Source organism: Babylonia areolata, chromosome 2 (assembly GCF_041734735.1).
Source record: "Babylonia areolata isolate BAREFJ2019XMU chromosome 2, ASM4173473v1, whole genome shotgun sequence".
NCBI classification, from domain to species: Eukaryota; Metazoa; Mollusca; class Gastropoda; order Neogastropoda; family Buccinidae; genus Babylonia; species Babylonia areolata.
In genome coordinates, this window is record NC_134877.1 from 8,667,760 (window position 1) to 8,781,176 (window position 113,417).

General features: G+C 45.0%; 2 protein-coding genes across 4 annotated transcripts; one reads left to right on the forward strand and one right to left on the reverse strand.

The window, feature by feature from the left end:
• Nucleotides 1–5,172: 5,172 nt before the first annotated feature.
• On the reverse strand, nt 5,173–22,260 carry LOC143297260 (sperm-associated antigen 6). The gene is made up of 9 exons (XM_076609506.1): nt 22,153–22,260; nt 21,086–21,348; nt 18,124–18,307; nt 9,607–9,812; nt 8,976–9,149; nt 8,416–8,568; nt 7,640–7,831; nt 6,478–6,740; nt 5,173–5,655 (listed from the first exon to the last, which is right to left on the reverse strand). The coding sequence occupies exons 1-9, from the start codon at nt 22,172–22,174 to the stop codon at nt 5,589–5,591; spliced, it is 1,524 nt and encodes a 507-aa protein (XP_076465621.1). The 5' UTR covers nt 22,175–22,260; the 3' UTR covers nt 5,173–5,588.
• A 229-nt stretch (nt 22,261–22,489) lies between these two features.
• LOC143297268 (transmembrane emp24 domain-containing protein 4-like) lies at nt 22,490–88,169 on the forward strand. 3 transcript variants are annotated; one of them, XM_076609520.1, is made up of 6 exons: nt 22,504–22,619; nt 24,427–24,498; nt 34,185–34,300; nt 47,228–47,332; nt 76,421–76,567; nt 88,015–88,169. In XM_076609520.1, the coding sequence occupies exons 1-6, from the start codon at nt 22,610–22,612 to the stop codon at nt 88,162–88,164; spliced, it is 600 nt and encodes a 199-aa protein (XP_076465635.1). In that variant the 5' UTR covers nt 22,504–22,609; the 3' UTR covers nt 88,165–88,169. The 3 variants fall into 3 exon arrangements, with proteins under 3 accessions (XP_076465644.1, XP_076465635.1, XP_076465654.1); XM_076609539.1 differs by lacking the exon at nt 22,504–22,619 and adding an exon at nt 22,638–23,791; XM_076609529.1 differs by lacking the exon at nt 24,427–24,498 and having other exon boundaries at nt 22,490–22,619.
• Nucleotides 88,170–113,417: the final 25,248 nt, after the last annotated feature.

Here is a 113,417-nt window from a genome sequence, read left to right on the forward strand (position 1 = left end):
AAGATACACCAGAATAATATGATTTAAACAGCGTTCTCACTGCGAACACCACAATCGATTTATCGCCCTTTAAAAAAGCATGTTTAAGTATTATATTTTTGAACATCAGTTAAGGAGCCACGAAAATGGTAAGACAGTTTCTTCTCACCCGAACACACGGAGTTCGAATCTGCCGTTAAGACTTTTTTTTTGTTTTTCTTTTAACCCGAAGCTTTATAATAACAAATACAGAACACATTTTAACGATTAGATTTTTTTTTAAAGTGTATTACAAGTGAGTCTTGAAGGCCTTGCCTCTCGTTTTTTATCTTTTCATTTAATTGTGAACTGAGAAAAAACAAGATCTGGACAGACCAGCCTAGACAAGGCTGACCGAAACTCAGCGAAACGGTCTATTCAATTTTTCTTTGATGTTCATTCTAGTTAATTCAGTGTCCACATTAGAATATTCATATGTAGAAAACACGTCAATAATGTCACTGTATGTGTTCTGTCCAGAGTGAACAAGAAAAACGAGGTCATGCCATCTTCTTACCAAGCATAGCAAAAGTTCCAGAAAATGGGAAGTGGTAATATGGTGTTTTCAGAATCCGGAATGAGCCTCGATCAACGAAACAACCCTTAGTGGTCCTAAAATACGGCTTAATTCAGGAGACTTAAACCTATTACTGGTATGACTGTGAAGATTTTCTTTTTCTGCTGTGTTTAAGCCACATTTGGTATTGGTGGACAAAGTATTTCCAGAGAAAATGGCAATGTTAAAGTTTACCACAGACACACACACACACACACACACACACACACAACTGGATACCAGGTTATAACAGACTCACTTTGTTTACACAAGTGAGTCAAAAATTAACTATATGTACATATTCAACCCAATGAACTAAATCATATGAAAGCGTGATGAATGGGAGATACATCCATACCGGGATTCCGTTTTCTTCAATCAACAGTTCAGTGTTTTGCTATCAGCCTACACTGCCTGTAACATTCCCTACTCGGGAATGTTTTAACACTGCCATACTGTTCTTTGCTTTTGTAGTATTTCAAGAAATAGCAAAAATAATAAACCATATCCAAAATTCTGAAAATTTTCTTTGTTTTTATTCATTAATGAAAGTAATGGTTAATTGTTCTCACTTTGACAAGACGCCTTTTAAAAATGAGCATTTGAAAGAGAAGGGTTACAAAAAACGAAAACAAAAAACAACAACAAAAAAAAGCTTCCCACCTTATTAATAATGCTTCAGCATTGCTTTTTTATGTTACTTTCAAACATATGATATATCTTTGTTTACAATTTGTAAACATTGTTGTTCCTTTAATGCTTCAATGCTGCTTATTGTTCTTGTAAATCAAAATATTTGCTGTTTAAAATTACTGTTCTTTTTACTTATTTGGATGTATTATCCTCTGGTATTCGGAGAATGTAAACTTATATTTTCCATTACTTTTAACTGATGGTAGTTCATGCTAGTACTTTCCTATACTTTCTGTCATTTCTGTCTTTGTTGGTGACTGGCATTATATCTAGTGCAATGGTGTTATCATTATACTTACGGAAATCATCATTAACATTTTTTTTTTCTACTTCTGTATGTTTAACTGATCTGATCAGTACAATCATTATTGTCCATAGGCATGGCAGAATTCATGACCGGCATGACAAAGAGCCATATTGCAACCATGATAAAGAATTTCCTAATTTCTACTGTATCTGTGTTTGTGTATGATTTTTTATTTATGTTCGTACCTTGTTATGTACTATCCCCATCAATATTCCTTGTGACCCCAGTACACTTCGTAATAAAGACATATTCTTTCTATTCTATTCTGTTCTAAAGGTGCACAAAACTTTGCAGAATCTCCCTGGTCACCCAATAGTGTCAGGGGCAAACGGACCAACCAAACACCTATCAAAATTAGTTTACCATTGGCTTCAGCCATACAGCTGCCAACTCCCAAGCTACCTCAAGGACACCACGGACATGCTCTGCCAGATTCAATGGTGGAATCATGAGTACGGACCATTTCCAGAAAGCACACATCTTGTAACCATTGATGTGGTAGGTATGTGCAGCAACATCCCACATACTGAAATGCAGGAAGCAGTGGGATTCTACTTACGGAACCAGTCAAAGGAGATATACCAACGGAACTGCTTCTGAAGATAATGTCACATGTCTTAGAAAACAATGCCTTCCACTTTGACAGCCAGTACTTTCTTCAAACATTTGGAACAGCCATAGGCAACCCCATGGCCCCGGCCACTGTGGCCTGTCTGTTTATTGGATGGCTGGAGCAACGTCTGCTTGCAGACAGCCCTGTGCCTGTTTCGGAGATGTGGAGATGGTTCACTGACGATATATTTTTGTTGTGGTCGGGCACTGAAGAAGATCTGCAGAAGTTCACAGATCACTTGAACAGCTACCACAACACCATCAAATTCACTGTCAACAGCTCCTTGGACAGCATCTCCTTTCTGGATATTCTGATCTGTCTTGAGAATGGCTACCTGCAAACAGACCTCTTCACCAAACCAACAGATGCTCGTGCGTATCTTCATAAGTCATTCTGCCACCCACACCACATCACCAAAAACATTCCATATGCACAGTTCCTTCGTCTCCACCGCCTATGCTCCGACAACTCTACCTTCCAAACCAGGTGTGATGAGATGGAGGGTCAGTTCTTACAGAGAGGTTACAAGCCAGACAACATCAAAGAAGCAAGACCTAGGGCCAGCAAGACATAAGGCAACAGACACTGACCCACCACAACAGACCAAAGCACAACATGGTCATAACATACAGTCCAGTGAACCTACCACTGCAGGCATGGTTTCATGAGCTACATCCAAAGCTCCACACCAGTGAGCGCATGCAGAAAGCAATGCCTGCTGGTCGATAAGAACGCTGTTGATGCCTTCAACACTGCCTGCCACTGGACTTGAGGCTGACCATGGCTGCTTCAAGTGCAACAGAGGCACAGCGCGATGTGCTGCTTGTGGACACCACCTGGTGGAATCCCGCACCTTCAAAAGCTCACAAACAGAAGAGTCACGTAACATCAGGCAAAGACTCACCTGTGACAGCAGGAACATATGTTCTGTTCTGTGATATCTGTGCACACAAGCAGTACGTGGGTCAGACCCAGAATTCTCTCTGGGAAAGAATATACCAGCAGAGGTCTGACATAGGTTTGAACAATTCAGCAAAGCAAACCTGGGTCACCATGCACTTCCACAAGCCTGGCCACACGAAGGACAACATAAAGGTCATGGCCACTGAAGAAGTACATCTGAAGAATAAGCAAGGCTCAAGAGGGAACAGTTCTAGATGGCCAAACTGAGGACAGTCCACCCTTTTGGCCTCAACACGCCGCAGCTGAATATCTGAATTCATTTCAACACATCACGTGTGAACGTTTTATTAACTATGTTATACAGAGTGGAGCCATGCCGACGTCAGACTGCACAAGACCATTATTTGAAAATATTATTTTCCATGACATAAAAACCTATTTTTAAACCCGTGACTATAGTCCCGAACTGAAACATTTTTTTTACCGATTTCTGTAGAAACTATGCAAAAGTTATACTTGTAATGGTAGGCAGGTCTGGAGTACTCTTAATGGACAAACAAATCAAGGGGAATACCCAAAGCATTTTAGAGATGGTATACTGTATAAAAACACCTTCACTACGGCAGAATATCCACAAAGTAGCTTGAAACACGAAACAGCAATTGGACCATGAAGAGTGTAACAAAAATGAATCAAGTCAACAAATTTGAAACAAGAGTGTCAACCCAGATATTGAAACATCAGTGCTGGAGAGAGGAGGAGTGCAGCTTGTAGCTCTCCCACATCAGTTTTAAAATGTTCTTTTATGAAAAAAAATTTTTTTAAAAAGAACTTGTGAGTCACAGACAGATCCACTAGAACTCAGAATGCACAGACTCACCTTTATATCATGGGCTATCACCAGAAACTATGTCACAAGTCTCTCACACTGAATGTATATCTTCAACTGAACAATTGTACATACTTTATTATTAAAAATAGTTGCATTAAAAATCACAAGCTTCCATCCTCCGAAAGGCAAATTGTGAAATTAACTATGAACCTTTTCTTTCTTTTTTCAGTTTTTTTTCTTCCACATAATTCACAGTTTGCCTCACATTTCCAGATAAAACCAGTTTGCTATGTTGACACAGCCATTTGCAATGTGTGGGTTGTTTTTTTTTTTTAACAAAATAGCTATGCTTAACTTCTGGGTGAATAAAGATGCATTATTTCATTGCACACCATCATCATAAATATTAATAGCCATTACTAGTAAATAACAGATTTTCTCTTTGTTCCTTAAATTACATTTCCCTGGTTTTACAAAGAAGCTTGGGGTGAGTCACTGCTCTAAAAATACATGGATAGCGCATGCCTTCTTTGAGCCCCTTTGCTAACTGAAGCCAGTGGAAGTGTTCAATCAGCCATTTTGCTTCTTGTGTCACTATAGCGCGAAGCGGTGACTTCATATGTGTAGCCGAATGCTCAGCTGGTTTCACGGCAAGTTTTCACTTGCTCACAGCGTTATTTAAGCTGACATTCCTGTGTGTGTCTCCACTGCAAGTTTGCACCACGTTTCACTGCACTGTTTTCCTGCAGTAACTTGGTAGATAAACCATTGGCAGATTTCAATCAAGACACAACATTTAGCATGTCATGGGGGCAAGCATAACATGATTTCATCGAAGATACATGGTTACAGTTCAGAAACTACCACCAGTTAGCAGACAACATGTCAATGGACTGACGGCCGGATACTAGAAATAATATGGCGTCCAGTTGGCTTCAGCTTTCCTGGCCAATGAGCTATCCATGTATTTTTAGAACAGTGGGGGTGAGTACATAAGACAAGGGTTTTGTATTATTGTGCTGACCATTGCATGCTGGTAGCTGTAGTTCACAAGCATTCACCTACATAATTATGCACACACACACAGACACACATAGATAATCAAGTAAAGGAGGAACTGAGGCACTTCAAAACATATGTGTGCATATAGAATGGTTTTTTTAAATCAAATAAATGGAAACAACACAAAATGCATAAAGATGGGGAAATTGGGGGGAAAGGAGGAACTCAGGGAAGACAAACAAGCAATATATGTCCAAAGTGTCAAAATTTAATGCATACAATTTCAGTAAACAGATACACTCTCATGTGTTGTTGTGTGCACTCTTTCTTTTTTGGTGACATATCTTCATCATCATACTCTTCTTTTGTTAATGACAATAATATTGATTGTTGCTGCTACTCAGTAATCCTGATCCAGCATATCTGTATAAGAATTTCAAAATCTTTCTTTTAGTGCTGTTCCAAAGAATGATTTAAAGAAAATCTAGAGAAGAATCTACAAAGCTGAATCATTACTCCAAAAAGATAGATGGGGAATTAATCAAAGGCTGATAATAATGTCACACCAACACATCTGAAAGTCTGTGTCAACAGCAATATGCATTGTTGTTTCTCAGTGTTTTTAGTCTTGTGAAGACATCATGGTCAAGATAGGAAAACAGATTCAGGCTTTGGGTTGGAACTGCTCCACTCTCTCCAGCAAAGCATCGGAATAACCAGGTGAATAATATCTGCACAAAAAGAATATACAATTTTGTACATATCAATTCAAACAAACAGTTTTAAAAACACAGATAACAGCTGAACATATTTATATTTAACCAAGAAGAAAACATCAGTCAATTAAAAAGACACACACACACACACACACACACACACACACACACACACACATATATATATATATATATACCTTCAGACTTCAAACAAAATTCTAAAATTGATTTTAAGTTGTCCATTCTTGATGGTATCCTTATGTAAAAAAATACTCAGCCTTAAACATTAGCATTGGCACAATATAAAATATCCATTCTAAATCCACATGGTGCTTGTGAATTTTTAGATTATGCAGATTTTTTGTGTCTTTTTTTCTGCCCCATCATCTGTACTGTTTCAGTGGCATTATTCCTACAACACTTATTCCAAGTCCCCCATATAAAACAATACCAGGGTTCATCTGTTACAGTCCATACGGAACTATTGATGTTACGTTACCAAGAGGCCACACACGAGGAGAATATGCCATTTTCCAAACAAGAACTGGTGCCTGTGGCTTTGAAAACAGCTCCAGTGAAAAGATTTCCTCCCATTGTTCAGCAAAGATGTGGTGCACCTCAATCCTGGTGTTTGTGGTGTTGAAAAAATACAATGTTCAAAACTACCTTAGCCACAGAGACATACAGAATTTGAAAGGCTGTCACTCAAACATGATTTTGTTTTAAATATCCCGTACACTTCTCCCCTCTCTCACTCCTCCAAATTACCCCTACCTAACACAAAATTGCCAGAGCACTTATCCCTTTACTTGAAACCTTCAAATAAATCATGCTTACTTGACAATTTCCTCTGGGTAGCAATTGTTGATGGTGTTGATATACTCGGCCAGTGCAGAACCTGGGTCTGCTTTGATTTCCTGGATTTTCTTGAGGCCACTGCTGGTTACAAACAGACGTCGTGCTTTGGAGTCATGAGGCAGCACCTTGCTGAACTGTCCCACCACGTGTTTGAGGATGTTGGGAGGAGCGTCATGCAGGAGAGGCTCCAGTGCAGGCAGATACACACATTTTTGTAGGATGTTCTTCAGTGCCTTTTTGCTCTGGTTGGGACAACACATAAGTAACCTCTATAAGCAACTGCAATTAATTACACTTCCCACAGCTGCATCATGGACATTTCTGCATTGCAGGAATCGTTCCCATACAAATGATTCAAACTCTGTTGCTTATGATGATTAATGCTTCCCAATGTATGCAACAATCAAATGGCTATGTGTATTTTTCTGGTCTTATTTTGCTTATAACAGATTTAATAACCAAAACAAAATTAAATACATAGTAATTTTGTATTTTGTATTTGTATTTTGTATTTCATTTTATCACAACAGATTTCTCTGTGTGAAATTCCGGCTGCTCTCCCCAGGGAGAGCGCGTCGCTACACTTCAGCGCCACCCTTTTTTTTGTATTTTTTCCTGCGTGCAGTTTTATTTGTTTTTTCCTATCGAAGTGGATTTTTCTGCACAATTTCGCCAGGAACAACCCTTTTGTTGCCGTGGGTTCTTTTACGTGCGCTAAGTGCATGCTGCACACGGGTCCTCCGTTTATCGTCTCATCCGAATGACTGCTAATTAGTATATTGCCTCACATGATTTCTGCCAGTATAATTTTTATGTTTGAAAATTCTGATCATTTGCATCAAATATTTATTGCAATTCTGAATCAGGCACATCAGGCTGACAAAAACAAGACATGTATTTTAAAAACTTAATTGAACTTTTCTCTAACCTCACCCTTAAATCACCTTTCCACAAATCCAGCTATTTTTTGTTGTTGAAATCAACACCACTCTTTGTCACACACACACACACACACACAAATCCAGCTATTTTTTGTTGTTGAAATCAACACCACTCTTTGTCACACACACACACACACACACACACACACACACACACACACACTCAGTACATGGCACAAAAGCAACACATGATGCCATACCTTTGTTTGCAGATCTTCTGAAGCATCAGCCCTCAGGTAGCAATGTAGGAGTTTGGGCAGAACATTTGCCACAGCCACTGCCTTGGCATGCTCAGGTGTGTGTCGTCCAACCTGACCCAAGGCCCAGGCTGCTGCTGCCTGGATGTGATCCTCCCCTTCTTCTGACAGAGCGATGGCCAGCTGAACTACACCCTGTGTCCATAAACAGATAAACTAGTCGCTATTCTAATTTCACTAGTTTCATTTTACACATTTGCTGTTTATGTCTTTCCTTGTCATTTCATATTTCCACACCTGAAGAAGATATGATATTCTGACAATAACAACAAAAACACTGCAACAGTGTCAGGAGAATGTAAGGCCCATTCAAAGTTGCACACGATGCAGGTTTCAAAATGTCTTTAAACTCTGCACCAAGAAATTAAAACAGATTCATTAACAAGAAATTGTAGGGTATTTTTGTTCCATGATTTACCAGGTTCAGTCTGCTTTTGTTGAAATAAACAGAGAAATGTCAATCCTAATCCTGAATTTTGACTGTCAGCCAAAACGGTCAACATTATTTCTTGATTTTATTCCTAGTGTCAAGTTTTCTGTTGTAATGTGATTCAGTATTACTAATCACATAAAATGTAACAGTTTAAACCACACATATCACAGAGTTTAAATTCTCAAAGAAAAACAAAATAAGAAAGCCAATGCAAATTTAATTATGCAAAAAAATATGAATGCATATATTTAGACATTAACAAGACATCTGCCAACAGTCATTTCACCTTGGAGACAATGACAGCCATGGCAAGGTTCTCAGAGTGTGCTGCTACATAGCCCAACATCATGATTCCTGGCAGCCGTACATTTCCTTTACATTCTCCAACATAGTCCACCACAGCAGCTACTCCACCAGCATTCACAATCAGCTGAGCCAACTGGAACAACACAACTTTTAATCATTAATATCCATTAAACTGAACACAATCTTCACATTCTTGCCCTTCACTTCCAGACTAAAGGAAAACAATAACTGAGTCCAAAACAGATTCTATCCCCACTTCTTTCAATGCCATTAGGAAAAAACAAAACCCACAAAAACAAACAATTAATCATCCAAGTGTCATTCTAAATGCATAAAAAACACTGATAAAGGTACTGGTAGTCAAAAAAGCATCTCTTAAAGTCTGAAAAAAGTCTGTACATATAGATTAATATATGTTTATGTCTCAAAACATAGCATGGATGGAGCTAGAAATTGTGTCAATGGGAGGAGGACTGACTGGTAAAGGAAAGAAACAAAATATAGAATCTTAAACATATACAACCAGGTGAATAGACATACCTCTGGTGTGTGTTTGGCAATCTCCCTTATGAGTGTGGCAACATTCTTCTTGACATATTCATCAGGATCCTTCAGACAGGTGAGAATGGCTGGGAATATCTCTGCCTCTACCACCATTTCTGCCAGGTCCACAGAGTGTTTTGCAATCTGACTTAAAGCTGAGAATACCTGACGCTGCAAACAGATAAAGGAATGTCAATGTACATCCTGACAACAGTTCTTGTCATGTTTATATTGTTTTAAGGAGATATCGTTTATTTTCAAACATAATAATATGCTATGTATTTTTTTCTTTTTTATCTTTGGTGTGCCTCAGCTAAGATTTTATAATCAAATACACATATACATATCTGTACCTGCATGTACACACTGAAATGGTAACACTGATTTTATATTTTTAGCAATGCCATACATTTGTGTAACAAATCTATGTTGAAAATAATGAGTAAAGCTGAGAAATTTTGAAAGAGGAAGATGATATCGCATTTATTCATTCAATATCTAATATCTTCTTTACCTATCAAAATATTTAGCCAGCAAGAAAGTTAACGTTTTTCTTAGCAGTGACTCTAGGGTGCAGATATAACCTCTATCTCTTGACAATTGTTTACAAGTGTTAGCCTTTGTCCACCTTCAGTTTGGCATCAGGATTGAGGATCATCTGGGCCAAATGGGCGATGGCACCAGCATCCACCACTGTCTGAGCAAGCTCTGGGGAATGCTTGCAGATGTCACTGAGAGCAGAGGCAGCAATTCTCTTCAGAGACAGCTCTGGTTCCTGAATACACAGCACCAGCAAAGGCACTGCTCCTGCGTCCACCACTGCCTGTGCCAGTTCTGTTGTACAAAACATATGTTTTTATCATATGAACCATCTTCCTTTCTTTTAAATTACAGATGTGTATGTGGTCCCCCCCCCACCCCACCCCCCGCCCACCCCCCATCACCCCACTCCCCTAACCCCCCCCCCCACCCCCACCCCCTTTTGACTACACACAGAAGCTCATGTGGGTCGTCCATGACCCATACCTTTTGGAGACAAAAACCTGTATATTCCTCCAAAGCTTGTGTGGGTTGTGCACAACCCATACTTTGTAAAGAGACAAAAACCTGTATATTCCTCCAAAGCTTATAACAAAATATAGAAAAGGAAAACATATCGTAACAACTTATTTCACACACATGCGCTCACACACGCACACACAGACTCACACAAACACATACACTCAGAAGAAACACATGCTCACGCATTCACACACACCCACATACACACACACACATGCTCACACACACGCACAAACAACTGATCACACACACAAACGTATAACACCACATGCACATACATACAAACCCTACTTATGCACACAGAGATAGATAGATAGAGATAGAGAGAGACTGAGACAGAGAGAGACAGACAGACAGACAGACAGCGAGACAGAGGGAGAGAGAGAGAGATGACTCATAGCATCCTATACACGCACAATCAAAGATATTCAGTCACACAGGTACATGCTGTTAGAGAAAGGGATGGAAGGGGGTTATAGCTGAAGACAGGCGATAGGGACGGGGTTTGGGGGGAGGGGGGGGGGGTAGTGGGAGAGTAGTGGGGTAGTGAGGCTATTTAAAGTAAAACTTCTTTATTTTCCTTCACTAATTGCAAATTAAACCTTCTGAAATCACTATTCAAATGGTATGGTTCGTGCATGACCCACACAAGCTTTCGAGGGATGACCATGTTTTTTCCTCTTTAAGGCCAGACATGGTAGTGAAATTTTGACCAAAATCATGATTTTTTGTGATTTTCGTTTTTTCGCATAATGTGCTTCTTCAACATCTAATCTTTAGAGTACGTTTCACCTGGGTACTATATTCACTTAAATAAAGCTTCAAACAGCATCAACATGTGTGATTTCTTGTGAGTACAAGCACATCTCTTTCTTTTCCTGTTTTCTCAGTTTTGTGTTTTGTCCTCATAATACCATTTTTCAAAATGCTAATGCTCAAAAACTTTAAAAGATCGCATGTTCAAACTTGGTACTTTCTTTATGTATTCATCTTTACTATAGTGCAGTGGTTTGTATAGTACAAGTAAAAAAATGAATATACACTCATTTGAAAAAAATTATGTCAAGGAATTTATACACATTTCAACAAAAAAATAATAATAAATGTATTTATTCAAATTCCAAAATACCACTGCACTATAATAAAGAACAAATACAAATAAATCAAATAAAACAAACAGAAATAACGTATCTATAAAGGTACCAAAGTTCTAAGCTTTTAATTTTTTTGTTTTGTCGGCCATTTTGGATTCGTTTCCATGGAAACTGTCACGACAAATTGCACAAAATGACCTTTTTAGACATGTTTAGTCCAATATCTTTGCATACCATGTCACAGAAAGCCATAAACTTCAAGTTTATTTCATACGTTTTTGTACAACCGTGTCTGGCTTTAAAAAGCATATGGGTCATACACGACCCAAGTGTCCGTGTGTAGTTAAAACACCACCTTTAATTACTCATTAACTAATTAATGAATTTTTTTCATATTTTTGGCAAAAGTTGGCCTTTTAGTTGTTGGAAGCATTTCTGAAATTTCATAGAAAAATATTAAGAATTGGCTGGGATATTTGCATTTTTGTACCCTTCTAGGTTGTGTATGACCCACGATAGCCAGCGAAAGTTAATCTAATCTTCCGTCAGCTAAAATGATATTCTGATGCTGATCAAAGTTACAACACTTAACACTTTAGTTCTTTGTCACATATTCCTAAACTCTAATTGTTGATATGTGATTGTCTGCTGGAACACTGAAAACCACACTTATAATTTTCAGATGAAAATGGATCAGGCATTTAAATGATACAAAGCAGATCTTAATTGTCAACACTTAACATCAATCACTTCACGCAACAAGTATCACTTTTCTGTTTGGCTGATTGAAATGTGTGTTTGTGGTGCTTCATAATTTGGTAATTAACTCTTTCATCAGATCTGAAAGAACTGAATCTTTTATACTGCTAGAGCAGCGTTTGCCTATGCTAAGCTGATTCAACACAATCACCAATTTTCAGCTGTGAGCTCAATTGTGAGCCTTGGTTAGGAGTGACTTTTCTTAATTTTTGTAACTGATCCTTACTAATCAACATTTTATTTTATATTCATTGAAAAGGTTTTGCTGACGTGAACTGGTTCAGAGATACTTTAAAAATGTGTCCCTCAACAACTAGCAGCAAACACAATTTTGGTGAATGATGACTCGGTTAGTACTGATTCAATGTATAACCACCCAGGTGCTCTCTTTGTAGCATGCATGGTCAGCATAAATAGCATGACAAGTATTGAGCACTGGTCAGTTTCACAGGTGATGATCTCACACACACCTGCAGTTCATGGCACACATCTCAGCTGCTTAAAGTTTGCTGTGAGTAAACATTGTGTTATGTGCTGATTGCTTTGTTTAGATTTTGACACATTGCTATGTGCATTTAAGGTTGTTAACTTGGGTTATGTTGATCTAACTTTCCCTCATGTTGACATGATGTGCTCATGGGCTTTTAAAACTATAGGTCAGTCAGTGACGTAAAGTCTGACCCAGTAATCTCAGTTTGTCATCTCCACTCACTGATCTGTTGTTCGAATGTATTTGAAGTGTCTTAGTATGTTCCATGGATGATGTTCAAATCCTCATTCATTACAATGAGCTGCTAGATCAATACAAGATATGATCAGTTTAAGTGTCAGGCGTTGTTTTGGCTTGTGCTTCTTATTTGTCAGGCGGTTTTGGGTTGTGGAGGGTAATGATTAACAAAAAGTTCTAGCTCACAAACTACTGTAAGAAGGTCTACATAACCCATATTTTTCTGAAAGGAAAATCAACAGACTGAATTTCTGTTAGTTGGTAGCTTACTTTACACGCTAGTTAGTAATGAGTGAACCACAAATGTAAGAAAAACAAATTCTGCCTTATTTCTGAACATACAGAACACTGTTAATCATGACATTGTACTTGTGACACGGATTTGTTTGCCTTTTCTGGGCACTGTCTTCTTCTCTTCTTTTTCATGTGTGATGGGGTGGTAAGGTGGTGTTAGAGAAGGTGAAGGCAGGTAGAAGGTGTTTGCAGAAGAGAGCTGCAGCCAGGCAAGGTAGACTCGGGAAGGCAGTGCACTGGTTTTCTTCTTTTATTTTCTCATTCTTCCAGGCCAGGAGAGTTCTCTATTTGTCTGGCACTTGCTCACTCCTTATATTCAGTTCCGCCGAACCGCAAAGCCAGCGCCGTGAAGCGACTCACGAAACCGGCCCTCCGCGAGCCTTGAGGAGCCAAGCTTGTGTTTGTTTGACCAAATTTAGCGGCTTCTGACTTTCGGCTCGGGGAACTAACATAGACATATTATATATCACACAAAACTACAAGAGATGAGCATTTTCTTAAGCTAAACCATTTTCTACAAAAATAATGTAGTTAAAAACTGTAAACAAAAAGAGGCACTGAATGAACGAGCTTTTAACGAGTTCAAGTATCATTTCTGTACATTACAACAATTAATACGTCGCGATATGTAATATAATTGTAACAGTTAAGTAACTGAAAATCCTAAATTTCCAACTATATAAAAATCATCTATAGAATCTACTTCTATAGTAAAGATTTTTTATGTCAAAATTCAAGTGAAAACTGAACAGACAGCTCCCGTGTCGGCACCGCTTGGTGGTGCTTTTGGCACTTGTGATCGACAATGAAATACTTCATTTAAACCAACTACAACACAACTACACATGTATGATACGAATTAGATTGATGACAGAAATGCAAACATCTGCAAGACACGCTATAAAAATGTCTAGGTATTGTAAAAACATGTTTTGCTCAAATCGGCACTGACGAATTCCAATGGCTTGAGGAAGAGATAGTTTTGTGGGGCTGAAATGCTGTCAGGCATTTCGTATCATCGCATGCCTATAACTTAGGTGTACACGGAAAGCGGTAAATGAGAAAAAAGCTTAATCATTTACATTTTAATGCACAATCTAAATTCCATGGCAGCTATATCGATTTATAGAAAACGAAGGTATTTTGTATGTTTCAACTGAGTGGATTCCGAAAACTGCGCCAAAATTCATTCACATAAATACTAATTAAAAAGAGTTATAGGCTTTCTGGCCAAATGATATCATTACAGTTGAGAAGTATGATCTTTCTGAAGTCCAATAACATAAACACTATAATCTCATCTATAAGGAAGTGTTTATAATTTAACAAATTGATGAAAAATCATACAGTTCCCTGTAAAGGGAGATAACTTGTGACCGATTTACAAACTTCCTTGGTAACCTTCGGCGAGTCACAAAAGTTAATAATAATAATAATAATGGATACTTATATAGCACACTATCCAGAAATCTGCTCTAGGTGCTTTACAAAAACGCTTTTGTTAACATAAAACATTATATCTATGTTACATACACACACCAAAATGTGACTACACACACACACACACACACACACACACACACACGCACACACACACACATACACACACATACATACACACACACACTGCATACATACATTTTAACATACATGTGTATCTAACAGCTACCCTAACACATACACACACACAGGCAGGCACAAACTTACATAAACACACGCACACACAATACACATTCATATACATGCATGTAGTTATGTACACATACATATGTCTACATACATAGTCAAGCACAGCTAACGCAAAGGAAGTGGACCTGCCACAATTGAACTTATTGCAGATAAAAGTTGTCCGCTAAGCTAGCCCAACGAAGATTGTAGCCAACCCGGCTACACATGTTTTCCAGTACCTATTGTACATAAACGATTGAAAACTCTGTGTGACTAACCTCTATGTGCCCATAGCCTCTCTCTCTCTCACACACACACACACACACACACACACACATGCACACACACACACACACACACACAAACATACACACATGCACACACACATACACGCACGCACACACGCGCGCACACACACACACACACACACACACACACACACACACACAAACTTTGATACAAAAGTAAAACCAGTTCTGCTATATGAAATATGCTATCAGAAATATGATGCTATTGGAAGAGTACATATCAAAATTTGCAACTTTTGGGAGTTGGGAGAGATGTTAAAAACAATATTGCTCCAGGAGGTGTGGCAGATTTCAAATCTACTCTGAAATGCATGTTCATGTTGTGAAATACTGATGCAGACTTCTTTCTATACCCAATAGCAGATATCCTAAACAATGCTACAAAATGTTGCGAATACCTGATCAGTCTCGCAGACGTGAGTAATAACACTGCTGTGCGCCTATGGCTTTGGGTATGTTTGGGAAATGCAAGACCCTGGGAATGTTTCCTGTTTTCTATCTCTGGTAAAACAGCGATTGATGGACTCATTTGATCAAGAATTGCATGACTCACTCTCATCTTACCCTGATTATTGTGTGTTATCATCCATCCCCTTCAAGTGTGCTGAGAGGATTATCCTACATAGGTTGAGGTCCAAGACAGCAAAGTACCAGGATCCACTTCAGTTTGCATACACCCACAATACACTGATGATGTGGTCCTGACCATCCTTTATAAGGTCTACAAGAACCTAGACAAGCCTTCCTCTTATGTCAGGATCATCTTAATTGATTTTAGCAGCACTTTTAACACCATCCAACCCAACCTCTTTGTCAACATGTTGTCGAGCATGAACGTCAACCCTGTCCTAATCATCGGGTTTTTCAGCTTCTTCACCCAGTGAATGCAGAGAATTTGGACAAGCCATGTCGAAAGCTCTAATTACCAAAACTGGAGCTCCACAAGGCTGCATGCTCTCACCAGCTCTCTTCACACTCTACACTGCCAACTGCCACAACAAAAACGACTCCACTCTGCTGGTCAGTTTTGCAGACAACACCGCTGTCTGGGCTGGTCTTGAGGAATGATGAGGCAGCTTACAGGCACACAGTGGAGCAGCTGGTTGATTGGTGAGACTGCAATTACCTGGAACTGAATGCGCAGAAAAAAAAGGACTGGTTGCTGACTTCAGGAGGTCCAAGCCCAACTCAACCCCATTTTTATCAGGGCCAAGCCTGAGGAGATGGTCAACCATGACAAGTACCTGGGCACCTTGATCAATGACCGGCTTGACTGGGCCCCCAACGTCGATGCTGTCTGCAAGAAAACTAATCAGACACTCTTCTTCCTGAAGAAGATGAGACAGTTTAAGGTCAGCCCCTAGACCCTTCACCTCGTCTACCTGTCCACTATCCAGAACGTGCTGACTTTCAATCACCTGTGCTACCAAAATCACCTGTGCTACCAAAGCAGGAGCAAGAAGGCCAACACAGGCTGGAGAAGGTCATCGGCAGGGCGGCCTCTATCGACAGTGATGCTCTGACACCCCTGGACATGCTGTTCCAGGGTGCTGCTCTCAGCAAACTGCAGAGGATCTGTGTGGATGCCAGCCACCAACTCCACCAGGTGCTGACTGCTTTTGAGTTCAAGAGGGATTCATCTGAGCAACTGCTGTTTATCACGGCCAAGGCCAATGGCATGAGGAACTCCTTCCTCTCAACAGCCACATGACTTCACAATGAGTCTCTTCAGTGACACCACCAGATTCATCTGGCTGCTTTCTGTTCATCATTGACACAGTGTGTGTGTATGTGTGTGTGTGTGTGTGTGTGTGTGTGTGTGTGTGTGTGTGTGTGCTCCACATCGAGTCCCTACAGTGACAATTCTGGACTCAACTGCCTACTCTCTGTTTATCACTGACGCAAGTGTGTGTGTATGTGTATGCATATGCATGTATGTTTCACAATGAGTCCTTTCAGTGCCATTTCCAGACTTATCTGGCTGCTGTCTGTTCATCACTGACAGAGTGTATGTGTGTGCGTGTGTGTGTGTATGCATGTGCACACACATATACATGTGTGCATGTGTGAGCATGTGTATCTGTGTGGGTGGGTGGGCACGCATGCGTTACAATTATGGTTAATAATTTTTAATATATGTATCTCAATGTGTTAACAGTTTTACTTATTTAGATGAAACTCCTTTTTTGGGAGAAATATACTTTCATTATTTTTTAAGGAGGTAGCTAGAAGTGGCATTACTGGTGTATTTGGACTTTCAAAATGATATGAGGAGTACAGGTATGAGTTGTGAGAGATGGTAAGGAATGGGACCTGTGCATGGGGTGCTTAAAGTGGAGGGGTATTGGGGGGTGGAGTGGGAAGATGGCAAATGGGGCTGAAGGAGGAGAAGTTGGAGAGTTTGTGAAAGAGAAGTAACTAATATGTGGTTTTAAGTATTATATTTCTTTCTTTTTGAGTGTGCTATAACTTTTACAATTTTATGAATGCAAAACATTATTTTAATGACCAACTGTCTTACATCACCCTATTGCCCACAAGCCAAGTTTCCTTTAAGTTTTAAGAGGACATAAAACTGATTTGACTGACTGACTGATTGATTGACTGACTGAAATAGATTTGACTATGTTGGTCAGGCGGATGCATGTGAACATTGTCATGCTTTGTGTTTACTTAAGTGCAATCGGTTATCCTTGAATAGTAATCATACACCACACAACAAATCTATGATCCTTTTTGTAAACAATGTGATGGACAATGTATTGAAGATTTGTGTCATCTCATGTTTACTACTATTGATTTCCATCAGATATTAAAGTACAGTTACTGTGTACCAACATGTTAGCTAAACTGACAATCAAAGAAGCAGTATATATAAATGCATACTTGAAACTTTGAAAGTGAAACTAATTACAACTACTGTTTAAAACAAACCTTAAGTGTTGTCACACAAGTTTTGAAGTATACATGATTTTTTTTTTTTTTTTTTTTTTGCAGCAAAAACTGTTTTCACTCACCTACATTTTGCTAACTTCAAGAATTTCTCCTGTTCATATGGGCCAGATGGCTTGCAAAACTGAATAAACCATCACTGTTATTGTTTCACACAAACTCACATAACAGTATGTTTACACACACACATATTTTAGTATGCACAAAAATCAGCCACTTACTGTGAGTACTCTCTTTCTTTTATCTTTTGTAATTTTGTATCCAATATTTGCCCAGCTCACCTGCATTATGGCGTGCAATGTACCCGAGAGCCCAGGCAGCTGACTCTTTGACCCCAGGATCAAACTCTTCCAGACAAATGACAAGAGCATCCAGGGCACCGCAGTCCACCACTGACTGGGCCAGCTGAGGGGAATGTTTGGCCACAGCCCTCAGGACAAATGCGGCTGCTTTCTTATAGAATCGCTGCACACATGCCCATGTTAAGTCTTATACTTATTGCTTTTTACCCAGTGACAGATAAGTTATGAAAAAATATGAAACTGACTATTTGATTATTGGACAATTTTAACGTATCATGTGCTGATCCATCTGTGCTTTTCTGAAAATGCAATACATGTGTCTGTTTAGGTCTGAGCGCATTTGTTTATTTGTGTATGCATGTGGCATCCATATGAAATTCAGGAAGACTAATCAGATATCATGCAATCCCTGACAGCATCTTTGAATGTCAAAGGAATGAGCACAGATAGTTTGCGTATGTGCTGACAAAACAGAATGTATTACAATAAGGCATAAAACCCCAAACATGTCAACTCTTCAAAGCACCCTGCCCCACCACTACCCACACCGCCATCCACACACACACATTCTCATCCATATAAAAATAACCTGGTCCTCCCTAAAATGGATAAAAAGACAGGCAATAAATCATTGAAAAGAATGTAAATGACAAAAACAAATGCAAATGTAAAACAAAATAGTAAAAGAAAAATTCCAACTAGAAAGGACCAACAGGAAGCAAAACAACAATGACCACATATTTTCTCATGATGTGCACATGGTGGTGTGTGTCCATCGAGATCGATGATGACCATCGTTGTCATCCAGCTGGGGGATGGGGGGAGGGTGGTGGTGGGGGGGGGGGTATGCTCATGAATCTATCTGCGCACAAAATGTGCACTGACAGTTGGGGCAGACAAAGACAGGCATATCACTGTCAGGGAGCTTGTTTGCCCGTGACTTTCTGGCCTGCCTCTTCTGAACAGCTGCAGCAGTCCTGTTGGCCTCGCACAACTTGGCACCTTTGTGCACAGCAGTGTGCCATTTGTCACGGTCCACTGCAGATTCCTCCCAGGAGTCAGGGTTGACATCAAACGCTTTCAGAGAGACTTTCAGAGTATCTCTGAAGCGCTTCTTCTGACCTCTGTGTGATCTCTTCCCTTGTTGCAGCTCGCCATAGAAGAGCCTTTTGGGCAGCCGATGGTCTGGCATGCGCGCCACGTGTCCAGCCCAGCAAAGCTGGGACTGCATCAGGATGGTGAGGATGCTGGGGAGGGTGGCTTTTGCAAGCACCTCTGTGTCTGGGGTCCTGTCTTGCCACTTGATGTTCAGTAGCTTCCTGAGGCATGTTGTGTGGAAGTGGTTCAGCTTCTTGGCGTGTCGTTGGTACACTGTCCAAGTTTCGCAGGCATACAGTAGTGTGGGGAGAACTACTGCTCTGTAGACCTTTAGCTTGGTCTCAAGACTACTGTCTCTTCTGTTCCAGACATTTGCATAGCCTACCAAAGGTTGCGCTTGCTCTTGCAATCCTGACGTTCACTTCATCGTCGATGGTCGCATTTCGTGACAGTGTGCTGCCAAGGTATGTGAACCGCTCCACCGCACTGAGTCTCTGACCGTTGACTGTGATGTTGGGCTCAACGTGAGGTTTCCCTGGGGCTGGCTGATAGAGAACTTCAGTTTTCCTCGTGCTGATGGTAAGGCCAAAGTTCCTGCTGGCAGTGGCAAACTTGTCGACGCTGAGTTGCATGTCAGCTTCAGATCCAGCATTGAGGGCACAATCATCAGCATACAAGAAGTCTCTGATGATGTCTGTCATGACCTTCGTTTTTTGCTTGAAGCCTTCTGAGGTTAAACAGCTTGCCATCTGTTCGGTACTTTAGGCCGATTCCAACATCGCCATCTCTGAAGGCATCAGTAAGCATTGCAGAGAACATGAGGCTGAACAGCCTTGCTTGACACCATTTGTGACAGGAAAAGGAGCAGATGTTTCGCCACTGTCCTGGACTCGAGCCTGCATGCCTTCATGGAATTGGCTGACCAAGGAAATAAATTTCCGAGGGCATCCGTACTTGGCCATGATTTTCCACAGTCCCTCTCTACTCATGGTGTTGAAGGCCTTAGTGAGGTCGACACAGGTGGAGAACAGATCAGCATTTTGCTCCTGACATTTCTCTTGCATCTGCTTTGCAGCAAACACCATGTCGGTGGTTCCGCGCTCTTTCCGGAATCCATGTTGGCTCTCAGGCAAATGACCTTGGTCAAGGTGTGCTGTGAGGCGGTTTAGTAGGATCCTGGCAAGTATCTTGCCTGCGATGGAGAGCAAGGAAATGCCCCGATGGTTATCACAGGCTTGCCGGTTCCCCTTTCGCTTGTACAAGTGAATGATAGATGCATCTTTGAAATCCTGGGGGATCGTCTCTTCTTTCCACATAAGTGAGTACAGCTGATGGAGCTTCTCAGTCAGCACAGTGTCTCCATCCTTGTAGACCTCTGCTGGTATGGAGTCTGAGCCAGGTGCTTTGCCACTGGATAGCAGATGGATTGCTTTCTGGGTCTCAAGAAGTGTTGGCGGATCGTCCAGTGCTTCATTGATGGGGACTTGTGGGAGACGTTCTATGGCTTCATCATTTATGGAGGAAGGGCGATTTAAGACACTGCTGAAGTGCTCAGCCCAGCGTTCGAGAATTTTCTCCTTCTCAGTGATCAAGGTATTCCCATCTGCACTGAGGAAGGGGGATGATCCTGAGGATGTGGGGCCATAGACTTCTTTTAAGGCATCATAGAACCTCTTCATATTGTGTCATATCAGGTCAGGTCAGGTCATTTGATCTGCTACTGGTAACCTGTAATCGAGTACAACCTGTTCAGGATGTGCACATAGTAAGTAGGGGAAGACAAATATGATTCAGGAAGACAAAATCAGCAGTAAAAACACCATGTCCAGTCTTATACACTCACATTTTGTTCAGCCAGTGAATAGACAAGCTGTGGGAGAATATCTCCTCGCACAACTGCCTCTGCAAGATCATCATTATAGTTGGCCAGTCGTCCTAGTGCCAAAGCTGCTGTCTGCTGGATGGTGGGCACAATGTCCAGAAGAAGAGGACGAAGCAGAGACATGACCCCAGCATTTTGCAGGGTCTCAATGTTTTGTGGCCGTGAAGCTAACTCTGCAACAGTCTGCACAAACTGTGTGCGAGACTTCTGGTACTGCTCAAACACTGAAACACCAACAGTAGCACAAACATTTTATCATTGTACTATTATTTATTTTATTTATTTATTTTTTTTGGTGTTATTATCATTTTTGTATTATTATTTTATATTATTTTATTATTATTACTTTTTTTTCTCAAGGCCTGACTAAGCATGTTGGGTTACGCTGCTGGTCAGGCATCTGCTTGGCAGATGTGGTGTGGTGTATATGGATTTGACCGAACGCAGTGACACCTCCTTGAGCTACTGATACTGATACTGGTATGGGTTTGGCCTTTGTACAGATTCTTTGTCAAATTCATTTATATTCATTTTCTTGTCAAACAAATGGAGTGCGTGTGTGTGTGTGCATGCATGTGTGCATGTGTGTGTGTGTGTGTGTGTGTGTTATAATAATGATAGAGTAATTATGATTTTGTATTCATTTTCAGTTGGAATGTAGCATATTTGTTGTTGTTGTTGGGGTTTTTTGTTGTTGTTTTTTTTAATGTTTTATTCTATTCATATTTTCTTTTTTTCTTTTTTCTTTTTTTCTTTCTTTCTTTTTTTTTTTCACAGTAATGCAGCTCAAAAGTTTCAGCAAGAAGACGCGACTATTGTGCCTCTTTCCTAGCAACACAAATGAATCGCCTGATGGCCAAACTTCCATTCCTGGGCCACATCAACTGGATCTGTAGCATGACTATGTCAAGACATAAAGATAAATTTTCGTGGTCGACATTTTGAGAAATAAAAACAATAACAAAATAGAACCAAATCACTGTTCATGACTATTATAAAAAAATTCAGCTTTAAAGTTAAATGATTACCTTGAAGGACTTGTCGGCTCATTTTGCTGTGAACATTTACCGCACACGCAGCGTCTTGAAAACAAACTTGTCAATTGTTGCCAAGGCCAACCGACTCCAGGTAACTAGTTCGGGGAATATGCCAAGTCCAAAATAATTGGTACAAATAGGAATGTCGTCTGTAATATTATATTGCATTTTGAATAATTATTGTGTTTATTTAATTCGTATGCATATATGATAAGTTGTCAATTATTAGAAAGTATTTTTTTCATACACAGAATATACGGAAAGAACATGTTTTGGTCAATCAGTGAATTAGCAACCAAATGCTGCCACGTACTTCCGGTGCGCGAGAAATATGGCCAGCGTCTCATTGCTTGTTTTCTTTTCTACCTGTTTGAAAGCGTCTGCTTTATATTTTCACATTGGAGAAACAGAAAAGAAATGTTTCATCGAGGAGATACCAGATGAAACAATGGTAGTCGGTAAGGGTATGAGTGAAAGATAAAATAGATAATGTTCGACAGTGACCAAACAGTGCAGTGACTTAAAGGTGGAATTCCATTGCTGCTGACAAAACAGAATGTATTATACAATAAGGCATAAAACCCCAAACGTGTCACCTCAGTAAAGCACCCTGCCCCCCACTACCCACGTTGCTAACAGCGTGTAATTGCGAACGGTTCGTGTACCGCTCCACTTCGAAGCATTCTCACCATACACATTTCGCAGTTTAACGTCTGCTTCGACCCCCAGATACCTTTAATAAATATTCATATCCAAGAACTCGTCAAACATCAGCAGTTCCCGGTTATTTGTGCGCTCTTTCTTCTTTTTGCGCACCACTGCCATGTTTCCAAACGTGCTCACACAATCTTAAAATCAACTTTATCAAGGGAACCCTGTAGTAGGACTTAAGCTTTGGCGCAGTTTAAAGTAGTTGATTGGATATGTTGAATGTATATTGCACTACCAGTGCTTGGAAAAATTTAAGAGAGCATGTTGGTGACAGATCAGAAGGTCAGTTTTGACAAGAATCTCCAAAATAGTTCTTTGCAATTGGACCATAGGGTATTTTGATATGAGTCTTTTTGTGAACAATGTTGCACAATTACTGAGTTTTCTCAAGATACCTTGTTTGTATGGGCTGTATATGTTTAAATGTGTTTTTAATTACACATACTTAACCGTGACCCATTAGTGCAGACTCCGACAGGGGTCTGACATTCCTGTCCTGTGCAAACTACTATCCGCCTATGCAGAGAAAACGAAAGTAACTACGGCCGATAACCTCCCAGAAGTAGGTAACCTCCCCTTTGTCCCGCTGGCTAGCGCCCTCTTTTTCCGGCAGCCATCTCTACTCCTGTTCCTGTGCACTTCATACGGCTAAGTTTTTTTTCGTATTTTCTATCTATCGATTCTTTGGCGTTTCTGCTTTTTGTCCAATTATGTCTTCAGCTAGGTCGCAAAATTATGTGGCTCGATTGGGAGATCGGGCTAAAATTAAGGCACGATCGCAATCGATTCGCGATCACTCTGGGCCCTCTACCTCTGCCTCTCTCAACAACGCCAACCCCACGCTTCCTCCACTTCCTCCTCTACCTCCGGTCGACTCCAGACCCCCACTACCTCCTACGCCTCCTCCGGTGACACACAGGTCAGTAGTGATTAATTGCCAGTCGGCAGTGCCCAAGTCGACCTCCTCTGTCCCTTTCCCTAGGTACCGGCACCCGCTAACAAAGGCTGCGGGAAAGCCGGCAGCAGGCCGAAATTTGTCACTTTTCACTTGATGATTTTTGTGTGAAATTGTGTATAAATCTTGCTTAAAACATAATGGAAATAATGCGAGTGTGTATTCGTTCCGAGAACTGCCTACCGTAATCAGCGAAATTGATCCCATGTCGTGCTTCCACCATGGCGGACATTCGTGTTGTCCGAGGGTCGGTTGTTTTGATTTGTTTGTAGGTTGTGGAATTTTCCATCCCCAATATTCAAATAAGGTCAAACCGCAAGGTCGAAGCCTAAACAAGTTCCACCATCAGTTATTTTATTAATTTACTTCATAACAAAGAGCCAGCACACCGATCCGGTTAAAAGGACACATTTGAAGGATTTTTCGCAATGTAAATCTATAAACACCATTGGCGATACATAAGCGATAGAAAGCTTATTTTTCGCTGATTCGATTGGTACCAAAGGTCAAGGTATTCATACGCACTCAAATATAGCGCAGCCAATGAAAAGCACGCTTGCAACCTTGACACACATTCACACATTGACTTGACTGGGCAGCGGCGGCTACTATGAAATCAACAAGCGATGACATTTCAAGCGTTTTCGTCATCCAGATAAAAAATCACCAAGGTAAGTATTACAAATTTTACAAATCGATTCATGTTAAATTGATCCACGTAGTTTTTAGGGCTTATTAATCCATAGGATCGTTCCGATTTCATGATAAATGGAGTAAGCTCTGACCGCTTGACGAAGTGATTGACACGCGCAAGTGTCGATACTTTTCCACCAGTTGGGTTTCGCGTCAGTGCTATTTTATTCTAGACTGAAATATTGTATGAAAACTCGTGTAATGAAAAGTAAATGCATTATTTTGCATTTTATTACATTTTTATGATCCTTTTAGGATTCTAAAAGAAAGGATCGCCGATTTAAATCAAGACAATTGTTCATGACATAAACCGGAAACAACCACCTCATAGGCCTCTCATGACCTAGAAATTAACTAGGTTAACATAATTATTGAGATTGGTTTATTATTACTTATTGTTAACTTAGTTCAGAAATAAATACCAACGTTAATGGAATATACTGATTTATCTCACAATTTGAGCAGGGAGAGGTAGGATCAGAGGCCATTGTACATAATTGTTTCACATCATCAAGCTTTTTGTTTACATTTGTCAGTACACACTTTCTCCTTCCTCTCTCATAGTTTTAGCGCGCGCGCGCACACACACACACACGCACGCACGTGCACACACACACACACACACACAGACACACACACACAGACACACACACACACACACATACACACACACACACACACACACACACACACACACACATGAAGTGTGCATGCACTCATGCAGCAACACATCCGCTCTGTGTGTGTGTGTGTGTGTGTGTGTTTGTGCTAACACTAGGGACAGAATGATGAATATTGTGCAAAGCATTTCATACCCAGTGTCTTTGCTGTACATGCAGGTTTCACACCATTGATGATTTAATGCAGTACCTTTTGATAACAAACAATAACACATGTAACAAATGTTACATAAGAAATAAGTAATAGAAACTAGCTTTCATTAATAGGAGGGAAAAAATCCCAGTTTTAGTGACAATTGCAAATATTAATGTGACTGCCCATAGAGAAGAGCCTTGACAGGTTTTACTCCTCTTTTTTTTTCTTATATGGTCTGCAGCAATATTATATAAACCTGTTCTTATATGCAAATACCAAAGCTACATTAGGAAAAAAACACAAAAAGTACAAACAATGCAAAGCTTATAATTATGCACACACACACACACACACACACACACACATATGCACAGCATGAATCAATGAATTGATGCACTTGCAGATGCATTCAGTATAGTTTGTTTTTTTTATAAAATGTATCATAAATCTTTTTTTCTATTTTAAAATTTTGACTGCCGGTACCTACTTTCCCCATGCCCACAGTCTCAACAATGGATTATAACACAAGTCCTTTGCGGAAACAACACCATACGTTTGCTCTGAATCTGCACACTAGACTGGGACCTATGTGCAGTGCGTCCGTGGTGGCAGCCGTGACATCGGATCATGAGCCCGCCACGCGGCATGCCTTGACCGTCTCAGATCCATTGGCGACCGAGGTGCGTAGGGATGCCCTCCCCATGTGTAGGGAGGAAGGTGGACCACTAGGGGACACGCTCGCCCATACACGTGCACCCCTCCCTTTGTCATGAATTCCCGTTCCAAGGGAGGTAACTCCTGCTTCGGCACCCTTACCGGTGACCGCCGCAGTTACTTTCCTTGCACCGGCACTGCCCCTTGCCTACAGTGCAGGTGCGTGCACAGTTCCTACAAGCAATGCAGTGATGACCCCATCTGCCATACCGCCGGTTGCTGCTGTTTCCCAGCCACTAATGGTTTCTCAGCAAGCAAACAACCAGCAACTCATTGTTAACTTGCTGCAGCAATTATGCACCACTCTGCTTCCTGGTGCCACACCTTCTGCTACTACTGCTCCTTTTTCTACTGCAGCAAATCTGCTTCCACCCACCTCTACCACCTCCCAGCAGCTCCTCTCCCCTACAACAGGACACACTCATAGCACCCAGTGCAACCACACCTATCATCCTATGCCATAGAAGAGACATTTTCTGATGGGGACACAGATACAGAGGAACCACCTTCAGAAGATAATCAGCTGGTTTCCTTGCAAGAAGCACAAGCCCTCCTAGCTTCCTACACTCCAGATAGGGTGGAGACAATTCACGTACCGGGCACGCCTCAAACCCACGGTGCTATGGAGATTATAGGCATCCACAGATCCTCCCATGGCCCTCACTATGCCCTTACACAGTCGCCCATGGTACTTGACGCCCTGCAAAACACACTGGCACGCATCAGGGGCCAAACCATCAGCGATGTCCCCTCTGACTGTCCCAAATTTTCCAGCCGCTATGGGTCGAGGGAAATTCTTGAAAACCCTGCCCAGACCCACTGCAGAGCCCCCACTTTTGGCTCCGGGTCCTATGCCTCAAGGACCCCTGCCTCTTTCTCAGGAAGACCTACTACTCCTCCCGCACAACTCGCATGGCAATCACATAGTAGCATTGCCTGACAGATTCCTTATGGATCTGGAGGAAGCTGTCAGAATATCTCTAGAATCGACTGCCGCCATAGACAACTTCCTTGCGGGCCTTGCCACAGCCCTGATGGATACCCCCACTGATCAACCAGCCAGCCTTGACATCACCATCTTCTCCCCTTTTGTCCAGCAGATCAGCCAGCTTCTCATGCGGTCTGCGAATATACAGTCACAGGCCTATATGAATGTTATTTTGACCAGGAGGGATGTTGTGCTCAACCGCTCCCCATACGTGCGCTCTCCGCCAGAGCACGCTTCCCTCAGAGCTCTTCCCCCCACCGACGGTTCCCTATTTGGTCAGGGCTTCCCCACTGTGGCCATAAAACGCCGCACAGAGTTGGGTAGGGACCTTGCCCTTGGCGTAGGCCCTCTCCACGCTTCGGCACACTTGGCACACTCCACGGCAACAACCCTACACCTTCAGGTGCAACAATGTAACCACCTTCAGACCGCGCCTGCGTCAGTCTTCCCTCACAAACACCAGAGTGCAACCCAGGGGCCAACCCAGGGTGTACAGGCGCCAGCCGTACACATTTTGCCCTCCACACAGGCCAGCAGCCACCTCCAGACCGGCCCACCCCCAATGACTCACCCCCACCCTTCACCCGCCACTCGTGCAACAGCAGCCAGCAGGCAGCCTATCCAGGCACATGCCAGCGTGGCTGTCTGTCCCAGCATGCGAGTGGGTCCTCTGGGTGATAGGGTTGGGGTTCCGCCTGCCTTGGCTGTCCTCCAAGGCACCTCTCACTCACTCTCCTGCTCCCTCCCACCCACCACCCCCACAGGGCAACACAGCCCGCTCAGCCCTGCGGGATGAAATCCTCGCTCTTCTCCAAAAAGAGGCCATAGAGGAAGCTCCTCCTCTGCCACCAGGCTTCTTCGGCCACATCTTTGTCGTCCCCAAAGCCTCCGGCGGCTGGCGGCTGGTCCTAGACCTTTCTCCTGTAAACAAGTACCTCCAGTACAAACCATTCCGCATGGAATCACCTGCGTCAATCAGGGAATCCATCAAGCAAGGCGACTGGGCAGTCTCCATAGACCTCACGGATGCATACTTTCTTTCCGTATCCTCATTCACCCCAGGGACCGCAAGTGGCTCCGCTTCTCATGGGACAGCAAGTCCTTCCAGTTCAGAACCCTTCCGTTTGGCCTTGCGCCAGCCCTGTGGGTCTTCACCAGGGTGGTCAGGGAACTATGCCTAGCCCTCAGGAGCAAGGGCATACGCCTGAGGGTCTACCTAGACGACTGGTTGATCCTTGCAGAGAGCAGGGCCCTCTGCCAGCATCACCTGAACCTTGTTAGGAACCAGTGCCAATCGCTGGGCTTTCTAATGAACACAGAAAAATGAGAACTGGAACCCTCTCGACAGTTCGAATTCCTGGGTATGGCGATCAATTCTGTATCAATGACCATATGTCCAGCCATGTCTCGCCTCCACAGGCTACACAGCCTCCTCTCTCAACTATCACCGGCAACCTCGGCGTCTGCCAGGGAAATTGCCTCTCTGCTAGGCTTCATGGAGTCCCTCGTTGCACGAGTTCCGCTAGGGAGACTACACAAACGTCCATTTCAGTGACACTTCCAGGACAGGTGGTCCCAGACTTCACAGACATGGGACACCCATATACCTCTGGGCACATGGTTCTCACAGTCGACCCAGCGCTGGATGGACATGCAGTGGTTCAAGGCCAGGGTTCCGATCTCGAACCCAACACCGGATGCAGAACTGTACACGGATGCCTCCAACATGGGCTGGGGTGCCCACATGGAAAACCACACAGCCTCGGGGACTTGGACCCCGCAACAGCAGTCATGGCACATCAACAGACTGGAGCTGGAGGTGGTCTTCCTCGCCCTCCAGCACTTCCTCCCCCACGTTTTGCACAGGTCGATCATGCTATGCACGGGCAACACAGCGGTAGCATGTTATCTGAACAAACAGGGGGGAGCTCACTCACACCAGCTGTCCCCGTGTGCGGAGACAGTCCTCCTCTGGTGTCAAGAGCACAGCATCCACCTGACAGCACAACATGTCCCAGGCAAGCTGAACATTCTCGCAGATTACCTCAGCAGACCCCACATCGTGCTCCAAACAGAGTGGACCCTGTCACACTCAACACTTCAATTATCTGGGACCATTGGCACAAACCACATGTGGATCTCTTCTCCACAAGATTCAACTTCCGCGTTCCAACATACGTCTCCCCAGTCCCAGACCTGGGCCTGGGCCATAGACGCCCTATCGATCAGCTGGTCCAACCTTTTGGGGTACGCCTTTCCCCCACTTCCCATCATGGGAAATGTCCTCAGAAAGGCAAGGCTGAAGAGTGCCACCTTAATTCTCATCGCACCACACTGGCCAGCACAGCCGTGGTTCCCCGACCTTCTCCACCTCACTCACGTTCCCCCACTCCACCTTCACATCGGCAGACACTCCCTAGTCCAGCCCCATTCGGGCATTCCCCACGGAAACCCAGAGGTTCTCAACCTACACGCCTGGCTACTGTACGGGAATCTCTGTCAGCACTAGGCGCCCCCGATGACACAGCTGACCTTGTGTGCAGGTCACATCGCAAAGGCACTCAAGGTGTTTACTTTTCACACTGGAACCGCTGGCTCTCCTGGTGCTCAGCCCACTCAGCCAGTCCCACACACCCATCCAATATGGATCTCGCCAACTTTCTTGCCTTCCTCTCCTCCTCCAAAGGCCTCTCTGCCTCCGCAGTACGCGTCCATCGCGCTGCAATCAGCTTCACTCTTCGGCAACTGGGCGGGCCCTCTTTCTCAGATGACCCCCTGCTCAGGGCACTGGTCCGAGGGGCTTCCCTCTGTCACGCACGTAAATCCCTCCGGACCCCTTCTTGGGACCTTTTTCTGGTCCTACAATACCTCCGCAAGGCCCCCTTCGAACCCCTTGCTATAGCTCCTTTCAAGCTACTCTCCATGAAGACACTCTTTCTCATCTCACTCGCCTCAGGCAGGCGGTGTAGTGAGGTTCATGCCCTCAGTGGCATCACACAAGATACAGCCTTTGAGCCAGACGGATCTATCTCACTTAGATTCCTCCCTGAATTTCTTGCCAAAAATCAAACTCCCAGTACACCCTTTCCCATTCTTTTCATCAAACCGCTCTCTTCTATACTGGCCCATGACGATGAGGACAGATTCCTCTGCCCGGTCAGGGCCCTGCGCATATACCTTAAAAGGTCATGTCCCTTCCGATCGTCCAGACGACGCCTCTTCATCAGCTGGAATCTGGACCATCCGCGTGACATTAGCAAAACTTCTCTGTCTCAATGGATAGTCAATGCGATTAAAGGCGCATAAGCAGGTGCAGGGTTGAGACTTGATGCCTCCTCAGCCAGAGCACATGAAGTTAGAGCATGGTCCTCTTCTCTTGCCTTAGCGCACTCAACACGGCTGCAAGACATCATGGACGCTGCCTACTGGAAAAACCCTGCCACCTTCATCGACTTCTACCTGAGAGACGTCACATGCCTGCGGGATGATGGCTCAAGAGGCATCGCTTCTGTGGTAGTTGCACAATAGGCCATCGCAGCAGACAGACAGTAGAACAGGTGAGCCCTCCACCTTGTCGCGCTATTCTGCACTAGTGGGTCACAGTTAAGTATGTGTAATTAAAAGGAAATTTTCTATCTAAAATTACGTTTAAATAACATACTTACTGTGACCCAAATTTAAGACCCTCCCATCCTCCCCGCTTCCTGTTCTCCCTGCTCGCTGTGCTGGTGATGATATATTGCCGTCAAAAGAGGGTGCTAGCCAGCGGGACAAAGGGGAGGTTACCTACTTTCAGGAGGTTATTGGCCGTAGTTACATTAGTTTTCTCTGCATAGGTGGATAGTAGTTTGCACAGGACAGGAATGTCAGACCCCTGCCGGAGTCTGCACTAGTGGGTCACGGTAAGTATGTTATTTAAACGTAATTTTAGATAGAAAGTTTCCTTTTGTGTGTGTGCTTGTGTGATCAAAATCAACACTACAACAGTCTGGTGCAATATTCCAATAGCATGTTATATTTAATGAGTTCAAGACCGGCTTCCTTTTGGATTGTCCACATGTGCCCAAACACATCATTTGCAATTCCTCAGGGACCCCTGCTATTTCAACCATTGAAGAAACATTGAAAAGAAGGAGCAGACAAACTTTTCCTGGTGCAGCTAATAGGAGAAAGCCTTCAAAAGCAGAAAAGCTACATTTGATGATCATGATATGATCTAACATCTATACAATGCACATGTTGAGCTGGTTGCTTCGACTGGATCATTGACAGTTAGGTCCATCTACCCTATACACAGCACTGAAACAATACAGGCATGATGTAGGCTGTTTTGGACAAGTATGAATTGGGACCAAAAAACTGATTCCATTTAAACAAAACAGCACTGAAACAGCACAGTGGTATCCACCTTTCTCTGCTGTGTTTTAATATGATGCTGAGCCACTCAAAGCTTATTGCAAATCAACAACAGTCGTTGCTGATTCTTTTGTTGATGAAACATTGGAAACACACACACATACACTTGCAGAAAAATAATTCACCTAATTTGTTAAAGAGCGATATGTCTGTTCATGTATAAACTCAGAAATTATCTAAAACATTTTACAGATGATTCTGTTCTTGGTGATGGAGAAGCAGGAGCAGCTTTTGTAATTCTGGAATTAAAACAAAAAACAAAAAAGCATCACTTGGATAAAAACATTCTTCCATCTTTATTGCTGAACTTGCTGCCATAATGTTAATATATAAGTAAGTAAATAGATACAAAAAGAAATACATGAAGTGAAAGAATGAAGTAACAAATATGTAAACAAACGAATAAATAGAGTATCAAATAAATACTACTAATAATAATGATAATGTACATTTGTTAGCACCCGTTCTCACTAAGAGCTATGGGCACTTTTCATGAAAGAAAATATTACAAATTACATAAATCATTCATGACCACTCTGTCTCAAAACCCCTCCCTCCCCCACTCTCTATCCCACTCTTCATGCATTCAAAGTGAGCTGACATGGATGGTGTTGGAGAAAAAGGAAGCTGAGAGTGAGAGTGCTTTTAGATACGTCTTAAGAAGATGAGGTTTTTTTAGTGATGAACAAAAAGCAGAGATAGAATCGGATGCACGGATATGATGAGGAAGGTTGTTCCGGATATGAGGAGCAGCAAAGAAGAAAGAACGTTCACCATAGGTTCTTGTTTTGACATGAGGAAGTTAATCCATAAATGCATAAATAGATAAGTAAAATAGATAAGTTTTTTTGTTTTTTTTTCTTTTTTTTTTTTTTTTTGCTGCCCCATCATTTGCATCACTTCAGTGGCATTACTCCCACGCCGCTCAATCTGAGTCCCCCATACGTGGTCACACCCGGATTCATCTGTCTCATTACCAGCACCGGCAGTCCACAAGGTACCATCAATGTTAGGTCTGTCATCAGGAGGCCACACACCAGAGGAGACCCAGCACTGCTGCTGAGTGACGTGAGTCACTTTGGTGGTGTTCGGTAGTGCCTGTTCTGATTTTAAGGTACCTAGGACACCACCTAGTAAGCCCCCTACTGACAACAGTAATGGCTTATTCACAGATTCAGACTTAGCATCTCCCCCCAGAGTGGAGACCACTACCACTTCCCTCCAGCGACAGTCCCCCATGAATCTGCCAACACTGAAGACCATGACAAGACTCACCCAAGCGCTGAGGTGGAGGGGTATCGAAACTGAGGTCACCTTGAGAGCACAGAATGAAAGGCCATATAATTTGGGACTTTTCTTTATATTGATGATGATGGAAGAGTAGGAAGACGATGGTGATTTTGAAGATGCTGCTATGGAGGTCAATTTAGGTTGAGGACTATGCGACAAAGGCTGTACTCTATACTTCCTGTCATAATGATATCCCGGCATCAACCAGGCTGAAGAAATACAGACACTTGCAGTGTTGGTCAGGAAATTGGGGCAACACACCCAAAGACGCATCTGTGAAGTGGATGATATTCAACTGTGTGGTCTCCCCCTGTCTTCCCATTTCAGCCTATAGCACACTTAACTCTGAGTAGGAGCCAGCAGCAGGCCGAAAAACCCACCTTCACTGGGATTTGAAGCCACGTCCTCCTAGCCATCAGTCTGCGACACTAATCACTTCACCACAGTGGTTTGTACAGTCATAATTTGTATTCATAAAGGGCAACACGGAAAAGGTCAGGTGGGTCTATTACTGGCTGGGAATAAATGCCTATTTGTAAAACAACCAAAATAATATATAAATGATAAAAGAAATGATTAAAAATTAAATGAAAGAATAAATAATAAATAAATAATGAAGGAATAAACAAGAAAGGAAAATATAAGATCTTCCAAATAATGATAATATAATTCTGCTCATTGTAGATTCAAGGTCAGTGCTACATGCTCATAGATCTCGAAATAAAAAAATCTTGGGACAAGGCCTCTCCATTTCATTGACAAAATCCAGACGAAACAGCTCCATGGAACAAAATGTTTAGTTTCGATGCCAGAGCTAGAATCGGTGCTATGCCGGTGCTGTTTCATGTTCATGGATTCAGTAAGTCAGTTCACTGTTTGCACAATTTGTGTTGTGTCAGTGCTGTTTACGTGTGATATATATTGAATTCCAGCTTTAGGTTCGGTGAAAGTTGGAGAATTGCCCGCAGAATACCATTTGATTTATAAGTTTTGAGAAACATGATTCCAGGATATTGTCTTTGCAAGCATTACTCTTTTCTGCAAAGCAACCTTACCAGGTCATTGCGCACACTCACACACACACACACACACACACACATACACACACAATGATATAATTTACAGTTCAGTTTAGAATGGCAACAGCAATATTACATCCAGGTCTACACATACAAAAAATTCATAGTACTACTATCAAGAAGAAGTCACAGTGCTACAAAATACTATTAAGAGAGCAGATCCCTTGTGGGGATGCCAGAAGTTTGCCTTGCAGTGATTTGCAGTCAGAATCCAAGAGTGAGCGCTATGGGTTTTTGTATACAGTATACACAACATGTTTTGGGCTTCTTCTTTTTTTTTTTTGTCATTTAACCTTCTTGACTTTGCAGTTTCATCAACTTTCTTCTTTTTTTTTCTTTTTTCTTTTGTTTTTGTTTTTAGGAAACTACAAAGTGCAGGCTTATGATCATAATGTCAAAGATTACATGCCAGTGTCCCCTGGTATCGGAATGCATGTGGAAGTCAAAGACCCTTCTGAAAGAATAATTTTGTCAAGGGTAAGTTCATTTGTTACACTTGTAACTTTTGTTTGAATCTCACTCTCAGTCATACATATTGTTGTGTTGAGTGGTTGACTGTTGGCTTGTTATGGTCACTTTGTAAACTTTCTGTTTGGTGTCATATACTGTATCATGTCAAACTTACACAAACTAGGCCTGTTGGTTTGCTCAGTTTGGCCAAATTCCACAGCAACACAGTGAAAAGATGCCTGTCCTGGTCCACCCTGCTCTAGCAATCAAACGCCATTAATGGCTGCAAGTGATGACTCATTCCTTTTGGCCAAGTTTTCTGATTAGTTTCATATACTTCTTTTTTTATTAAAAAAAGGTTTTTTTTAAGCATGTTCATTTGGCTTGTTTTGTTGCTTGCAGCTTTTCTTTATAACCTTTGTATTATCTCTGCTGTCAATATGATTCTGCCCCTCTTAAATCTCTGCTTTCTTTATTTCTTATTCTTGACCCTCAAATTTGGTTTTGAACTAGTGAAGGGGACCATTGGAAAATGGTTTTGGGCACCACCTTTCAAGTTGGCCCTACTGGAGGGAGGAAATCCTGGGGAGTTGCAACTCAGTTGTGAATAGTAAAACTAGTATAGACATAGGGCTGGACAATTCATTACAAGGGGATTTCGTGTCCATCCTCTGTCTCAAACAGCGCACTGAGAAGGTTCTCAGTGAAGGTGCTGCAACCTCCCTTCCTCCCTCCCATGACGAGCCCCCTCCCCCACCTCTCTTAATGTAGGGAGGGGGAGTCGTAACCTTCGGGGAGCTGCTCTCCTTCGCCCACCCTGGGCCAAGTCACCCCAGTATCCCCAGGGTGACACATGCTGCCTCAATGGGTGAGATCGACCATTGATTGGTCAGGTTGACCTCAGTTACTAGCGCCTCTGTGGGGACCTGCTTCTGGGACCCCCTATGCAACCTCCGCGGTCACAAGTACTTCCCTTTTGGGACAGACCACCTTTGAGTCCACTCACCCAGTCAGGGAAGCATCTAGTCTCCTGCCCACACTCCCTGCCATCGGTCCTGCCTGGAGCTGAATGGGGATCTGTGCCCTCTCAGCATGCATGGTCCCTATTTCCTTCCATGAAGTGCTCAGTGACCAGGTTTGGCAACCGCCCATTCAAGCATGGCTGGACCTGCGGTCCAAGCACTCCATGCCCATATCTATTGGATCATCCCAGCTCTTCCTCCTGCTAGGTAGACTCCAAATTCAGGAGGCCTCCCCTGGGTTGCCCATGTGGGAAGGGATGGACTTGGACCATTGGAAAAAACGCAAAAAACCCATCCCGTTTCATTACAATATTTTCCTTGCAGTCGGCTGGGCCATAAACCATGTTAATTAGACTGATTCATTGCACTACTACATATATAACACAATTATGTATTATAATACAATGCCTAATTATGTCACACTTGTACAGAAATCCATCCAGTTACCAAGTTGCTGGTATTTGAGCATTCAGCAGGTTGTGCTGAGGCTGAATTTCCGTTGCTAGATTTGGCAGGAACCGGGCATGGTACTGGACCATTTCCAGATACGACCTGAGTTCGCTGACTGTGGTGGGAGCTAGATCTTCAGTGATGGCATTCACTTTGGTAGTGGATGGAAGCCGTCTTTGTTATAAGATGCCCTAAGTATTCTCCTTTGTCTTTTTGGAACTCTGCATTTTTCTTTCTGCAGCCACAGACCATGGTCATCCAGTCACTGCAACACTTGGTCAAGGGAGTCAAAAGCTTCTCTTCTGTTGTTCCAGTCACCTTCACATCATTCTTGAACACCACTATGCCAGGAATACCTTGTAGAATCTGTTCCATAATGCTTTGAAACAGGGCAAGAGCGAAGAGTCTGTGTTATCTGTATAGACCCATGTGAGGAGTACTTCTTCTTCTTCTTCCTCGTTCGCCTCCCATTAGATAAGCAGCCCGGTGTCCTTGATGAAGGCTGCCATCTGTTGCAGCTCCTCCAGGGTGCCGTACAGTTTGGCTCCCACTGCTGTCGGTGCTGGCCAGTACTTCCTCCTGGATACTGCATGCGTCCTACAGTCTTGAAGGATGTGGTCGGTTGTCATTGGTCCCTCACCACAAGGGCACTCTCCACTCTGTCCAATGCTAAATTTTGTGTGCATGTGGTGGAGCAGGCGGTTGTATCCTGTCCTCAGGCGGAAGATCTTGACCTGTTCCCGTCGTTCCAGCAAATGGTATCTGTCTTCTGGGTTATATTTGGGGTGCTGGAGGCGCCACTTTATTCCTTGCTGTGCCTTGATGATTGTCGTATTGTTGTATTTCATCGTATGACACCAGTTTGTTGGCCTGCTCCTTCTGTGCACCGTCTTTTGCCAGAATGTCTGCTTTTTCGTTGCCTCTGATGCCACAGTGTGCTGGTACCCATTGTATCACCACTTTCTCTACTCTGGCACTCAGGGCAACAAGGGCTGAAGTGAGATCCTGCCCTGTTGTTCTTGTGGAGTTCTGTGAGACTATTGTGGCTGCCTCACAGAGGGCTTCTCGCTCAGCTTGGACGTTGGTGGAGTATTTTCCTGTTGGGATTGCAATTTCTTCATCTCCGTCTTTGTATCGGAGGAAGATTCCAGCCCCACCATCCCTCGTTGCTTCTGTGGCAGAGCCATCTGTAAAGACATGGGTCCAGTCTTCCTGGGGGTACTGGTTGCAGATGTACTCCATGGCCAGGGCCTTCCTTTGGGTGTCTGACTGTGTTCCTCTCTTCTCCACTCTGGGAATGCTGGTGACGACTGTTGGGAACACCTGCCTCTTCCAAGATGGGTGGGTGACATTTGCCGGGATAGGCTTTGCTTCGTGTTCTATCAAGACTGGGGTTTGTCTTTCAAGGCGTCTTGACTGGTGGATGAAGCTGCCTCATTTCAGCCGGCTCTTGGTGGGTCTGGTCATTCTGTTGTTCATGGGATGGTTTTCAAGGCATTTGAATTTTGCTGCCTGGATGAGGATCTTTGTGTCCCTTCTGTCCTCCAGTGACTGTAGCCCTCCTCCATCTTCAGGATTGGAGTGGATCCCATGGCACCAGTTATGACATGCTGAGCTTGGTTCTGTATCTTGTTGAGATGGTCGAGGTTAGACTTTGCAGCTGATGCCCATGCTGATGTCCCGTACTCATCTACAGGTCGGACTCTCCCCGTATAGAGTCTCTTTAGGATACGTTCATCAGCCCCCCCCCCAGTCCGTCCCTGCAAATTTCTTCATGATCGCTAGTCTCAGCTTGGCTCTGCTACAGCATTTGGTGATCTGCTGTTTCCAAGTGAGCCTGCGGTCAAAGGTCACTCCCGGGGAGGTAGGTTTGGTTTCCACTGCAAGCCTTTGGTTGTTCAGTGTCAGTTTCGCCTCTTGCTTCTTGCTGGATAGGCTGAAGACTGTGTAGGTTGTTTTGCTTGAGCTGACAGAAACAAGCCATTCCTTGGTCCAGTTGCTGATCTTGTTGAGCGCAGTCTGGAGGCGTACCTGTGCTGCAGTGGTGTACTCTTCAGAGCACCAGAGTACCAGGTCATCTGCGTAGATCGCTCCTCTGACCCCTCTTGGCAGTTCTCTGATGTCATCTATGAAGATGAGGAACAGTGTTGGTGAAAGGACTCCTTGTGGTACTCCCTGTCTCAGCACCTTCTTCTTGCTCTTCTGGCCCTGAATCTTGACTTGGGCTTGGCAGTTGTGTAGGTACTGGTTGATCAGGTGTACATCCTCCCAGACACACCACATCGCCGTAGTTTGAGCCCAAGTCCGTCCTTCCATACTGTCAAACGCCTTCTCCATGTCAATCCAGACAGCAAGCGTGTTCTTCTTTTCTTGGAATGCGTCCTCAATGCTTTGGGCGATGAATGTGATCTGGTCTTCTGTTGATCTGTGTTGGTGAAAGCCTGCCTGTTCAGGGCTCAGCAGCTGATACTCCTCAAGGTGCCAGACAAGCCTAGTGTTGACAAGTCTCTCCATCAACTTTCCTAAGCAGCTTGTAAGCCTGATGGGTCTGTAGCTGTCAGCCTTCGACTTGTCCTTTCCCTTTTTGTGAATGGGGATCATGTCTGCTTCCCTCCAACACTGTGGGACTGATCCTATCTTCCAGGTGGAGTTGAAGATTGTTAAAAGGACTGCCTTGCTCTTCATCCCAAGATGCAGAATCATTTCATGTGTGATTCCGTCTGGTCCAGGTGACTTCTTCAGGTTGAGGCTCTGCAACGCTTCCTCCAGCTCTTTCTCTGTGAAAGCTGAGGTCATGACTTCCTCTTGGGGCTCTTTCTCATGAAGTTTTCCTTAGGCCCTGTGCACTGCAGCTCTGTGTTCAGGGGGGACTTCCAGATTGCTGATGTTTTCATAGATGTCTATGAAGTGGTCTGCTGCTTTCTTTCCAGAGAGGTAATTTCCATTCTCTTGTACTGTTATTGTGGTGTGACTTGTTTCGTTGCTGAGGGTTCTAGCCAGTTTCCACAGCTTGCTGCCATCCTTGTTGAGATTTAGTCTTTCAGTTTTCTCTTGCCAGCTTTTTCTTGCAGCTTGTGCGCAGGACAGCTTGTATCTGGCAGTTACTTCCTTCAGCACTATGTTGTTCTCCAGTGATGGCTGCTTTTCTACTCGGTCCCTGGCTTCCAAAACAGTATCTTCCAGATTCTGGAGTTCCTCCAGTAGGGCTTGTAGTATTTGCGTGCTCCTCTTGGGATGGATTCTATAGCAGCTTTCAAGACAGCCTTTGTGAAGTCTTGAACCATCTTGTTTGAGTCCTTCTGCCTGATGTTGATTGGCTTTGTGTATGTATCTGTGAGGGTCTCAGAGAGAGTCCGGTCCGCCTTTCTGTAATTCCAGCGGGGAAAACACTTTGCTTGAGGAGTCTGCAAGTTGAGGTTGATGGAGAGTTTTACAGGCTTGTGGTCGTCACTTCCTCCAAGTTGGTTGAGGACTGTTCTTGTGGTCCTGACGAACAGGTTGTTGGTGACGAACGCTAGACCTGGTGTTGATGTGGTCATCCAGCGTCTTGAGTAGGTGGGTTCATCATCTTCTTGGTTGATGAGATGAAGATGTGTGTCAATCTCCCAGTCCTCAACTTCTTCGCCTCTCCTGTCCGTCTCCTCATAGCCCCATCTCTGACTGTTGAAATCTCCCACCACCACGCAGTTGTTGTCTGGGATGTTCATGTATGTGAGGGAAAGATCACGATCTTGAGGGCACTAGACATTGTAGATCCTGATGTTGTGTTCTTTAAAGACTATATCAACCCCCTGCCTGTTGATTGGTGTTGATCTTGAGTTCTTGTGCGGCGATGGAATTCCGCACCAAGACAAGCACCCCTCCTTTGTTTCTTTCCTCACAGTCCAACCTGATGGTCTCGTAACCCCTCACTTGAAAGCGATGGTTTATGGTCAGATGTGTCTCTTGGACACATGCAATGTCAATATTTTCTTAGTGCATCCTTTCTGCCAGGCCAAGTTTCTTCTTATGCACCCCTTCTGCATTCCACTGGAGAATGTTGAGTGTTCTGGGTGGTACTGTTTGCTTGGCCCCAGCAGGAGGATGAGGTCTCCTTCTTCATCACATGGGCATGCGGAATTTCCTTGTCCGACCACCGGTTGCTTGGGGTGGGCCCCTTTGAGGCATAGGGCCCAGCTCCCGGCCTCCCCGGCCGGTCTCTGAAGATCGAGCGCCACATCGAGATTCTGTGGACTGCATCATCATGGAAACGTGGATGCGTGGTATCGTGGTTTTAATTGCGCCAGTGGCCCAATACCGCCGTCTTCAGCTGGAGTTTTCTTTGGGGGTGCCTCACCCTTAGCTCATGGCCTGTACGTCCTGCCCTTTGAGCACAGAGGGTATTGTTTCTCCGAGGGTCCCACCCCGGGGCTAGAGGTTATAACGCGCCTCTTGACAGCATGATGAACCCGTCATAGGACACGTGGTATTTCAGTAAGGACAACAGTGCCACCTGTTGACCCACCCCGTCCTGGTAGGAACATCGCCAGTTGGTCCGGGACTGCTAACCCCCATATCTGAGGACCGTTCCCCTATCCACCACCCGGGGACCTGCCGGGTTGGGGATGATTGCCCCACTACTGAATTGGAAGCAGCCTGGTCCCGGGTGTGAGTAGTGATTGTCAACAGTTCTTGTGAATCCTGATCCATCTGGTGATATGCATGTGTGAGCTTTTGCTTCGAAAAGACTTTGCCACCAGCCAGTGTAGCAAACAGATCAGATGGCTTAGAACATCCAGAACTGGGTTCACCGTTCATGTTGTTTTATAATCGCTGCAGACACACATTCTCCCCCATTTCTTTGGAATAAGATGATTTGTTAACCCCACTAACTGTGAGTCACCCTCTCTGGACTCCACAGCCTTTTCAAGTCTTTGCAGTTTTTCTTCTACTTTGGGTGAACAGCAAATGGTACTGGTCAGGCTTTCAAAAACCCTCGGCACTGTATTTCAGGTGCAGTTTTGCCCTAAAATTCCCATGAAAAACTCCTGAAAGAACTGCTGTGTGGCTTGCAAGAATATGTTTGATGTTTTTGGTTTTACAAGAAATACACTATATATACAGATTTGAGTCAAGCCCAGTTTCACCCAGCCAGTCTAGCCTGTGAAATCCTCTGCCACCAGCAGCTCCAATTCTTTGACCAGACCCCTTTACAGGTGACTGACACTGTGGATTTCCCAAGTAAAGGAAGAGTTTCACCTGAATAGGTGGAGAGCTGCAATTTGAAGGTGTCAGCTCATTTCTCAAACTGCTGGTGAAAGTATCATTACTCATGATAGTTCTAGCTGACCTGTATCAATCTGCATCTCCATGGGTTGCTTCTCTGCTTGAGTCATTATTAGCTCCTGGTAATAAAAAGGGGGACTAGCTGCTCAAATTTCAAAATGATGGTATACATAGATGTTTAGATATACAATTAGAGTATTTTTGATGAAAGCAAAATCAGTTGTAAGAGAAAAATTGTCTGCTTCATTTGTTTTACTGATACATGTGTAAGATCGCATGTGCTTGCAATGTAACCAGTGTTACAGTGTGACATCAAAGAATCAAGAATGACCTAAATTTTGATGAAATGGAAATAATTATTGAATTGACTATTGAGAAAGACAATGACAAGTATACATTAGCATATTTGACCCACTCATTGCTGTATTTGTGTGCTTAGGAACCCACTGATTCTTGTGACTCTGAAATACAGTTACTCTTCTTTCAGAACAATTTTTGCTAGTAGTTGTGGGATGAAGTTTGCATTCAGTGATTCACTAAGGACAAAAAAGCAGTGTGCTTTGTTGAATTGAGACCAGGAGTCTTTGGGAATCATCTCACACACACACACACACACACACACACACACACACACACACACACACCTTCCCCCTTCCCCGCTCACCCCCCCCCCCCTTCCCCCCACACACAGAGGAAAATAAAAGTAGATAAAGGATTGTAAGAGAAGAAATGATAGCAGTTACAAAAAGGCCCCAAAATTCTATGCAATTTTTTAAATATTTTTTTAAAATGTAATGTCCACTGTAGTTCATGTCAGGAGCATCAGGGTAGGACCGCTAATTTTTAAAAAGTAATCGAACAGGAACAAGTCTTTTCAGGCACACAGATATTGATGAGATGTATTTATAACCATGCAAGATTTCAAGGCTGTATCTTTGATAGTTTTTGAGATATAGCTTCTTGAATTTTTCTGAAATAGGGATAGGCTTCCAAGTCACAAGATTTGCCATGTTTCAAAGAGCAGAAAGTTGAAACTGCTTGCACTGCAGAGATAAGATTTGATAAATACTTTATTGATAATACTTGATTTCTGTTTGATTTTTTTTTTTTTTTTTTTTTTTTTCCTTTTTAGCTCCCTCGGTATTATTCATAATCTTGAGATATATACATTAAAAAATGGCCCATTTTATAGTTTTCACAACAAAAAAAAGGGTAAAAAATTTAAATTGGTAATATGATATTTCATATGTAAAGGGTTCAAAAAGAGGCATTTCCTGATGGAAAGTAAAAAAAAATAAAATAAAATAAAAATTGGTATCAGATGATTAAATATATATGTTATTGTAATTTAGCTGTTTTCATGTTTTTGTTTTTGGGAGAGGCAGGCCTTGAGGTGGGGGCAAGGAGTTAAACACACATACACAAACTTTGACAAAGCCATTCATGCATAATTCTCAGTCTGTTTTCATAATGATGGACAAATCTTTTGCAGTGATTTATATTGCATAATTGGTTGCATTTGTCTGAGGTTTTATTTTTATTTTTTATAGTGGTGCGGTGCATTCTGTTGCATGTATATCATCTGTCTTTACTACACAGTACACTGTATTCCTTGACACAAAATAGTACATGACTGAAGTTGAAATGAACCATATCTATTGCTCAAGCCAGGAATCTTGTAAAGTCCATCAGTGGCTGAGTTAATAACTTATCAACAATAATAATAAAAATAAATAAATTATTATTAAAAAATTTTTAAAAAGAGAGAGAGAAGAAGAAAACAGCAACAACTTAAAACAAAACAAACAAGAGGGGCAAGGCCTTCAAGACTCACTTGTGATACACTTAAAAAAAAAAAAAAAAATTTTAATCTAATCGTTGAAATGTGTTCTGTATTTGTTATTATAAAGCTTCACGTTTAAAAAAAAAAAGAAAAAAAGTCCTAACCAGATTCGAACCCCGCATGTTTGGGTGAGAAGAAACTGCCTTATCCATTACACTATCATGGCTCCTTAACTGACGTTCTAAAATTTAACATTTGAACATACTTTTTTAAAGGGCGATAAATCAGTTGCGGTATTCGCAGTGAGAACGCTGTTTAAATCATATTATTCTGGTGTATCTTGGGCATTGAAAAAATCTTTAAGGGCTATTAAAAATTCTATTTAATGGCTATCACCGCAATCACACTGCAACATTTAGCCGTTTTCACTAGATATAGATAGATGTACAAATTTAGTTACACCCGCCGGGAATGTAGTACGACTCGGTCGATTCAATTTCTCTTTTATGTTCATTCTAGTTTTATAGTTTTAAAGTTGATATGAAAATTGAGTATTTTGTTAAACTAATAACATGTAGAGCCAAGTACAAGTACTTCTAAACGTCGTATGAAGTGAAAAGGACTTCATTTTGAGAAAAGTCAAGACTGGAAATTTTTTCGTTTCATCGTGATCAATTCAAGGGTATTAACTCGCATGGTTTACAATTTTTAACTGTGAATTCCGACTGATTCTGTGGATATTTTTATTGCAGTTTGGGGCATAATCCAGTAAGTGATGAGGCATTCACAAATCTTTCTCTGAATAAATATTTAACGGTCTCCTTCTCCAACTTTCCATCACATGTTATCGTGTATTGTCCATTGAATATAGGATTGAACGGGCAGGTCAGCAACATGAAACAAAATGGCGTCGTTCACGTTCGCGAAGAATATGAGCACGCGCTTTGAATGTGTATAAATATGTGTACGCAATTGATTTTTGCCCATGACCTTCAGGGCTCAGCCAACAGATCTGTAAAGTCCACTCGTCGTATTGATTTTAGTATTTTCTGAAAAAGACCACTTGGGCGAATGAAGATAGTGAAAGTAAGAGTTACTGAGAGTAAAACACACAAGCTTTTTATGTATTGAGTATAATTTCAAAATGTAATGTTTAAGATGAGAAAGATCAGTTTAAAGCAAATTAAGTCCCCTAGCATTAATTACAGAGTAATTTCCCTTTTTTACTATCTGCATCAAAACGTTTGCAAAATAAATAAAACTTCCATGCTTAGCAAAAGAAGTTCCTGTTTGAACTAAAAATGATAATAATGACTGCTCTTGTTGTTGTGTCAGAATATCAGATCAAAGTGCCAAGTTTAGAGAATACAAAAAATATAAATATAACAGTAAATGCAGTTTGCATATAATTAGGCTTCATTTTTTTTTTTTTTTTTTTTTTTTTTTTGGTGCCCATCTCAGAGGTGCAATATTGTTTTAAACAAGCTGACTGGAAAGAACTGAATTTTTCCTATTTTTATGCCAAATTTGGTGTCAACTGACAAAGTATTTGCAGAGAAAATGTCAATGTTAAAGTTTACCACAGACACACAGACACACACACATATACACACACAGAAAACTGAACACCGGGTTAAAACATAGACTCACTTTGTTTACACAAGTGAGTCAAAAACAACAACAACAACAAAAACAGCACTGGGACCAGCCCAAATTTGCAGGTGTAGCCAACATTTGATTCAATGCAGGTGACATCTTGCAGATGGATCATGAAGGTCTGGCTTCCATCAGGGAAGACAAAGTGTTTCCTTACTTGCTGCAGGAACTGTACCCGCAATTCGCCATTCTGCGTTCCATGAATCAGAAAAATATAAATCAAGGCATACCATACAATTACACATGTATCATTTTTATATAAATTTCATTTTTCACAACTTGGTGTTAATTTTTCTAGAATACGGACATGTTTTATGACCAGTACAGCAAAAAGTTAGTTTTAAAGTTTAAAGCTAAAGGAAGAAAAAAGTTTTTTTTTTTATTGATATGTATGACACAGAGTTTGGTGTCATATGTAGTTCATGTGATGGTGAATTGTTTATTTTGCATACCAAATACAATTTGCACATTGAAATTGAAATACTTTCTTCTTCTTTTAAAGACTCACTTAAGTAATAAGTGTTTACTTGTAAATTGATGAAGCAAGGCAGAAATAACATTTAATTATTGTGTGCATATTTCCTTTTTTTTTTTATTTAGCACGAACTTGGAAGCACACAATGGTGTTGTTGGATTTGGTGTTGCGCAGTAACCTATAGTTTGTTTTTGTAATGAACAAAATGATTATCTTTTATTTATGGAAAAGGCACTTTGAAAAAGCAGCAAATAATAAGAAATAATGCATAAAATCAAATAATAAAGCTTCTAAATTTCCGAAAACAATAAATCATTTACCTCTGCTACACGTAATGCAAAGTGGTATTGGTCATAGCTGACCTGATCTGATTCACTTTCATTTACTTTTCTTAAAATATGGACAAGTCTACCAATATTTCAAATTTAGGAAATAAAGAATGATGATCAAGAAACATGTTTTTTACTAAGCTATAGTGCAGATGTTCGCCGTGAACAGATGAAACATGTGGATTTTATGAGAGAGTTGGTGTCGGAAATATAGTAGGTATTCCCTGAAGTAGACTTCCATTGAATGTTGTTGATTTCTGGCTTTTCAAAGTTGAAGCATCACCTGCGTTGCACTTGCAACGCAAAAACTGAAACACCATTATGAAATATTTTAGCTGTTTTTGACAAATTCATGCTCTAATGTCCATTATTCTGATGACTACATACATTAATCATGCATTCTTCAGGTGATAGAATATTTAAGCAGTGCAGATGATCGGAGTTGTTGATCAGATTTTTTTGAATGACACGTTGCGCAGGAAATGGCTTCAGTTTTGCGTCCAACAATCAAAATTAAAAAGCTAAATATGATGCTTAAAATCTAGATGCCCATGCATGTTTTTCTTTATACTGGCGTTTCTTTAATGTCATTGGAAACTTTTTAAATTTTAGTTTTCAAAAGCCTTGATTTTAAAGCACATATGAAGTGGGGGTACCCCCATCAGCAAAGAATGACTCACTTGCACTACAATAATTTACAGAGTGCTCTTTGCCTTTGTGGGATGGTGAAACATTTCCATGAAATTATTCCTTTCATCTTCTGTCTCACTCTTATCTTCCTCCTCTCTGGTGATGGAATGGTTTCTAGCAGTGAACTTGCTCTTGCACATTGTTTGCTTGCATGTGACCTTTCTTCCTGCTGTTACTTTTAGTAAACTTATATCTACAGGCCTTAGACCAACAGGTTTGTGGATAATGGTCCTTGTCACAGTCGTGACAGTGGTAACAGTGGCCAATCAGGTGCCTGTGGTGCTGCTCATTGCTGCTACGTCACCCCTGTCCTACTGCTCTATAAATGCTACTTGATTTACACTGGCACTAGGCTCACTATCTCTGCTGGGGAGATTTCTAGATAAAGCTTCCCTGCTGAAAGCTAATTTGACTGCTTTCTTGAAAGTCAGTGTTTTCTCACCCCAAAGTTTTCTCTAGTGTAGGTTTGTGTCTCAAACTGATAACAAACATGTCTCTGAGTACTCCATTAAAAAAAAAAAAAAAAGTCAAGCTTACACTTAACTGCCAGTTCTTGCAGTGCAGCCATAGAATTACCAACGTGTTCTCTGGATTTCTGTTTTCTTGAATAAGATTTCACTTGTCTGCTTATGATGGACTGATGTGTCTGAATATGGTCTTTTAGCAGTTTTATCTAGACTTTCCTGTCCTTGTCACTACTTGTCTTGTTTTCATGCCACCATTCACACAAAACATACACTGGCACTGTTCTGTACCTTTTAGTTGTTTTCCTGTTGTAGTTCATTTCTGGATTATGAATTTGGGATTGGAGTGTTCTAGGAGGAAAAAAGCTATCTGTTATAAAGTTCGGCATTAACTATTAGAAGTAGGGTTTTATCCTTAAAGGTTAGAATGCATCGGGTAGCTTTGGCGTGCAGTTGGTTGTGGAAAGTCTACAAAAACGCACAAAAAGGTTATTCTTACAATAGCATAATAGCTATGTTTATACTTGTCATTTCAAAAAAGTATGTACATTTTGAAGTGGGGTCAAATATGTCTGTATGTATGCTACTTTCATCATGCTAATCTTGCTTTTTGCTTTTGCAGTATAACTTAATGTTAACAAACACAATTGAGTGTGACATGTCTGTTCAATTTAATAGTGTGGAACCTATCTCAGATCTTATAAAGTTTCAAGTTATTAATGAAGTAAATAGCCATTCACAAATGTTATTTTACTTGCTGTGATGACAATATCAACTGAAACAACTCCTTGTCTTTATTGTCTGTTGTGCTGTGTGACAGACCTATGCTGCAGAGGGTCGATTTACATTCACTTCTCACACAGCGGGTGAACATTTCATCTGTCTCAATTCCAACTCCACAGCCTGGTTATATGCTGGACAACTGGTGAGATTTGTCATGTAATTATGTATTGTCTGTTTGTATGTGTCGCACATTGTGTGTCTATTTCATGTATGAATGTGTGTGTGTGTGAAAAATAGCTTACAACTTGATTGATAAAAACAACAACAACAAAAAGCCACATCAGCTACATACATCTAATATAGTTAGACACAAACAAGAACAGAGTGGTGTTGTCAGTTCAAACTTTGTTTTCTTATTTTAAGTGAGATATCAGAAGCAACACACATTATTCAGTCTGAAGTTTAAACTGTATGAACTGGTATGTTTTTGAATTTGACACAAGATTGATGGTGTTATGTTCCTTCAGTGAAACGAGGGGAGACTTGAAAACATTTGAGTTTGTGATGGAATCTTTATTCTGGTGCCAAGTGGGACAGGAGGGAAGAGTTATTTTCCTTGACTATTGTGTCACTTGGTATATGTCTTAGAACAGAAACATACCAGCATTAACCCTTCCCTGCCAGGGAAATAAGATTTAACAATTTTAAGTGAAACATATTTGTTAGAAATTATTCACAAAAAACAGTTACATATTTTCAAAACATTCTGTTCGCTTTGTAATTGGAGAGAAACCCATAAAAGTATGTTTTCTGAAAGGTAAATGAATAAAGAATACAAAACTCATGATGTTTTCCAATTTTGTAATATTTTCAATGATGTGCAGTTGTTTTGAAATCAGTCGTATGTTTTTTGTCACATTTTCAACCTGTTCATTACAAACATATGTATGTGTGTGTGTGATAAATGAAGTAATTATTACATATCTCACTTAAAATAAGAAAACAAAATTTTATTTTATTGATGATAAATAAATCTTATTTTCCTGGCAGCGAAAGGGTTAATGCTGGTATGTTTCAATTCAAACACATATACCTAATGACGACACAGGTGTGCATATATATGTATGTGTGTGTGTTTGGGGCGGGGGGGGGGGGGGGGTACGGGCATATGTGGTTGTGTGAGTGTGTTTGTGTGTGTGCTGTGGAAGCTGCGATACGTAGCCTAGGAATGCGTGTGTGGGGAAGAGGGGTGGTGTCACGTGACTGGTCGAGGTTGAGGACCCACCTACAACCCGACAGGCCCCGCGCAATCTAATAAAAGAAAATTTAAGAAAAATGGGTCTCCGGATCCTCGCACGCTCAATTAAATGCAGCCAACACCAAGAATTTATACACAATACCAAACTTTATTTACTTACTCACACAGATATACTGACAACCAAAACAGCAGTGAGGCCTAACTATTTCCCTTAATCCCCCCTCCACTCCCCAAACTTACTAACCCGCTAATACAAATCGCCACATCATAAGTGGGAATGAGAGAAAAATAAATGAGTAAATCACATTCGCTCGAACACGTACACTCACCCCTCTTGTGCACTGCTCTCACACATACACACGCATCCTCTACCATCCATGTACGGCTCGCATTAGTTCTGAACACAAAGGTCCTTGCCACAGACAACCCACGATGCCGGCGACCACTGAGAGTTCTAGTCCTTCTGTAGACAGGGGGTGTAAAGCGGCGATCGTCATGTACGTCGAGGACACCCCTGTGACAGACTCAGGGAATTCACAGGTGCAGGGAAGGCTGTGGGCGCCCAGGACAACGGCAGACCACTCTTCGGAGCTGTAAAGAGACTCGAGTCAAGAGTCAAGCACAAGAAAAACAACGCATGTGCTAAAGCAGACACATAGAGGGATTTCGCACACACTCACACGTACAGCTGAATGCCTTAATACAACTGTAAAAAAAAACAACAAACAATAACAGAATATGTGTGCACACAGATATACATAAGTCTGAATCCACAAGGATTGGCAGGGCCATAATGCACTGAAATTAAAGTATGTATTTTAAATGCAGCAATAACAACACCACCAAAAACCTGAAATATATATCAATGGCCGCTCACTGTCTATAGAAAAACAACAACAAAACTAGCATTCTTCACCCTTCCAACCTGACACACCTCAAGAGCTCGTGAAAAAAAATAATAATAGGGAGATTAAATCCCTGGAACTAGAACGTAGTTCCAGACCTCCTGGTCGGACACGGACCCAGGAAATGTAGTGGCACTGGAGGCCCCAAACCCGAACCGAATCGGTAAAAACCTCCTCACTCCAAAATGAATGGAGCAGGAACAGCCCCACACAGTTGCTAGTGCGGCGTTGGTGACCGTTGGCCCCTTGCTTCTTCCGGAATAATCCCAGTCCCACAATTCCTTGCTGCGATGCACGTTTCCATTTCCGCCACAGTACTCCACCACAAAGTCGTCGGACAACAGGTCCGTGTTTAGAGTCAAGTTGAAGTGAAACTCTTGGCCGTCGGCGCGAAGCCTGCAAAACACACTGTTCTTCCCCAGTTGATCTGACCCATCGAGGTAGATTCCGTATGAGTTGTCCTTATCAAACTTATAGTTGAGCTAAACAACCGGCAGATATGCATGCACGAGAAAAAGAAAACATCAACCTGAGCTGACTAGAGGGAGGGAAGGAGCACACACTAATGCGCACGTACACACGCACATGTGCACGCACGCATAAAAATAAAGAAAGAAAGAAAGGGAACAAGAAAAAACAAAACAAAAACAAACAGCGAAAATCATGACGTATTCGAGGGGTCAAGTTGACCAAAATTTCCTTCTTTTTTTTCAACACTACACTGTTGCACGCGACAGTTTCCCCCCTCCTTAAAAGTGTCGATCTCAAATCTGAGATTCACACTTCCAGCCATGCACGATTGACATGCTTCGTGAATTACTTGAATTGTAAAATAATTACGTGAAACAAAACACAAGAAATGGTAAACGCTGTGCACCGTCCCCGCTCAACAGACCAACGGATCAAGCGTTCCAACCATCCGCTAGGGCTAAATCTGCATCGCATGGGGAAACTGTGGGACAGGGCCAACACACCGGTCAACCCCGGTGCAGCGACTCGGCATGAGTCAAACCTCCAGTTACTGCCCAGTCCTACTCAGGTAGTCTGCCCCCAAGTTGTCGACACCCTTGATGTGTCTGAAGGTGAAGCTGTGAGACTGGAGCTCCACAGCCCATCCCATGAGACGTCGACTGACGGGACGGATACAGTGCAGATACTTGAGAGGATGATGGTCGCTCTCAAGCACAAAATGCCTTCCGTACAGGTAGGGATAGAACTTCCGTATACCCCAAACCACTGCCAGTGCCTCCTGCTCTATGGTGTGGTACCGCTGTTCAACTCCACTGAGCTTCTTGCTGGCGAAAGCTATGGGTTGTAGTCCTTCACCGTGATCCTGAAGAAGCACGGCCCCAAGGCCCAACCCTGAGGCGTCTGTCCGTAGCACAAATGTTTTGCTAGGGTCGGGAAGGACCAGCACTGGGGGGTTGGTGAGTGCTTCTTTTAACTTGTCAAAGGCTTTCTGGCACTCATCCAACCACAGAACTTTGTTGGGCTCACTGCCCTTGGTCTTGTTGGTCAGAGGTAGGGCTGTTTCTGAAAACTTAGGCACGAAACGCCTGTAATAGCCAGCCAGTCCAAGGAAGGCATGCAGCTCCTTCTTTGTGGTAGGAGGGTGTGCTTCCCGGATTTTTGCTACCTTGTCCTGTTCTGGGTGCAGCTGACCACCCTGGAGGTGGTGTCCAAGAAAGCTGATTTCCGGACAGCCAAGCTGGCACTTAGTAGGTCTCGCCGACAGCTGTACCTCCTGTAGGCGGCAGAGTATCTGCTGCAGAACTTCAGTGTGACGATTCCAGGTACTGGTGGCCAGCAGCAGATCATCCATAAAGTTATGGGCATCATCTAACTGCAGTGGTCCCAGAACTCTTCGCATGATGCGACTAAAAATCGCACCGGCCGTTTTCAGCCCGAACGGCATCACCAGCCACTGAAACTGACCCTGTGGCGTCGTGAATGCGGTCTTGGGTCGGTCACTCTCTTTCATTGGTATCTGCCAATACCCTTTAGCTAAGTCGAGTTTAGAAAAGTACTTGGCATGGCTCAGCTTTGCAAAAATCTGGTCGACATCAGGCAACGGTTCTGCATCAAAGCGTAGTACCCGGTTGAGACGGCGAAAGTCCACACAGAAGCGAACCTTCCCGTCTTTCTTTTTGACCAATACAATGGGTGCAGAGTAAGGTGAGGTGGCAGGCTCGATCACTCCCATCTTCAGCATGGATTGGACCTCCTCTCTGATCACGTCATACTGTGAGTGGGGCAGTGGGTACTGGCGGACTCGTACTGGTGTAATGTCCTCCAGAACCAGCTCACACTCCCCCACGGTGCACTTGAGGGGAAGGTCGGTGAGAACGCCACTAGCACTCTGACAGATATCCATGATTTCCTGCTGCTGTGAAGAAGTGAGGTTTGTGTGGACAGAGACATCTTTCCATGTCTCTTCTGCTTGCAGGGGTAGAAGTGGAATCCCCTGTGAGCTGAAAGAGCCTGTGTGGTCATCTTCTGTTTCTTCTATGACCACTGGGGCTGCAGCTGCGGAACACTCCTCTCTCCGGGTGTACCGCTTCAGTAGATTGGCATGATAGAGTCGTGGGGTTCCTTTGACCGCAGTACGGTAATCCCAGTCGCCAACCCGCTCTATCACCCTGTAGGGGCCCTGCCAAGCAATTTGGAGCTTGTTCTTTTTCTCTGGTAAGAGCAGCAAGACTTCGTCTCCTACCTCAAACCATCGCTCACGGGCTTTTTTGTCATACTGTCGCTTGTACTTGGTGGCTGCTTGCTGCAGGTTCTCTCGTGCCAGCCTGCAGGTCTCTTCCAGCCGATTGCGCAGATCCACCACGTACTCTACCTCCGTGAGGGTTTCTGGAGGCGATGACGTTTCCTTGGTCCACAGCTGGCGCAAAAGAGCCATGGGCCCCCTGACCATGCGGCCATACAGGACCTCAAAGGGAGAAAACCGCAGGGACTCCTGTGGCACTTCCCTGAACGCAAACAGGACGGCCGGAATGAACAGATCCCAATCCTTGGGCTTCTCAATACAGAGGCGTTGGATCATTTTCTTCAGGGTGGCGTTGAAACGCTCGACAAGACCGTTTGCCTGTGCATGGTACGGAGTCGTAGTTCTGCCATGGATCCCCAACAACCGGTTTACCTGAGCCATCACGTCACTTTTGAACTGGGTACCTCTGTCTGTGAATACCTCCGAGGGTACTCCCACTCGGGTCCACATCTGCCACAGTGCGTCCGCAACTGTGACAGAATCGATTCCCTTCAACGCAACGGCTTCTGGGTAACGCGTGGCGTAATCAACGATCACCAGAATGTAACGATTGCCCCGCGCAGAGGCTGGAGTGATTGGACCTACGATGTCCACTCCCACTTTCTGGAAGGGCTCTGACACAAGAGGGACAGTACCTAACGGCACACGCTGGTTCTTGCCACGCGGAGAAGTACGCTGACAGACGTCACACGACCGACAGTACTGGCGGACATCCTTGCACATGCTAGGCCAGTAGAAGTGTTGCCACACTCGTTCTTGTGTCCGCCGAACTCCCAAATGCCCCGCCATGGGTATGTCATGCCCTAGGGAGAGAACGGTGCGTCTGAGGCCCAGAGGTACCACCAGTTGCTTGAGGTGCTCCCCGTTCTTGTGGAACACATGGAACAAGAGACTGCCGTGCATTGTGTAAGATGCCTTCCCCTCCCGTCCTGTGTTGATATTAGGCGTTGTCGCTTGTCTCAGTTGCTGCAGGGTGGGGTCTCTGGCCTGAAGACGACGGACGGTCTCCCTATCCGTGTGGAGAGCTACTGCGTCTGTCACCGGTCCCTGAGTAGGCTGTAAGACGGGCTTATGATCCCTTGCCATCGCTCGTGTGGTTACTGCTGCCAGCACCTCCCTGGGTAGCTGTGTCGACACCCCCTGTCGTGTACCGTCTGCGAAAAGCACGTTGTTACCAATGAGCAGTGTATATGCAGGATTCCGGAGTGCCACAGCCCACACAGCTCCTTTAAAGTACGGTGTAGCAACCTGCACCTTAACATAAGGATGGACAGCGTTGAAGGACTTTTCAACTCCAGTCACCTGACACGTTCCTCCTTTCTCAGCGTCAGGAGGTACCACACTCTCGTCAACGAAGGTGTATGTAGCGCCAGAGTCTCGAATAGAATCGACTATCCGATCCTCTACGAGGCTGAGAAACACAGAACAGGTAGGCCCCATCCCTCCTTGGTCACCTTGTTGTTCAGCGCTGAACACAGGTACAGTTGCTAAAGCGCAACTCTCGTGTGTGTGGCCGACTGCCGCTTGTTGCCTCCGGTCTCTCTTTAACTTTGGACAGTCGCGCTTGTAATGTCCCCCCTCGCCACAATAAAAACACTGATTGCCCCCCTTACCTGGTGCAGTGGCCGACTTAGGGGCAGACGCCATGCTGCCACGTGGCGGAACAACTGAATGCGGTGATTGTTCAGCCAACGGATGCTGAGAATAGCTTAGGTTCCCACGCTTCGGCATGGGCGAAGACTTGAGTCCCCCACCTAGAGAACCTGTACTGGTCTTGAAGACCCTGATTCCCCTTCTAGCTTCCGCAAAGCGTTCGGCCCTCTCTGTGACTTCCTGGAACGTTCTAAGGCCTTCATCCCTGATACACACAGCCAGGTCGTCTTGTCACAGTGCTGAGAAGCTGCTCAATGAGAATCAAGTCCCTCAGTGCCATTCCGGACATGGTTTCCCAGTGCTCGAGCGTGCGCTTAAGACGAATCCCAAACTGGATGAAGGACTCACTTCCGGCTTTGCGTATCTCCCTAAACTTTTTGCGGTAAGCTTCAGGGGATATCCTGAACTGACGGCGAAGCGCCGCTTTCAGATCAGTATAAGAACTCTCCGGAGGTAAGTTGTTAAATGCCTCCCGGGCCTTTCCTGTCAAGGAACTAATCAAGTAAAGCGATCGAGTCTCTTCTGCCATGTTATAGGAATCAGCGACTGCTTCGAAATGATCCAGAAAATCGTCGACATCGTCGCCTGGCCGCAACTCAGGAAGAGTCAGCCTTGGAGGGGCGAAAGTGGGCAGTCCCGCTGCCGGGGACTCCTCTCGGCTAGGCCGCTGAGCAAGGCTTTGAGCCAAAAGCTCAAATCTCTCTCGCTCTAACTGCCAGAGCTCCATCTTCTCCTGTCGACGCATCTCCTCCTTCCTCTCCTCCTCCTGTCGACGTATCTCTTCTTTCCTCTCCTCATCCTGTCGACGCATCTCCTCCTTTCTCTCCAAATACAGAATGAGGGATGTAACGTCGCCCTCCCGAAACCTGGAGGGGGTCAGGCTGGTGTTCTCCTGACCCACTCCCGGGAGGGTCACTACCTTGTCGTGGTCGGGAGGCTTAGTGGCCAGTGATCGAGCGAGCTATGTCGGCAGGGGGCATCAGTGCTTCTTGGGGTTTGGTGCTCTGGTCCCAGGTCTTAATTGACAGCCTACATAGCCATCGTAGCTGTTAGGGCTGAATAAGTGGTGGTTTTGTACTGATGCCCCTGATAGGGCTTCCCATGCCGAACAGGTCGTGAGTGAGGCCCAAACTAAACGGGACCCACTGTCCCTTTCGCTATTCTTTGTTCTTCTTTTTACCGCCTCTTTTCTGTCCTCAGCTCCCCATCAAGCCTTCTTTTCCACATTCTCTTTTTCTCTGCGGCCTTCTTTAGGCCCGCCGTGTTTGCCGTGCGGCGCGACCTGTGATGGAGGGGAATGAGATCCTGGGGATTGAGAGAGCACGCTGCTCTCAACACATCCCTTTGGCTCGGACCTCTCCTAAGACAGGCGGCACACATTGGCCCGTGTGTTTCAATCGGCTACCCCTTCGTGGGGCTGGGTCAAGACTGGCAGTTTAGTGGCTGACGAAGGTAACCCCCGTAGTGCTCGGCTCTCTGTCCCCGGGAGCTGGGCATGATCGGGGGGGAGCACGTTGGAGCTGGGCTGCTGGTTGTATATCCCTCCCGAAACCTGGAAGGGGTCAAGCTGGTGTTCCCTTGACCCTGGCCCCTAAGTTGGACCCCATGGTGGGTGGGTAAGGGAGGGATGAATTCACATTTTTCTTTCAACATGAATCCTAAACAAATACACCCCCCCAAACTCGGAAAAAGACGACGACAGGGAACGGACGACTCAGACTCTGAGTCGGAGGTCGTCGAGACCTCTGGTTTTTGGCCATCATGGCTAGTGATGGAGGGCGCTGATGACGACAAGCCCTTGTCAGCTCTCAGCCCCTTCGCTGTCCAGAAGGGCTTTCAGTGCCTGGCAGGATCGCTCAGATCCATCAAGAGGCTGAGGAGCGGAGCGTTTTTAGTACAGACAGAATCCAAAAGACAGACACAGCTCCTTCTGAAGGCGACCACTTTCGTGGATAGGGCAGTGAAGATTTCCCCTCACAAAGGTCTCAACTGCTCTAAGGGAGTCATCAGATGCCCGGAGTTGAAAGGTGTGTCTGAGGCCGAGATCAAGAGCGAACTGTCCTCTCAGGGAGTGACCGATGTGTACAGGGTGACGGTGAGGAAGGGGTCGGACAGAGTCCTGACCAACACTTTCTTCCTCACCTTCTGCTGCCCGGATGTCCCCAAGGACATTCGGGTCGGATACCTGCTAGTTAATGTCAGCCTGTACGTACCGTCCCCTCTGAGATGCTTTAAGTGTCAGAAATTCGGACACGTGAGAGACAGATGTAAGGAGGAAGAGGCGTGTGGCACCTGTTCGAAGGCGGTGCACCAGGGCGATTGCGTCAGTGCAGCCCTGTGTGCGAACTGCGGAGGTGGCCACCCGTCCTCGTCGAAGGACTGCCCCGCCTGGAAGAAAGAAAAACAAATTCAGAAAGTCAAGACAGAACAGAAAATTTCCTTCTTTGAGGCAAGGAAACAGGTGGAGGCCGCGTCGCCTAGGACGTCGTATGCCTCTGTCGTCAGATCCGGGACGGTGGACGTCGCAGTCCAGACGACGTCCACAGGAACGCAGACGGACGACTTAACCGCCTCGTCGGAACCGTTGGCCTTGGGTGGAGGCGCTGTGTCCACCCCTTCCCATCCTGCGCGGCAGTCCTCAGGGGCTGCTGGGCGGGAGAGAAAAGCCTCGGGCGGAGGCACGTTGTCCGCCTCCCGCCCCACCCCACCCCCCGGCCCCCCTCGCCCCGCCTCTCGTCTGCCTGGCCCTCGGGCTGGCGGAAGTGGCCGGAAGCCCCCCGCACCTCCAAAACTCAAGGAGGGGAGGGCTGCGGCCACGGCGGGGTCGGGAGGGGCCGAGGTGGTGGATATTCCGACCCGGTCGGAACCCGAAAAATTTATGTCAAAGAACAAATATTCCATCCTGGCGGACCTTGAGCCACCGCAAGTGGAGGAGCAGGGGGTAGCGATGGAATAGGCTGCTGCTTTATTTTTTTTTTAAAAAAACCTTTTTAATGGCAGTGATCCACTGGAATATCCGGGGATTCTATGCCAACTTCCAGGAACTCCAGCTGCTTTGTCGTGCTTTGAAACCTTCAGTGCTGGCACTGCAGGAGACTCTGCAAAGAGATGGCAAGGTTTTATCTCTCTCTGGTTTTAACTCTGTTTTTAAACCCGCTCAACCGAAGCAAGAGGGGTTGACGGGAGGTGTCGCTCTTTTTATTCGAAAGTCCCTTTTATACAGTACAGTTCTTTTAAGCACCCCTTTACAGGCGGTGGCAGTCAGAGTCACGCTCGAGAAAACCATCACTGTCTGCTCTCTCTACCTTCCCCCTTCCGTCCGTGTTCTGAGGCAGGACCTCATGAACCTGGTCGACCAGCTCCCACGTCCGTTTTTACTGTTGGGCGACTTCAACGGACACTCCCCGCTCTGGGGAAGTGAGATGACATCAGCCCGAGGTCTTCTCTTAGAAAACCTTCTCTCTGACATGGACTTGTGCTGTCTTAACGACAAGTCTCCCACTTACCTGCATCTGTCCTCTGGAAAGCTCTCGTGTTTAGATCTGTCGGTCTGCGATCCATCGTTGGTCCTGGACTACGAGTGGAAAGTGCACGACGATCTGCACGGGAGTGACCACTTTCCTGTCATCCTCCGCCCCACAGATGGAGAAGGTGACTCTCTGCCTGACCGCCTGTACTACGACAAAGCAGACTGGAGTTTTTTTACCACCAAGATAAGAGCTGAGCTGCAGGAAGAAACAGTATTGAAAAGCAAGGACCCTGCTGACGCTCTGACTCGGATCGTTTTAGATTGCGCCAAAGCAGCAGTCCCATCGTCTACCTCCAAGCCTCAGGTCCCTAGAACGCCCTGGTTCAACGCGGAATGTCGGGAGGCCCGCAAGTCTCGGAAGAGAGCGCAGCGACGCGTCTTTCGGAGACCGGAGTCCGATAGCGTTCGAACCCATCAACAGCTGAGGGCGAAAGCCAGGTATGTTTTTAAAAAGAGCCAGAGGAAGTCTTGGAGAGATTTCTGCTCTTCCTTAACCTCCAACACACCCAAGAAGAAAGTGTGGAGGGTTTTAAAAAGAATTAAGGGCAAAAACGCATGCCCGACCTTCCACCATCTTAAACTTTCAGACGCTCTGGTCACAGAGAAGAAAGCAGTTGCCAATTTGCTTGCCTCCACAATAGAACAGAACTCGAGATCTGCTAACAAATCTGCTCGCTTTCTTAAAACCAAAAACCTGTCAGAAAAAACACCATGTAACTTCTTTTCCGACAACACAGAGAATTACAACCTTCCTTTCACAATGAACGAACTTAAATCTGCCCTTCAGACCTGTACGGATTCCTGTCCAGGAATGGACGAAGTCCATTATAAACTCCTAAAGCACCTTCCCCAAACCTGTCTGGACACCCTGCTTAAAGTTTATAACCACATCTGGGTCACAGGCTTCTTTCCCCCCTCCTGGCGGAAAGCCCTCATAATCCCGCTGCCGAAACCGGGAAAAGACCCCTCGAACCCCTCCAACTACCGCCCAATTGCACTGACCAGCTGCGTCTGCAAACTGATGGAGAAGATGGTCAGCGGTAGACTGATGTGGAAACTAGAGACCGACGGCCTTCTGGCGAAGGAACAGTGCGGTTTCCGCAAGCATCGCTCTACCGTTGACCATCTGGTTCGTCTGGAAACCACGATAAGAAATGCTTTCGTCAACAAACAACATGTGGTGGCCATATTTTTTGACCTGGAGAAAGCTTACGATACCACGTGGAAATTTGGTATTCTTTCCGACTTGCACAAGCTCGGCTTCCGAGGACACCTGCCTCAGTTTATCCACAATTTTTTACAAGACAGACAATTCCAGGTGAGAGTCGGCACCACCCTGTCCGACATTCACGAGCAGGAGCTGGGTGTCCCGCAGGGGAGCATCCTGTCGCCTGCTCTGTTCAGCATCAAAATTAATGACATCGTTCAATCCGTTCAGAAAGGATCGGACAGCTCGCTGTTCGTGGATGATTTTGCTTTATATGCAACCGGCAGCACGTACGCCAGCATCCAGCGACGGCTTCAGCTCTGCGTCAACAAAATCCAGTGTTGGGCAGAGGAGAATGGCTTCACATTTTCGTCCTCCAAAACTGAATGCATCCACTTTCATAATTTTCGCCAATTCTATCAGGACCCTGAAATCCGTCTGGGAACATCCACCATCCCGGCGGTCAAGGAAGCCAGATTTCTAGGGGTCGTCTTCGATCAGAAGCTGAATTTTCTCAGCCACATTAAACAGCTGAAAATATCTTGCCTAAAAGCCCTGAACATCATCCGAGTTGTGGCACACACGAACTGGGGTGCTGATAAGAGGACTCTCTTGCACCTCTACAGAGCCCTGGTCCGGTCCAAACTGGATTATGGAAGTGTTGTATACGGCTCGGCCAGACCGTCCTACCTGAAACTGTTGGACCCTGTACACCACCAAGGGCTCCGTCTCAGCTTGGGTGCTTTCCGCACCACCCCTGTGCACAGCCTGTATGCAGAGGCGGGGGAACCGCCTCTTTCCAACCGCAGACTGAAGCTGACCCTGAACTATTATTTGAAATTGTTTTCGGAACCTACAAACCCTGCTTACGATGCTGTATTCAACAACCCTTTCGATAAGAAATTTACAGACAACCCAAACTGCATACCTCCTCTCGGACTCCGCATTCAGCCGCACTTGGAAAATGCCGATCTGGATGTCGGTGGCATCTCAGATTTCTCTAAGTTCCCTGACAGCCCCCCGTGGACCTTTACAACACCTGAGGTCCGATTCGATCTGGCCTCGTACCGTAAGGACACCACCAGTTCTCTGGCCTACAGAACCTACTTTTCGGAACTGTGCCACAAATTCCCCACCTTTCAAGGCATCTTCACTGACGGTTCCAAGTCAGAGGACGGAGTCGCCGCATCTGCGTTCTGTCCCGCCTTTCCTGACCGGCCCTCAACGGAACACATCCTGTCTGACAGCTCGGTATACACCGCGGAACTGACTGCACTGGTCCTGGGGTTAAAAATGGTTCTCTCTTCCAAACAGAAGAGATTCATGATCTTTTCCGACTCCTTATCAGCCCTGGAGGCGATCGCCTGCAGGAATATCACTCATCCCAAACTGCTGGAATTTTATGAAACTTTTACTCTCGCAACGAAGAAAGGATACGAGGTTGTGTTGGCCTGGGTTCCCGGACATGTTGGCATTCGTGGTAACGAAAGGGCGGACCTGCTGGCCAGGAACGCTGTAAAGAAAGAATTGTCCAGATCCTTGGTACCCTATACAGACATGAAGCGGAAGGTCAATTCTTACGTTAAAGATCTTTGGCAAGAGAAATGGAACACCCAGATAGACAACAAGCTCTTCCAGATCCGTCCGGACCTGGGGGAGACCCTCCCTTCGGGGGTGAAGAACAGAAAGGAGGAATCTGTGCTGTGCAGACTGCGTACGGGGCACACTTTTTTTACTCATTCTTACTTGTTGAAGGGGGAGGAGGCCCCTCGATGCGTTCCCTGTGACGAGCCTCTCACCGTGAAACACGTGCTCCTTGACTGTTGGGATCTGCATGACGTTAGACGCAGACATTACACGGCGGTTTCTTTGAAGACTTTGTTTCGTGATGTCCCTCCGTGGGCGCTGATGGACTTCTTAAAAGAAGTGAACCTTTTTAACCAGATTTGAAGGTTTTAAACTATGGAAGTTTTTTTTTAAACTTTGGAGTGGAAAGTTTGAAGTGGTGACTCGTTTTAATTGGTTGTTTTTTTTTAGCCTTGTAGTAGTAATTGACGCGGCGATAGCCTTGAGATGGCCTTAGTGGTCGGCGAGGCTCTAAGCACCATAATTTCAATTTCATGTAACGTCGCCCCCCACCATGGAGGTATTATCAGGCATGTTAGATTCTGAAACCCGCGAGGTCATAACCCCAGGAGTGCCAGTGACGTACCCAGTGCCTGAGGTAGTTATCTGAGAACGTACCTGTGAAGGGCTGGGGAACCTTGGGCCTGTAAAGGCTCCCCCAGGAGTGGTGACATTTGTCCTAACCACCGTGGAAGTGACTGGAGGGGTGTTATACTGTGCCCCCATCATCTCCTTGATCCATTTAGGGGACTGCCAAGAAATTCCCGAGCCAGGGCCCAGAGTTTTCAGAAAGGATGAACCCTCCCCGACAACGACCACTTCTTTCTTGCCTGAGGCCGCGGCTGACCTTGTAACCGGTCCTTGGGATGGATCTTTTCCCATGACATACTTGGAAGCCATCGTAACTGACCCTGACACTATGCATAAACAAAACCAGGGGATTATGGAGAAGTTAAACACGGAAATGCTGGGGTACCGCTACGAATAGCTGCCACCCCTTGTGTTCTTCAAAAACTGTTTATGGGGAGCAGTCAGTGTAGATACAGGGTACCCCCCGTGGAATAGACACCCTAAACCCCATTGAGTGGAAAAAAAAGGGTACTGTTAACTTCCCACTCTAGCTTCCCACATATAATAAAAAACAAAACATTGCCAGTTACAAAATAAATAAATAAATAAATAACATGGATAATACAAACTTCTTAGTGAAAGCTGCGAGCAGTGATCGGGAAGCGGAAGATCCCGGACGAGCCCCCAAAAATTGTCACGTGACGTTGAGGTTGAGGACCCACCTACAACCCGACAGGCCCCGCGCAATCTAATAAAAGTAAATTTGAGAAAAATGGGTCTCCGGATCCTCGCACGCTCAATTAAATGCAGCCAACACCAAGAATTTATACACAATACCAAACTTTATTCACTCACTCACACAGATATACTGACAACCAAAACAGCAGTGAGGCCTAACTATTTCCCTTAATCCCCCCTCCACTCCCCAAACTTACTAACCCGCTAATACAAATCGCCACATCATAAGTGGGAATGAGAGAAAAATAAATGAGTAAATCACATTCGCTCGAACACGTACACTCACCCCTCTTGTGCACTGCTCTCACACATACACACGCATCCTCTACCATCCATGTACGGCTCGCATTAGTTCTGAACACAAAGGTCCTTGCCACAGACAACCCACGATGCCGGCGACCACTGAAAGTCCTAGTCCTTCTGTAGACAGGGCATGTAAAGCGGCGATCTTCATGTACGTCGGGGACACCCCTGTGACAGACTCAGGGAATTCACAGGTGCAGGGAAGGCTGTGGGTGCCCAGGACAACGGCAGACCACTCTTCGGAGCTGTAAAGAGACTCAAGTCAAGAGTCAAGCACAAGAAAAACAACGCATGTGCTAAAGCAGACACACAGAGGGATTTCGCACACACTCACACGTACAGCTGAATGCCTTAATACAACTGTAAAAAAAAAAAAAAAAACAATAACAGAATATGTGTGCACACAGATATACATAAGTCTGAATCCACAAGGATTGGCAGGGCCATAATGCACTGAAATTAAAGTATGTATTTTAAATGCAGCAATAACACCACCACCAAAAACCTGAAATATATATCAATGGCCGCTCACTGTCTGTAGAAAAACAACAACAAAACTAGCATTCTTCACCCTTCCAACCTGACACACCTCAAGAGCTCGTGAAAAAAAATAATAATAGGGAGATTAAATCCCTGGAACTAGAACGTAGTTCCAGACCTCCTGGTCGGACACGGACCCAGGAAATGTAGTGGCACTGGAGGCCCCAAACCCGAACCGAATCGGTAAAAACCTCCTCACTCCCAAATGAATGGAGCAGGAACAGCCCCACACAGTTGCTAGTGCGGCGTTGGCGACTGTTGGCCCCTTGCTTCTTCCGGAATAATCCCAGTCCCACAATTCCTTGCTGCGATGCACGCTTCCATTTCCACCCCAGTACTCCACCACAAAGTCGTCGGACAACAGGTCCGTGTTTAGAGTCAAGTTGAAGTGAAACTCTTGGCCGTCGGCGCGAAGCCCGCAAAACACACTGTTCTTCCCCAGTTGATCTGACCCGTCGAGGTAGATTCCGTATGAGTTGTCCTTATCAAACTTGTAGTTGAGCTAAACAACCGGCAGATATGCATGCACGAGAAAAAGAAAACATCAACCTGAGCTGACTAGAGGGAGGGAAGGAGCACACACTCATGCGCGCGTACACACGCACATGTGCACGCACGCATAAAAATAAAGAAAGAAAGCAAGGGAACAAGAAAAAACAAAACAAAACAAACAAACAAAAACAAAACAGCGAAAATCATGACGTATTCGAGGGGTCAAGCTGACCAAAATTTCCTTCTTTTTTTTCAACACTACATTGTCGCACACGACAGGTGGGGTGGGGTGCAGGGTAGTTTGGTAGATGGCGTGTGTGTGTGTGTGTCAGAGCTCATGTACGTTTATGTGTATTTGGGCCTGTGCACTTTTGTGCTTTCATATCTGTGAAACTGCATGTTTGTTGTATATTTGTTATGCATGTGGGTGTGTGGGTCTGTATGTTTTACATTTATTTGCTTATTTGTTTATTATCATTATTGTCTTTTTTTCTTTTCTTTTCTTTTTTTTACTTCATTAAAAAAATTCTTTCTAAATTAATTGATTAAATTATTTATTTTTATTTTATTTTATTTTATCTTTATTTATCTTTTTTTTTTCCCTTCTTCTCAAGGCCTGACTAAGCACGTTGGGTTACGATGCTGGTCAGGCATCTGCTTAGCAGATGTGGTGTAGCATATATGGATTTGCCCGAATGCAGTGACGCCTTCTTGAGCTACTGATACTGATACTAACATTAGTCAGGTAATTTGTATGGTAATATGATATTTTCTGGACAAATGATACCAGCTCGCACAAATTAGTCACTTTTCAATTCACAGCCCAATCATGTGCAGACCTGTATCTTGGAGCTGGCACTGCTGGGGCTTGTGTGTCTGGAACATTTGGCTCTGGCAGTGTCCAAGGTGGCTCCAGTGGGGCTGCAGATGCGTTGGGCAGGCCATGGGAGTCTCCAACAGCGTCATGGGAGATGGACAGCAGGCAGATTAGGCATGGATGGTGAAGAGGACTGGGTTACTGGGTCAGGTTGGTGGACATTGGCTGTGGTGTAGAGGCTTGATCTGTTACCTTTATGTGGACCTGGTGTTGGCAGTAGATTGTCCCATCATCGGCCTCAACATCATTGGACTAACTAACCATAGCGATGGATATCTGTGGCTCTGCTCCACTTCTTCTTGCCAAGAGTGAATGGCTGCATGACAACAGCATTACCCTCATCCAAGCTAGGAAAATTTTTTTAGCGTGCATGTCAGAGCATTCACCTCGTCGTCGATGACAACTCTGCGAGAGAGTGTACTGCCCAGGTATGTGAACTTGTCCACCGCATTCAGTCGTTGCCTTTGATGAAGATGTTTGGTTCGACGTAAGGCTTTCCTGGAGCTGGCTGGTGCATCACCTCAGTCTTCTTTGTGCTGATTGTGAGGCCAAAGTTGTCACAGGCAGCAGAGAACTTATCGACGCTGTGTTGCATGTCAGCTTCGGAGGCAGCATTGAGAGCGCAGTCTTCAGCAAACAGGAAGTCATTGACGGTGTCTGTCCTCACCTTGGTTTTTGCTTGAAGCCTCCTGAGGTTGAAGAGTGAGCCATCTGTGCGGTACCTGATGCCAATGCCTACGTCAGCGTCTCTGAAGGCATCTGTCAGCATGGCTGAAAACATGAGACTGAACAGGGTGGGGGCAAGAACACACCCTTGCTTGACTCCGTTGGACCTCCCGAAACCTGGAGGGGGTCAGGCTGGTGTTCTCTTGACCCTCTCCCAGGAGGGTCACTACCTTGTCGTGGTCGGGAGGCTTAGTGGCCAGTGATCGAGCGAGCTATGTCGGCGGGGGCATCAGTGCTTCTTGGGGTTTGGTGCTCTGGTCCCAGGTCTTAATTGACAGCCTACATAGCCATCGTAGCTGTTAGGGCTGAATAAGTGGTGGTTTTGTACTGATGCCCCTGATAGGGCTTCCCATGCCGAACAGGTCGTGAGTGAGGCCCAAACTAAACGTGACCCACTGTCCCTTTCGCTGTTCTCTATTCTTCTTTTTACCGCCTCTTTTCTGTCCTCAGCTCCCCATCAAGCCTTCTTTTCCACATTCTTTTTTCTCTGCGGCCTTCTTCAGGCCCGCCGTGTTTGCCGTGCGGCGCGACCTGTGATGGAGGGGAATGAGATCCTGGGGATTGAGAGAGCACGCTGCTCTCAACACATCCCTTTGGCTCGGACCTCTCCTAAGACAGGCGGCACACATTGGCCCGTGTGTTTCAATCGGCTACCCCTTCGTGGGGCTCGGTCAAGACTGGCAGTTTAGTGGCTAGCGAAGATAACCCCGTAGTGCTCGGTTCTCTGTCCCCGTGAGCTGGGCATGATCGGGGGGGAACACGTTGGAGCTAAACTGTTGGTCGTATATCCCTCCCGAAACCTGGAAGGGGTCAAGCTGGTGTTCCCTTGACCCTGGCCCCTAAGTTGGACCCCATGGTGGGTGGGTAAGGGAGGGATGAATTTACATTTTTTTCAACATGACTTCCAAAAAATCACACACCCCTAACTCTGGAAAAAGACGACGACAAGGAACGGACGACTCAGACTCCGATTCGGAGGTCGTTGAGACCTCTGGATTTTGGCCATCGTGGCTTGTGATGGAGGGCGCTGATGGCGACAAGCCCTTGTCGGCTCTCAGCCCCTTCGCTATCCAGAAGGGCTTTCAGTGTCTGGCAGGATCGCTGAAATCCATCAAGAGGCTGAGGAGCGGAGCACTTTTAGTGCAGACAGAGTCCAAAAGGCAGACACAGCTCCTCCTCAAGGCGACCACTTTCGTGGATAGGGCGGTGAAGGTTTCCCCTCACAAAGGTCTCAACTGCTCAAAGGGGGTCATCAGATGCCCGGAGTTGAAAGGTGTGTCTGAGGCTGAAATCAAGAGCGAGCTGTCCTCTCAGGGAGTGACCGGCGTGTACAGGGTGACGGTGAGGAAGGGGTCGGACAGAGTCCCGACCAACACTTTCTTCCTCACCTTCTGCTGCCCGGATGTCCCCAAGGACATTCGGGTCGGATACCTGATAGTTAGTGTAAGCCTGTATGTGCCGTCCCCTCTGAGATGTTTTAAATGCCAGAAATTTGGACACGTGAGAGACCGATGCAAGAAGGAAGAGGCGTGTGGCACCTGTTCGAAGGCGGCGCACCAGGGCGATTGCGTCAGTGCAGCCCGGTGTGCGAACTGTGGAGGTGGCCACCCGTCCTCATCGAAAGACTGCCCCGCCTGGAAAAAAGAAAAACAAATCCAGAAGGTCAAGACAGAAAAGAAGATATCCTTCTTTGAGGCAAAGAAACAGGTGGAGGCTGCGTCGCTTAAGGCGTCGTACGCCTCTGTCGTCAGACCCAGGATGGTGGACGTCGCGGTCCAGACGACGTCCACAGGGACGCAGACGGACGACTTACCCACCTCGTCGGAACCGTTGGCCTTGGGTGGAGGCGCCGTGTCCACCCCTTCCCATCCTGTGCGGCAGTCCTCAGGGGCTGCTGGGCGGGAGCGGAAAACCTCGGGCGGAGGCACGTTGTCCGCCTCCCGCCCCACCCCACCCCCCGGCACCCCTCGCCCCGCCTCTCGTCTGCCTGGCCCTCGGGCTGGCAGAAGTGGCCGGAAACCCCCTGTACCTCCAAAACTCAAGGAGGGGAGGGTTGCGGCCTCGGCGGGATCGGGAGGGGCCGAGGTGGTGGATATTCCGACTCGGTCGGAATCCGAAAAAGTAATTTCTAAAAATAAATACTCCATCCTGGCCGACCTTGAGCCACCGCAAGCAGAGGAGCAGGGGGTAGCGATGGAATAGGCTGCTGCTTTATTTTTTTAACCCTTTTTAATGGCAGTGATCCACTGGAACATCCGGGGGTTCTACGCCAATTTTCAGGAACTCCAGCTGCTTTGTCGTGCTTTGAAACCTTCAGTGCTGGCGCTGCAGGAGACTCTGCAAAGAGATGGCAAGGTTTTATCTCTCTCTAGTTTTAACTCCGTTTTTAAACCCGCTCAACCGAAGCAAGAGGGATTGACGGGAGGTGTCGCTCTTTTTATTCACAAGTCCCTTTTATACAGTACAGTTCTTTTAAGCACCCCTTTACAGGCGGTGGCAGTCAGAGTCACCCTTGAGAAAACCATCACTGTCTGCTCTCTCTACCTTCCTCCTTCCGTCCGTGTTCTGAGGCAAGACCTCATGAGCCTGATCGACCAGCTCCCACGTCCGTTTTTACTGTTGGGCGAAGTGAGATGACATCAGCCCGAGGTCTTCTCTTGGAAAACCTTCTTTCCGACATGGACTTGTGCTGTCTTAACGACAAGTCTCCCACTTACCTTCATCTGTCCTCTGGAAAGCTCTCGTGTTTAGATCTGTCGGTCTGCGATCCATCGTTGGTCCTGGACTACCAGTGGAAAGTGCACGACGTTCTGCACGGGAGTGACCACTTTCCTGTCGTCCTCCGCCCCACACCTCCCGAAACCTGGAGGGGGTCAGGCTGGTGTTCTCCTGACCCACTCCCGGGAGGGTCACTACCTTGTCGTGGTCGGGAGGCTTAGTGGCCAGTGATCGAGCGAGCTGTGTCGGCGGGGGCATCAGTGCTTCTTGGGGTTTGGTGCTCTGGTCCCAGGTCTTAATTGACAGCCTACATAGCCATCGTAGCTGTTAGGGCTGAATAAGTGGTGGTTTTGTACTGATGCCCCTGATAGGGCTGCCCATGCCGAACAGGTCGTGAGTGAGGCCCAAACTAAACGTGACCCACTGTCCCTTTCGCTATTCTTTGTTCTTCTTTTTACCGCCTCTTTTCTGTCCTCAGCTCCCCATCAAGCCTTCTTTTCCACATTCTTTTTTTCTCTGCGGCCTTCTTTAGGCCCGCCGTGTTTGCCGTGCGGCGCGACCTGTGATGGAGGGGAATGAGATCCTGGGGATTGAGAGAGCACGCTGCTCTCAACACATCCCTTTGGCTCGGACCTCTCCTAAGACAGGCGGCACACATTGGCCCGTGTGTGTCAATCGGCTACCCCTTCGTGGGGCTGGGTCAAGACTGGTAGTTTAGTGGCTGACGAAGGTAACCCCCGTAGTGCTCGGCTCTCTGTCCCCGGGAGCTGGGCATGATCGGGGGGGAGCACGTTGGAGCTGGGCTGCTGGTTGTATATCCCTCCCGAAACCTGGAAGGGGTCAAGCTGGTGTTCCCTTGACCCTGGCCCCTAAGTTGGACCCCATGGTGGGTGGGTAAGGGAGGGATGAATTCACATTTTTCTTTCAACATGAATCCTAAACAAATACACCCCCCCAAACTCGGAAAAAGACGACGACAGGGAACGGACGACTCAGACTCTGAGTCAGAGGTCGTCGAGACCTCTGGTTTTTGGCCATCATGGCTAGTGATGGAGGGCGCTGATGACGACAAGCCCTTGTCAGCTCTCAGCCCCTTCGCTGTCCAGAAGGGCTTTCAGTGCCTGGCAGGATCGCTCAGATCCATCAAGAGGCTGAGGAGCGGAGCGTTTTTAGTACAGACAGAATCCAAAAGACAGACACAGCTCCTTCTGAAGGCGACCACTTTCGTGGATAGGGCAGTGAAGATTTCCCCTCACAAAGGTCTCAACTGCTCTAAGGGAGTCATCAGATGCCCGGAGTTGAAAGGTGTGTCTGAGGCCGAGATCAAGAGCGAACTGTCCTCTCAGGGAGTGACCGATGTGTACAGGGTGACGGTGAGGAAGGGGTCGGACAGAGTCCCGACCAACACTTTCTTCCTCACCTTCTGCTGCCCGGATGTCCCCAAGGACATTCGGGTCGGATACCTGCTAGTTAATGTCAGCCTGTACGTACCGTCCCCTCTGAGATGCTTTAAGTGTCAGAAATTCGGACATGTGAGAGACAGATGTAAGGAGGAAGAGGCGTGTGGCACCTGTTCGAAGGCGGCGCACCAGGGCGATTGCGTCAGTGCAGCCCTGTGTGCGAACTGCGGAGGTGGCCACCCGTCCTCATCGAAGGACTGCCCCGCCTGGAAGAAAGAAAAACAAATTCAGAAAGTCAAGACAGAACAGAAAATTTCCTTCTTTGAGGCAAGGAAACAGGTGGAGGCCGCGTCGCCTAGGACGTCGTATGCCTCTGTCGTCAGATCCGGGACGGTGGACGTCGCAGTCCAGACGACGTCCACAGGAACGCAGACGGACGACTTAACCGCCTCGTCGGAACCGTCGGCCTTGGGTGGAGGCGCTGTGTCCACCCCTTCCCATCCTGCGCGGCAGTCCTCAGGGGCTGCTGGGCGGGAGAGAAAAGCCTCGGGCGGAGGCACGTTGTCCGCCTCCCGCCCCACCCCACCCCCCGGCCCCCCTCGCCCCGCCTCTCGTCTGCCTGGCCCTCGGGCTGGCGGAAGTGGCCGGAAGCCCCCCGCACCTCCAAAACTCAAGGAGGGGAGGGCTGCGGCCACGGCGGGATCGGGAGGGGCCGAGGTGGTGGATATTCCGACCCGGTCGGAACCCGAAAAATTTATGTCAAAGAACAAATATTCCATCCTGGCGGACCTTGAGCCACCGCAAGTGGAGGAGCAGGGGGTAGCGATGGAATAGGCTGCTGCTTTATTTTTTTTAAAAAAAAACCTTTTTAATGGCAGTGATCCACTGGAATATCCGGGGATTCTATGCCAACTTCCAGGAACTCCAGCTGCTTTGTCGTGCTTTGAAACCTTCAGTGCTGGCACTGCAGGAGACTCTGCAAAGAGATGGCAAGGTTTTATCTCTCTCTGGTTTCAACTCCGTTTTTAAACCCGCTCAACCGAAGCAAGAGGGGTTGACGGGAGGTGTCGCTCTTTTTATTCGAAAGTCCCTTTTATACAGTACAGTTCTTTTAAGCACCCCTTTACAGGCGGTGGCAGTCAGAGTCACGCTCGAGAAAACCATCACTGTCTGCTCTCTCTACCTTCCCCCTTCCGTCCGTGTTCTGAGGCAGGACCTCATGAACCTGGTCGACCAGCTCCCACGTCCGTTTTTACTGTTGGGCGACTTCAACGGACACTCCCCGCTCTGGGGAAGTGAGATGACATCGGCCCGAGGTCTTCTCTTAGAAAACCTTCTCTCTGACATGGACTTGTGCTGTCTTAACGACAAGTCTCCCACTTACCTGCATCTGTCCTCTGGAAAGCTCTCGTGTTTAGATCTGTCGGTCTGCGATCCATCGTTGGTCCTGGACTACGAGTGGAAAGTGCACGACGATCTGCACGGGAGTGACCACTTTCCTGTCGTCCTCCGCCCCACAGATGGAGAAGGTGACTCTCTGCCTGACCGCCTGTACTACGACAAAGCAGACTGGAGTTTTTTTACCACCAAGATAAGAGCGGAGCTGCAGGAAGAAACAGTATTGAAAAGCAAGGACCCTGCTGACGCTCTGACTCGGATCGTTTTAGATTGCGCCAAAGCAGCAGTCCCATCGTCTACCTCCAAGCCTCAGGTCCCTAGAACGCCCTGGTTCAACGCGGAATGTCGGGAGGCCCGCAAGTCTCGGAAGAGAGCGCAGCGACGCGTCTTTCGGAGACCGGAGTCCGATAGCGTTCGAACCCATCAACAGCTGAGGGCAAAAGCCAGGTATGTTTTTAAAAAGAGCCAGAGGAAGTCTTGGAGAGATTTCTGCTCTTCCTTAACCTCCAACACACCCAAGAAGAAAGTGTGGAGGGTTTTAAAAAGAATTAAGGGCAAAAACGCATGCCCGACCTTCCACCATCTTAAGCTTTCAGACGCTCTGGTCACAGAGAAGAAAGCAGTTGCCAATTTGCTTGCCTCCACAATAGAACAGAACTCGAGATCTGCTAACAAATCTGCTCGCTTTCTTAAAACCAAAAACCTGTCAGAAAAAACACCATGTAACTTCTTTTCCGACAACACAGAGAATTACAACCTTCTTTCACAATGAACGAACTTAAATCTGCCCTTCAGACCTGTACGGATTCCTGTCCAGGAATGGACGAAGTCCATTATAAACTCCTAAAGCACCTTCCCCAAACCTGTCTGGACACCCTGCTTAAAGTTTATAACCACATCTGGGTCACAGGCTTCTTTCCACCCTCCTGGCGGAAAGCCCTCATAATCCCGCTGCCGAAACCGGGAAAAGACCCCTCGAACCCCTCCAACTACCGCCCAATTGCACTGACCAGCTGCGTCTGCAAACTGATGGAGAAGATGGTCAACGGTAGACTGATGTGGAAACTAGAGACCGACGGCCTTCTGGCGAAGGAACAGTGCGGTTTCCGCAAGCATCGCTCTACCGTTGACCATCTGGTTCGTCTGGAAACCACGATAAGAAATGCTTTCGTCAACAAACAACATGTGGTGGCCATATTTTTTGACCTGGAGAAAGCTTACGATACCACGTGGAAATTTGGTATTCTTTCCGACTTGCACAAGCTCGGCTTCCGAGGACACCTGCCTCAGTTTATCCACAATTTTTTACAAGACAGACAGTTCCAGGTGAGAGTCGGCACCACCCTGTCCGACATTCACGAGCAGGAGCTGGGTGTCCCGCAGGGGAGCATCCTGTCGCCTGCTCTGTTCAGCATCAAAATTAATGACATCGTTCAATCCGTTCAGAAAGGATCGGACAGCTCGCTGTTCGTGGATGATTTTGCTTTATATGCAACCGGCAGCACGTACGCCAGCATCCAGCGACGGCTTCAGCTCTGCGTCAACAAAATCCAGTGTTGGGCAGAGGAGAATGGCTTCACATTTTCGTCCTCCAAAACTGAATGCATCCACTTTCATAATTTTCGCCAATTCTATCAGGACCCTGAAATCCGTCTGGGAACATCCACCATCCCGGCGGTCAAGGAAGCCAGATTTCTAGGGGTCGTCTTCGATCAGAAGCTGAATTTTCTCAGCCACATTAAACAGCTGAAAATATCTTGCCTAAAAGCCCTGAACATCATCTGAGTTGTGGCACACACGAACTGGGGTGCTGATAAGAGGACTCTCTTGCACCTCTACAGAGCCCTGGTCCGGTCCAAACTGGATTATGGAAGTGTTGTATACGGCTCGGCCAGACCGTCCTACCTGAAACTGTTGGACCCTGTACACCACCAAGGGCTCCGTCTCAGCTTGGGTGCTTTCCGCACCACCCCTGTGCACAGCCTGTACGCAGAGGCGGGGGAACCGCCTCTTTCCAACCGCAGACTGAAGCTGACCCTGAACTATTATTTGAAATTGTTCTCTGAACCTACAAACCCTGCTTACGACGCTGTATTCAACAACCCTTTCGATAAGAAATTTACAGACAACCCAAACTGCATACCTCCTCTCGGACTCCGCATTCAGCCGCACTTAGAAAAGGCCGATCTGGATGTCGGTGGCATCTCGGATTTCTCTAAGTTCCCTGACAGCCCTCCGTGGACCTTTACAACACCTGAGGTCCGATTCGATCTGGCCTCGTACCGTAAGGACACCACCAGTTCTCTGGCCTACAGAACCTACTTTTCGGAACTGTGCCACAAATTCCCCACTTTTCAAAGCATCTTCACTGACGGTTCCAAGTCAGAGGACGGAGTCGCCGCATCTGCGTTCTGTCCCGCCTTTCCTGACCAGCCCTCATCGGAACACATCCTGTCTGACAGCTCGGTGTACACTGCGGAACTGACCGCACTGGTTCTGGGGTTAAAAATGGTTCTCTCTTCGAAACAGAAGAGATTCATGATCTTTTCCGACTCCTTGTCAGCCCTGGAGGCGATCGCCTGCAGGAATTTCACTCATCCCAAACTGCTGGAATTTTATGAAACTTTTACTCTCGCAACGAAGAAAGGATACGAGGTTGTGTTGGCCTGGGTTCCCGGACATGTTGGCATTCGTGGTAACGAAAGGGCGGACCTGCTGGCCAGGAACGCTGTAAAGAAAGAATTGTCCAGATCCTTGGTACCCTATACAGACATGAAGCGGAAGGTCAACACTTACGTTAAGGATCTTTGGCAAGAGTGGAACACCCAGACGGACAACAAGCTCTTCCAGATCCGTCCGGACCTAAAAGAGACCCTCCCTTCGGGGGTGAAGAACAGAAAGGAGGAGTCTGTGCTGTGCAGACTGCGCGCGGGGCACACTTTTTTTACTCATTCTTACTTGTTGAAGGGGGAGGAGGCCCCTCGATGCATTCCCTGTGACGAGCCTCTCACCGTGAAACACATGCTCCTTGACTGTTGGGATCTGCATGACGTTAGACGCAGACATTACACGGCGGTTTCTTTGAAGACTTTGTTTCGTGATGTCCCTCCGTGGGCGCTGATGGACTTCTGAAAAGAAGTGAACCTTTTTAACCAGATTTGAAGGTTTTAAACTATGGAAGTTTTCTTTTTAACTTTGGAGTGGAAAGTTTGAAGTGGTGACTCGTTTTAATTGGTTGTTTTTTTATCCTTGTAGTAGTTATTGACGCGGCGATAGCCTTGAGATGGCCTTAGTGATTGGCGAGGCTCTAAGCACCATAATTTCATTTCATTTCAAGGTTTTTTCCGCAGAGTCCGCCGGATCCAGTCTTCACATGCTTGGGTAGACAAGCCCTAACTCACCGAGGGTTTGAGACCCGTCAGCTACCCTCACCTAGTTTAGCCAGCCTGTCAAAGCCGTTGCCCGGAGGTTGGGCGCTGCCACATGCTAGCAGCTTCTTGGACCCATAAGTGAGAGCTGGGTGCTGGTGGGGACCAACAGAGGATGAACCACTCCCGGAAGAGCGTGACAAGCCCCCCTCTAGAGTTACTACTCCTCCCGTGCAACCCCTAACCCCCCCTTTGTGTGTATACGCAAGCAGAAAATCAAATACGCACATTAACCCTTTCCTTCTGATAACGGTAGCAGCTGGCACTGCTCGCGGGCATGCAGTGCCTCGATGCGTCCGGTGCCGGCAGCGTGTGTGGTACTTTTCCATCATGTGCTGACGCCGTGACTATGCTCAACAGGCACTAAAAGTTGGTGGAAAGTTCCCTACTATAGTCCAATAATCTGGCATCGCTATTTTTGGATGCTAGCACCACTTCCATTCACAAAGAAAGGAGGGAAACTGCGTGTGGAGAGTTGTGAATGAAACTGACCGATTTTCACAATGGCGTTGTCTGCATGCACCAGTGAGTTCGAGGACTATTCAGCGGAGGAATTAGGTCTTATTTTAGAAGAAGTGTCAAAATATGATGCGAATGAAGAGTGTGAAGAATTAGAAGAAGATTCTGATGTGCATTTAGGTTCCGATCAAGGAGAAGAAAGTGGTGAAAGTGATCCCGAGGACAATGTGCCACTCGCTGCTCTGCAAACCACATGGTGACTGGCTACTCAGCCTACCAACATGGCCACATTCCAGCAGCCGACAGGCCCTGCGCATTCACTGCCAAGCACTGCCACCCCTCTGGATTATTTTTTGTTTTGTTTATACCCATCACATTTTTTCAAGTTGCAGCAGAAGAGACCAACAGATAAGCAAGCAGCCCGGGGCACACCTGACCCCCTATGGTTCGAAACAACACCTGATGAAATGCGGGCCTATCTTTCTGTGCTGATCATGATGGGGATCAATCGTCTGCCACGTTTGTGGTGCTACTGGTCAACCGACCCTCACTTCCGGAATAACTGGATCAGCAGTGTCATGCCCAAAACACGTTTTTTTCAAAATCAACCAGTACTTTCATCTGCGCGACACATCAAACACACCTGCACATGATCATCCCGACTATGACCCCTTGTACAAGGTGAGAATTTTCATCAACATGATTCTTCCTTTGTTCCGGACCAACTACCATCCAGGTCGTGAACTAAGTATTGATGAGGCAATGATCGGGTACAAGGGTCGGATATTTTTCAAGCAGTACATGCCAGCCAAGCCAACCAAATGGGGCATCAAGGTGTGGGAGATGTGTGACGCCAGGACAGGGTACCGCGTTGCATTTGATATTTACACCGGCCGTGCAAGTCGCAGAGACACCACCATCAGTCTTGGGCCTGAAGTCGTTCACATGTTGGCATCACCTTTCTACCATCAAAACAGGCACCTGTATTTTGATCGTTTTTTCACCAGTGTCCCCTTGATGACACACCTGGCCAGAAATGGGACATATGCCTGTGCCATTGTCAACGTCAACCGCAGGGGGTTACCAGAGGAGGTCAAGACTGCCAAATTGAAAGAGAAGGGAAAATTGCTGCAGATGCAGAAGGGCTCGCTGATGGCCACAGTCTACAAAGACAACCGTCAGATCTACCTTCTCAGCACTGACCAGCCACCAAGTATGACGACAGCGGAGGACAAAGTGACGCCGACAGTCATCGCCAGCTACAACAAGTACATGGGTGGCGTTGACAAGTCAGACCAGTATCGCGCCTACTACCCTGTTGGTCATCAGAACAAGAAATGGTGGCACTACATTTTCCATTCTCTGGTCAACTTGTGCATTGTCCAGGCCTTCCTCACCTGGGAAGTGTCACCTCATAACCCAGTGAACAAGACCTATGACCACTTGATGTTTCGCGCTGACATTGCAGAACAACTTCGCGCAGGATTCACCTCCAGGCAGCGCAAAGCAGGGCGCAGCAAAGCAGTGCCAGATGCCCCCATTGCCTTGGCCAGCATCGACCATCACAAGTTAGAAAAGATCAAAGGGAGACGTAGGGTCTGTCGGCGGTGCATCAAAGACGGTCGCAGGACAGCAAAGGGACGAGGGGTAGAAACATCGTACACTGTGTTCTTTCTGCCAGGGACCTCTCTGCTTCCACAGGAATGACTATTTCCGTGATTACCATGGACAGAATGTGCCTCAACATTAGGACAAGCTAGCATGTTTTTGTTTATGTGTGTGTGTGTGCTTACCTGTAGTTTTGGTGACTCTGTGACAGTTAGCAGTGACACTCTACTCACTATCCTTACTGTACAGTAACATATTGTGTGCATATATAAACAGATCTGTACAAAGTGCTTAGAACAGTGACATAAGAGCAACATGGAACTGTGCTTGAAATTATCTCCAGTAACTCTTCAGTTGTGACAACTGACACTAGTTGTGTGACATTCTTTGGATTACCTGTGGGGACTGTACTGGGAGACAGGAGACAGATCATCTCAGGTAGGCCGCGGCTTCATTTCACAACACTAACGTGCATGTGCATGGAATAACTGCATGTTGGTGTGCTGTATTAGAATTGTCATCATCGCATGTGACATATTTGGTGACATTTTGGTGACAGAGACACGACCTTTCACATCTAGACACACAGAATCTCGCTCACATGACAGAACAAAGCCTCATGACCATACCTGCCGAATTTCATGACTCTAGAGGTTTATTCTTGGTTGTGGTGAAGCGTGAACTATACATACCCATTTTGAGGCTAAACTCACCAAAAGAATCCAAAATCTAGGGGAGTTTGGCCTCAGAGAATCTGAATACAAGAGGGTTAAAGATCCCTTAATCCATGTCAGCGTTTGATGGGTCATGGAAACAAGAATATATCCAGCATGCACACCCCCGAAAGCGAAGTATGGCTGCCTTCATGGTGGGGTAGAAACGGTCATACATAAAAGCCCACTCATGTACATGTATACAAGTAAACGTGGGAGTTGCAGCCCACAAACGAAGAAGAAGAACAAAAATATTCATTTATTTGAGTGAAAAATGTGGTGAAAATAGTCATGTAAAAAACAGTAGCTGACTTTACATAGAAATCAATTTTATTATAGAAAACTGAGGAGGAAGATGTGTTTGTGTAGCGAGTTCACCTGCACATCTCGGTGGGGGAGCATGCTGTGGACTACAAGCAAGTACAGGCCAAAGACAAACTCAGTGAACTTCAACTTCGTATTCGACAGCTCCTTGACCAGGTGGAACAAATTGTCAAAGAGCAAAACTACCAGAGGGTAGGTGACCACTTTCAGCCTCCATGTTTTCTTTTCAAGTGTTACAGGTGGGTTCAGTCTTACCATTATTTTTCAGACATGAGAGTTGTAGGCCTTTAGATGCCCCACTGTAGGTCCCTTTTAAAGATTGTCCCTGTCCTATTTGGTGCAGGCATGAACTTAACCCTTTAGCTGCCAGGAAAATAAGATTTAAGTGAAATCTATTTGCCAGGGTTTTTTCACAAAAAAACAGGTATAAATTTTCAAAAAATTCTGTGCTCTTTGTTATTTGAGAAAGACCCATAAAAGTATATATTTTCTGAAAGGTAAATGAATAAAGAATACAAAGCATATGATGTTTTCCCATTTTATATATTTTAGTGACATCAGTGTTTTGTTTTTTGTCACATTTTCAACTTGTTCATTACAAACATTAGTCAGGTAATTTGCACTAAAATATCATATTTTCTGGACAAATGGATATCTGCACACACAAAATCATACTAGAACAACCACAATAATTTTTTTTTTTTAAAGAGATAGATACACAATGCATTGTAACTTCTCCAAGTGATAATATGGATGTGAGGCCACGCCCCCTCAGTCTCCACCCCACTCCTTTTCACCCCTCTCATATGATCACTTTATCCAGTTCTCATCAGACCACATTGGCTGAGTGCCAAGAAAATCACTCACACTGTGTCCTGCTAGTTTTGTCCCGGTTAGTTTCTGTCGTCTGCTATGCCTGTATAGCCTGCATAACTCACTGATAGTCGTATCTTGGCCACTCTCTTGATTGTTCCCATTATTTTCTATCAAATCATCCTATTAATGTTTATCACTGTCTTCTCCTTCGAATTTACGCTCCAATTCTTTCTGAGCATTAGCTAAAGTTCGCCACGATCGCATGTTTTGAGCACGGCTTCAGTCCGACATTTTGTTGAGTGAGCGAGGAAAGGAGCCAGGCAAAACACTGTGACAGTGACACAACCAAAACGTTCAAATAAAGGACTGCCTCATGACATAGATGGTGTTTCTATGAATAGAATCTAGAAAGATTCCCCAAGGTAAAGCGACCAGAATTTTTGTCAATGAACTGAATGCAAACCAGGGAAAAGTCAGAATATTTCGATGACGAGTTATCTCGTCATTGTGGCAGCGAAGCGTACATGCTTGCGATGATGAGTTATCTCGTCATATAGGCCGCCAAGGGGTTAAATTCAGGTCCTTGAATGCCCTACTGTAGGTTCTATTCAAAGATTGTCCCTGTTGTGTTGTCGCTCAGACAAATAAGAAGATAAACACATCTCATGTGTAATGAAGAATATATTTGATAACTAAAAATAAACAAACTAGACTGTCACCTGCTATGGCCCTGACCGTTGTTTTTCCTCTGCCACCCTCTATATGCCTCAAGCATGAAGGAACATAATTCTAATGTCAGTTACTTTCGACACAATATTCTTCCCCACCTTTGAATGAAAATTTTCCAATTAAGTGTTTACAAAATTAGAACATGCATTTAAACGCAAGTTAAGAGTTAAAGTATGTCTTTGTTTGAAGTGTCTGTTCTTCACATTCAAACAAGAGGACTGTTCTTTAGGGTTTCACCTTCATGAATGAAATTGTATAAAATTGATAAGAAACTTGCAATGAACAGGAAGTGAATGATGAATGTTCATCATATTATTATTTTCAAATGTTTTCTATTACTGTTTAGGTGAACTTGCTGTGTCTGTAAATCTTGCGTGACTTATAACAGTAACAGAACAAAATAAACAACAAATATGACTTGAAATATTAATCAGTTTATGTTTTAGTTGTTGTATGATGAATTCAGGACGTAATCTTGGAGGTATTTTGGTGTTTGGCGTATGTGAGTGGGTCTTTTGAGTCACTGATGATGAGGCAGGCTTGTTGACTGATGTATTTTGTGTAGGACTATATGTCAGTGTTCTTGGTGAAGATTACGTTTGAGGATTGCAAGGCGTTGCAACTTGTGTTTGTGATGTTGAATTTTGTGTGGGTTTGCAAAGTGTATTTGGAAGAGATCTGGGCGACAGACAATATCATTTTCTTTTAGTGACTGTCTTTCTTCTTTCTCTTACTCCTCCTCCTGGGAAATAGATGGCTGTATCAGTCTGAAATGAGAGGAATTCTGTGTGATTTGTATAGGGCCTTGTTGCACTGTGATCATTGAACCTTTCATTTGGGTAATTTTGTATGGGGTTGTATGGTTGGTTGTGTGAATATGTTGATTGGCTGTTTCACCAACACTTGATTGCCAGTGTTGAATTTTGAGGGACAGGGGTGATGCTTCACATCAGCATATGTCTTCATCTTGAACTTGGATGTTGAGTCATTGTGGGCAATTTTGTCATGTATTTGACTTGGGGTAGGAAGAGTGGTCTGAGGAAGTTCAGGCAAGCCATTGCTCATTTTTCGTCCCATCAGCGCCTCAAATGGGGTCTCACCAGTGGTGGAGTGTGAGGTGCCTCAATAGAGATGGTGAAATGTGGGTAGCTGGGACTTTCAGGGGATGTTTTCAGCGATGGATGATCTCATGTGGGGTTGTTTTTTTCAGTGTTGCCATGAATTTTTCAGCTTCACTGTTTGTTTCAGGCCACATGGGAATTATTTTCCTATGTTCAGTGCCAAGACTGGTAATGAAATGAGTAGATTCTTTACTGTTGAAAGGTGGACTGTTGTCTTTCTTGAGTCTCTTGGGTATTCCTTGTCAGGAGAAAATATTTTCCAGTTTGGAGATGACACATGAGATGATCTCGACTGCTGAAAACCAACTGTACTCATCAATGACAACAAGAAAGTAGTCACCAGATGGAAATGGACCAGCAAAGTCCATGACAAGTGAGCTCCATGCTTCAGATGGTAGAGGGGTAGGCTGCAAAGGTTCACGGTGTGAAGGTCCAGGGTAAGACGCCTGACATGGTATGCAGGATTTTACTGTGTTTTCTACAAGCTTGTCAATGTTTGGAAACCACACCTTTTCCCGAATGCACTGTTTAGTTTTGACAATTGCTTGGTGGGCAACTGCAATGACTTTTCTTTGCAACGAAACTGGTATGACAAGGTGATGACCTTGAAGGATGAGACCATCATACACAGACAGTTCATCTCTGAATCTTGCATCTGTGAGGTTTCAGTTTCTCTCTAATTTCTGGTCTGAACTGCAGTGATCACTTTCTGAAGGATTTTGTCTTTTTGCATGGCATCACGAACTTCATCAATTGTTAATGATGTTGGAACTGCATTCTTTATGACATAGTTCACATAAGCTTCACTGGCATTTTCTCTTCTGGGGATGGTATGAGGGTGACGACTAATGAAGTCAGCAGGATTGAGCTCATTTTTTCCTGGTTTGTACTAGAGTGTCAAATTGTATGGCACCAAATGTAATCTGGCTGTAGTAGGTTTTCTGCTTGAAATGTTGCCAGGGAGAGAGGTTTATGGTCTGTGATGACTGAGAAATCTGCTCCATACAGGTACAAATAGAAGTATTCAGCTCCATAGACCACTTCAAGCATTTCTTGGTCTGTGAATATTGTTTTTCTGTCTGTCATTGCATGGCTAGCATAACAGATCACTTTTCCTTCCTGTGTCAGTATGGCGCCAAGACCAACTGGGCAAGCATCGACCAGAACTACTGTTTGCTTCTTCTGGTCAAAGTAGGACATCGCATGAGCGGTTGTGAGAACTTGCTTGAGTTGGTTGAATGCTTGCTTTTCTGATGTCACCCATTTCCCCACAGAATCCTTCTTGGTGAGGTTTCTCAGTGGTTCAGTAAGTGTTGCATATTTTGGGATGTATTGGGAAACATATTGGGTCATATCAAGAAATGACCTGATCACTGACAGATGTTGGAGGTTTGCTGTTGATGATAGTTTGAATTTTCTCTGGGTTAGGTGACACACCTTTTGCATGAAAGACATGACCAAAGAATGTCAGATTATTAACAGAAATGATGCATTTTTCTTTGTTGAGCTTCGCACCACTATCATGTAGCTTCTGTAGCATTGCTCGCAAACTAGCATCATGTTCTTCTTGGCTTTTTCCATGAATGATAAATGTCATGGCTGAGTTTTTGGCACCAGGAATATCAATCAGCAGTTCTCAGATGGCATTTATGAAAAATTCTGCATCAGCATTGACTCCAAAAAGCAACCTCTTGTTGTCCATTGTGTGTAGAAAATGTTGTGATGCACCGACTCTCAGGGGCAAGTTCAAGCTGATGGTATGCACTTGATAAGTCTAGTTTGGTGAAAACAGTGGAACCATTTGGGTCTGCAATCAGATCATCGTTTGTTAGTATCGGGTGTTTTACTCTTTGTTGACTTTGTTTGCTTCTCTCATATAGATACACTATCTGACGCCACCAGACTTCTTTGAGACAATCACAGTTGGACTAACCCAGGGAGTAGGACCCTCAACTTTCTCAATAATGTCAGCCTTCTCGAGGCATTCCAGTTCGCATTCAGCGTCTTTTCAAACATGGAAAGGGATGCATCTGTGTGTCTGGCCAACAGGCAGAACTTAAGGATCAATGTGTAATTTGATTTCCACATCTTTGATTTTTCCTGTTTTGCCATTAAATAAAGTTAGAAAGTTATCAAGAATGTTTACAGCGGTGTTTGACAAAAAAGCACACTGGATGATGTATAGACTAGTGCATGGGCTGTTTCACGAGAGCGTGGAGTGATGGCCTAGAGGTAACTCGTCCACCTAGGAAGTGAGAGAATCTGAGCACACTGGTTCATATCCCGGCACAGTCACCAGTATTTTCTTCCCCTCCACTAGACCTTCAGTGGTGATCTGGATGCTAGTCATTCGGATGAGATGATAAACCGAGGTCCCGTTTGCAGCTTGCACTTAGCGCACGTAAAAGAATCCACGGCAACAAAAGTGTTGTCCCTAGCAAAATTCTGTAGAAAAATCCACTTTAATAGGAAAACAATTTTTTTTTAAATTGCAGGCAGGAAAAAAAAGGGGGGGGTTGTGCTCTCAGTGTAGTGTCGCGCTCTCCCTGGGGAGAGCAGCCTGAATTTCACACAAAGAAATCTGTTGACAAAAAAGAACGATACAATACAATACAATACCACTCAGGAGGTTACTGCCATGTTGTGAATCAGGGTGTCTCAACAACATAAAATTTCGCATGTGTACATCTATCTTTGTGATAAGAAATTATTGAGAGCTGGACAATACAAGGTCTTCAGAGAAGAAGCCCCCTCCCCCACCCATCTCAGTCAAGTGTTTTGGCCCTTAACTCCTTTCACTCTGAGGGGGCTGGGCTGCACCCAGGTCGTGACTCCTGGATGCTTGTGTTGCCGCCTTTTTTTTTCTTCCTGATCCTCAGCAGGGTGGTTGCCACTTCAGGACTGAGTCACCTTTTCTGGCAGACATTTAGACCACTGAGCCATCGTATGCCTAGTTTGAGTAGGGAAATTTAATCTTTATGAAGTTTACTTTCATTCCTTCTCAACCAGGTCCAGCTGGAACTCTTTTCTGTTGCTTCTGCCATTGCATTGAGAGCCTGTGTCTCTCTGCCAGAAATCGACAGCAGTTACATGAGGCTGTAGGCAGATGTGTTCACAAACCCTCTTGCACCAATCTCAGTGGTGAGGAATTTGACTTGGAAGCCAGATTCTCTCAGGGTGCTGGCTAAACTAGAATACCTCTCAGTCTTGTAGATGTGGGCTTCCTCCATTTTGCTTTCGTATGGCACAGTAAGCTTAATCAGAATCGCTTGTTTCATTGTCTCGGAGTGGAGTACTATGTCAGGTCGGAGTCCTCGCACTGGGACTATACAGCGTAGGGGTGCGTCCACCGGGTGGCGGAAGGGGGAGCCCTCCCTTTGGGGGTTGCACCAAATGATATGGAATAAGGTGCCGTGGACCCACATAGTCTAGGAGAAGGACAACTCTGATTTCAAACCTGGGCAGATGGAGTCCGTTAGCCTCAGCAGGCAGTCCTTCTAAGAGAAGGAAAACTCTCAAGAGAAAACCCGGCCAACTGTAAACCGTTACCAGAACAGGAGATCACCAAAGACGGCGCCACAGTGGCCTCTCTAAGGGGCGTGATCTAGTCAAAACCGGCTGTGCACGCACTCTACGACACATGGCTACACAGACAATGCTAGACCGATGTGGTGTCGTCTTCCTGGACCATGGCCAGGGGAGACGGTGCCGGGCCCTCAGCCTCAAAGGGGCCCATCCACAACTACTGACCACGGACGCGATGCTTCTCAGACTCTTTGGGGAGAACAGATTGGAGCACATAGGCAAGCAGCACTTCGTATCGTCCACTGGAATGCGGAAGGAATACAGCACAAGAAGGTTGAGCTCCAGCGGTTTCTGCGTGAAAATGCGATCGATGCATGTTGCATCCAAGAGACTCACCTCAAGAACACTCACCGCTTTTTCATAAGAGGTTACGAGTTGTTCAGACAAGACCGAGAGAACAGACCAAAGGGAGGCCTCATCACCCTGGTAAGAAACAACATCCCAGCGGCAGAGACCCAGAGTTCTGGTCAAGCTGATCTCGACACAGAATTTCTAGGAGTCAAGTTGGTGTTGCCAGGCACATCAGTGACAGTCCTCAGTGTCTACTCACCTACAAACCAAATACAGCTCGACTCTATCCTCATTGACTCCCACAGCTGAATCATCACAGGAGACTTTAACAGCCACTCACCCAGCTGGGGCTACCAAGATCTCAACAAGAAGGGAGAAGATGTGGAAAACTGGGCAATCAGTAAACAGCTGATCCTCGTCAACAGTCCAGAAGATCCACCTACGTGCTACTCACGAGCATGGAGGACCACAAGTACTCCTGACCTGGACTTCGCAACAGAAAACATCCATAGCATTGGCCAAAGGGAGGTGTTGCCCCAGCTTGGAGGCAGCGACCATAGGCCAGTGATCATTACAGTACAGAGACATTTTGAAACCCATCCCACCAGGCTCCCAGCAAGCTGGAATTACAAGAAGGCAAACTGGGACCTGTTCAAGCACGAGGCAGACAAGAGGACTTCTGCGCTGACACTGTCGCACCACAACATCAATGAAAATGCCAAGAAATTTAATAAGGCAGTATTAGACGCGGCGCAGGCAGCTATTCCACGAGGCAAACGCAGGAACTACCGTCCCTACTTTGACACCTGAGCTTGACACCCTGCACAAGACCCTCATTGAAGCCAGGGACACGATGGAGAGCTCCCCCCACTGACGAAAATGTAGAGACACACAACAGAGCGAAAGCTGCGTTCATAAAGGAAAAGCTACAAGCAACACGCAAGAGCTGGCAAGACAAGACATCCCCCCTGAACATGGAGACAGACATGCAGGGGCTCTGGAAGCTGACAAAGAAACTGAACGAAGACAACCCCAGCAGAGGCAAGACCGTAATCGAGCAGGACAACCAGCTGAAAAACAGAAAAGGCTGCAGCCAACACCTTTGCAGAACTGTACCGAGAGGAGAGTATGATCCACATGTCCAGACAGCGCATCAAGTAGGTACGAGAGGAAACCACGAAACTTATGACATCAGACCCACATGGCATAGATGACAGCTGTACGAGCGAACCATTCACCATGAAGGAGCTGAAACAAGGCATTCGCAAGCTGAAGCCCAAGAAAGCTCCGGGGCCTGATGGTGTCACTGGTGACATGCTGAAGCACCTGGGACCAGCATCCAGAACAGTGCTGCTTCAGATCTTCAATTACAGCTGGACAGCAGGAGTTGTGCCTTCCATCTGGAAAGAGACAGAGATCATCCCGATCCCAAAGAAGGGAAAGAACAAGAAGGACCCCCACAGCTACAGACCAGTCAGCCTTCTGAGCTGTGTTGGCAAGCTGCTGGAAAGGATGGTCAACCGCCGCCTCACCTTCCTCCTGGAAACACAGAACATCCTTTCACCTACCCAGACCAGCTACAGAAAATTGTGAAACACAGAAGATCAACTAGCCCTCCTTGTCCAGGACATCGAAAACTCTTTTCAGGAGAAGAAGAAGACACTGGCCGTGTTTTTTGACCTGTCGTGAGCGTTTGACAAAGTGTGGAAGAAGGGCCTCATCCTGAAACTTCTCCAAGGCGGTGTACGTAGCAAGATGTACATGTGGATTCACCACTACCTCTTCGGCAGGACAGCAAGGGTCAAACTAGACGGCTTCCACAGCAGAAAGGTCAAGCTACGTGAGGGTGTCCCCCAGGGAGGAGTGCTTTCCGCAACATTGTTTCTGTTGTATATCAACGACATCAGAGACAACATCACGAAGCACGTCTCCAACAGTCTGCACGCAGACGACCTGGCAGTATGGACATCTGCTGAACACACCAGCACGGCCTCCTACCGGCTTCAGGAAGTTGTCAGCAATATCGCCACATGGACAGAAGACTGGGGCCTTGAGCTCAACACCACAAAAACCAACGCAACACTCTTCTCTCTCCACCGCCAACGAGCAAGTCAAGCTGAAGCTCCAGGGACAGGTCTTGCCCCAGACGGATATACCAACATTCCTGGGCATCAAGTTGGACACCCGCCTGACCTGGAGGCCCCAGATTGAGGAGATGGAGAGGAGAGGCATCCGCAAGCTAGCCCAGCTGAAGAAGCTGGCCGGGACAACTTGGGGAGCAGACAGCAGGCTTCTCGCCAGGGTCTGCATGGGAGCGGTCAGACCCACCATGGAGTACGCCTCAACCTTGTGGGGCACAGCCTCCAAGACCAACAAAAGCTGGCTCAGCAAAGTCCAAAATATGGGACTACACCTAATACTTGGAGCCATGAGGTCCACGCCAATCCATGACATGGAGAAAACTGCTAACGTTGAGCCCCTGGAGAGAAGACGTGACCTGAAAGTCCTGATGCAGGGAATGAAGCTCAGAAGACTGCCCTCACACCACCTACACCACAGACTGGAGCAGCCCACCAAGAACCGTCTCAAACGTCAGAGCCTCAACCACCAGTATAAAGCACTCAGAGCACAGCACAGCGATGTTCTGGCGGCAAAAGGGGTCTTGCTCTGACCTTGCCTTGCCTGACTGGAGGCTTGACCAAGAGATAGAGGCCACCATCAGCCTCAGTTCCTGGCATCACCACCAAAGACCAGCAACCAGCTACTCTCAAGATCCTGACTCTGGCCATGATAGAGGAGTCCTACCCAGCCAGCTCCTGGACCCATGTATACACAGACGGATCAGCGGAGGAAGCCACACACAACGGAGGCAGTAGTGTCTACGTCAGATTTCCCGATGAAGAGCACAGCAGCATCGCATTCCCTGGAGGAAAGCTCTGTTCCAACTTCAGAGCTGAAGTCCTGGCCATTAAAACAGCAGCAGAATTCCTCTCCTCGTGTGGAAAGCCCCTTGGCAGCATCCCCATCTTCACTGACTCCATGCCCACACCCCAGGCCCTTGACTCCCCTGATCCTGGTCCACTGATCCAGTCCCTTAAGGCCTCCCTCGCAACCCTTACCCAAATAGCCCCAACGACCCTCCAGTGGGTGCCTGCCCATGTAGGCCTCCCAGGCAACGAGCGTGCAGACCACCTTGCTAAGGAAGGAAGCCAGTTCACACAGCCAACCGTTCCTGCCATGTATGAAGCAAAAACTCTCCTCCGCAGCAGATTCCGAAGAGGCTGGGTCACCCTGAATGGAGGCTGCCAGGCACACCAGGATCCCATCAGGACACTGGAGAGGAGACACCAGACTACCATCTACCGCCTTCGCACAGGACACTGCGGCCCCCGAGCACACCTGAAGAGGATTGGAGTGGCAGCCACATCCCTATGTGATTGCGGCCAAGCTGACCAGACCCCATCCCATATTCTCCAAGACTGCTCCCTGTATGAGAAGATGTGGCAGCAGTCCTGGCCTGGGGGTGCTGACCTCAACACCAAGCTCTGGGGGACGGTAGCCGATCTTCGCCAGACGTCCGAGTTTGTGGTATCCCTCAGACTTCGACCCTGACTGCGTAGCTGTCGAACGCAAAAGAAAAGAAAGAAAGTTGTCTCGGAGTGGAGTACTATGTCAGGTCTCATGCTGCTCTTGTTGAGGATTTCCAGGTGTTTCTTCCCCTCTGGTAGGTCAACTGTGCATTCCCAATCTTCTGCACCATCAGGCAGCCTGTGTTTCCGGGCTTTGGATGTTATAGCTGTTCCTGGTCAGACTTTATTGCCTTCTGCAGAGCAGAACTCTACTAGAACTTCTGGTGGTGTATGTGCTCCTTAGACAAGGCTCACCACCTGTGCAATTTCTTTAGCACTTGGTTGTGCCTTCATGTGTACCGTCGTTGGCTCAATGCCGCTTTGCATGAGCTGAGGACATGTTCCACTGTTTGTTTGCCATGGCAGAGTGTGCACGCAGGGTCCTCTGCTTTCCCCAATTTCACCAAATTTGCATTCGAGGGAAGGGGGTCGTACACAGATCTTAGGATGAAGCTGACCCTCAGAGGGGCCATGTTCCACATGTTGCTCCAGCTGAGGCTCCTTTGGAGTGCATTTCCCATGTTGTCCACTGCTCCTACTGGCCTTGCTGGACTGCCTTCTGGACTCCTATCATCCTCTTCCTTCTTGATCTCTTGTATGATCATGTCTCTTTTTGCTTTCCCCCTTGCCTCAGACCACCATTCCATCTTTGTCAATCCCAGGCCCTGTCTGTTGTTTTGGGTGCGTCCAATTATTTCCTTCGTTTTGAGACTTTATTTCGCTGTACTGACTGCATCCCTGACTTGCCATTTTCTGCCAGTCTTCAGCTTGGGTTGGTCGGATCTCACAATACTGTTTCCCTACCTGGTAGTCTTCGACAAGGGATTTCAGAGGTTGCCTCAGCTTTGCTTGGCGACGGTAGAGTGCCACGTCAGTGAGACATTTTGCAGAGGCCACAGGTGCTTTAGTATCAGCATAGACTGTAGGCACCAGGTTTTGTATTTGCCAGGAAGGCAAATGTAATGTCTGCAGACACAGAAACCTTTGACAGTAAGAGACACTTTTGATTCATATGCATATGCTGTTGGGCATGGACCTTGAAGCTTTGCATCAGAACCTATCTTTGCATATGAATCTGAACTAATAACATTAGAACTTCTTGTTTGCTGCAAAAAAACAAAAACAAAAAAAAACCCAAACAAAAAAATTATCCTCTACACCTCTAACACCACACTTTCTTGCAATCATCATTCATGGTGAAGTGAGATTCTTCATCATTTAGTGATTTGCACAGCTAGTACAGGGTGGTTTTGTGCTTGACATTTTTAAATGAAAAATTAGGTTGATGAAAAAAAAGGTGTCATTCTTCTCCTTTTTTTGTTTGTTTTCTTCTTTTTTTCTTTTCTTTTTTTTTCTTCTTTTTTCTTTTTCTTTTTTTATTATTATTTTTTTTACATGCACACACATAGGCACATATGTATTGTAATTAATTTCAATGGACTGAGCTTAGAGATACTGTATGTTTCAGTATCGTGAGGAACGTTTCCGCCTGACAAGTGAGAGCACCAACCAGCGTGTTCTGTGGTGGGCAGTTGCACAGACTCTCATCTTGCTCCTCACTGGCTTTTGGCAGATGCAGCACCTCAAGAGCTTCTTTCAGGCCAAGAAACTGGTCTGATCTCCCACCTGCTTGCAGCCATCACTTTATATTGATCCATAGTGATAGCCTGTCAATAGTCTGTGAACTTCAGTACAACTATAAGTTTTCATCATTTTATCACATCTTAACTGCCACAGCAAGTTTGATTTTCTTTTTAAAAAAAAGTTGCAGTCAAACATGATTATTGCCTCCTGTTATTGCATCAGTCATGACAAAGAAAGAGAATGCTTCCACTTGTTTGCAAGCAAGTTAGAAAAGACATGGATGCTGGTTTGGCTGTAAAGATCCATTGCTGGAAAAAATGAAACGAAACGAAACGAATTTTTATTTCACGAGGGTAGTGGAGTAAGCACAACTGCTTTTTTACATCCAACCTTCAAGGGCAAAAAAGAAGGAAAAGTGGGGGAAAAAGAAAGAAGGAGAAAAAAAGAAAGAAAAAAAAAGCAATGATAAAACACTCACACAGACACACACGCACGCACGCACGCGCGTAGATCATTTATGTATAAGGAAAATAAGAGAGGGCCAAAGACTGAGCCCTGTGGGACACCAAACTTATTGGGAAGAAGAATAGAGGTTTGTGTATTAAAAGATACTACTTGTTGCCTGTTTGAAAGAAAGGATGAAATAAGTAACAAGGCATTGTGTGATAGTCTGTAGTGTGATAGTTTCTTAAGGAGGAGGTCATGATTAATAACATCGAAAGCTTTAGCAAAATCTATAAAAAGAACGCCAGTAAGTTGTTTAGTGTTTATATTGGAATGCCATTTATCAATCAAACTTGTAAGAGCTGTGTGACAAGAGTGTTTTTTCTGAATCCTGACTGATTTGAGTGTATAAGATCGTATTTGTTTAAATGGGAGAGAAGGCACTTATTAATGTGTTGTTCTAGTGGCTTTGAGAGTACTGACGGAATAGAAATGGGTCTATAATTAGATGGATCAGCATTGTTTCCTGATTTGTATAAAGGTATGATTTTTGCTTCTTTACGAGTGCTAGGGAAACAGTTTTTGTCAAGACAGAGGTTGTAAAGGTAAGTGAGAGTTTCTGTAATTACTGATGCTGACAGTCTTAGAATTTTTCCGTCAGTTCCATCGGTTCCACGGGTCGCTGTCTGTTTCAGTTGTCTAAGAGCTGTGAAAACGCTGTGAACATCTACAGGACTAATGTCAAGTTCTGAGTGAATTTTTTTTTTCCTGGCAGTATTTCTGTAGCTCTTCTAGGTTATTATCTGTTGACCTATCATTCTGGATAATTTGATTTGCTACTGTAGAAAAGTGAAAGTTCAACGTGTTAGCAGAAATATTGATAGTTGCATTTACAACAGAGTCATTATTTGTGTTTGTTAGTCTATGAATGGCTTTCCATATAGTTTTGCTGTCTTTCTTTTCATTGGTTAGATCATGAAAAAATTTCTTTTTCGCAGCTCGTATGAGAGAAGTCACTTTGTTTCTTTGTTTTTTAAAATCTTCACGGGAGCCATTTTTCAACAAATAATCTCTTTGATCATTCTGTATTTCTTTTGTTAGCCAATGGGGTTTTATTTTATGCTTGACTCTTTTAATTTGAAGAGGGGCATGCTTATTATAGATACTATAAAAAGTGTTATACCATACTACTAAGGCCTGACTAGGATCTGTATACTGGTAAACATCATTCAATGGTGAATTCAAAAGATCAGAGAGAAAGCTTTCACTGTCAAATTTTGAAAAGTTTCTGAAAACAAGAGTTTTGTGGTTTAATTTGGGTATACTAACTCCTTTTTTAGACCAAGTAAAACAAATTGGAAAATGGTCACTACAACCAAAAACAGGAACATTAGTCTCTATGATACTTACTGCATTAGTTACATAAATATGATCAATTAGTGTGTTGGAGAAATCAGTGACTCGTGTGGGTGATTTTATTAACTGCGTGAGACCGAAGGATTCAAATGTTTGTTTCCAATGGTTATTTACTTTAAATAGATCAATATTAAAATCTCCTAACAATATGATATTTGATTCATCATAAGCCTTTTCCATCATTAAAGAAAATTGATCTATCCAGTCAATACGTTCAGCTGGGTTTCTAAATAGAAAACACACAAGTATTGGTTTGTTATATTTAAACTGAATTTCTGTCCAAACTTTCTATACCTTGCTGTTCTAGGAACTTAATTCTTCTAAATCTAACAGACTGGTGAATGTACAAAATGATTCAGGTTTCTCTACTTTGCGTTGGATCCTTGCGAATGATATAGTATCCTGGAACTGATATATCGCTATTAGTTATATGACCAGACAAATGGGATTCAGAAAATCCAAGTAAATGAAAGTTTTTCCCTGAGTTCTCTAATATGGGTGGTATTTCAGTTATCTTGTTAATTACATGGTTAATATTTAAATGACCTACTCTAAGTCCTTAACATTTTAGCCAAGGACTACATTCTTCTGACATTTTGAAACAATTTAGGGAGTTATGATGTATTAGACAACAACAACAACAACAAAATCAATACATACGAATTAATTGAGTAGGCTCAAGTGGCAGGACAATGCCACACTTCAGTAAACTACAGCACAAAAACTAGGACAATCAAAAAACATGTGCAAATGACACAAGCAAACACGTGAGAAACAATACAAGCAAAATATATGATATGTATATACCGAAAAAAAGTACTACATGAATCAAGTAGGTTGAGGAGCGGTCAGTGACCAAGACGAATAAACAAGGATTTATGTAAAAGAAAAACCAACAAGAACAAGAAACCAACAAATAAACGAGAATGTAAATCGGTCCCAAAGATAATGATGTGCAAAAATGATAATTATGATACTCAAACACAGTAATGCATTGGATGCACAAGTATGAAAAAATCCAACACCAAAAGCAAATGCATTTATACTTTAGAATTCCCGGACAAGAAAAGGAAATGTACTATAATTCAAAGAACAGAAAAAAGTATATTCCAGGTTGGTCAACTTACTAATGCAGACAACCGCAATTACAATGCGTCACGGTCAATCCTATTATTATTGCCAATAAAGAAATCAACAAGAAACAGCCGAGCCTGGCAAACCTGCTACACACAATGCATTCATTTGTACTCGTACATACACACACGCGCGCGCGAGCACATGCACACGCACGTACACACACTACACTAGCCTAATTTGTTCGTTGCATGTTCAGCATTTGAGAAATGACCATGTTCAGTAAATAAAGGTATTGCTGGTTCATGTCTGTGGGCGATGGGTTTGGGGTTGGGCTTACATCTGGTTGGAATCGAGAGGCCATTAGATTTCTGTGGACAAATTGTTGGGGATGGGGACTGGCCACACGTCTATCCATGCTGGGATGGGATGGTCTGACCTGAGGGGGAGGGGGGAGGGTGGGGTCAGTCACAGAAGGCCGGGAGTGATGGTGAACTAAGGGAGGGAAGTGGTCCATGGAATGGAAGGTGTGCCTCCATCGACGCTTCCACTGAGTCCCAACGACCTGCCGCAGCCATGGAATGAAGACTCCACAAGTTTTCATATCTCAACATCAGTCCCTCAGGTCGCTCCAGGAGACTCTCAGGATGACACGGCCAAACGCACTCTGACACAAGCCATGATTGCTGAAAGGTACCCTGAAGAATCCTGGATTCACGTGTACACAGATGGCTCTGCAACCAACGCTGTTGCTGACGGAGGAGCAGGAGTGTACATGAAGTCTCCTGAGCACCACACATCCACAGCAAGGATACCCACAGGAAAGTACTGTTCAAACTACGCAGCTGAGGTTCAGGCGCTCATACAGGCCGCTTCAATGGTTCACGACTCGGAGAGCGAATGCCCACAAGTTGTCTTTCTGACAGATGCGTTGTCTGTCCTGGAAGCCCTTGCAAGAGATAAACTTCCTCGTCTCAAGGAGAAACTACAAGAAGTTGCCCAGCAACGACGAGTAGTCCTGCAATGGGTTCCAGCCCACTGCGGAATTCCAGGCAACGAAATTGCGGACCAGCTCGCCAAACTCGGAGCGAAAGAAAGACAACCAAACAACAGTGTTAGCTTCGCTGAAAAGAAGACCCTCGTGAAGGCAGCACTACGACCACAAGCCACAAGGGATGCATATCACGAGCTTGAACGCTGGCAGCAGGTAGCAATTATGCGCTTACGCACAGGACACTGCCGCCTTAACGCGCACATGTTCAAGAAGCTGAAGCTGGCACCATCACAGACCTGTCCCTGTGGTCTTGAAGACCAAACACCAGAACATGTTCTGCAGACTTGTCCCCTCCACCAGGGACTGAGAGACACCGTGTGGCCAGAAGCGACCCCACTACGCACCAAGCTCTACGGCTGCAGACAAGACCTGGAAGCCACGACGACATTTGTCTCGCAGGCCAGCCTGACTCTGTGACAAGTGCGACCGAAAAGAAAAAGAAGAGAGGCCATTAGATTTCTGTGGACAAATTGTTGGGGATGGGGACTGGCCACACGTCTATCCATGCTGGGATGGGATGGTCTGACCTGAGGGGGAGGGGGGAGGGTGGGGTCAGTCACAGAAGGCCGGGAGTGATGGTGAACTAAGGGAGGGAAGTGGTCCATGGAATGGAAGGAAGGAGGGAAATTGCCATCAACAGGACCATCCTGTTGATGATGGGCGAACGGGGCAGCAGCACGAACATAGCTGAAATTCTGGGTTGATGTCACATGGTCGTTATAGTTATGGGGGACTTGGAATGCAGGTTGCTGCCAACTAACGGTATTATCAAAGGAGGTATGGGGATCATAAGACTGATGGGGGAGGGGATCATGTAAACTGGTAGTATTGGGGCCATAGCTATGTGGATCATTCTGCGCACTGTTGCGGCCAAGTCTGTTATCCCTGTACTGATTAGTCCCCGTGGCACGACTGGCCTCCTGCCTCAGTCCAAAATCACCAACACCAGACCTGGACCGAAGTTCCCGTGCCCTGTAGCTGGCCTGTTGCTGATCCCTGGACACATCGCGCTCTGCCTGGAAGTCTGTGTGCAATGGAAGTGTGTCTGCCAGCCAGTTGATGACAGTACGCTTCACATTTGAGACGAGCTGGGCAGTCCCCTTGAAGCTAGGATGAATAACGCCCTGGTACATTGCAAGCTTCGGGGCACCGGAAGTTGCAACGAAGGCATCAGTGTTGTTTATTACAGTAGTACCAGTCATTTGACAAGCTTTCAGTAGGTTTCGATTTGAAGGAATGATAGAATTGTTCAGGTTATGTCTGCCTTTAGCTGGTACCAAGGAGCTAAAAGCTATCTTAGAAGAGGGAAAAACTTCAGAACAGAGTTTCGTTATCGCCACCCACTGTTCCACAGAAACTTGTCCTGAGGGACAGTCATTGATACCTACGTGAATAATGACAGCTTTTATCTTATTGTATGTTGGCTGGCAAGATAGCCAGCTCCCTAAATCTGAAGTAGGCAAACCCGGAATGCAAATTTTATACATGTTATATGAACGCAGTGCTAATCTCATTGGATCTAGATCTTTAATTGTAGATTCACCAAAGAGCAATGCTGTTGCATGCGCGTTTACAGAGATATCACGCAGGATCATGTACGGGGAATGTTTAAGACTGATATTGCTAGAAGAAACTAGTTTTTCATTCTTATGGTCACTGGTAGAAGTAGGATTACCACAATCAGTAGACTGGTCACTGACTGTCTGATCCATTAGAGGGGCGAATGAGTTCTTTACGGGGATGGAGTAGCAGCTGGTCGATGGGGGGTCGTCCGCAGAGTTGCGGGACTGCAACAGATGGTTCAGATCGGAGACGGGTGTTGTGCTGTCACGTGATTCTACGGGCCTGGTACCGTGGTTGTCCGGCTGACCATCAGTGGTCGTGGGTGTGGCTGGGTGAGTGGAGGTAGCACTGCTCGTCGTAGATACGGTGACGCTGCCATGGGGACTGGAGGGTTACACGGGCACTGTATCATTACCATGGGAGGTATGTCCAACAGGCTTCACATCTACACTTTGAGGGGTGGTAGTGAGAGAAATGGCTGACTGCTGTCAGAAACAGCAGTGACATCAGTTTGATGTAAAAACTCTGTGTTTTGTTCTTGTTTATTACACTGAGTGTCTGCATCGACTGTTGTGGGTTTTTGATCTCATAACGTTTAGTTCTGAGTGGAAGTTTCCAATCTGGGATTTGAGATACTGGATGTTTTTGGTCACAACGTCAATTGATCCTTTTAAATGAGTCATTCTGACATCAAGATCATCAATTTTTGAGAGAATGTAACTCAGTTTACTTTTGACGACAGTTTTCAGTTCATTTTGGGTTGCGGTTTTGGCATCTTCAATTTGTGACAGAAAGAACTCTTGCATGTCGTCAGACCATCAACAGTTTCTTTTAGTTCGTAGAATTCTTGTTTGTACGAACTCAGCAGGATCGGTGAAACTTTGTTGGGTTTTTGACTGTAACACAAAGTCCGCCGACATAGTTTTCTACATTTCCTCACTACAGGGGTGGTGGTGCGTGGCATCGGTCTGGGGTCTGCAGAGGAAGGAGGTGATTGAGGCATGGAGGGGGAAGGGGTAGGAGGGTGCAAGATGACGTGTGTAGGAGTGTAGACATGACAGTATAGCATGGCTGTCTCTGGCTGTCGTGGCTGCTGGTGGAAATGAAGCAGGTGATGAAGTCATCCCTTCTGAGGCTGCTCCGGTGTTAGACTGTACTAGGGAGCCAGACCTGATCTCGTCGCCTGTCGCTGCTGGAGGCAGGGAGTGGGGGTCCATCAGGCACGGGGCCAGTGACAAGGGGCCAAAGGGTCTGATGAAAGTCAGAGGCACTTGAAGTAGGGAAGAGGTCAGAGTGTCTATGTTGTTGTTTTGTAGAAAATCTGAAACCAAGTCTTTCAGCTTCTCACACTCTTCCAGGTCCCTGTGGTAACAGTCTCTGCCTTGACATAGCAGAGTTCCAGAATGAAGGGAAGTCTTGAAATATAAGGTGATGGTAATTCTTTTTGATGATTTCCAAAACAGTCGTATAGTTGTTTTGGCCAGTTCCATGGGGAGAGCTGTAACCCACTGCAGACCTGGGGACGACATGACTTGATCATTTTAATCATCATCAGTGACCTGGAGCTGTATGGCACTCTCTGTGATGGCTGAGTAACGGTGTAGAAGGATATTCCGCCAGACTATCAGTTCTTGTTCATTGCACCAGAATCGTTTCTGTATTGCATCAGTGGTATGAATTAGTTTCTTGAAACTTGAAGTTTGATCTCTTTCATCATGCCCCTTTGAATGTTCGGTTAAAACTGGGTCAGTCATCGTTGTACGAGTGGAAAACACTGACTGATTCTACGCACTCACACATAACATCGTGTCTGCAGGGCCAAAACTCTTTGTGTCACACACACAGCAACATAGATGAGTTAACACTGTTTACATTTTTACGGGCTGGTTGTCAACAGGGGTGCGTTTCCACTGAATAATAAATTCACGTGCAACACTTCTCTCTCTCTGACAGACTTAAATCTGAACAGTGTTGAAATGTGTCAATCCTTCATAATTATATATTGAAACATTTTATGTAATTATCTCGACAACCGATCGCGATCAAGGAAAAATACTTATGTCTTGACACTTACTGCACCTTCACACACTTTCTTGCAGAAATTTACACTTGTACATCGTCTGAATCGTTCACAATCTTTCACTTTAAGAGAGCTTTTCCAAACGCAGCCGCCGCCGTCCTCAACCTCCGTGAAAAAAGTTGTTCTCTGATATCTGTTTTTAATCTGAGGCCTGTCAGTGGCGTAGAATTTTCCTGAAAAGTGAAATGTTTTTGGAAGAAGATAAGGGTCAAAATGAAGACAATCTTTTATCTTGTTTCTTTTTTTTTTTTTTTTTTTTTTTTTTTTTTTTTTTTAGAAAAATAACTTTCTTCTTTGTTTTGTTTTAGAGGTGTGAACAAAATGGGTTTGTGTTCAATTCTACTACTGCTATACTTTTATTTCTACTTATTTAGAGAGCTGCACTTGTGTACTGTATGCATATGCGTTTGTGCATGTGTTTGTGTTCATAAGTTTAATCAGTTTGCGTTTTCTCAGAAATTTATTGCCTACTTTTGGAAAGATGTCATGCCATACATGAAGATAATTTGTTGATGGGTTGTTTTTTTGTGTTCTGTCTAGTTTAGTTTTATTTTTTGATAATATATATATATATATGCATGTATGTGTGTGTGTGTATGTGTGTGTTCAAATTAATATTGTACGTTATTATACATCTGTGAATGTTTGTGTGTGTGTGTGAGTGTTTGATATTATGATTTAGATTGTCTTTGCAGATGTGGTGAGAATGTTTTCAGAATCTGGAAGGCTGAAAGGCTGCCAGATACTGGTTACACTGCTCTCAGTCTGTGTAAGCACTATGTTAGGTACTGCCATTTCTTAGTATTTATTTACCATGATGTGTTGTGGTTATGTCATTTTACATTACATTCCAACTCTTAGTTTATATGACTGAAATATAATCTTTGAATGCCAGCATAGAACTGCTTGTTTATTTTTTAACTTGCTTTATCTTTTATGAACATTGGTGATGTTTTATGTAATTTCATGGCTTGAAGAGAGTTCAATAAAGTATCTGTCAATACATGTTGTGTTTGATTGTTTATGTGCACCCTGGATGTCTCTTGAAATCAAGATGGCAAAACAGCAGTGTCACTCCACTGAGATAAAATGGCAAAAGTTTGGACTGGAAATTTTCAAGCAGATATATGCTCATTTACGCAATGTTATAAATCATGATCTGCGATGCGAAAAAGAAATACATGTGCGACAGAATTACTGTTGCTGATTCCTCCAGAGTTCTGTTTCGCTTGGCCAGTCAGATGATGGGGAAGGATGTCCGAACTGTTCTGCCTAGCAATATACCTTCTGAAAATCTAGCTGATAAGTTTATTGATTTTTTCACTACTAAAATAGAGATGATTAGAAGTAGCTTAGATTCTCCTACTGATTTTGGCAAATCTGATACTTTTAATGGAACACAGTTCACTACATTCCAGACAGTTACCAAGGAACAGGTCAAAGATGTCATCCTCAAGATGGCAAAGAAATCATGTAGTCTCGATCATATCCCACATTCTATATTTTACCAGTGTTTAGAAGAAGTGCTACCTACTGTAACCAATATCATGAATATATCCTTGACCTCAGGTGTAGTCCCACAATCCTTTAAGCATGCCTTGGTGTGTCCCCTTTTGAAGAAAGCTAGTCTTGATCCTGAACACCTGAAAAACTATAGACCAGTATCAAACCTCCCATTTCTGTCCAGAGTTTTAGAATGTAGTGTGCTTGGCCAGCTTATGAAACATCTTGAGATCCATAGTCTCCTGGAGTCATTTCAGTCAGCGTACAAAAAGGGACACAGCACGGAAACGGCCTTATTACATGTGGTCAATGTCCTGTTGCCAGCATCTGATGCAGGCAAGTATCCATTCTGTCACTGCTGGACCTTTCTGCAGCATTTGACATGATAGACCATGACATTATGGTCAGAAAGTTGTGTGCTGTGTTCGGACTCAGTGGTACTGTTCTGAAATGGTTTCATTCCTACTTGTCAGGTCACACACACTCTGTCCTTTTAAATGGAAACCAGTCTGTTCTGTGCTCAGATACGGGGTACCACAAGGTTGCGTCCTGGGACCAGTACTCTTTACAATGTACACACAACGTGTAAGTTTGATCATCCAACAGTCTGTACCTCACTATCATCTGTTTGCTGACGATTCTACTACTCCCTCTGAAATTCCATGTTTAGTTTCTAAATTAAAACTGGTATAGAAAATGTAGCAAAGTGGATGAAACAAAACAAACTAAAAATGAATAATGACAAAACAGAACTCATGTTGACTGGTAATAAAAATAAGCTCAAGCAGATAAATACAACATCTGTCATTTGTTCTGGCATAGAAGTTTATTTCTAGTTCTGTCCACAATCTTGGTTTTTAGCTGATTCATCCCTCACAATGGAAACTCATGTGAACCACCTGTGTAAAGTTCTATACTTTCAGCTTCGTAAGATTAGTAAAATCCGCCCCTTCCTGTCTGTTGATGCTGACAACATACTTGCTGTTGCCTTCATTTTATCTCGCCTAGATTATTGCAGTTCTCTCTTAGCTGGCCTTCCCAGTGATAAACTCTACAAGCTCCAGAACATACAGAATAGTGCAGCTCGACTCGTCCTTAAAAAGTTGAGGAGAGAGAATGCTACTGCTCTCCTGCGGACACTTCACTGGTTGCCTGTTAAGCCAGAATTGAATATAAAGTTGTCTGTCTATGCTTTCAGTGCCTGAATTGTGATACCACACCCTCATATCTTTCTGAGCTTGTTAACCCGTACTTGCCAAACAGAACACTGAGATCTCTTGATTCCTCCCAGCTAGCTGTTCCCCAATACTTCCTTAACTCCTGTGGAAAGAGGTCGTTTTCTGTCTTCAGCCCAACAACTTGGAATTCTCTGCCAATTGCTCTCAGACAAACAACTCACTATCTACCTTTAAAGCAAATCTTAAAACTTATCTCTTTAAAAAAAAAAATACTTGTCATAATTCAAATAGTGCTGTTGTCCCAGGATCATGGCAACATGAGTGTGTGATGGGTGAGTAGAAAGAATGGGGGTGGGTAGATGGATGGTGGTGGTGTGGTTCGAAAGGGAGAATGACTGCTGATTTTTACCCCTTTTTAGCTTTTCTATCCAAAGTTTTATTTTACAATTTTTACAAAATCTATGACATGCAAATTACAATTATGCTCCTTTTTACATGTATGTACTTTAAGTGAAAATTACTGTTATCTCAGCCGTTTAATCATCTGTGTGTGTGTGAGTGTTGGAGTGTAACAGTTGTAGTATTGAGACTGAGAGCTCATTACTTTTTGAGTTTTATGCATTGTATTTTTATAATATTAATGATTCTGTTTTATGTTTCTGCAACTTTTTATATGCTTTCTTGTTTCACCCTAGGTACTGGATTGTAAAGTGCTTAGAGCTTGCTTATGTTTTTATAAAAGCGCTATATAAAAAATAAAATATTATTATATTAATGTTACTCTTTGAGTTGTGTGTGTGTGGCTGTGTGCATGGGCAAGTGGTGGTGGTATTTTTAAGCTAGAATCTAACATCTCTGTCAAAATGTGCTTGTGTCCTTTCAGCTAGCTGTTATATGTCATTTGCACCAAGTGCTGTTTGCCTTGTAAATTGTGTTCTTTATTTTGCTATTCCTGTACACCTGTAATCTCTCTTTTCAGTACAATCAAAAAAGCTAGAAGCTGAACAGAACGTTTGTTCTGGGCTTCCATACTTATGATTGTAAATATATACCTGGAAGAATGTTTAGGGTTATTGATATACAAACTGAATATAGGATTTAAAATGCGGAGAAATAAAGGAACGAAGAACAAATGTCAGAAAATAATAACATAAAATATCTTGAAAGGGTGTTGTTGATCTCTCTGAAGCAGTATACTCAGCTGTATTGCTGCAGTTACGTTACTTTGCACTTCATAGACAGAATATGGAGAAAGAGGAGAAGGAAGGTATTCCGTGTCTTGTATCTGATTAGGGGCCTTTCTCAGTCCCATACAGGGACTTTTGGGGATTGCCTCATGGGGTGACTGGCACCCTTTGGTGGATTCACCTTCTCCACCTGTGCTGGCACCTGTGTTGCACGCTGGACTGCCAGAGCTGAACTCATCCTTTCCCTCCCAGACTCTTCCCAGCAACTCTTAACTGGGTGGCACGCACCAATGGGGCAGGTATGATCAACCAATCATTGGTCAGGTGCCTCCATTTGGGACCCTTGTCTCTTTGGGTCCCCCTATGCGGTGTCCATAGTCTCTAGTGCCTCTCTCTTAGGACTGACCGACTCTGGATCACCCCACCCAGGTCGGGGAGCTTGCAGTTCCCCACGCCCCCCACCCTGTCCTTTACCAGTCATTCCTGCTTGGAGATGAATGGTTGTTCTTGCACTCAAAGCATGCATGTGTCCATTCTAACATTTCAGGAAATGTGACAAGGTCTGGAACCGACCCTCTCAGGTGCGGCTGGACCTGCAGTCCAGGTGCCCTATGCCCACAGCAGGCAGGAGGGGATAATTGGCCGGCACCTTACCAGCTGTTGGATTGGCCCATTCTTCTTCCCACTGGGCCAGACACCCAAATCAGGAGACCCCCTTGGGTGTGTCCTCGTGTGAAGGGACCCTGTCCACTATGGACTGGGAGATAAATTTCAAACTGCTATTCTCTGAAGAGCAGGAGAATACTGACGGTGATTCCTCCCTTCTTGGTGACAGGTTGAGTCAGGTACACCTGAACCCAATCTGGACCTGGCAGCACTGGAGCTGACCCTTCCCATATGGGTCACTCTTGCTGAATCCACTCTTCAAGCCACACTGTCATCATTAACCCTTCTTTTGCAGCACAATGCTACCTCCAGGATCACTAGCTGCCATAAGGTCCCACAAATGGCACAAGAAAAGCTGAATAAGCCTGCCTGCATGGTCAGAGATAATACTTCCCTCCCATGTCTTGTCAGCCTCTCAAAGACTTCCAAGGGTGGAGTGAGGTTTTGGTACACCCCTGATAACCCAGCTTTTATGATGTGGAGCCCTCTGCGCGGATAGGATGCTTATCCCACAGCACTCTCCCTTCCCTACCTTCGTCACTCTCTCATACAAGACACTGGCTGAGTGGGACAAATTGGCTCATCGATGCCTGCAACACATCTCCTCAGCATACACCTTCGACATTTTCCTCTACAGGGCCAATCAGGTTTGGGCAGAGCATTGGGTTCTGCAAGATTCATCTTCTCCCAAACCTCAGGGACTCTTCAGCAACCCAAGGCTATTGAATATGTTTGGCAACATAGTGGCTGTGGGTCTGACAGCTGCGGCTGATGCAACTACCAGCCTGCACTGCAACTCTGTGCTCGACAGAAGGGGCGTCGTCCTAGTGAAAAGATTGAAGTGGTGATTAATTTGATTGTACTTTTTTACCCTGGGTTGAAATAGATGTTATTGTGGTTATAGCCTTGAGATGGCGTTAGTAGTCAGCAAGGCTGTGAGCACCATAATTGCTTAGAGCCTCACTGACCACTAATGAGAGGTGGAGGACGACGCCTAAATAAAATTAAAGCACCATAGGTGCTTTGAGTTTATTTGGGCGTCGTCCTCCACCTCTCCATTCCTTGCAGTCATTTCCCACCCAGCAGCACTCCCTCTTTGGTCCATGTCAACTTAAGGGAGCCAGGGCCACCCCCAAATTACTCAGCCCCAGTTTAGAACCTCATCATTCAGCCCCTGCAAGTAGGAATTCTCTCCCAGCACGCAGAACAGTGGCGCAACCTTGGACTCAGTGACTTGATTATGTTGGTGCAAGAATCGGAGCGCAAAATGCTGTCTTGGGCAGATGACTGCCTTACTCTAAGATCCACTTCTTATGTGCACAAATCAGATGAGCACCTTGGCGATGGGGATATCGCAACTGCTTCCCAAAGGTGCTGAACCAAAACTCTCGAACCAGGGCCCCAGGTGTTATGACTGCCTGTTTGTGATTCCAAAGGTCCCTGGAGGGGGGCAGCCAACGCTGGATTTTTCCCTGCAATAGTTCCTTTCCAAGGATCAAATTCAAATGGACACATCAGTACACATTCGAGACACCATTCAACGGGGCAATGGTGCTACCCCCAGTCGACCTGAAGGATGGATGTTTCCAGATCCTCAATCATCCAGCATCCGGCCGGTACCTGATGTTCGTGTGGAGGGACAGGGTGTTTCAGTTCTCTGCCCTCCACTTTGGTCTTCCACCTCTACAAGGTGGGGCGGGAATTAGTCAGATCAGACTCCATTCCTGTCTGTATTCCTGTCTGTCTACACAACTGGCTAATCTTGGCACAGTCACAGGCCCTGTGTCCTATTCACATGTCCAGAATTCTGGATCTGTGCGCCCAACTGGGGTTAGTCAAAACAAGGAGAAATGCGCTCTCTCCCGAAGTCAGTCATATGACTTCTTTGGGATAAGATTTGACACGTGGTCAATGACAAGTCTTGCTGACACAAATTCTTCTTCTTCTTCTTCTTCTTCGTTCATGGGCTGCAACTCCCACGTTCACTCGTATGCACACGAGTGGGCTTTTACATATGTGACCGTTTTTACCCCGGCATGTATGCAGCCATACTCCGTTTTTTGGGGTGTGCATGCTGGGTATGTTCTTGTTTCCATAACCCACTGAACGCTGACATGGATTATAGGATCTTAAAAATGCATATTTGATCTTCTGCACACGAAGGGGGTTCAGGCACGTATGTTGACCTGGGAGATCGGAAAAATTTCCACCCTTTACCCACCAGGCGCCGTTACCAAGATTCGAACCCGGGACCCTCAGATTGAAAGTCCAACGCTTTAACAACTCGGGTAGTATTGGACCTGTCTGACACAAGTTCGCTTGGACTGGTTGGCAGATCTTCTCCTGTGCTTATGCCGTTCCTCTTGGCCAATAGCACGCACTTCATCTTCCTTCTTGGGCATGATAGATCACTGGCACCCATCATCCACCAGAGCTACGGATGGCCTTAGTGGTCGGAAAGGCTCTAAGCACCATAATTTGATTTGGTTTGACTGAGACTGCGCTGGTCTTAGAGGACTTAGCCCGGGGACATGCGCATCAGTCTGGGAGATTTGTTCCTCGTCAGAATGGCTTCTCTTCACCCCCCCCCGCCCCCCTTCTGGCTCAGGGGGTGCCTGTAGCCCCCGATACTTCAAATGGCGCTCTTCATATTTCACTTGTGTGGGGTGGGGAGCCCACATAGTAATTTGGTCTCCACAGGAGCCCAAGTGGAGCATTACTATTCTGGAACTTGATGCACTTCACAGGGCTCAACTTCACTTATCAGGGGAGGCCGCCAGCAAGACTTATCCACCTGTTCACAGACAACAGAACTGTTGCGTGTTATGTGAACAAGAAAAAAAGAGGGGAGGGGGTGCACATTGAGAACCATACACTGCGGGCCAAGGCTCTCCTTGGTTTGTTACCACAAGGAGGGCATTGAACCCTCGGGTAAGAGACATGGCAGGCAATGTCAACCTTTGGGCAGATGGTACTATGTGTTATGCTCACAGCAGGTCCAAGAGGGTCCTCCACATGGAGTGGACCCTACACAAGGACACCATTCAGAGGATGTGGTGTTTGTGGTTTCTGCAGATGGTAGTTCTCTTTGCCACATGGTCAGCAGAAGACCCTCAATTTCTGTCTCGCTGGTTTCAGACCCGGAAGCTTGGGCAGTGGATGCTTTGCTTCTGGACTGGAGCAAGCTGATCGCTTGTGCTTTTCCTTCCATCTCGATCCTACCCCAGTTGGTTTGGAAAGTTTGGTCGGAATGCCCACAGATCAGAATCTATGACATTTTCAGTTCCTTAGCTGCTTGATTCCGAGAGCACGTGAGGTGCACGCCATTACAACTTTCAGCCACCTTTCAGCACTGTGCCTTTTGACATGTTTTGCAGATAGCCTTTCTGCCGTTCGGAGATTCCCTTCATCCATGGCCACCTCAGGGAACCCGTATGATCATGGCAGATAACCGGTTCCTAAAGGTTACCTTTGACGTGGCTAACACAGCTGTTATTGTTACAAGCGCTACCCATGCGAATCAGAAGCATTTCCCTCCTCCTTTTGCTTTGAATTCTGCATCAGTTTGACGTATGACACCAAAACGAAGAGTTTTGTATTATACTCCCAGTTTGGTTAAATATGTCAAACTCGAATGCCCACCTGTTCGCCCCCGTGGTTCATATGGGATGTTTCTTTGCTAGCCATTGGAATGGATAATTAGCTCCAGCTGGAAAAGACGTTTGATTGGCCAGCAGACGGCGGACAAATAGCAAGACGTCTTATCATTGAGTTGCCGCAAATTTTGGCCAAGCGGAGCAAACTGATAGGCCTGATTTGCATCAGTTTGACATGGTTAGTATATTTAATCAAACTGGGAGAAAATTCCCCATTTTTGTGTAAACCAATGGATAGCTTTGCCCAAACACACACACACACACACACACTCTCTGTCTCTGTCTCTCTCCCTCTTAGACCCACTCCTCTTTCTGATATCATTTCTTGTCATTCTGTTCCTCCCGGGCCCTGGAGGGGTCAGGCTGATCTTGAACCGCTCCTTGGGCGTGACCTTGTGGTCGTGAGGCTTAGTGGCCTGTGACTGAGCGAGCTAGGTCGGCGGGGGCATCAGTGCTTCTGAAGGTTTTGTGCTTTCTATGCCTTATTTGACAGCCTACATAGCCATTGTAGCTGTTCAGGCTGAATACGTGATTGTTTCTGTACTTATGCCCCTGCTAGGGATTCCCATGCTGAACAGGTCATTAGAGAGGTCCAAACTAAAAGTAACCCACTATCCCTTTCGCTGTTCTCTCTTCTTTACGGGTTCTTTTTCTGTCTTCAGCTCCCCATCAAGCCTTCTTTTCCACATTCTTTTTTTCTCCGCGGCCTTCTTTAGGCCTGCCGTATTTGCCGTTTGGCGCAAACTAGAAGACCGACAGCCTTCTGGCGAAAAACAGTGCGGTTTCCGCAAGCATCGGTCTACCGTTGACCACCTTGTCCGTCTGGAAAGCACAGTAAGAAACGCCTTTCGTCAACAAACAGCGTGTGGTGGCTTGCTTTTTTTTTTTTTTTTTTTTTTTTCTTTTTTTAAAGAGAAAGCCTACGATGCCACCTGGAAATTTGGAATCCTCTCAGATCTGCACAAGCTCGGCTTTCAAGGACACCTCCTCCAGTTTATCCACAATTTCTTGCAAGACGGACAATTCCAGGTGAGGGTCGGCACCACCCTGTCCGACATTCACGAACAGGAGCTGGGTGTTCCTCAAGGGAGCATTCTGTCGCCAGCTCTCTTCAACATCAAGATAAATGACATCGTCCAGTCAGTTTAGAAGGGATCGGACAGCTCTCTGTTTGTGGACGATTTCGCCTTGGATGCAACTGGCAGCACGTACGCCAGCATCCAGCGACGGCTCCAGCTCTGTGTAGACAAAATTCAGTGTTGGGCAGAGGAGAACGGTTTCACCTTTTCTTTAACTAAAACTCAATGTATCCATTTTCACAATTTTTGTCAATTTTATCTCGATCCTGAAATCCGTCTGGGAAAATCCACCATCCCGGCAGTCAAGGAAGCCAAATTTCTGGGGGTCTCTTTCGATCAGAAGCTGAATTTCCTCAGCCACATCAAACAGCTGAAAACATCCTGCCAAAAAGCTCTGAACATCATCCGAGTCGTGGCACACATGGACTGGGGCGCTGATAAGAGAACACTGTTGCACCTCTACAGAGCCATGGTCCGGTCCAAACTGGACTACGGGGTGTGTAGTCTTCACCTCGGCCAGACTGGCTTACCTGAAACTGCTGGACCCAATACACCACCCAGGGCTCCGTCTCAGGTGCGTTCCGCACCACCCCTGTGCACAGCTTATATGCAGAGGCGGGGGAACCACCTCTCTCCAAACGCAGATTGAAGATGACCCTGAATTATTACCTGAAACTGTTTTCCGAACCCAAAAATCCTGCTTATGATAGTTTCTTCAACAACCCCTTCAAGAAGAAATTTGAAGACAACCCAAACTGCATCCCTCCACTTGGATTCCGCATTCAGCCACACACAGAAAATACCGATCTGGATGTCAACGGCATCTCAGATTTCTGTTCCCCGACAGCAGACTGATTTGATCTGGCCTCGCACTGTAAAGGCTGCACCAGTTCACTGGCCTGCAGAACTTACTTTTCGGAACTCTGCCACAGATTCCCCACCTTTCATAAAATGTTCACTGACGGATCCAAGTCGGAGGACGGAGTTGCTGTATCTGCGTTCTGTCCCGCCTTTCCTGACCAGCCCTCAACGGAACACATCCTATCTGACAGCTCAGTGTAACACTGCGGACTGACCACACTGGTTCTGGTGGTAAAAATGGCTCTCCTTTCGAAGAAAAATAGCTTTCTGATCTTTTCGGACTCCTTGTCAGCCATAGAGGCAATCACCTGCAGGAATCTGCTGGAATTTTATGATACTTTTGCTCTCGTAACAAAGAAAGGATATGATGTTGTGTTGGCCTGGGTTCCCGGCCACGTTGGCATTCATGGTAACGAAAGGGCAGACCAGCTGGCTGAGAACGATGCAAAAGAAGAATTATCAAGATCCTTCGTACCATACACAGACATGAAGCAGAAGGTGAACACTTACGTTAAGGATCTTTGGCAAGAGGAGTGGAACACTCAGACGGCCAACAAGCTGTTCTAAATCCGTCCAGACCTAAAAGAGACCCTCCCATCAGCGGTGAAGAATAGAAAGAAAGAGTCTGTGCTGTGCAGGAGGAGTGGAACAACCAGACGGACAACAAGCTGCTCAAATCCGTCCAGACCTAAAAGAGATCCTCCCATCGGTGGTGAAGAATGGAAAGGAGGAGTCTGTGCTGTGCAGACTGCACACAGGGCACACTTTTTTTTTCTTTTTAAAAAAAATTCCTTCTTACTTGTTGAAGGGGGTGGAGGCCTCTCGATTTACTCCCTGTGATGAGCCTCTCACTGTTGTTGTCTCGTTCGTCATTTATCAGATGGATTCTCCCGGCTCCTCAACGAAGGCAGCAGTACGTCGCAGGTCCTCCACTGAGTCCTCCATAGAGCTTCCGGGCCGCTGGGATTGGGTCGGGCTAGGTTTCTCTCGGAGCGCTTGGTGGAGCGGGCAGGACTGCAGCAGATGTTCTGTTGTCAGCTCCCTGTTCTGCAGGGGCACTGTTCTGTGTCGTCGATACGGAGTTTCGTGTATAGGTGGTGTTTCAGGCTACCTGCTTAACGAGTCAGCAGGTAGTGCGGGTCTGCTCTGTTGTGGCGTGGATGCTGCTGCTTCTACTTGTTCTGCAACTTGGCCTTAATGATGGTCCTGGATTCAGAGTAGCTGGTAGACCTGTCCATTTGCTTTCGTAATGCCTTCCTTTGCCAGGGAGTCAGCAGCCTCGTTGCCAAGTGCATTGCAGTGGGAGGGAATCCACTGTAGGGTGACTGTGACTTGTGCAGAGGGAGGCGAGAGAGGAGGACAGATCATTGAGTTCTGGATCTCTGTTGGACCAAAGGACCTGCAAGATGGACAGGGCGTCGGTTAGGAAGGCAACGTTGTGGCTGGCGTTGGGGCTGACCTCGATGTGGGCTGCTGCTGTTTTGAAGGCTTCTGCTTCGGCTCTGTAATTGGTGTAGTACAGGCCGGTAGCGAGGCAGATCTTTTCTTCTCTGCCTCCTGGATACTTAACATAGACTCCTGCCCCTCCGTTCTGAATGGCATCTGTTGCAGAGCCATCAGTGTAGACCTGAGTCCAGAACTCTTTGGGGAACTGGGTGTGAAGGTGTTCGAGGATGAGGGACTTTCTGTCAGAGCTGCTTTGGGAATCTCTGGGGCAAACACCAGGGATGCTGCACTGATGAGGGGAGGGGTTCTTTCGCTCCACGCAGAGACGGCAAGACACTGGGGTATCACTTTGGGGGCATGGTCAAGGATATCTTGATGTTGCCGTTCTAGGATCCTGCTCTGGTGTACGAAGCTCTCTCTCTTCAGCCGTCCTTTTGTTGGCCGGAACAGTCTGTCCTTCATGGGGTGGCCTTGAAACCTCTTGAATTTGGCAGCCTGGGTCAGGAGTTTGGCGTCTCTGTGGTCCTCAAGGGGCTGGAGTTCTCTGATGGTTTCAAGCTCCTGAATTGGCGTAGACCTCATGGCCCCTGTGATGATACGGGCAGCTTGATTCTGAACCTTGCTGATCCGTTCAAAGTTGGACTTGGCCTCTCACTGTGAAACACATGCTCCTTGACCGTTGGGATCTGTATGACGTTAGGCACAGTCATTACACGGCAGATTCTCTGAAGACTTTTTTCGTGATATCCCTCCATGGACTCTGATGGACTTCTTGAAAGAAGTGAACATTTTAAATCAGATTTGAAATTTTTAAACTCTGGAAGGTTTTTAAACTTTGAGTGGAAAGCTTGAAGCAGTGATTAGTTTTTATTGGTTTTTTGTTGTTGTTTTTTTTTGTTTTTACCCTTGACTTGAAGTAGGTACTAACGTGGTGATAGCCTTGAGATGGCCTTAGTCGTCGGCTAGGCTCTAAGCACCATGATTTGATTTGATTTGAACAAGAAGTTTGAAGACAACCCAAACTGCATCCCTCGACTTGGACCGTATTCAGCCACACATAGAAAATGCTGAGCTGGATGTCAACGGCATCTCAGATTTTTCTAAGTTCACTGACGGCCCACCGTACACCTTAAAATACCTGAGATCGATTCGATCTGGCCTCGTACCGTAAAGACTCCACCAGCTCACTGCCACAAATTTCCCACCTTTCATAAAATCTTCATGATATAGGAAGGAGTCGCTGTATCTGCGTTCTGTTCCGCCTTTCCTGACCAGTTCTCAATGGAACACATTCTATCTGACAGCTCAGTGTACACTGCGGAACTGACCACACTGGTTCTGGAGTAAAAATGGTTCTCCATTCGAAACACAAGAGCTTCCTGATCTTTTCAGACTCCTTGTCAGCCCTAGAGGCGATCGCCTGCAGGAATCTGCTGGAATTTTACGATACTTTTACTCTTGTAACAAAGAAAGGATATGATGTGTTGGCCTGGGTTCCCAGCCATGTTGGCATTCGTGGTAACGAAAGGGCAGACCAGCTGGTCAAGAAGGCTGCAAAGGAAAAATTATCGAGATCCTTCGTGCCATACACAGTCATGAAGCAGAAGGTGAACACTTACGTTAAGGATCTTTGGCAACAGGAGTGGAACACCCAGACGGACAAGCTGTTCCAAATCCGTCCAGACCTAAAAGAGACCCTCCCATCAGCGGTGAAGAATAGAAAGGAGGAGCCTGTGCAGTGCAGACTGCGCACAGGGCACACTTTTTTCTTTAAAAAAAAAAATCATTTTTACTTGTTGAAGGGGGAGGAGGCCCCTCGATGTATTCCCTATGATGAGCCTCTCACTGTGAAACATGTGCTCCTTGACTGTTTGGATTGGCATGACGTTAGACACAGACATTACATGGCGGATTCTCTGAAGACTTTGTTTCGTGATGTCCCTCCGTGGACGCTGATGAACTTCTTGAAAGAAGTGAAGATTTTTAATCAGATTTGAAGGTTTTAAAACTCTGGAAGGTGTTTAAACTTTGAGTGGAAAGCTTGAAGCGGTGACTAGGTTTTACTGGGTTTTTTTAATTTTTTTATTTTTTACCTCGACTTGAAGTAGGTGCTAATTTGGTGATAGCCTCGAGATGGCCTTAGTGGTCGACAAAATCTAAGCACCATAATTTGAATTGATTTGATTTGCTGTAATTCTTTGCTCACTGGATGCTCCAACCACTTGTTATCCAGACTTCAGAGAGTCCAAAACCATGCTGCATGGCTTATCTTCTGTTCTCCCAATTCTGCTCATATTACTCCTCTCCTTCATTCCCTCCACTGGTTACCAATTGAGAAAAGAATAGATTACAAACGCTCTTATGTGCTACAAATTTACGATTGGCATGTCTCCTTACTTTTCTAAGCTTCCGCATTACTGCTCTCCATCTCGCCAGCTCCGGTCATCAGGTGATGACCGTTTCTTAAAAATTCCCTCCTATAGATCCAGATCACATGGAAATTGCATTTGCTCTTTCCAGGCTTTTTCCGCTTGGAACTCACTCCCGTTTCCTGTCCGTCATGCTGTTTTTTGCACTTCTTTTAAAACTTCTTTGAACACTCATTTATTTCCAGCCATTTAAATCAGTAAATAACTCCTTGTCTTCACTTTTATGTTTTAATCAAGTTAATTTTTTACTTCTACTATTCTTACTATTTTTAAACGTTCATATGCCGTGAACAGCCGGGATGTGCTTGTGTGCGCGCGCGCGAGTATGTGTCTGTGTGTGTCTACATCTTGTGCTGGGTGAATGTGGGTTTCTGGGTTGGAGTTGGAGCGGGATGATTTGTGAGTGCGGGTGTATTCGTGTTTTTAGTATGCATGTGTGATTGTATTTTTCATTGTAAACGCTCACGGCTTTTGTGTCATTAGATTAGGCGTACCAAATGTCCTTTTATTATGATTATTATTATCTTACTGATTTTTGTGTACAAACACAGGCGCGCGCTTGTGTGTGTCATGTGTGTGCGTGCGCATGTTTGTGCGTGTGCTACCTGCTGATTCGGTGGGAGATGTAATAGAGCATTGTCTTAATTTCTTAGCACCAGACTTGCATTGTAATGTTTTTAAACAGCAAGTGGACATGTTTGAAGAAAATGTGGAGACAATATCTTCAGCATACAGGAATTTATTTATTTTTTTTTTTTTAAGCACAAGATTTTGTGCACTTTTGTGCTTCTGAATTTTAAATGTTTTGCGGATGTTTGCAGTTACTTGAATGGGGAGAAGAAAAAAGAAAAACTAATGAAAATAAGACTACCATGGATACCTTTCGATGCTGTGTTGTTCCCTTTCAACCTTTTCATACTTCAGCACTGATACGCACAATGCATAAGTTAAGTTGGATGGCTGTATTTTAGAACTGGATGAAAGGTGTGATCAGCTTTACTGATTACTAGTTCATAAAGAAGTGCAACCAAGAAAACAGATACATAAAGTGATGCATACATATTGATTTTTACATCAATTTGGAAATAACAACCGAAAAATAATTGAAAGGATGGATATTTTTTAACATTAATTAATGGTGCACATTATTCCCGATCGTCTCGAATCAAGCTTTTTTTTTTTATATAATCATTTTAAAATCTGTCATTTATCAATATTTATAATTAATATTTGCTGTCTTGTAAATCCACACTCTTTCCTGAACCTGTAAATATCTTAAATGTTTATGTAGATGCAATAGTTTTTTTAGTAACGCTACCATCAAAACTGCAGGATCGGACATGCAGAATATAAATATTTCCCCAGATTTTATGACACTGGCATTCAGCCAGTAACATTAACAGCTAACTGAAAAAAACGAGGTATTCTGTGTACTGTATGGATCATATAAGAAGAGTTTTGACTATCGGAATCTATTAGTTGCAGTTCAACACGGGTTCCAAAATGCCATTTTGTGAGATTGCTAAAATAGCCGATTTTGTTGTTGTTGAAAAATCAAAGCTCAATCATTCCAAAAAATATTTGAGATATTATTCAAGACTGGCATAGCCTCTTTCTTCCCGAATAAGCTACATGGAATCATGCGGACAATACAGAACAAGCACGTGGTTGCCTCGATGTTTTGGTTTTCTTTACCCGAAATGAATAAATAAGGCCAGGAAAACAAAATTTAATGATTAGCAAATAGTAAAGAGTGGTAACTCTCTCCTTCACAAGATACACATCTTCAAGTCAGTGCTGCTTATGCTACCGATTCAGCAAGTACACACCATCGACAAACCATGTGTTGGTTCTGTATTGTCCATACATTCTGTGTAGCTTGAGATATTGCTTTGAAATTTGGTGTGGCCTTTTACTCAAGTTTGCAAATATGAGGCTTCTGCTATTTGATAATTTGGACGGACCTACATTGTAGAAGTGTTCATGGACACACTGCTGACACACAAGCTTACCCGTCTTGTTCTCTGCATAATGTTCAACAGTTATTCAGTTCCCACGCTTGTACCGGTGAGAGTTTGTCTGGAAAATACCTGTCCAGTCAGCATTGTTTTTTGTTGTTTTTTTCTGAGAGTGGGTGGAAGGTTACTTTATTTCGGTTATGAGGTTGGCAGTGCCTCGGAGTGCAGTATATGAAGCAGAAGTTTTAATTTTGTAAGCAAATATATTTTGATGTAAATTCATACAAGAATAGTGAATGAAAAAAACATTCTTCCAAATTTCATATCATTGGCATTATATTTATTTTTCATTTAACTGAACTTGAAGTAATTTAATGTGCAATCAAATTGTTATATAAATGCAACACACATTCTCTTGATTTTTACATTAGTTCCCGTTGTGCATTTGGCTTAATCCCATTATGATATTCATCCTGATCTCAGAAACAGGTAGCATGTAGGGCAATCAAGGTTCAGTATATATTTTTAGAGAAAAAAGAGAGACTGGTTTGGTGTTTTCCAATCACCCACATAAAACTGAAGCCGATAATGAGTCAGTGCTCCTCTGTTCAATTCTGGATTGTTTGTCTTCTTAAAACGTCTTTCCTTGCTCCAGTGCTGCTAATCTAATGATACCATCTCTCCCACAAAGTCGTTAGCACAGTGTGATGTACAGTTGTACTACAGCAGTACAATTTCCTGTCTTTACAAGCTTAGTATCACACAGGCAAAGCCAGGCTGGATAATGTTTCGGGTGCATGATGTTCTGCACACAATGGTGTACCCATTTCTGTCAGATTGGCTGCTGATTTCTAAGTTGACTGCTCTGTCAGTAATTTCTTGTACGATCGGTCAACTGGCCTGCCAGACTGCTTGCTTCATCTGTCAGTCAACCTAGGTTCATTATCATTCAAACATACCCAATGTTGTGAAGAATATCTCTAACTGAGATTATTTTAAGGGATTTAAACAGTTTCATCAAACTGAAAGTTATAAATCATTAAAGCGTGAAGACATTCCTTGGCATACTTATCACACACACACACACACACACACACACACACACACTTTTTTGTGACAGGCATGTGTACCATCTTAGTCTTCTTTGTTTTTTTGTGGCCCCCAACTCCCTTGTTTATCCCACACCCTATCTTAAGCAGGATGTGAACCATGCTGAAGAACTGATGGGCAAAAATATTAACATGCTGCATACTGATCCCACAGAGTAAACAACAGACCAAACCAAACTGAATAATAGAAATTCCAGGTGCTTATCATCAAATCTGATGACCTTTATGAACAAATATGACAATTATGAAGAATATTACAAGCAGTAAAGAAGCAAAGTATATTCATCAATGACGCACAATAAAAGACTCAAGACGGGAGAACTTGTCTTTACCAATGACAAGAGAAAATACGCTTGCAAAACCATTAATCATAATCATTTCCAACACCCTTTGTAAATAATTCTTTACAGAGTAATTCCAGCACATGCTTTTTTCACTGCACGATAGACAAATTCTAATTTTTCCACATTTCAAGAATTGTATTAAATTGAACAGTCACAATTCTTCAAATGCATCTTCAGAGAACGTAGGCAAACTGACAGTTCAGCACTGACAGTGACTGATGTGCTCAATGCTTTGCGTCA

Excerpts from the sequence above, each read along its gene's own strand:
- LOC143297260 (XM_076609506.1), bottom strand. The coding sequence starts at position 22,174 with ATGAGCCGACAAGTCCTTCAAG. Across the intron at positions 18,308-21,085 it reads ATTCACTGGCTGAACAAAAT|CGATTCTATAAGAAAGCAGC; the intron begins GTGAGTGTATAA and ends GCATGTGTGCAG. Across the intron at positions 6,741-7,639 it reads CAGAAGATCTGCAAACAAAG|AGCAAAAAGGCACTGAAGAA; the intron begins GTATGGCATCAT and ends TGTCCCAACCAG.
- LOC143297268 (XM_076609529.1), top strand. The coding sequence starts at position 22,493 with ATGGCCAGCGTCTCATTGCTTGTTTTCTTTTCTACCTGTTTGAAAGCG. Across the intron at positions 34,301-47,227 it reads AAAGAATAATTTTGTCAAGG|ACCTATGCTGCAGAGGGTCG; the intron begins GTAAGTTCATTT and ends GCTGTGTGACAG. Across the intron at positions 76,568-88,014 it reads AAGAGCAAAACTACCAGAGG|TATCGTGAGGAACGTTTCCG; the intron begins GTAGGTGACCAC and ends TGTATGTTTCAG.